Source organism: Salmo salar, chromosome 01 (assembly GCF_965601325.2).
Source record: "Salmo salar chromosome 01, fSalSal1, whole genome shotgun sequence".
In the NCBI taxonomy this organism is placed as follows: Eukaryota; Metazoa; Chordata; class Actinopteri; order Salmoniformes; family Salmonidae; genus Salmo; species Salmo salar.
The window spans coordinates 65476326-65620504 of NC_138291.1; the positions used below are offsets into that span (position 1 = coordinate 65476326).

General features: G+C 42.5%; 4 protein-coding genes across 7 annotated transcripts in view; 3 read left to right on the forward strand and 1 right to left on the reverse strand.

Annotated features, from left to right (window-relative positions):
* The first annotated feature begins 518 nt into the window (after positions 1-518).
* LOC106607213 (phosphatidylinositol 3,4,5-trisphosphate 3-phosphatase and dual-specificity protein phosphatase PTEN) lies at positions 519-41183 on the forward strand. Of its 2 annotated transcripts, XM_014203940.3 has the most exons (10): positions 520-1541; positions 25616-25700; positions 25931-25975; positions 26074-26117; positions 26239-26477; positions 26711-26852; positions 28675-28743; positions 29234-29400; positions 33921-34205; positions 34331-41183. In XM_014203940.3, the coding sequence occupies exons 1-10, from the start codon at positions 1463-1465 to the stop codon at positions 34514-34516; spliced, it is 1341 nt and encodes a 446-aa protein (XP_014059415.1). In that variant the 5' UTR covers positions 520-1462; the 3' UTR covers positions 34517-41183. The 2 variants fall into 2 exon arrangements, with proteins under 2 accessions (XP_014059424.1, XP_014059415.1); XM_014203949.3 differs by lacking the exon at positions 28675-28743 and having other exon boundaries at positions 519-1541.
* A 22548-nt stretch (positions 41184-63731) lies between these two features.
* On the forward strand, positions 63732-98693 carry tnr6 (Tumor necrosis factor receptor superfamily member 6). The gene is given in 9 exon segments (NM_001173649.1): positions 63732-63783; positions 66016-66160; positions 66411-66545; positions 85130-85247; positions 92712-92785; positions 92919-93014; positions 93213-93256; positions 94022-94040; positions 95792-98693. Coding segments are annotated over 9 exon segments (993 nt in total). The 5' UTR covers positions 63732-63744; the 3' UTR covers positions 96115-98693.
* Positions 98694-103199: 4506 nt separating this feature from the next.
* gsto1 (glutathione S-transferase omega 1) lies at positions 103200-116095 on the reverse strand. 2 transcript variants are annotated; one of them, NM_001141472.1, is given in 7 exon segments: positions 103200-103783; positions 104220-104326; positions 111468-111569; positions 114605-114827; positions 114959-115067; positions 115805-115860; positions 115956-116056. In NM_001141472.1, coding segments are annotated over 6 exon segments (720 nt in total). In that variant the 5' UTR covers positions 115833-115860; positions 115956-116056; the 3' UTR covers positions 103200-103632.
* Positions 116096-130895: 14800 nt separating this feature from the next.
* LOC106607224 (SH3 and PX domain-containing protein 2A) overlaps positions 130896-144179 on the forward strand; it is a 114885-nt gene continuing 101601 nt past the window's right edge. Inside the window, exons 1-2 of one of the 2 annotated variants that reach the window (XM_014203975.3) lie at positions 130896-131481; positions 133570-133650. In XM_014203975.3, coding sequence (XP_014059450.1) covers positions 131410-131481; positions 133570-133650 — 153 coding nt within the window. In that variant the 5' untranslated portion in view covers positions 130896-131409. The remainder of the gene's footprint in view (positions 131482-133569; positions 133651-144179) is intronic. The other variant, XM_014203971.3, reaches the window with a different exon arrangement.

The following is a 144179-nucleotide window of genomic DNA, read 5'->3' on the forward strand; positions in this document are numbered from 1 at the left end:
CCCATTGTAAACATCAGGTGAACAGTTTGTTCCATTTGATCCAGTCAAATTGAGACACTCTGGTGAGTGACAATATGTTGTTTTGAAAAAATAAAAATTACACTGTAGGCCTATCGGTCTTGTCCTGACACCCCCATGAGATTGAGTGGAAGCGGAGGACGTTTCCCCTAAAGTCTTAGCCATCAGAACAGTTTTTCTACCTATCAATTGGCCTTTCATCCTAAACTTCAGGCAGGGAGAGTTGGTCTAAGCCTTTGAATTGAGCAGATAATATGTTCGATAATATGTTCGCCATTTTTTGTATCTAGGAATACAACTGACAGACAACCCTACTTCCACACCCCACTCTAGTCACACACACACAAACAGAGATATCCCCCCTGTTAATTCAAGGACTCAATTGGCCCACATGGATAAATGCAATAAGGTACACTAGAAGCGAAAAAATGACATGTTGGAAACTTTCATAATTACAAAAAACACGTGATCACTTTGACAGAGGAGAGACTTGCATGTGCTCTGATGTGTCCTTCCGCTGCCAACAAAAGAACTAGCTAGCCGACTACAAAAAACGTCAGTCGGGAAAAACGTACACTGTAAATCTTCTGCAAGGAAACAGCTATTCTAAGAATTCACATGTATTTATTTGATATAAACTTTTTTATTTCTAGATGTATATATTTGCCGCGGTAGGATATATATTTTAAACCTCTACATATGTTTTTCCCTTCCGTTGGAAGCCATGATGGAAGCTTGAGAGAAACGCAAAAAGAAGATGCTTCCCGGGACATATGTCAAACGAGTCTGTGCAAATATTTGGTCTTTGTATAGCTATTATACATGCACGTTGGAGCCGGACACTTTTTCGCGTGTATTTTGGCAATCCATCGGCGAAGATGTTGATTCGCTAGGAGGTTTTTGGATTTTTTAAAAAGTGGGTAGCTATTGCAGCTCGCTAGATGGCTAGCTAAGTCTGAGTGGATACGGTAACTAATTACTACTGGGCTTTCCAAGGGCCGGTAGTCTTCAAATTCGAGCGAGCGCCGGAGAGTTATCTCCTCGCTGGTCGGTCATCACGGCGGCTTCGGTAGATCAAGAGATTCGGACCGTCTTCTACCTTACGGTTAGACGGGAGGATAATTGTATGTGTTTTTCAAGGGGGAGTTGCAAGACAAATTCCATTATTGGGAAAGTTTGGCCTGCGCGGAAGAGCAGAGCAAGGCCCGTCTCTATGATCCAGAGAAAAAGCCATTCTAGCTAGCTAACGCGTTAATCCTACTCACGACGACGACCACTGTTGGCTTGTCTCACTGCGAGGAAGGAGCTGCAAAATCAAAAGAGCAAAGGGCGATCGTGAAGCAAAGCCATTGCAAACCGAAGCAAAAGCAACGGCAGCTAGCTAACTTTTCATAATTTGAAACCCACAGACTCCTGTCACTAGCCAGCAAACTAGTTAGCTACAATGGCTGCGATAATAAAAGAAATGGTCAGCCGGAACAAAAGGAGATACCAGGAGGATGGGTTCGACTTGGACTTAACGTGTATCCTTTTCTTAATTAACTAACGTTATCATACATTTTGTCATACAGTACAGTAAACAGTCATACAGTAAACTAGCTAACTAGCCACGTTAGTATACCTACTGTTGCCAATGGAATATCGTTGATTGCTAACTAACGTTAAGGTAGCTAGCTGGCTAATGTTTGCTAATTTATTGATACGACAGAATAGAAAGCATGTTTGAAAGGTGGTGTGGAGCTGTCAAATGTCATGAGGTTAAGTTACTACACATCTTTATAGGGTTAATGTTCCCACAGCCATATCTCCATGTTACAGTACTTGTTTACATTAGACAGACGGACATAGCCTAGGCGGCCACCTTTTCTAATTTAGTTAGCTATCTAGTGTGCAAGATAAACTGGGAAGGAAGTGTATTTCCTCAACTGAAGGCACACGTAGTGTATGGATCTGTGCAACACTTACTGTAGCAGTTTTTATTTTTTTTATTTCTCGCACACATGAAAGATAAGGGGCATATAAGCGTCTTTCGAAAGCATTTTAGAAAGCGATGATTATTGATTCATCTAAACGTTAAAACAGTGTCGGAATTGTAGTTCACATGGAGCCAACCGTGGGCGAATGTAACCGCAGAAAACCCTACATACAGAGAAGGGTTTTCAAGCGCTTGGTTCCGATTAGCAGCCAGTCAATATTACACAACTTTATTGGTTACAAATAGTCCATCTCAAGACATGACTACTTTGCCATTAGGTAGCTACTGTAGGTTGCTAAAGTAAAACGCGGCTTCTTATTTGACAGTGCAGGGAAGATGGTTGGCTGCGTTATTCATGTTTTCTTATCTAGCTATGAGGCATCCAACTAACTAGCGCACCTAGCTATTGATCAGGTAATCAATAACACATAGAGGCTGCATTTACACAGGCAGCCCAATTTTGATATTTTGTCCAATTATGGGCAATGGGTCAGAATTTGGCTAGTGTGTAAATGCAGCCTGACAGTTATGGCACTATGGCCCAGAGGCCAATTTTATCATGGATTTAATTATTGCGCATGTTGGGAAGCAATCTATTGAATGTTTAACCTGTTATGGCTAGGGGGCAGTATTTTCACGGACGGATAAAAAACGTACCCGATTTAATCTGATTAGTACTCCTGCCCAGAAACTAGAATATGCATATAATTATTAGCTTTGGATAGAAAACACTCCAAAGTTTCTAAAACTGTTTGAATGGTGTCTGTGAGTATAACAGAACCTATTTGGCAGGCCAAAACCTGAGAAGATTCTGTACAGGAAGTACCCTGTCTGACCATTTCTTGGCCTTGTTGATTATCTCTATCAATTACAGGGGATCTCTGCTCTTACGTGACACTTTCTACGGCTCACATGGACTCTCAGAAGGCGGCAAAATGCTGAATCGTGGCTTTGCAGGCTCTGGCTGAAACAAAGTAGCGTGTTTGGGTAGTGGCTGGTTACAGTACTGTGAGACTCAGGCTCGTGCCCGCGTCGACTGAAAGCTTTCTTTTCCTTTGTCTGTTTAGCTAAACGGAGATTCCCGGTCGGAATATTATTGCTTTTTTATGAGAAAAATTGCATAAAAATGGATTTTAAACAGCGGTTGACATGCTTCAAAGTACGGTAATGGAATATTTAGAAATCTTTTGTCACGAATTGCGCCATGCTCGCGACCCTGATTTACCATTTCGGATAGTGTCTTGGAACGCACGAACAAAACGCTGCAATTTCGATATAACGATGGATTATTTTGGACCAAACCAACATTTGTTATTGAAGTAGCAGTCCTGGGAGTGCATTCTGACGAAGACAACAAAGGTAATGAAACTTTTGTAATAGTAAATCGGAGTTTGATCAGGGCTAAACTTGGTCGGTGTCTAAATGGCTAGCCGTGATGGCTGGGCTATCTACTGAGAATATTGCAAAATGTGCTTTCACCGAAAAGCTATTTTAAAATCGGACATATCGAGTGCATAGAGGAGTTCTGTATCTATAATTCTTAAAATAATTGTTATGTTTTTTGTGAACGTTTATCGTGAGTAATTTAGTAAATTCACTGGATGTTTGCGGGGGGGTATGCTAGTTCTGAACGTCACATGCTAATGTAAAAAAGCTGGTTTTTGATATAAATATGAACTTGATTGAACAAAACATGCATGCATTGTATAACATAATGTCCTAGGGTTGTCATCTGATGAAGATCATCAAAGGTTAGTGCTGCATTTAGCTGTGGTTTTGTTTTTTGTGACATTATATGCTAGCTTGAAAAATGGGTGTCTGATTATTTCTGGCTGGGTACTCTGCTGACATAATCTAATGTTTTGCTTTCGCTGTAAAGCCTTTTTGAAATCGGACAGTGTGGTTAGATTAACGAGAGTCTTGTCTTTAAAATGCTGTAAAATAGTCATATGTTTGAAAAATTGAAGTTTTCGGATTTTAGAGGAATTTGTAATTCGCGCCATGCCCATCATTGGATATTGGAGCAGGTGTTCCGCTAGCGGAACGTCTAGATGTAAGAGGTTGACCGTGCAATGCACCTTTCAAATGTCTTGCTATCCGGATTGAAAGAAACAAAATATGGTGTCATGAATTGGTCAATCTTGCGCCATGTGCTGCTAGTTGTCAAATGTGATCAAAATTAGGGTAATGGTAATTTATCTGGTATCCTTGGTTAGAAAATATTTGAAGAACACTAGTGAATTCCAAAAGGGCCTCAATGCAGTTATCTTTATGTAAATGTTATAATTGAAAAGATCTTTAGGAAATTAACCCAACCCCCTCCAAAAGACACACCTACATATACAGGTTTTGGAGATTTGCGGGGGGTTTAAGTGCCTTGCTCAAGGGCACAACAGTAGGCAATGACATCTAGGATTTGATACTAGCAAACCTCCGGTTGCAAGCTCATTTCACAAAAGATTTTTCCAGTCGGACCCGGAATCCAATAGGCAACATCCCGGTTGCTGGCTCACCGCTAAGCTACCTGCCACCCCACATTCACACTAATCATTTCTAGAGGTTAACTTCAGAACATGCGCATATATACTGTCAAGTGAAGTTTGTGATTTAGGCCTATATCCATTTTGTTAACCCATAGGATGGTAGTCCCTTGCAGCACATCTCAAACCTGACCCTGATATTGAAGACCAGTTCAAGCGAGTGCACTGAACGGGTGTGTGCTTGGAATCTGCTCGGTATGGTAAAATACCTTGGCAGAGGAAAATGCTGGAGCAACGAATGAAGACTGTCTTACAAGCTGACATCAAAGGTCAAGTTGTGACATCTCCTACCTGGCTTTTTTTAATTTTAATGTGTTTTGACACTTGAGTTCATGTTGGAAATTGGAAGGGGAGACAGGCAAATGGGGGCGAGACAGTGGGAAGGGAGGACACAGATTGAACTCTGGTCAAACGACTGAAGTATTGCATTTCATAGTTTTCTCTGTTGACATGGATAATGTGCACAATGTTTATTTGGAGAATTTTGTGCAATTTTAATATTTGCAATGCAATGGTGATGCCTTTCAGAACAACTTACGCTGAACAAAAGTATAAATGCATCATGTGAAGTGTTAGATGTTTCATGAGCTGAAATAAAAGGTCCCAGAAATGTTCCATATGCACAAAAGGCTTATTTCTCTCAAATGTTGTGCACACATTTTTTACATCTCTGTTAGTGAGCATTTCTCCTTTGCCAAGATAATCCACCCACGTGACAGGTGTGGCATATCAAGAAGCTAATTAAACAGCATGATCATTATACAGGTGCACCTTGTCCTGGAGACAATAAAAGGCCACTAAAATGTGCAGTTTTGTCACATAACACAATGCCACAGATGTGTCAAGTTTTGTGGGAGTGTGCAATTGCCATGCCGGCTGCAGGAATGTCCACCAGAGCTGTTGCCAGAGAATGTTCATTTCTCTACCGTAAGCCATCTCCGACATCGTTTTAGAGAATTTGGCGGTGTATCCAACCGGTCTCACAACCACAGACCACGTGTATGGCATGTATTTGCTGATATCAACGTTGTGATGTGGTATGTGGTTATGGTATGGGCAGGCATAAGCTACAGACAATGAACAGAATTGCATTTTATTGATGGCAACATGAATGCACAGAGATACCGTGACGAGATCCTGAGGCCAATTGCCATTCATCTGCCGCCATCACCTTATGTTTCAGCATGATAATGCATGGCTCTGTCGCAAGAATCTGTACAGAATTTCTGGAAGCTGAAATGTCCCAGTTCCTCCATGGCCTGCATATTTACCAGACATGTCACCCATTGAGCAAGTTTGGGATGCTCTGGATGAACATGTACAACACCGTGTTCCTGTTCCCACCAATATCCAGCAACTTCGCACAGTCATTGAAGCGGAGTGGGACAACATTCCACCGGCCACAATCAACAGCATGATGAACTCTATGCAAAGGAGATGTGTTGTGCTGCATGAGGCAAATGGTTGTCACACCAGACACTGACTTGTTTTCTGATCTATCCCCTACTTTTTTTTTTTTAGGTATTTGTGACCAACATATACCTGTATCTCTATTCCTAGTCACATGAAATCCATGAATTAGGGCCTAATGAAAATATTTAAATTGACTGATTTCCTTATGAACATGGACTGTAACTCAGTAAAATCTTTGAGATTGTTTCATGTTGCGTTTTATACACTGCTCAAAAAAATAAAGGGAACACTAAAATAACACATCCTAGATCTGAATGAAATAATCTTATGAAATACTTTTTTCTTTACATAGTCGAATGTGCTGACAACAAAATCACACAAAAATAATCAATGGAAATCCAATTTATCAACCCATGGAGGTCTGGATTTGGAGTCACACTCAAAATTAAAGTGGAAAACCACACTACAGGCTGATCCAACGTTGATGTAATGTCCTTAAAACAAGTCAAAATGAGGCTCAGTAGTGTGTGTGGCCTCCACATGCCTGTATGACCTCCCTACAATGCCTGGGCATGCTCCTGATGAGGTGGCGGATGGTCTCCTGAGGGATCTCCTCCCAGACCTGGACTAAAGCATCCGCCAACTCCTGGACAGTCTGTGGTGCAACGTGGCGTTGGTGGATGGAGCGAGACATGATGTCCCAGATGTGTTCAATTGGATTCAGGTCTGGGGAACGGGCGGGCCAGTCCATAGCATCAATGCCTTCCTCTTGCAGGAACTGCTGACACACTCCAGCCACATGAGGTCTAGCATTGTCTTGCATTAGGAGGAACCCAGGGCCAACTGCACCAGCATATTGTCTCACAAGGGGTCTGAGGATCTCATCTCGGTACCTAATGGCAGTCAGGCTACCTCTGGCGAGCACATGGAGGGCTGTTCAGCCCCCCCAAAGAAATGCCACCCCACACCATGACTGACCCACCGCCAAACCGGTCATGCTGGAGGATGTTGCAGGGAGCAGAACATTCTCCACGGCGTCTCCAGACTCTGTCACGTCTGTCACATGTGCTCAGTGTGAACCTGCTTTCATCTGTGAAGAGCACAGGGCGCCAGTGGCAAATTTGCCAATCTTGGTGTTCTCTGGTAAATGCCAAACGTCCTACACGGTGTTGGGCTGTAAGCACAACCCCCACCTGTGGACGTCGGGCCCTCATACCACCCTCATGGAGTCTGTTTCTGACCGTTTGAGCAGACACATGCACATTTGTGGCCTGCTGGAGGTCATTTTGCAGGGCTCTGGCAGTGCTCCTCCTGCTGCTCCTTGCACAGAGGCGGAGGTAGCGGTCGTGCTGCTGGGTTGTTGCCCTCCTACGGCCTTCTCCACTTCTCCTGATGTACTGGCCTGTCTCCTGGTAGCGCCTCCATGCTCTGGACACTACGCTGACAAACACAGCAAACTTTCTTGCCACAGCTCGCATTGATGTTCCATCCTGGATGAGCTGCACTACCTGAGCCACTTGTGTGGGTTGTAGACTCCGTCTCATGCTACCACTAGAGTGACAGCACCGCCAGCATTCAAACGTGACAAAAACATCAGCCAGGAAGCATAGGAACTGAGAAGTGGTCTGTGGTCACCACCTGCAGAACCACTCCTTTATTGGGGGTGTCTTGCTAATTGCCTATAATTTCCACCTGTTGTCTATTCCATTTGCACAACAGCATGTGAAATGTATTGTCAATCAGTGTTGCTTCCTAAGTGGACAGTTTGATTTCACAGAAGTGTGATTGACTTGGAGTTACATTGTGTTGTTTAAGTGTTCCCTTTATTTTTTTGAGCAATGTAGTATTCAAATGTAAAGAGACCATGTTGCTGTAACATTTTATCGGTTTTGGCATGTTGTCTTAAAGCAATATAGGCGTTTTGCAGTTATGTAATGCAGTATGAGTTCTGGGAACAATCCTTAAAGCAGCAGTGATCTTGTATCAGCAATGCTGTCTGCGCAGGCTCCTCTCTAACCCACCACTTTTCCATTGCACCCTTTCTTTCCTGCATTCTCTTCTCTTAACCACCCTAATACTTCCCATATCATTTGCTCTCTTTCCCGCTCCTCTCTTTTCCACGCTCTCCCCAACTACTCTCACTTTTTTTCTGGTGCTTCCAGCTGTGGAGTTGGCTAGAGTAGGGCCCTATAAAATTCAACAATATTCAATATGTATTGTAGGTAATTAACTTAATGTATTGACCTTATTAGAAAATGAATTAATTTGCTTTATCATAAGACATTAAAAAAATGCATCAGTGAATTGTATTTTCCTGCAAAGTTTTGAAACTGCACAGAATGTGTGCGCATGTCTACACTTTGTGTAGCCATTAACGATTGATGCTAATGATATCAGTCTTCTGGTAAACATGCAAAGGCTTTCCAAAAAACTTTCTCAATTAAATGTAGCCTATACCTACCTGGCAGAATGATATCATGATTTTTTTGCATCAATCCAGTGTCCATTTGTTTTGAAAACTCTGCAGTCACATGAGTACAACAGAAAAATTGCTAACCAAACAACGGTCTCTTGCTGGTTGGCGAAAAACTAAAACGTAATCCGGCAGAAATTAAAAGAGATTTTATAGGGCCCTACTAGAGCAGAGCTGAGGCAAGACCGCTGAAAACACCAGAGCGTTTCCATCTGAGGTCCCGCATGTGAGTTTCGTCGCAGCTGCGGAACGCCATGCCCCCCTGTTCCCTGGGATGTAACTACCCTGGGAGCTTTTTAAATACTTAGTCAGAGTGCAATGATTTTGCCCGTAGGACCTGAGACGTAGGTTGTAACCCCGGACATTATATCCGGGGTGTGAAAGGAAGGCCGGAAAAATTGTTAGGCTTAGGTGGCTGGAGTCTAACAGAATGGCTACACAGACTGAGTTGATCCTTGTATGTTATTTACATTTTTGGCCTGTCTCTAGGCTCACTCACAGGACTCTACACACTTCAACACACACAATATGTACACACATTGATACTGACTCACACATATTTAGCAGATGTTATTGCGGGTGTAGTGAAATGCTTGTGTTCCTAGCTCCAACAGTGCAGTAGTGTCTAACAATTCGCAACAATACAATCATCCAGAAGGCGAGGTCAGTACAGGTGCATCAAAGCTGGGACCGAGAGACTGAAAAACAGCTTCTATCTCAAGGCCATCAGACTGTTAAACAGCCATCACTGAGTGGCTTGAGTGGCTGCTGACAACATACTGTCTCAAATCTCTAGCCACTTTAATAATTAAAAATTGGATGTAATACATGTATCACTAGTCACAGTATATCTCATATGTGTATATACTGTACTCTATACCATCTACTGCATCTTGCCTATGCCGCACAGCCATCGCTCATCCATATATTTATATGTACATATTCTTTTATTTTACCCGTTTTTTCTCCCCAATTTCGTGATATCCAATTGGTAGTAGTTTTGGTCGAGAAGGTCGAGAGCCATGCATCCTCCGAAACCCAACCTAGCCGCACTGCTTCTTGACACAATGCACATCCAACCCGGAAGCCAGCCGCACCAATGTGTCGGAGGAAACACCGTACACCTGGCGACCTGGTCAGCGTGCACTGCGCCCGGCCTGCCACAGGAGTCGCTAGTGCGCGATGAGACAAGGATATCCCTGCCGGCCTAAACCGGACGACGCTGGGCCAATTGTGCGTCGCCCCATGGACCTCCCGGTCGCGGCCGGCTGCGACAGAGCCTGAGCTCGAACCCAGAATCTCTGTTGGCACAGCTTAGACCATTGCGCCATCCGGGAGGCCTCATATGTACATATTCTTATTCATTCCTTTACACTTGTGTGTATAAGGTAGTTGTTGTGAAATTGTTAGATAATACTGCACGGTCGGAACAAGAAGCAAAAGCATTTCGCTACACTCGCATTAACATTTGCTAACCATGTGTATGTGACCAATAAAATTTGATTTGACATCTGAAAGTAAAATAATGGAATTAAGAAATATAAATATTAGAGAGAGCAATGTTGGAGTGGTGTTGACTAAAATAGAGTAGAATAGAATACAGTGTATAGAGATGAGAACTAAAGCAGTATGTAAACATTATAAAAGTGTATGTATATAGGGCAGCAGCCTCTAAGGTGCAGGGTTGCGTAACCGGGTGGAAGCCGGCTAGTGATGGCTATTTAACAGTCTGATGGCCTTGAGATCTTAACTGTTTTCAGTCTCTCTGTCCCAGCTTTGATGCACCTGTACTGACCTCGCCTTCTGGACAATAGCGGGGTGAACAGGACGTGGCTCGAATGATAGATGTCCTTTGATCTTTCTGGCCTTCCTGTGACATCGGGTGCTGTAGGTGTCCTGGAGGGCAGGTAGTTTGCCCCTGGTAATGTGTTGGGCAGACCGCACCACCATCTGGAGAGCCCTGCGGATGCGGGCAATGCAGTTGCCATACCAGGCAGTGATACAGCCCGACAGGATGCTCTCAATTGTGCATCTGTAAAAGGGTCTTAGGGGCCAAGCCACATTTCTTCAGCCTCCTGAGGTTGAAAAGGCGCTGTTGCGCCTTCTTCACCACACTGTCTGTGTGGGTGGACCATTTCAGATCGTCAGTGACGTGTACGCTAAGGAACTTCAAGCTTTCCACCTTCTCTACTGCGGTCCCGTCGATGTGGATAGGGGCGTGCTCCCTCTGCTGTTTCCTGAAGTCCACGATCATCTCCTTTGTTTTATTGACGTTGAGTGAGAGGTTGTTTTCCTGGCACCACTCTCCCAAGGCCCTCACCTCCTCCCTGTAGGCAGTCTCGTCATTGTTGGTAATCAGGCCTACTACTGCTGTCGTTTACAAACTTGATGATTGAGTGTGAGACGTGCGTGGCCACGCAGTCATGGGTGAGCAGGGAGTACAAGAAGGGGCTGAGCACACACCCTTGTGGGGCCCCTGTGTTGAGGATCAGCGAAGTGGAGGTGTTTCCTACTTTCAACACCTGGGGGCAGCCCGTCAGGAAGTCCAGGATCCAGTTGCACAGGGCAAGGTTCAGACCCAGGGCCTGGATGAGCTTGGAAGGTACTATGGTGTTAAATGCTGAGCAATAGTCAATGAACAGGATTCTTACATAGGTATTCCTCTTGTCCAGATGGGTTAGGGCAGTGTGCAGTGCGATAGCGATTGCATCGTCTGTGGATCTATTGGGGTGGTAAGCAAATTGAAGTGGGTCTAGGGTGTCAGGTGAGATAGAGGTGATATGATCCTTAACTAGCCTCTAGTCATTTTGTTCAGTTACCTTTGCATTCTTGGGTACAGGAACAATGGTGGACATCTTTAAGCAAGTGGAGAAAGCAGACTGGGATAGGAGAGAGAGATTGAATGTGTCCATAAACTCTCTAGCCAGCTGGTCTGCGCATGCTCTGAGGAAGCGTCTAGGGATGCCGTCTGGGCCGGCAGCTTTGCGAGGGTGAACACACTTAACCTCTATGGGCTAGGTGGGACGCTTGCTAAGTTAACATACACTTACGTTGGAGTCATTAAAACTTTCTTGTAAATTAACTATAGTTTTGCCAAGTCGGTTAGGACATCTACTTTGTGCATGACACAAGTCATTTTTCCAACAATTGTATACAGACAGATTATTTCAATTATAATTTACTGTATCACAATTCCAGTGGGTCAGAAGTTTACATACACTAAGTTGACTGTGCCTTAGAAAATTCCAGAAAATGAAGTCATGGCTTTAGAAGCTTCTGATAGGCTAATTGACATAATTTGAGTCAATTGGAGGTGTACCTGTGGATGTATTTCAAGGCCTACCTTCAAACTCAGTGCCTCTTTGCTTGACATCATGGGAAAATCAAAAGAAACCAGCCAAGAACTCAGAAAAAAATTGTAGACCTCCACAAGTCTGGTTCATCCTTGGGAGCAATTTCCAAACGCCTGAAGGTACCATGTTCATCAGTACACAAAAAAAATGCATGAAATTGTATGAAATGTATGCATTCACTACTGTAAGTCACTCTGGATAAGAGCGTCTGCTAAATGACTAAAATGTAAATGTAAATGAACAATAGTACGCAAGTATTAACACCATGGGACCACGCAGCCGTTATACCGCTCAGGAAGGAGACGCATTCTGTCTCCTAGAGATGAACGTACTTTGGTGCGAAAAGCGCAAATCAATCCCAAAACAACAGCAAAGGACCTTGTGAAGATGCTGGAGGAAACAGGTACAAAAGTATCTATATCCATGTAAAACGAGTCCTATATCGACATAACCTGAAAGGCAGCTAAGCAAGGAAGAAGCCACTGCTCCAAAACTGCCATGAAAAAGCCAGACTACGGTTTGCAACTGCACATGTGGACAAAGATTGTACTCTTTGGAGAAATGTCCTCTGGTCTGATGAAACTTTATCGAACAAAAAATGCATGTATTGTGTAACATGATGTCCTAGGAGTGTCATCTGATGAAGATTGTCAAAGGTTAGTGCTGCATTTAGCTGTGTTTTGGGTATTTGTGATGCATCTAGTTGCTTTGAAAATGGCTGTGTGATTATTTCTGGCTGGGTACTCTCCTAACAATCTAATGTTTTGCTTTTGCTGTAAAGCCTTTTTGAAATCGGACAACGTGGTTCGATTCAGGAGAGGTGTATCTATAAAACGGTGTAAAATAGTCATACGTTTGAGAAATTGAAGTTATAGCACTTATGAGGTTTTGTATTTTGCGCGACACGATTCCACTGGCTGTTGACTAGGGTGGGACCTTACCCAGAGAGGTTAACAATGGTAAGGTGACTGGGAATATGGCCGAATACAAACAGTGTAGTTATTCCCTCTGTAAAGCAATCAAACAGGCAAAACATCAGTACAATGACAAAGTAGAGTCGCAATTGAACTACTCAAACACAAGACATATGTGGCAGGGTCTACAGAAAATCAGACTACAAAGGGAAAACCAGCCACGTCATGGACACCGACGTCTTGCTTCCGGACAAGCTAAACCCCTTCTTCGCCCGCGTCGAGGATAACACAGTGCCACAGACGCAGCCCGATACCAAGGACAGTGGGCACTTCTTCTCCGTGGCCAACGTGAGTAAGACATTTAACCTGTTAGGGCTAGGGGGCAGTATTGACACGGCTGGATAAAAAACATACCCGATTTAAGCTGGTTACCACTCCTACCCAGTAACTAGAATATGCATATACTTATTACATATGGATAGAAAACACCCTAAAGTTTCTAAAACTGTTTGAATGGTGTCTGTGAGTATAACAGAACTCAAATGGCAGGTCAAAACCTGAGAGATTCCTTTACAGGAAGTGGCCTGTCTGACCATTTCTTGAACTTCTTTTCCATCTCTATCATTTACTAAGGATCTCTGCTCTAACGTGACACTTCCCACGTCGTCCATAGGCGCTCAGAGCCCGGGAAAAAACAGAATGTCGTCATTCCAGCCCCAGGCTGAAACACATTATCGCCTTTCTCAAGTGGCCGATCAAGGGACTCTGGGCTTATGCGCGTGACCCGACCGCCCCCGCCTTTGTGATTTTTTTCCTCTGTTTGCCGAAAAGGAGATTCCCTGTCGGAATATTATCGCTTTTCTACGAGAAAAATGGCGTAAAAATTGATTTTAAACAGCGGTTGACATGCTTCGAAGTACGGTAATGGAATATTTAGAATTTTGTCACGAATTGCGCCATGCGCGCGACACTTCTTTACTATTTCGGATAGTGTCTGGAACGCACGAACAAAACGCCGCTATTCGGATATAACGATTGATTATTTTGGACCAAACCAACATTTGTTATTGAAGTAGCAGTCCTGGGTGTGCATTCTGACGAAGACAACAAAAGGTAATCAAACTTTTATAATAGTAAATATGATTACGGTGAGTGCTAAACTTGCCGGGTGTCTAAATTGCGAGCCCGTGATGCCTGGGCTATGTACTTAGAATATTGCAAAATGTGCTTTCACCAAAAAGCTATTTTAAAATCGGACATATCGAGTGCATAGAGGAGGTCTGTATCTATAATTCTTAAAATAATTGTTATGCTTTTTGTGAACGTTTATCGTGAGTAATTTAGTAAAGTGTTAGCGAATTCCCCGTAAGTTTGCGGGGGGTATGCTAGTTCTGAACGTCACATGCTTATGTAAAAAGCTGGTTTTTGATATAAATATGAACTTGATTGAACAAAACATGCATGTATTGTATAACATAATGTCCTAGGGTTGTCATCTGATGAAGATCATCAAAGGTGAGTGCTGCATTTAGCTGTCTTCTGGGTTTTGGTGACATTATATGCTGGCTTGAAAAATGGGTGTCTGATTATTTCTGGCTTGGTACTCTGCTGACATAATCTAATGTTTTGCTTTCGTTGTAAAGCCTTTTTGAAATCGGACAGTGTGGTTAGATTAACGAGAGTCTTGTCTTTAAATAGCTGTAAAATAGTCATATGTTTGAGAAATTGAAGTAATAGGATTTTTAAGGTTTTGAAAATCGCGCCACAGGCTGCAAGTGGCTGTTACGTAGGTGGGACGAATTCGTCCCGCCTAGCACAGAGAGGTTAAAAGCTAAAATCCTTATTTGGTGAAACTGCCGCGTCCGTTTGTGATATTACAACAGAGGTTACTGCAAACAACAAACAGTTTTTATAAAAAAAAATGTACATCATTGAACGCGCAATAGAACAGCAGAATATGTACTGCAACCACTCTACCTGACGTTCTTTGGCTCTGTTTCATCAACAAAACAAAAATGACAGTTTAACTAAATGCGGATTCGAGCTTTAAGTCTTTTAATTTGCACTCAAGGAGTGTGTTGGTTTAGCAGTACTCCAGACACATTTTCCCCCTGATGGCACTGTAGCCCATCACATTTTCAGTTGGTAGCACCAGCCTGTTTATTTGGTCCCACCAAAATTGTTGCGACATCACAAAATGGAAAAAAGAGCCATCATCTTATAAAGACATTCACAGTGCTACTGAGATGGTATGATTCAAGAAAATGTTTAATCTAAACCAGTGATTGTCATGAATCTTGGGGTTACAATTACCATATTTTTGCTATATTTTACTTTCAAAATAGGGCTCCAGAATGCAGTTGTCTTTTATTCAATAGAGATTGATTTGCTTACATATTTTGTGTGTACGCTACAAATAGGCTATCACATAGGCTAATTCATTTCTGGCCAATTCACCACGTGAGGAAGTGGAAACAAAAATGTTAGCTAGATCGCTAAATATAATATGCTGCTAGTTAGATTGGTTAATCTAATAGTAAATGTAATGTCCTAAAAACCTTGCAGCATGCCTGTATTGGCCTATGCATTCACCGCAAATGGCACTTTCTAGGGCTTGGCAGTATACTGTATTTTACGATATACCGGTATTGATGCAGGGACCGGTTTGTGTTTTACTTGACCTTCTATAACGGTATTTGAATGTTTGGTTTGTTAAATGTGATATGCCGTGTGTAAGGTCCATTTTTATCTTTTGCTCCGCTACTTGAGTCATCGCTCTCCGCTCTCTCTCTCCATGTTGCTTTCCACACAGACCTAGACCCCGCCTGTGTCACTGAAGGAGCACATTTGTTGTTGCTTGACCACGAGACACTTGCTTTCAGTCTGCATGGTCAATGCAGCATATGCAACAATGTTGATGACAATGATGCTGTTTCCACTCTGCGTCTTAACCTGTTAGGGCTAGGGGGCAGCATTTGCACGTCTGGATAAAAAAAAATGTACCCGATTTAATCTGGTTACTAATCCTACCCAGTAACTAGAATATGCATATACTTATTATATATGGATAGAAAACACTCTAAAGTTTCTAAAACTGTTTGAATGGTGTCTGTGAGTATAACAGAACTCATTTGGCAGGCAAAACCCTGAGACATTTTCTGACAGGAAGTGGATACCTGATGTGTTGTATTGACTTTAAACCTATCCCATTGAAAAACACAGGGGCTGAGGAATATTTTGGCACTTCCTATTGCTTCCACTAGATGTCACCAGCCTTTACAAAGTGTTTTGAGTCTTCTGGAGGGAGATCTGACCGAACAAGAGCCATGGAACGATGATGTCCCATTAGACACCTGGCGCGCGAGTTCATGTTGGGTACCCTCGTTCCAATACGTTATAAAAGAGTATGCATTTGTCCACCTTGAATATTATTCATGTTCTGGTTAAAAAAGGCCCTAATGATTTATGCTATACAACGTTTGACATGTTTGAACGAACGTAAATATATTTTTTCCCCTCGTTCATGACGAGAAGTCCGGCTGGCTTAGATCATGTGCTAACAAGACGGAGGTTTTTGGACATAAATGATGAGCTTTTTTGAACAAAACTACATTCGTTATGGACCTGTGATACCTGGAAGTGACATCTGATGAAGAGAATCAAAGGTAATGGATTATTTACATAGTATTTTCGATTTTAGATCTCCCCAACATGACGTCTAGTCTGTATCGCAACGCGTATTTTTCTGGGCGCAGTGCTCAGATTATAGCAAAGTGTGATTTCCCAGTAAGGTTATTTTTAAATCTGGCAAGTTGATTGCGTTCAAGAGATGTAAATCTATAATTCTTTAAATGACAATATAATATTTTACCAATGTTTTCTCATTTTAATTATTTAATTTGTGACGCTGACTTGACTGCCGGTTATTGGAGGGAAACGATTTCCTCAACATCAATGCCATAGTAAAACGCTGTTTTTGGATATAAATATGAACTTGATAGAACTAAAAATGCATGCATTGTCTAACATAATGTCCTAGGAGTGTCATCTGATGGAGATTGTAAAAGGTTAGTGCATCATTTTAGCTGGTTTTATGGTTTTGGTGACCCTGTCTTTGACTTGACAAAACATTACACACAACTCTTGTAAATGTACTGTCCTAACATACTCTAAATTTATGCTTTCGCCGTAAAACCTTTTTGAAATCGTAAAACGTGGTTAGATTAAGGAGATGTTTCTTTCAAAGGGTGTAAAATAGTTGTATGTTTGAAAAATTTGAATTTTGACATTTATTTGGATTCAAATTTGCCGCTCTTGAAATGCACCTGCTGTTGATGGAGTGCACCACGGGTGGCACGCTAGCGTCCCACCTAGCCCATAGAGGTTAATATAAATCCACAAGTGTTATATAATTACACTTCATTTGTATTTGTTTACATCTGCAAACAACTAGTTTATTTTCTTAGCAAGTTGTGGCTAAATCGTGTTAGCGGCTAATGCTAATTCCTAGTTATCTGGCTAGCTAGCTAATAAATGTACTGTCAGAGCAAACGTAGCTAGCTATACAACCTGATACCAGTGATGGTTTAAGCCTAAATCAGCATGTTTTGTGCAACAGTATCTTCTAAACCATAGAGGATTAGGCGAAGCACAAATGTTACCAACATGAAGTAGCTAAGAGAGAACATTTGAACCTCTCTGGGCCAGTGGGACGCTTGCGTCCCACCTACTTAACAGCCAGTGGAATCCCGTGGCGCGTTATTCAAATACCTTAGAAATGCTATTACTTCAATTTGTCAAACATATGACTATTTTACAGCATTTTAAAGACAAGACTCTCGTTAATCTAACCACACTGTCCGATTTCAAAAAGGCTTTTCAACGAAAGCAAAACATTAGATTGTCAGCAGAGTACCCAGCCAGAAATAATCAGACACCCATTTTTCAAGCTAGCATATGTCACATAAACCCAAACCACAGCTAAATGCAGCACTAACCTTTGATCTTCATCAGATGACAATCCTAGGACATTGTTATACAATACATGCATGTTTTGTTCAATCAAGTTCATATTTATATCAAAAACCAGCTTTTTACATTAGCATGTGACTAGCATGTTTACATTTACATTTAAGTCATTTAGCAGACGCTCTTATCCAGAGCGACTTACAAAATGGTGCATTCACCTTATGATATCCAGTGGAACAACCACTTTACAATAGTGCATCTAAATATTTTAAGGGGGGGGGGGGGGTTAGAAGGATTACTTTATCCTATCCTAGGTATTCCTTAAAGAGGTGGGGTTTCAGGTGTCTCCGGAAGGTGGTGATTGACTCCGCTGTCCTGGCGTCGTGAGGGAGCTTGTTCCACCATTGGGGTGCAAGAGCAGCGAACAGTTTTGACTGGGCTGAGCGGGAACTGTGCTTCCTCAGAGGTAGGGGGGCCAGCAGGCCAGTGGTGGATGAACGCAGTGCCCTTGTTTGGGTGTAGGGCCTGATCAGAGCCTGAAGGTATGGAGGTGCCGTTCCCTTCACAGCTCCGTAGGCAATCACCATGGTCTTGTAGCGGATGCGAGCTTCAACTGGAAGCCAGTGGAGAGAGCGGAGGAGCGGGGTGACGTGAGAGAACTTGGGAAGGTTGAACACCAGACGGGCTGCGGCGTTCTGGATGAGTTGTAGGGGTTTAATGGCACAGGCAGGGAGCCCAGCCAACAGCGAGTTGCAGTAATCCAGACGGGAGATGACAAGTGCCTGGATTAGGACCTGTGCCGCTTCCTGTGTGAGGCAGGGTCGTACTCTGCGAATGTTGTGGAGCATGAACCTACAGGATCGGGTCACCGCCTTGATGTTAGTGGAGAACGACAGGGTGTTGTCCAGGATCACGCCAAGGTTCTTAGCACTCTGGGAGGAGGACACAAGGGAGTTGTCAACCGTGATGGCGAGATCATGGAACGGGCAGTCCTTCCCCGGGAGGAAGAGCAGCTCCGTCTTGCCGAGGTTCAGCTTGAGCTGGTGATCCGTCATCCACACTGATATGTCTGACAGACATGTGACTAGCATTCCCACCGAACACTTCTGGTGAATTTACTAAATTACTCACGATAAACGTTCACAAAAAACATAATTATTTTAAGAATTATAGATACAGAACTCCTCTATGCACTCGATATGTCCGATTTTAAAATAGCTTTTTGGTGAAAGCACATTTTGCAATATTCTAAGTACATAGCCCAGGCATCACGGGCTAGCTATTTAGACACCCGGCAAGTTTAGCACTCACCAATATCAGGTTTACTATTATAAAACTTTGATTACCTTTTGTTGTCTTCGTCAGAATGCACTCCCAGGACTGCTACTTCAATAACAAATGTTGGTTTGGTCCAAAATAATCCATTGTTATATCCGAATAGCGGCGTTTTGTTCGTGCGTCCCAGACACTATCTGAAATGGTAAATCAGGGTCGTGCGCATGGCGCAATTCGTGACAAAAAAAATCTAAATATTCCATTACCGTACTTCGAAGCATGTCAACCGCTGTTTAAAATCCATTTTTATGCCATTTTTCTCGTAAAAAAGCGATAATATTCCGACCGGGAATGTGCATTTAGCTAAACAGAGGAAAGTAAACAAAGCTTTCGGTCGACGCGGGCACGAGCCTGAGTCTCACAGTACTGTAACCAGCCACTACCCAAACGCGCTACTTTTTTTCAGCCAGAGCCTGCAAAGCCACGATTCAGCTTTTTACCGCCTTCTGAGACCCTATGGCAGCCGTAGGAAGTGTCACGGGACAGCTAAGATCCTCACTCTTCAATAAACAGAGACAAGAAGAACGACACCTTGTCAGACAGGCCACTTCCTGCATGAAACCTTCTCAGTTTTTTGCCTGCCAAATGAGTTCTGTTATACTCACAGACACCATTCAAACAGTTTTAGAAACTTTAGGGTGTTTTCTATCCATATGTAATAAGTATATGCATATTCTAGTTACTAGGTAGGTGTGGTAACCAGATTAAATCGGGTACGTTTTTTATCCGGCGGTGTAAATACTGCCCCCTAGCCCTAACAGGTTAACAGTTTTAGAAACGTTGGAATGTTTTCTATCCAAATCTACTAATTATATGCATATCCTAGCTTCTGGGCCTGAGTAGCAGGCAGTTTACTTTGGGCACGCTTTTCATCCAGAGGTGAAAATAGTGCCCCCTACCCTAGTGAGGTTAAAGTTAGAGAGGGAGATATAATACTCCAGCTTCAGATTTTTGCAATTTGTTCCAGTCATTGGCATCAGAGAACTGGATGGAAAGGCGGCCAAAGAAAGTGTTGGCTTTGGGGATGACTAGTGCGATATACCTACTGGAGCGCATGCTACGGGTGGGTATTGCTATGGTGACCAGTGAGCTGAGATAAGGCGGTGCTTTACCTAGCAAAGACTTATAGATGACCTGGAGCCAGTGGGTTTGGCGATGGATATGTAGTGAGGGTCAGCCAACAAGAGCATACAGGTCGCAATGGTGGGTAGTACAGGTCGCAGTGGGGGGGCTTTGGTGATAAAACCGATGGCACTGTGATAGACTACATCCTGTTTGCTGAGTAGAGTGTTGGGGGCTATTTTGTAAATGACATCGCCGAAGTCAAGGATCGGTAGGATAGTCAGTTTTCCGAGGGTATGTTTGGCAGAATGAGTGAAGGAGGCTTTGTTGTGAAATAGGAAGCCAATTCTAGATTTCATTTTGGATTGGAGATGCTTAATATGAGTCTGGAAGGAGAGTTTACAGTCTAACCAGACACATAGGTATTTGTAGTTGCCCAAGTATTCTTGTCCAAGTCAGAACCGTCCAGATTAGTGATGCTAGTCGGGCGGGAAGGGGCGGGCAGCAATCGGTTGAACAGAATGCACTTAGTTTTACTAGCATTTAAAAGCAGTTGGAGGCTTTGGTGATAAAAACCGATGGCACTGTGATAGACTACATCCTGTTTGCTGAGTAGAGAGTTGTATGGCGTTGAAGCTCGTTTGGAGGTTTGTTAGCACAGTGTCCAAAGAAGGGCCAGATGTATACAGAATGGTGTCGTCTGCTGAGAGGTGGATCAGAGAATCACCAGCAGCAAGAGCGACATCATTGATATATACAGAGAAAAGAATCGGCCTGAGAATTGAACCCTGTGGCACCCCCATAGAGACTGCCAGAGGTCCGGACAACAGGCCGTCCGATTTGACACACTGAACTCTATCTGAAAAGTAGTTTGTGAACCAGGCGAGGCAGTCATTTGAGAAGCCAAGGCTATTGAGTCTGCCGATAAGAATGCGGTGACTGACAGAGTCGAAAGCCTTGGCCAGGTCGATGAAGACGGCTGCACAGGACTGTCTTTTATCGATGGCGGTTATGATATTGTTTGGGACCTTGAGCGTGGCTGAGGTGCAGCCATGACCTGCTCGGAAACCTGATTGTATAGCGGAGAAGGTACTGTGGAATTCGAAATGGTCTGTGATCTGTTTTTTAACTTGGCTTTCAAAGATTTTAGAAGGGCAGGGCAGGATGGATATAGGTCTATACAGTTTGGGTCTAGAGTGTCTCCCCCTTTGAAGAGGGGATGACCGCGGCAGCTTTCCAATCTTTGGGGATCTCAGACGATACGAAAGAGGTTTAATAGGCTAGTAATAGGGGTAGCAAAAAGTTTGGCGGAAAATTTTAGAGAGGGTCCAGATTGTCTAGCCCAGCTGATTTGTAGGGATCCAGATTTTGCAGACTTGCAGCTGTAATTGCTGCAAAAGGTGGCTCTACAAAGTATTGACTCGAATAGTTATGCACGCTCAAGTTTTCTGTAAAAAAATAAAGATTCTTATTTGTTTCACAATAAAAATTAAAAAAATATTTAGCATCTTCAAAGTGGTAGGCATGTTGTGTACATCAAATGATACAGATCCCCCAAAAATCTATTTTTATTCCAGGTTGTAAGGCAACAAAATAGGAAAAATGCCAAAGGGGTGAATACTTTCGCAAGCCGCTGTGTGTATATTTTTTTTAGGACAATAATTTCCTCCTCATATTGTAGCCTACAATGTGTCTCTGCACGCACACCTTGGCCTAGGCCATTGATGGATTTAAGACAAGGTCGTTTTTATTGAGTTCAGTGTCAAAGTAGTCCGTCATTTATATCATTTGTGCTTTATTAAAAAAGGTTCTGCTAGTCTCCAGTCATGTTAAATGACTTAATTGCATGAAATGTGTTTATAAAAAGGACACATTTTTCCGGGATCCTAGGCTACTAAAAATGTTTGCAACTTCTGTAAGTGCCTCAATTCTGCTGCTCAATGCCACTACGTAATTGCAATATAAGTTGTTTTTATTCTTTTTTTGTTGTCATGCGTTCTGGTCCCTCAGAGCTCCCCAGGTCCCAGCCCCCCCCCCCCCCCCCCCCCCCCAAATTAAGCACTGGTATTAGTTTTTTTACATATACTAAATAATACAGTAAGTACGACTCAGAATATGTTCTTCTGAAATGGGCTACATTTTCTTCATATTATGCTTCTTTAGACCTGCTTAAAATTAAATTATTTATTGTGATGGTGTACAAGCCACATCAGTGGCTTGTAGGTACGCGTGGAAGCCAGAGATGCGTAATGTGTTTGTTAATTAACTGTCAATTAATGTAAGACAGGCAGTTATTTGAATGACAATCATCGGCTGACAAAATGTCATGACCGCCACAGCTCTAATCAGAACGCATTTCTTTCCATCTGCTCTTCCACAAGCCTACTCTGAGCGCACAGAGAGAAAGGGCACAGGGGCAGGGCAGACACTTTCATGCAGAGATAAGGAAAATCATGCACTTCAGGCTACTGTTTGACCAAATACTGTAATGTATCCCAACAAGACTTTCCTTGTCTGTCAAGGCAGTGTCCTCTTTACCCTTACGTTTGATATGTTGAATATTCCATGTGATTCAACTGGGGCTGTCGGAGAGTTAAGCCCAACATTTGCAATGATCTCAATATAACTTGGGCTCTATAAATACATGCAGGTCAAGCTATGGAGATTCTCCGAGTGCACCCACATGTGGGCCCTGCTTGATAGGAGTGCTCCGGTTCTTTCGGCCTCTCGCCCTCACACAGTCAACTCCAACTTTTACACTAGTGATCACAACCCTTCTGCCCTGCACTCTACTTACCCATTACTGTACATTGCTGCACAATGACACCCACATAGTTGTAGAAATTTCTGTAGATGATCTTTGCACAGGAGATATGTTATTGTGATATGATTGCCTTGTAAACTTGAGGTTTTAGAATTGTATGAGTTATTTATTTGAGTATATATCTCTCTCACTCACTCACTCACTCACTCACTCACTCACTCACTCACTCACTCACTCACTCACTCACTCACTCACTCACTCACACACACACACACTCAGAGTACCAGTCAAAAGTTTGGACACCTACTCATTCCAGGATTTTTCTTTATTTTTACTATTTCCTACATTGTAGAATAATAGTCAAGACATAAACTATGAAATAACACATGGAATCAAGTAGTAACCAAAAAAGCATTAAAGAAATCAAAATATATCTTATATTTGAGATTCTTCAAAGTAGCCACCCTTTGCCTTGATGACAGCTTTGCACACTCTTTGCATTCTCTCAACCAGCTTCATGAGGTAGTCACCTGGAATGCATTTCAATTAACAGTCATGCATTAAAAGTTAATTTCTGGAATTTGGGCCAATCAGTTGTGTTGTTACAAGGTAGGGCTGGTAAACAGAATATAGCCCTATTTGGTAAAAGACCAGGTCCATGTGATGGCAAGACCAGCTCAAATAAAAAAGACATGAAGGTCAGTCAATCTGGAAAATATCAAGAAATGTGAAAGTTTATTCAAGTGCAGTTGCAAAAACCACCAAGCGCTATGATGAAACTGGCTCTCTTGAGGACCGCGAGAGGAAAGGAAGAGCCAGAGTTTCTTCGGCTGCAGAGGATAAGTTCATTACCGTTACCAGCCTCACAAATTGCAGCCCAAATAAATGCTTCAGAGTTCAAGTAACAGACACATCTCAACATCAACTGTTCTGAGGAGACTGTGAATCAGGCCTTCATGGTCAAATTGCTGCAAAGAAACCACTACTAAAGGACACCAATAAGAAGAAGAGACTTGCTTGGGCTAAGAAACACGAGCAACGGACATTAGACTGGTGGAAATCTGTGCTTTGGTCTGATGAGTCCAAATTTTAGGTTTTTGGTTCCAACCGCTGTGTCTTTGTGAGACGCATATTAGGTGAACGAATGATCTCCGCATGTGTGGTTCTCACAGTGAAGCGTTGGGGTGCTTTGCTGGTGACACTGTCAGTGTTTTATTTATAATTCAAGGCAAATCATGGCTACCACAGCATTCTGCAGCGATACGCCATCCCATCTGGTTTGCACGTTGTGGGACTATCATTTGTTTTTCAACAGGACAATTACCCAAAACACACCTCCAGGCTATGTAAGGGCTATTTGACCAAGAAGTTGAGTGGTGGATTGCTGCATCAGATGACCTGTCCTCCACAATCACCCGACCTCAACCCAGTTGAGATGGTTTGGGTTGAGTTGGACCGCAGAGTGAAGGAAAAGCAGCCAACAATTGCTCAGCATATGTGGGAACTCCTTCGACTGTTGGAAAACATTCCAGGTGAAGCTGGTTGAGAGTGCCAAGAGTGCAAAACTGTCAAGGCAAAGGGTGGCTCTTTTGAAGAATGTAAAATATATTATGATTTGTTTAACACTTTTTTGGTTACTACATGATTCCATATGTGTTATTTCATAGTTGAGGTCTTCACTATTATTCTACAATGTAGAAAATAGTAAAAAAAATAATCTGTTGAATGAGTAGGTGTCAACTTTTGACTGGTACTGGTTGTGTGTGTGTGTGTGTGTGTGTGTGTGTGTACTCAACATGTAAAGTGTTGGTCCCATGTTTCATGAGCAGAAATAAAAGATCCAAGAAATGTTCCATATGCACAAAAAGCTTATTTCTCAATTTTGTGCACAAAATTGTTTACATCCCTGTTAGTGAGCTTTTCTCCTTTGCCTAGATAATCCATCCACCTGACGGGTGTGGCATATCAAGAAACTGATTAAACAGCGTGAGCATTACACAGGTGCACCTTGTGCTGGGGACGAAAGGCCACTCTAAAATGTGCAGTTTTGTCAAACACCACAATGTCACAGATGTCTCAAGTTGAGGGATCGTGCAATTGGCATGCTGATTGCAGGAATGTTCTCCAGAGCTGTTGCCAGAAAATGTAATGTTCATTTTTCTACCATAATCTGACTAAGTCATTTTATGGAATTTGGCAGTATGTCCAACCGGCCTCATAATCACAGACCACGTGTGACCACACCAGCCCAAGACCTCCACATCTGGCTTTTTCACTTGGGGGATCGTCTGAAATCAGCCACCCAGACAGTTGATGAAACTGAGGAGTATTTCTGTCTGTAATAAAGACCTTTTGTGGGGAAAAACTATTGTTATTGGCTGGGCCTGGCTCCCCAGTGGGTGAGCATTGCTCTGAAGTGGATGGGCCCCTTTCCTTATGCCCTCCCAGGCCCACCCATGGCTCTGCTCCTTCCCAGTCATGTGAATTCCATAGATTAAGGCCTATTGAATTTATTTTAATTGACTGATTTCCTTCTATGAAGTGTAAATTGGTGAAATTGTTGCGTTTTATATTTTTGTTCTGTGTGTGTATATGTATATGTGTGTGTATATGTATATGTGTGTGTGTGTGTATGTATGTATATGTGTGTGTATCTGCTAAATGACTTAAATGTAATGTAAATATATATATATATATATATATATATATATATATATATATATATATATATATATATATATATATATATGATTTTCTTCTATGTATGTTTTATGTGTCCTTGACACACTGGTGACCACAGATATCTATCCAAACATCATTGCTATGGGCTTTCCTGCAGAACGACTTGAAGGAGTGTACAGAAACAATATAGACGACGTTGTACGGTGAGTAATGGCCGCTCATGACCTCGTCTGGTGAGGAATCTGTAATGATTGCGTCTAGAATGTATTTTGTGACTAACATTAGACAAAGCAATACAAGTTCATAAAGTATCCTGAGGTGTAGTGTCAAATATTTTGCGCCGTTGTCTATTTTGTAGCGTGTCATTACATGCATTACATTGTCAATTTCTCTAGTTGTATAATGTTCTGAATGTAACTCTGCGCCTCAACAGGTTTCTTGACTCAAAACATAAAAGCCATTATAAGATTTACAATCTGTAAGTATACCACAAAACGCTTACATGCTAATATCAATGTTTTGTTTACAAATAAATTGCTCCTTCATGACCACTGACTCAAATCCTTCCCATTTCAGTTGTGTAGAACGACACTATGATGCTGCCAAATTTAACTGCAGAGGTACGCCATCAAAAACATCCCTGACACTTCACTGTCACCTATCACATTTAAGTTTTTAGAGCCAGGTGGCTGAAAGGGAACTTTGTGTATTTATTTATATTTTTCTCTCTCCACCCTCCAGTTGCACAGTACCCCTTTGAAGACCACAATCCACCTCAGCTAGAGCTCATCAAGCCATTCTGTGAAGATCTGGACCAGTGGCTGAGCGAGGATGACAATCATGTGGCGGCCATCCACTGCAAGGCAGGGAAGGGGCGCACTGGGGTGATGATCTGCGCCTACCTCCTGCACCGCAGCAAGTTCCAAGAGCCCCAGGAGGCCCTCGACTTCTATGGGGAAGTGCGGACAAGGGACAAGAAGGTCAGTGACTTGCCATGGTTGGAGACTACGCTAGTACTCAGTGCGTGAAATCTCATAAAAGCAGAATAGGTCTAGATCTTCTTTGTTTTGTCCTAGACCTGCCTTGATCTCAATACTTAATTTCCAAGACATATTTTATATTTTTTACAATCTGTATATCCTACTGTGTGGTAATTATTAAATGATGAGTTAATTCCCTAGCATAGACTGTTTTTTGTTGTTTTTCTTTTCAGGGAGTGACAATCCCGAGCCAACGGCGCTATGTGTACTACTACAGCCACCTGCTGAAGAACAAGCTGGACTACAAGCCAGTGGCTCTGCTCTTCCATAAAATGGTGTTTGAAACGCTGCCAATGTTCAGCGGAGGCACCTGCAGTGAGTCACTTTCATGTTTAACTTCACCTCTGACCCAGGGCGTAACTCTTTAAACGAATTGGCAGGCTCTGAGTGTGCATACGGTCACCCACATTAGTAGAGAGTCATTATATACTTTACATTGAAGCCAAGCTCTTGATCAGTTGCTTGTGCTCTTTAAGAAAAATGGTTAGTTATTAATGAGAGACAAAATAGATGACAATCTCTACTCTCAGCTGCATTCATCAAGGCTGGGTTTTACCTGCGTATCCGAATTGTATGTTATTTTCTGCAGTTCAGAGGATGAATGCAGTACGTCTCAATTTGTTTCAAAATAACAAGTCACCAAGGACCTCTCACAGAGATTATTTTTGATAGTTTTTTTTATTCTCAATACTTAATCTTCTTGTAAAAGAACTGCATTTATTATTGATGTTCAAGGATTTTCAGAAACTGCACAAGTTTGTTCGCACAACTCCTAGCTCAAGTAGACAGATTTTCACCACCAATCTTTAGTCAAACAACTCAAATGATCTATCCTATGTCTTTCATCAAATTGAAATGTGCATTGCTATGCATGTGCAGCTACTGTATGTATTTTGCTTGGCTAAACTTCTCTGTGAAACAATTATTTGAATATTTTTCCATTTTGGTCCTGTTTCTGGTTTAATGTGCCTGAGTCACAGATCATCTTTCCTTTTGGTGTTTATCAATGCGTCACTTGTTTCCTCTTTGAGTTCTCTTTGATGTTCTCACCTAACACCTGAATGTGCTCAACTGCTCTGCACTCACCCTTCTCTTTCCCTCTAACACTCCCTAAAGAGGGCCCTATTCTGAGTTTGATGTTCCCTTTTTACGTAGACCTAGATACTTACATCATGTTACTTGTTAGCACTCAATCTAAAGTGTCAGCTAAATGCTGAGGTGTATTGAGTGAGAAGCTAATTTTGAGAACTAGACTTTCAATGGGACTAGCATATAATACTAACATATAAGACATTTCTCATTGGTGAATGCGCATTTTAGAAACAAACAGGCTAGATGCAGCCTTCTACAATGGGGATTTGAGACGTTCTTGGACTATCTAACGTTAGTCTGAAGTTCCCACGTTTTTTTTCTTCCTGTGAATTATTAATGTACCGCACCATGTGTCCTGTGTCTTGTTAACTAGTTTTGAGTTATCTCCATTTGAATGCCAAGTATGTTGTTTCTAGATGTGTGGCTGCGTATGTACATAATTGATAATCTAGCATATACAGGTAACTGCCAAAATAAAGGAAACTCCAATATAAAGTGTCTTCTCAATACGCCGTTGGGCCACCACGAGCCAGAACAGCCTCGATACATCTTGGCATAGATTCTACAAGTGTCTGGAACTTTATTGGAGTTATGCTACATCTTTCTTCCACGAGAAATTCCATAATTTTATGTTTTGTTGGTGGAAAACTCAGGTGCAGCTCCAGAATCTCCCATAAGTGTTCAATTGGGTTGAGATCTGTTGACTGAGATGGCCAGGACATGGTTTACATAGTTTTCATGCTCATCAAACTATTCAGTGACCACTCGTGCCCTGTGGATGGTGGAATTGTCATTCTATGGAGGTATAGCCATGGTAGCCAAAATAATGGCCTGCCCAGCATTTTTATACATGACTCAGGAACCACACCTGTGTGGAAGCACCTGCTTTCAATATACTTTGTATCCCTCATTCACTGAAGTGTTTCCCTTATTTTGGCAGTTGCCTATATATTTACTGATAGAAGTGTTCCTGCTGTGTTCTGAAGGCGCAGCCAGTGCCAGCCCAGCCAGGCTGTGTGTTAATCTCCTTCTCTCTCTCTGTAAGGGGACAGTACCATTAAAAACAGGAGCGAGCCGATCCCTCTGGGTTTCAAGAAAGGGAATTGGCATTGGGGTAAATGAGCCTTTCATCCATTTTGATGTACTTCCCTCATATACTGTTCATCTGGACCCAGTCCCAACAAGAACCAGGTAGATGCTCTTCTAATGAAGGCTAGAAGAAGGTGTAGTGTTAAGACATTGCAGTGTGGAGGCATATAAAGACCAACCAACCACCCTACTCCCTTTATGAGTAGTTTAAAACTCTCACAAATGTAATGCAGTCCGTTTGTTATTGACGGAAGCGCAACAGTCATCAGAATAGGGTCCCATGGCTTTGGTTTTGGTTCTTTTTGGGTGTTATTTGTGGTCTGGTTCTTTCCCTCACTCCTTCTTTATGGGATTACACTGTTTTCAAGAACTCACAACTAGGGTTTTCTTTAACTGTCCAACTGTTCTTCAATGTGGACATGGCAGCAACTCCAAGAAACTAACATTTGTATACTGTCTTGTTCTTTCTCTACCTCTGTTACCCTTTTGTCTCTGAAACACTCACGCCTCTCTAGATCCTCAGTTTGTGGTGTATCAACTTAAAGTCAAGATCCACACGTCCAACCCGGCTCACACACGGAGGGAAGAAAAGCACATGCTATTTGAGTTTCCCCAACCGCTGCCCGTGTGTGGAGACATCAAAGTGGAGTTCTTTCACAAGCAAAACAAAATGATGAAGAAGGTTGGTTGGTTTGTTCCACCCATCACATGAGTGTCCCTAGTTTCCCCCTGGCTTTCCTTGGCTTCAGCCGTTTTCAATTGCTGTTTTTTCAATGAATTGTGGTTAATAGAGATGAGCATTTTAAATGATTTCACTATTTTAATAATATTTCATATTTTTACCGATATGCGCAGAGTCGAAATACATGTTTTAAAGAAAGTATACATATTTTTTAATCCCGCGACTCGAGAGAGCCGGTGCTCTGCTTGTATCAGCGGGAGGGGCGGGTGTGTGTGACAGACTGTGTGGCACAGAGGGAGAGAGAGTGAGAGAGAAAGTAGCTAAACCGACTCGTTAGACAAACTTGTTGCTGGCATAGGTTATCTATCATACTATCTGGTTGGGCCTGTCTTGAAGTTAGCTAGTTACAATAGCCTGCTAAATTAGCCAGCTAGCTAGCTAAAGAGGCAAGGCTAATTGAGGCTTATTTCCCTGTTCTCCCCATACTTGTCTACAACATATGAAACAACAGCCTACCCAGGGGTTAAAGTTCCCCATAACTGCTACGGATTTCCATCATATGGATTCTGGAGAGGTTGTTTTTGAGATCAGTGTACAGCCGCAATAAAAATCTCTGGTTTGGAGATGACATAGCCTACTACAGACAGAAGCATGTCTGTTCCCAAAAGAGTTAACTGAGGTGCAGTTAACTCTAATGAACTTATCCTCTACAGCAGAGGTAACTCGGGGTCTTCCTTTCCTGTGGTGGTCCTCATGAGACCCAGTTTCATCATAGCGCTTGATGGTTTTTGCGACTGCACTTGAAGAAACTTTGAAAGTTCTTGATATTCTCAAATATTTTATTTTCTCTTATTCTGTGTCCACTGAACTGACATGAATGATTGTTGATGCGCACCAAAGCAGCGCTCATCTCCAACAGCAGTGTGTAGCCTACTGTAGCTGCTGGCAAAGTAATTCAAAGCCTATACTTTATCACTCATGGTGTAACTTTCCAGTGCTGCTATTTTTGCCAGTGGTGGAAAAAGTACCCAATTGTCATACTTGAGTAAAAGTGAAGATACCTTAATAGAAAATGACTTCAGGAAAAGTGAAAGTCACCCAGTAAAATCCTACTTGAGTAAAAGTCTAAAAGTATTTGGTTTTAATTATACTGAAGTATCAAAAGTAAAAGTGTAAATAATTTAAAATTCCTTATATTAAGCAAACCAGACAGCAAATGTACGGATAGCCAGGGGCACACTCCAACACTCAGACATTTACAAATGAAGCATGTGTTTAGTGAGTCAGCCAGAACATAGGCAGTAGGGATGACCAGGTGTGTTCTCTTGATAAGTGTGTGAATTAGACCATTTTCATGTCCTACTAAGCATTCACAATGTAATGGGTTATTTTGGGTGTCAGGGAAAATGTATGGTGTTAAAAAGTGCCATAATTTTCTTTAGAAATGTAGTGAAGTAAAAGTTGTCAAAAATATAAATAGTAAAGTACAGATACCCCCAAAAAATGACTTAAGTAGTCTTTCAAGTATTTTTACTTATGTGCTTTACACCACTGATTTTTGCCATGTAATGTTATTCAAACAAAATCAGACAACCTCATAGTAGAATAGTTTACCTATTTACCTAGTCGGTGTGTTCTATGCGTGATAAATATTCCTTGAGGCGCATTCAAGTTGCGAGAGCCAGGAGGGAGGGAAACATGTATTCTGACAAGCAGTTAATACACAACAATTCTTATTTCAGTCGTATGAAAAAAATGTAAAAGCAGTTTTGGCAAATGAATTTTGAAAGCAGGTTTGGCATTTGTTAAGATGGGATCCCAGTTTTACATTGCTACTATGTAAATATATATATTTATTTATTTATTTATATATATTTAGCAACCAGAGTTCCAAGCATGGTTTAGGCACAGCTGCGCAACAGAGCTCTTAAAAGGGGCAATGTCATCTTAAAAGGGAAATTTCATACTTTGTAAAAAATTGAATGTTTTGAGTGAAGAAAAATTATTTAAAGTAATAATAATTACAACAATCCGGATGTTGTGTCCAATGGGGTAAATGCAGATGGATAAACCCCATGGTTCAGCATATTTATTTACTGTCACTATTCTGCATCAGTTGGGCTACAGGTGTTGGATCAAATCAAATACATTTTTATTGGTCACATACACATGGTTAGCAGATGTTAATGTGAGTGTAGCATAATGCTCGTACTTCTGGTTCCGACAGTGCAGTAAAATCTAACAAGTAATCTAACAATTCCACAACTACCTAATACTCACAAATCTAAAGGGATGGAATAAGAATATGTACATATAAATATATGGATGAGCGATGACCGAGCGGCATAGGCAAGATGCAATAGATGGTATAAGATACAGTATATACATATGGGATGAGTATTGCAAGATATGTAAACATTATTAAAGTGACATTATTTAAAGTGACTAGTTATCCATTTATTAAAGTGGCCAATGATTTCAAGTCTGTATGTAGGCAGCAGCTTCTACTGTGTTAGTGATGGCTGTTTAACAGTCTGATGGCCTTGAGATAGAAGTTGTTTTTCAGTCTCTCGGTCCCAGCTTTGATGCACCTGTACTGACCTTGCCTTCTGGATGGTAGTGGGGTGAACAGGCAGTGGCTCAGGTGGTTGTTGTCCTTAATTATCTTTTTTACCTTCCTGATAGTTTGCCCCCGGTGACGTGTTGTGCAGACCCCCCCACCCTCTGGAGAGCCTTGCTGTTGTGGACAGTGCAGTTGCCGTACCAGGCGGTGATACAGCATGACAGGATGCTCTCAATTGTGCATCTGTAAAAGTTTGAGGGTTTTGAGTGACAAGACAAATTTATTCAGCCTCTTGAGGTTGAAGAGGTGCTGTTGCGCCTTCTTCACCACACTGTCTGTGTAGGTGGACCATTTCAGTTTGTCCGTGATGTGTACACAGAGGAACTTAACTTTCCACCTTCTCCACTGCTGTCCCGTGGATGTGGATAGTTGGGTGCTCCCTCTGCTGTTTCCTGAAGTCCACGATCATCTCCTTTGTTTTATTGATGTTGAGTGAGCTGTTGTTTTCTTGACACCACACTCCGAGTGCCTTCACCTCCTCCCTGTAGGCTGTCTCGTCGTTGTTGTTAATCAAGCCCACTACTGTTGTGTCGTTTGCAAACTTGCTGATTTGAGTTGGAGGCGTGCATGGCCACGCAGTCATGGGTGAACAGGGAGTACAGGAGGTAGCTGAGCATGCACCCTTGTGAGGCCCCAGTGTTGAGGATCAGCGAAGTGGAGATGTTGTTTCCTACCTTCACCACCTGGGGGCGGGCCGTCAAAGTCCAGGACCCAATTGCACAGGGTGGGGTTGAGACCCAGGGCCTCAAGCTTAATGATGAGTTTGGAGGGTACTATGGTGTTGAATGCTGAGCTGTAGTCAATGAACAGCATTTTTACATAGGTGTTCCTCTTGTCCAGATGGGATAGGGCAGTGTGATGGTGATTGCGTTGTCTGTGGACCTATTGGGGCGGTATGCAAACTGAAGTGGGTCTAAGGTGGCCGGTAAGGTGGAGGTGATATGATCCTTGACTAGTCTCTCAAAGCACTTCATGATGACAGAAGTGAGTGCTATGGTGCGATAGTAATTTTGTTCAGTTATCTTTGCCGCCTTGAGTACAGGAACAATGGTGGCCATCTTAAAGCATGTGGGGACAGCAGACTGGAATAGGGAGCGATTGAATATGTCCGTAAACGCGTCTAGGGATGCCGTTTGGGACAGCAGCCTTGCGAGGGTTAACACATTTTAAATGTCTTACTCATGCTTATTGCTAATCGTGTATCTGATAATATAGACCATGCCTAGGCTATATGCATGGTCCAATATGTTAAATTATTTAAAAATGTTTACCAATATGTTATTGGGCCCATTTCTGTAGGTGGAAATTGTATTTTAGATGGTGTCAGCATTTTATTTTTATACATTTTGGGAGTAGAATGTCCTTTTTTAAAGTCACCAGAACTGACCTCAGTCCTACATAAAAAAATGATCTGGGGTCCTGGACCTCCTAAGCAAGGGGACTGTAATTTGTCAAACTCACTGTTTAATAAATGTACAAAATTATCCTCTATCTTTAAAGGCATGATGGTCATGACTTTCTTACATGAAAAGGGAGGTTAACTTGGCCCCAGACAAACCCCTGAGTTGGTTGATCATTATAGCCTACTTCTTCTCATTTATCTAACGTAATGAATTGATTCGAAGTCTTCCACTTGCTACACATGGAGCCTCTGACTGTAGCGCCGCTTTGATTGACTGACGAACAAGCTACACGTGTGAAGGCTAGTGGTGCCTCTTTTTTTTTATGGGGCGCACTCAAAAAAACTCTCAATTGTTGTTTTATGAAAATGTTTAATGTAAATGTCTATCCTTGTAGGCTATGCAGCAATGTCACATACATATATATATTTTTTTTAGACTTCAGACAGACTCCATTACAGTTAGTCAGTACCTCACCCTCTCCCTCCACTATTCAGGATAAGATGTTCCACTTCTGGGTTAACACCTTCTTCATTCCCGGGCCATCGGAGGAGAGCATGGAGAAGGTGGAGAACGGGTCGGTGGTGGTGAACGACATGGAAGGGGTCCAGAACCAGCCCCCGGGCGGCCCCCCTCCCTATGCCCAGCCCCCCCAGAGCGCCAAGCGCAGGGACAGCAGCAAAGACAGTGACGGGGACTACCTCATCCTCGCGCTGACCAAGAATGACCTGGACAAGGCCAACAAAGACAAAGCTAACCGCTACTTCTCACCTAATTTCAAGGTGAGCCATTCAAACTAATGGTTGTAATGGATTATCGTGGTTTAATTAATGAGGAAGGTAATACAAATCTTTTACAAGGTTCCCTTTTCTGATAATGGCTTACCCTTTCTCTCTCGCTGCTTTAGGTGAAGTTGTATTTCACAAAAACCGTGGAAGATTCTTTGAATTCCGAGGTGAGCACTTCGACATCCGTCACTCCGGACGTTAGCGACAATGAGCCTGACCATTATCGATATTCCGACACCACTGACTCTGATCCGGAAAATGAACCTTTTGACGAGGAACAGCACACGCAAATCACAAAAGTGTGAACTTTTTTTATCAGGAAAAAACAGGAGAGAACTTGAATATGAACTCAAAAGAAGAACCTTTGTCCCCCTACCTTCCCCAAAATGGCAATAGAGCATCATCATGTCAAATGCCAATTTTTGTAAAAAAAAATATTATCCTGACCAATATGTTTTTCTTATTTTCTTTGGCGCGGCCGTGTTCCATGCACAAAGTATTGACACTGTTGGCCCGTGGGGAAAGGTGCTTGTGTGTGTTTGTATGTGTGTGTGTGTATGTGTATATACAGTGCCTTGCGAAAGTATTCGGCCCCCTTGAACTTTTTGACCTTTTGCCACATTTCAGGCTTCAAACATAAAGATATAAAACTGTAATTTTTTGAAGAATCAACAAGTGGGACACAATTATGAAGTGGAACGAAATTTATTGGATATTTCAAACTTTTTTAACAAATAAAAAAACTGAAAAATTGGCCGTGCTAAATTATTCAGCCCCTTTACTTTCAGTGCAGCAAACTCTCTCCAGAAGTTCAGTGAGGATCTCTGAATGATCCAATGTTGACCTAAATGACTAATGATGATAAATAGAATCCACCTGTGTGTAATCAAGTCTCTGTATAAATGCACCTGCTCTGTGATAGTCTCAGAGGTCCGTTTAAAGCGCAGAGAGCATCATGAAGAACAAGGAACACACCAGGCAGGTCCGAGATACTGTTGTGGAGAAGTTTAAAGCCGGATTTGGATACAAAAATATTTCCCAAGCTTTAAACATCCCAAGGAGCACTGTGCAAGCGATAATATTGAAATGGAAGGAGTATCAGACCACTGCAAATCTACGAAGACCCGGCCGTCCCTCTGAACTTTCAGCTCATACAAGGAGAAGACTGATCAGAGATGCAGCCAAGAGGCCCATGATCACTCTGGATGAACTGCAGAGATCTACAGCTGAGGTGGGAGACTCTGTCCATAGGACAACAATCAGTCGTATACTGCACAAATCTGGCCTTTATGGAAGAGTGGCAAGAAGAAAGCCATTTCTTAAAGATATCCATAAAAAGTGTCATTTAAAGTTTGCCACTAGCCACCTGGGAGACACACCAAACATGTGGAAGAAGGTGCTCTGGTCAGATGAAACCAAAATGGAACTTTTTGGCAACAATGCAAAACGTTATGTTTGGCGTAAAAGCAACACAGCTCATCACCCTGAACACACCATCCCCACTGTCAAACATGGTGGTGGCAGCATCATGGTTTGGGCCTGCTTTTCTTCAGCAGGGGCAGGGAAGATGGTTAAAATTGATGGGAAGATGGATGGAGCCAAATACAGGACCATTCTGGAAGAAAACCTGATGGAGTCTGCAAAAGACCTGAGACTGGGACGGAGATTTGTCTTCCAACAAGACAATGATCCAAAACATAAAGCAAAATCTACAATGGAATGGTTCACAAAACATATCCAGGTGTTAGAATGGCCAAGTCAAAGTCCAGACCTGAATCCAATCGAGAATCTGTGGAAAGAACTGAAAACTGCTGTTCACAAACGCTCTCCATCCAACCTCACTGAGCTCGAGCTGTTTTGCAAGGAGGAATGGGCAAACATTTCAGTCTCTCGATGTGCAAAACTGATAGAGACATACCCCAAGCGACTTACAGCTGTAATCGCAGCAAAAGGTGGCGCTACAAAGTATTAACTTAAGGGGGCTGAATAATTTTGCACGCCCAATTTTTCATTTTTTTATTTGTTAAAAAAGTTAAAAAGATCCAATAAATTTCGTTCCACTTCATGATTGTGTCCCACTTGTTGTTGATTCTTCACAAAAAATTACAGTTTTATATCTTTATGTTTGAAGCCTGAAATGTGGCAGAAGGTCAAAGTTCAAGGGGGCCGAATACTTTCGCAAGGCACTGTATATATATGTGTGTGTGTGTGGTGTGTGTGTGTGTGTGTGTGTGTGTGTGTGTGTGTGTGTGTGTGTGTGTGTGTATACATATACACACACACACACACATACATACATACATACATACATACATACACGTATATATAAAAAGTTTGGACACACCTGCTAATTCCAGGGTTTTTCTTTTACTGTTTTCTACATTGTAGAATAATAGTGAAGACATCAAACTATGAAATAACCCATGAAATAATGTAGTAACCAATAGTGTTAAAGAAATTAAAAGTTAATTTCTGGAATTGCTTTCCTCCTTAATGCGTTTCAGCCAATCAGTTGTGTTGTTACAAGGTAGGGTTGGTAAACGGAAGATAGCCCTATTTTGTAAAAGACCAAGTCCGTATGATGGCAAGAACAGCTCAAATAAGTAAAGAGAAACGACAGTCCATCATTACTTTAAGACATGAAGGTCAGTCAATCTGGAAAATCTCAAGAACTTTTAAAGTTTCTTCACGTGCAGTCGCAAAAACCATCAAGCGCTATGATGAAACTTGCTCTCATGAGGACCGCCACAGGAAAGAAAGACACAGAGTTACCTCTGCTGCAGAGGAAAAGTTCATTAGAGTTACCAGCCTCAGAAATCGGCAATTAACTGCACCTCAGATTGCAGACAAAATAAATGTTTCACAGAGATCAAGTAACAGAATGTGTTCTTAACTGACTTGCCTAGTTAAATAAAAGTTAAATAAAATAAATAAACAGACATCTCAACATCAACTGTTCAGAGGAGACTGAATCAGGCCTTCGTGGTCGAATTGCTGCAAAGAAACCACTACTAAAGGACACCAATAAGAATAAGAGACTTGCTTGGGCCAAGAAACACGGGCAATGGACAGTAGACCGGTGGAAATCTGTCCTTTGGTCTGGAGTCCAAATTGGAGATTTTTGGTTCCAGACACCGTGTCTTTGTGAGATGCAGAGTAGGTGAACGGATGGTCTCTGCATGTGTGGTTCTCACCGTGAAGCATAGAGGAGGAGGTGTGACGGTGTGGGGGTGCTTTGCTGGTGACACTGATTTATTTAGAATTCAAGGCACACTTAACCAGCATGGCTACAAAAGCATTCTGCAGCGATATGCCATCCCATCTGGTTTGGGCTCAGTGGGACTATCATTTGTTTTTCAACAGGACAATGACCCAAAACATACCTCCAGGTCAAAAAGGGCTATTTGCCCAAGAATTAGAGTGATGGTGCTGCACCAGGGGCGGCAGGTAGCCTAGTTGGGCTAGTGCGTTGGGCCAGTAACCGGAAGATTGCTAGATCGAATCCCCAAGCTGACAAGGTAAAAATCTGTCGTTCTTCCCCTGAACAAGGCAGTTAACCTACTGTTCTTAGGCCGTCATTGTAAATAAGAATTTGTTCTTATCTGACATGCCTAGTTAAATAAAGGTTAAATAAAATAAAAAAATCAGAAGACCTGGCCTCCACAATCACCTGACCTCAACCCAATTGCGATGGTTTGAGATGAGTTGGACCGCAGAGTGAAGAAAAATCAGCCAACAAGTGCTCAGCGTAGGTGGGAACTCCAAGACTGTTGGAAAAGCATTCCAGGTGAAGCTGGTTGAGAGAATGCCAAGCGTGTGCAAAGCTTTCATCAAGGCAAAGGGTGGCTACTTTAAAGAATCTCAAATATATTTTGATTTGTTTAACACTTTTTTTGGTTACTACATGATTCCATATGTGTTATGTCATAGTTTTGATGTCTTCACTATTATTCTACAATGTAGAAAATAGTAAAAATAAAGAAAATCCTTGAATAAGTAGGTGTGTCCAAACTTGACTGGTACTGTATGTCTCTCACTACATGACCAAAAGTATGTGGACACGTGCTCATCGAACATCTCATTCCAAAATAATGGGCATTAATATACATTTAGTCCCCCCTTTGCTGCTAATACAGCCTCCACTCTTCTGGGTAGGCTTTCTACTAGATGTTGGAATATTGCTGCGGGGACTTGCTTCCATTCAGCCACGAGCATTAGTAAGGTCAGGCACTGATGTTGGGCGATTAGGCCTGGCTCGCAGTCAGCGTTCCAATTCATCCAAAGGTGTTCGATGGGGTTGGAAGTACAGAATCGTCTAGAATGTCATTGTATGCTGTAGCATTAATATTCTCTTCACTGGAAATAAGGGACCTAGCACGAACCATGAAAAACAGCCCCAGAACCTTATTCCTCCTCCACAGAACTTACCAGTTGGCACTATATGCATTGGGGCAGCTACTGTTCTCCTGGCATTCTCCAAACACAGATGTGTCCATCAGACTGCCAGATAAACGCTTTTCCACTGTTCCAGAGTCCAATGGTGCCGCGCTTTACCCCACCCCACAGCCAACATTTGGCATTGCGCAGGGTATTCTTAGGCTTGTGTGCGGCTGCTTGGCCATGGAAACCCATTTCATAAATCTCCCGACGAACAGTTCTTCTGCTGATGTTGCTTCCAGAGGCAGTTTGGAACTCTGTAGTGAATGTTGCAACCCAGGACAGATGCTTTTTACACGCTTCAGCACTCAGCGGTCCTGTTCTGTGAGCTTGTGTGGCTTACTACTTCGCGGCTGAGCCGTTGTTGCTCCTAGACGTTTCTACTTCACAATAACAGCACTTACAGTTGACGGGGGCAGCTCTAGCAGGGCAAACATTTTACTAACTGACTTGGTGGAAAGGTGGCATCCTATGACTGGGCCACGTTGAAAGTTACTGAGCTCTAAAGTAAGGCCATTCTTATGCCAATGTTTGTCTCTGGAGATTGCATGGCCATGTGCTCTATTTCATACACCTGTCAGCAACAAGCGTTGCTAAAATAGCCGAATCCACTAATTTGAAAGTGTGTCCACATACTTTTGTATATATTGTGTGTGCAGTGCTTAATTTGCCCTGGATCCACTCTGTTTTGGACTGTTTTGTTTCTGGAAAATATTTGGCCGGATCCGGTAACTCTCAGTTGCATGACAAATAATTGTACATTTTTGCAATGTTAAAATTCGAACAAAAAGCGCTAAGTTCATCCGAGTTGCCAATTCGTTAATTATCCTGCCCCCACAATAAACGTAATGTGAAAAAGAAGATTTTCAGCTCCGGCCTAATATTCTAAGGTTTGGGCCGGCCAGGGTTTATGGTTTGTGCAACATTGTAACCTATGTTTGAGACAACCGCGTGGCAGTGGCTCCATGAGAAGCAGGCCAGTGTCTCTTACATAACTACAATGAGATTAACTTTATATGATCTCTCTGCCGTGATAGATGTGAGCCTGCAACTCATCTCTCCATTGTTGCACTTCATCATTTATTTCCTTATAGAATTGTACGAAGGGTTCTGAAGCAACTGCAGCACCCTTGATAAATTTAAATATATTTGCCAAAATTATATAATTACTGCTGTCTGTTCAGAAATAAATGAAATAATTCAGATCAGCCTACTACACCACGAGAAGGCCTATTATTTAGCTACAGAGGATCAATAGCTTCTTTAAAAAAATAACCTAGCTGTGGATTGTAGCCCAATAACAACGAATAGCCTACAGTCGGGAACGTGCAGCAAATCTGTCAGTGAAAAAAACGCATGCAGACAAAACAGGCCTTTCACAATATTTCAAATACAATCGAGGAAAAACACAAGTTGGAAAACAAATGGCTCATGGTGAAAATAGGAGACTATGCTGTAGGCTACCAAAATATTTGATCAACTTCCAAATATTGTTTTACAAAGTAAAAGGGGAGAGAGGCTTTTGGCATGAGCGCTTCAGCCATCACCAGGGAGTGAGCTGTGCAACATTGGGTGAGTGAGTCAGTAACACTGGAAAGCATTTTTAGGACTATAATTTCCTTATATTGTAGCCTACAATGTGTCTCCACACACCTAGGCCTAGGCTATTGATGGATTTAAGGCAGGGTCGTTTTTATTGAGCTCAGATTCTCAGTTTGTCGGTGTCTAAGTAGCCTGACATTTTTAGCATTTGTGTGGTATTAAAAAATATTATGCCAAAGTCTGCAGTCATGTAAAATTTACTTAGAATTGCATGAAATGTGTTTATGAAAGGCCAAATTTTTCTAAGACCCTAGGCTACTAAAAATGTTCTCCATGTGTGCAACTTCTGTAAGTGCCTCTGCTCTGTGGCACTTTTTCTCATGCGTTCCAGAACCTCTGAACTCCCTAGGTCACCCCCCTCTCTCTGTTTTTGTTCCGGCACCTCCCGATTTACAAATTAAGGTGTGTGTGTGTGAACAAACTTTGTGTCAAAGACAATGGAAACGAGTAACAATCAGGAGGACTACGCTCCTTCTGTCAAAACCAAGGCCAGTGCTGCAGTCACTTTGTTTCTATTCCTGTCTTCTCCCTCCCCTTTTCCTTCTCCTACCCCCTCCACCACACCTTTTCACTCATCCTCCTTTACTGTGAATGCTTCTCGTGCCCTTTGCAGGCTGTCACGCGACGAGGACTTTTGGCCTTTGAAGCTGCATGAAGGCGGTGCGTTGGGGGCGTGGTTGAGTTATGAAGAGGCTAATGTCTAAAGCATTGCCATTCCTTTTCCCACTGTGTATATGTTTAAATTATGCAGAACAAGGCATCCCATTTAATTGTCAATGTATTTTTATTTTATCCTAAAATAAAAAATATAATACACGAAACAGCAGGGAGACAAGCGTTGCAATGTCAACACTTTATATACATTTAAAGGACTGTGGCAGTGTGCATGTATTGGAATTTAGCGTCCATCCCTAATAAATGTATGCAATGTTGTCTTTTCTTGCAGAAACACGTTTTCCAATGTATTAAGCGCTCAGGTTATCCTGTGGATTGACTGGTCTTTTTGGGGTGAATTGCATCATGGAGGGGGGAGAGTAGAATATGACATGAAAGCTCATCCAATTGCAATGCAGTGTGGACCACCACTGATGACAGACATGAGCTCTTGGATCCCTTGATCTTGTCCCACACTGGGCTACCATTATAGAGGTCTAACTCACATGCAACTACACTGAACAAAAATATAAAGGCAACATGTAGTGTTGTTTCATGAGCTAAAATAAAAGATCCCAGAAATGTTACACATGCACAAAAAGCTTATTTCTCTCAAATGTTGTGTAGACATTTGTTTACATCCCTCCTTTGGGGGGAGGGAGGCATTATCTAAGATACTCTTTGAAGAAGTAGTTTTTTTTGGTGCTTTCGGAAGATAGGCAGGGACTGTGCTCTCCAAGCTTCAGGGGGAAGCTGGTTCCACCATTGGGGTCCCAGGACAGAGAAGAGCTTGGACTGGGCTGAGTGGGAGCTGCCCTCCCGTAAGGGGTGGAGGTCAAGAGACCAGAGGTGGCAGAATGGCGTGCTCGGGTTGGGGTGTAGGGTTTGAGTATAGGTATCCTGAAGATAGGAAGGGGCGCTTGCTGCTCTGTAGGCAAGCATCATAGTCGTGTAGTGGATGCCAATTTTTTCAACTATAAGCAGTTGATTTCATACCCAGCTATCATTATCATGCCAGTGGGCTGTCTGCCTGTCTGCTTTTCCAGGTTTTCTCCATCCCAGCAGCTGAAACATAGTAAACTCTTGGTAATTGAGATGCAGCCCTGGAGAGAGAGAGAGCTGCCTGTGCCTGGGTAAAGCAGTTTACTCCGCTCCCCACACTTCTGTGGCTCCCCAAATGAAAGAGGAACAGGATTAAGTACCATGTCACTGATAGGAAGCAGGACCCTGGCTAAAGCAAGACCACTTGTCCTCTGACAACAAAATAGAATATGAATAAAGTATTTAAAAAAAAAAAAAAAAGTGTTCCCACCCCAGGGACAGTCAGTCACATAATCCCCCTCTGCTCTATTAAGAGTTGCTCCCCCGGTCTCATCAAAGAGTCTGGCAGGAGTCGCTAGGGCCTTACTGTAATTGGCTAGAGTGGTGGAGAGTAGAGTCCCTAGTATGTTAGATTATTACTGAATGGGTTGGGTTGGGAGAGATGCCTCAGCCTTCGATGGGCAAATAAAGACTGAAGCTTAATACACTGGGCTCTGGAAGATTCCAGTTCAAGCTGCCAACCCACATGTTGTTTTTAATTAGGCCTTAATCGCAGTGATATATAGATAAATAAAATAAATAAGCAGCATGATGTTGGTATAGCGAATAGCTCTTCTAATATACTGGGTTTCTCATGGTATTTCCTTGTATCTCTCTGGTTTCACCATCTTATATACATTCACAGCACTAGCTGTTAATGTGAGGGGTAGAGCACACATCAAATATATAGATTCAAACACACTATTATGATTAAATAGGGCAGTTGCAAAGTATGGCTCAGCACAGCAGGACCTGGCAATCCTCCCCCCACCCCTCTGCCTGGCTGAACAGCTGTGTTGCGTTTGGATTAGGCCAATAATAAATCAGGAAGTCGAAAATAAACAAAAGCTTTAAAAAAAACACAGGAGCTGTAAAGTTACCAAAGACTCAGCGGCACAACTGACAGCCTGTGGAAAAAGAGCACAGACATAAACACTACACACATTTACTGTATCATATTGAAAGCACATACAGTACCAGTCAAAAGTTTGGACACACCTACTCATTCCAGGGTTTTTCTTTATTTTACAATTTTTCTACATTGTAGAATAATTGTGAAGACATCAAAACTATAAAATAACACACATGGAATCATGTAACCAATTGTAACTTATCCAAACAAGAATTTCCTTGTCTGTCGAGGCAGTGTCCTCTTTACCCTTACGTTTGATATGTTGAATATTCCATGTGATTCAACTGGGGCTGTAGGAGAGTTAAGCCCAACATTTGCAATGATCTCAATATAATTTGGCCTCTATAAATACATGCAGGTCAAGCTATGGAGATTCTCCGAGTGCACCCACATGTGGGCCCTGCTTGATAGGAGTGCTCCAGTCCTTTCGGCCTCTCGCCCTCACACAGTCAACTCCAACTTTTACACTAGTGATCACAACCCTTCTGCCCTGCACTCTACTTACCCATTACTGTACATTGCTGCACAAGGACACCCACATAGTTATAGAAATGTCAATTTTCCTATCTGAATGCATCATGATGACCTTTGTGATCAGAAGATACGTTATTGTGATATGATTGCCTTGTAAACGTGAGGTTTTAGAATTGTATGAGTTATTTATTTGTGAATATATGCAGTTCCAGTCAAAAGTTTGGACACCTACTCATTCCAGGGTTTTTCATTATTTGTACTATTTTCTACATTGTAGAATAATAGTGAAGACCACAAAACTATGAAATAACACATATGGAATCATGTAGTAACCAAAAAATATTAAAGAAATCAAAATATACTGCTCAAAAAAATAAAGGGAACACTAAAATAACACATCCTAGATCTGAATGAATGAAATAATCTTATTAAATACTTTTTTCTTTACATAGTTGAATGTCCTGACAACAAAATCACACAAAAATAATCAATGGAAATCCAATTTATCAACCCATGGAGGTCTGGATTTGGAGTCACACTCAAAATTAAAGTGGAAAACCACACTACAGGCTGATCCAACTTTGATGTAATGTCCTTAAAACAAGTCAAAATGAGGCTCAGTAGTGTGTGTGGCCTCCACGTGCCTGTATGACCTCCCTACAACGCCTGGGCATGCTCCTGATGAGGTGGCGGATGGTCTCCTGAGGGATCTCCTCCCAGACCTGGACTAAAGCATCCGCCAACTCCTGGACAGTCTGTGGTGCAACGTGGCGTTGGTGGATGGAGCGAGACATGATGGCCCAGATGTGCTCAATTGGATTCAGGTCTGGGGAACAGGTGGGCCAGTCCATAGCATCAATGCCTTCCTCTTGCAGGAACTGCTGACACACTCCAGCCACATGAGGTCTAGCATTGTCTTGCATTAGGAGGAACCCAGGGCCAACCGCACCAGCATATGGTCTCACAAGGGGTCTGAGGATCTCATCTCGGTACCTAATGGCAGTCAGGCTACCTCTGGCGAGCACATGGAGGGCTGTGCGGCCCCCGAAAGAAATGCCACCCCACACCATGACTGACCCACCGCCAAACCGGTCATGCTGGAGGATGTTGCAGGCAGCAGAACGTTCTCCACGGCGTCTCCAGACTCTGTCACGTCTGTCACATGTGCTCAGTGTGAACCTGCTTTCATCTGTGAAGAGCACAGAGCGCCAGTGGCGAATTTGCCAATCTTGGTGTTCTCTGGCAAATGCCAAATGTCCTGCACGGTGTTGGGCTGTAAGCACAACCCCCACCTGTGAACGTCGGGCCCTCATACCACCCTCATGGAGTCTGTTTCTGACCGTTTGAGCAGACACATGCACATTTGTGGCCTGCTGGAGGTCATTTTGCAGGGCTCTGGCAGTGCTCCTCCTGCTCCTTCTTGCACAAAGGCGGAGGTAGCGGTCCTGCTGCTGGGTTGTTGACCTCGTACGGCCTCCTCCACGTCTCCTGATGTACTGGCCTGTCTCCTGGTAGCGCCTCCATGCTCTGGACACTACGCTACGCTGACAGACACAGCAAACCTTCTTGCCACAGCTCGCATTGATGTGCCATCCTGGATGAGCTGCACTACCTGAGCCACTTGTAACAAGGTAGGGGTGGTATACAGAAGATAGCCATATTTGGTAAAAGACCAAGTCCATATTATGGCAAGAACAGCTCAAATAAGCAAAGAGATACAATAGGCCATCATTCATTTAAGACATGAAGCTCTGTCAATGCAGAACATTTCAAGAACATTGAAAGTAATATTCAGTCATAATGTGAACACAATTAGATACATTTAGTCTGACACATTTCACACCCCATACAGTATGGTCCACATGCGAAGTGCCTCACTGCCCCCCCCCCCCCCCCCCCCCTTTTGGTCATTTATTGTAGTAGCTGATGAGGGGTATTGCAGCTGAAAGATGCTCAAAATAATAAATGGTAGAAACATCTGTGGAATATCACTCTCCTCTCCCTGAATGTTCTTCCTAACAGAGAGGCTCAGAGCTTCAAATAATGCATTTGTTTTTCTTTTTTATACAAAATGTGTAATTTAGCTACTTTAAACACCAAAAGAAAGATGCCCAGGGTCCCTGCTCATCTGCGTAAATGTGCCTTAGGCATGCTACAAGGAGGCATGAGGACTGCAGATGTGGCCAGGGCAATAAATTGCAATGTCCGTACTGTGAGTGCTGTCTTAGCGTCTTTTGGTGTTTTTCAGCGTCAGTAGAAAGGCCTCTTTAGTGTCCTAGGTTTTCAGAACTGTGACCTTAATTGCCTACCGTCTGTAAGCTGTTAGTGTCTTAATTAACGATCGTTCTACAGGTGCATGTTCATTAATTGTTTATGGTTCATTGAACAAGCATGGGAAACAGTGTTTAAACCCTTTACAATGAAGATCTGTGAAGTTATTTGGATTTTTACAAATTATCTTTAAAAGACAGGGTCCTGAAAAAGGGACGTTACTTTTTTTGCTGAGTTGATTTCTGTCCTTGAGCTGTTCTTGTCTAATGATATTCTGTATTATGACATTCTGTATTGTTTCATTTTTTGTGTGGACCCCAGGAAGAGTAGCTGCTGCTTTTGCAACAGCTAATGGGGATCCTAATAAAATACCAAATGGGAGCTTTAGAGTTGACATTTGGTAGGTGACAAGTCAGAGATACATGTGTACATGTATTAGGCTTATACACAATATACCGCACAGGAGGTTGGTGGCACCTTAATTGGGGAGGACGGGCTCGTGGTAATGGCTGGAGCGGAATTAGTGGAAGGGTATCAAAAAATCAAACATATGGTTTCCATGTGTTTGATGCCATTCCATTTACTCCGTTCCAGCCATTATTATGAGCCGTCCTCCCTTCAGAAATCTCCTGTGATATACCATATTAGGAAAGGCAGGCCATGGGTTTAATAAGAGGTCACAAAGGTTAAATTACAACTTTAGAACTTATCCTAAGTGGCCTGGGGTGGCCTAGCGGTCTAAGCCGCTGCCTCTGGAGTGCATTTACGATGTACCGCTGCCAGCCTGGGTTTAAATCCAGCCCACTGCTCTTTCAGCACCCTATGCTTCCTTTTGTCTCTATCCAATAAATTTACAAATACTTTAAAAAAGTATATTTAAACAAAAAACTGACCCTAAAATTGGTTGCTTTCCCTAGAAATATGTGGTGATGTGTCTTGTTCCCACCCTCCCTTTTAACTCCAAGGAAGGTCTGACAACATCTCAGGATGTTGGGCCTTTTCTTTCCATTAATCTATTGTATAAACCAGGGGTGTCAAACTCATTCCATGGAGGGCCTAGTGTCTTCGTGATTTTGGTTTTCCTTTTATATTAAGACCTAGATAACCAGGTGAGGGGAGTTCTTTACTAATTAGTGACCTTAATTAATCAATCAAGTACAAGAGAGGAGCGAAAACCTGCAGACACTCGACCCTCTGTGGAATGAGTTTGACATGTGACATACATCATAGGTGCATCTGTTGTATAAATCGTGTGTGTGTGTGTGTGTAGTTTGCGTGTGTGTTTCAATGTAGGCCTATGCATTTGAGGATCACATGGAAACAGTTGCTGCTGTCACCGCCACTAACCCCATACCGCAGTGTAGGGGTGGGAGCACATTTTTGTTGTAACCCTGAACAAGCACACCTGATTCAACTTTTCAACTAATCATCAAGCCTTCAATTAGTTGAATGAGGTGTGTTGGAAAACACTGCCCTAGCCAACACACACTAGCCTAGTGCGTGCCCATCCATTCCCTAAAGTGTGTTATAAGTAAAGTTGACTGGTGTCCAATGCCCATTGCATATTGAAAGGCATGTACATACGTACATGTCCATAAACAGTGTACAATTACAGTATAAATTATTCACACAGAAATAGTCTCCACACACAGGAACTTGCATTTGGCTTGGCTCAGGGGTGTGGTGGTAAAGCATCTCTCTGCTAAGTTGTGTTGGCCTGCACCCTCTAGGGGAATAAAGACCACATTTATCAGCCTTTACTGTGACATGTCCCTCTACCTGACTTTTACTCTGAAATCTTAGAGCCGGTGTAATCTTCCCTCTCTCCTCTCCCACTTTATCAAGTGTCAGCAGAAGGTAATATGAGGCATATGGCTGCTGATGACAGCCCCTAATCCTTACACTGATAACTGATTGTTACCCACCCGCTGTAGTCTCATCCCCATACCGAGAGGAGAGCAGCAGTGTGTGCGTGTGCTCATACGATAGCTACAGTATATCCTTCCCCTCACTCTATAAAGGTGTCCTGACCACTTATGAGTGTCGCTATTTGACATGGTTGATATGCAGAGAGTTATAGGAAAGAGATAGATGTTTGTTAGATATTTAAATCATGGACATGTATAAGGGGAAGTGAAGTGGGTTATGTGTGTGAGAATGGGTAATAGCATGAGGCCTCTAAATAAGATATACTGTACCAAGCATCTGAGAATTTTAGTGGGCGTACATCAATAAGTCTATGGTAGGATATTGTGCATGTGACTGTATGCGTGTGGTGGTATGTTTGTGAATGTGCGTTAGTGGGTAGTGTTCATATTTCTCTGTTATCATTCATGTTTCTTTGAAATAATGCACTGTTCATGTTTGTTTCTGTGTAATATTACTTATGTTTCTTTGAAAAGTGTTTATTTGAAAAGAAAAGTACTATGGGTCTGTGCATGTGAGTGGTTGTATTACGTAAATACCACAACTTCCAGGTGCTACATGTGTGCATAGGCTATACTGTACTATGCATGACACTCACGCGACAGTGTGCATGTGTCTTCTCATTTGGAGCCAGCCAGCTAGGCAGCCAGGGCTTTTTAATGGGCCTGTGATTTGACAGAATCCCGAGGGGGGAAGGGGGATTAGGATTAGCAGCTGTTTCCCCTTAAACACGAGGCGATACGCCACGTCTACGCTGTGCTGCTGACGGCAAATTAATAGACGAATAGGACATGCGTGTGTCGTCTCAGATAATGCTAAAACCCAGCCGATTCATAAATAATGAGAAATGTGTCCTTTTCTTGAACCCAGCTGTGTGAATCCACTGTCATACACATTCTACTGTCATACACATGGGCATGCACGCAGGCACACAGACACAGGTAGAGGGACAGGGAGAGAGTTGAAGGCATATTACTGCCGTGAGAAAGGTTTGAAACATAATGTCTTTAATCTGAGAGCAGCACAAAGCCAGCCTACAGATTACGCTGCCTGCCTCTCAAACTACTTTGCAGCAGATCGACATGACCCACAGAGACCGGGACTTCTAACCCCAAACACACACACACACACACACACACACACACACACACACACACACACACACACACACACACACACACACACACACACACACACACACACACACACACACACACACACACACACACACACACACACACACACACACACACACATACACACACTATCATATGTTTTTAAGCAAATAACACATTGATTATTTGAAGAGACTACATTTCAACAGTAAAGTACCAAAATGCCAATGAAGCAGAGGGTGAGGTTGAGGACCCAGACGTCTGTATGAATAACATGGACTGATAGACATAGGCTTGAATTACTCTGACTGAAGAACTACCATCCCTCTAGCATGACCTGGATCCAGACAAACCAGTTACAGATATCGGCTCTATTGATTACAGACCTGTTACAGAACTATTCAGCCGATTCTACTCTCAGTCACTGAACCCTGATAGACAAGACCAGCTCTAATGGCTCTCTCTAGACAATAACTCTGTTCAATCAAGTATGAACCCTGACAAAGACAAATCATCAATGCATTTAACCCTCAAACTACTGTCAGGTCATTTTGACCCAAGAGTCATATTTTTTTTATCATAGCCCAAAAGTGATTTATTCAATTCGTCAGATTTTTCATGACTTTGTCAATGAACTTGTTTTGAATAAATCGAAATAATTGTTTAGTGTTTCTTTATCAGTATGGACTTAAAAAAAATGTAAAGTCCTTTGGGGTCATTTTGACCTAAGCCAAAAACACCTACTTCCGCCTACGGTAGCTTGGTTGATAGGACATTTTATTTGAATCTAGGTTTCTCTGCAGAAATAATAACAAGTTATCCAAACCACCATATTTTGACCAGATAGACAGATCATCTGCAAACATATAGCTCCCCATGTATTCAACTAAAATTGTACTTTTCTATACCATGTGTTATATGGCTGTGTACAAAACCAAAATGACCTTATTTTGTGCATAAAAAAAAGAAAGCTGTATACAAATGCTTGTATAAATGCTTGATAGAACTGCAATACAGAATTCAGATATACTCTGAATCTACAAAGGGAGCTGTATTGGGGTGTGTTTCCTTCATAAAGGAGTTATTCTAGGGCAAATCTAAATCCAAAAATTGAAAAAAGTATATTTGAATCCAAGTTTCTGTGGGTATACATATCCTCAGAGTGTGGAGTGGGGCTTGTTGGAGTAATCTTTAGATCACCTGCAAAGATGTAGCACCTTATGAACTCTCCTATGGTTATAACTGGTTATAACTAGGTATGACCGTATACAAAATCTAAGTAACCTTAGATATATGCTTAGTTGTGACCCTTTGAATGTACATAGTGCTGCATTGATGGGTTTTCTCCATAAAAAACGTATTCAACCAGCTTCTCTCAACCAGCTTACCCTGGAATGTTTTTCCAGCAGTCTTGAAGGAGTTCCCACATATGCTGAGCAATTGTTGTCTGCTTTTCCTTCACTCTGCAGTCCAACTCACCCCAAACCATCTCAATTGGGTTGAGGTCAGGTGATTGAGGAGGCCAGGTTATCTGATTCAGCAATCCATCTCTCTCCTTCTTGGTCAAATAGCCCTTACACAGCCTGGAGGTGTGTTTTGGGTCCTTGTCCTGTTGAAAAACAAATTATAGTCCCACTAAGCGCAAACCATATGGGATGGCGTATCACTGCAGAATGCTGTGGTAGCCATGCTGGTTAAGTGTGCCTTGAATTCTAAATAAATCACTGACAGTGTCACCAGCAAAGTATCACCACCAAATGCATTGCCTAGTTAAATACAAGTTAATTGAACAAATTAAATCACACCTCCTCCTCCATGCTTCACGGTGGGAACCACACATGCGGAGATCATCTGTTCACCTACTCTGCATCTCACAAAGACATGGCGGTTGGAACCAAAAACCTCAAATTTGGACTCATCAGTCTAAAGGACAGATTTCCACTGGTCTAATGTCCATTGCTCTTGTTTCTTGGCCCAAGCAAGTCTTCTTCTTATTGGTGTCCTTATTGGTGTCCTTTACTAGTTGTTTCTTTGCAGCAATTTGACCATGAAGGCCTGATTAACATAGTCTCCTTTGAAAAGTTGATGTTGAGATGTGTCTGTTACTTGAACTCTATGAAGCATTTATTTGGGCTGCAATCTGAGGTGCAGTTAACTCTAATGAACTTATGCTCTGCAGCAGAGGTAACTCTGGGTCTTCCTTTCCTGTGGCGGTCCTCATGAGAGCCAGATTCATCATAGCGCTTAATAGTGTGCACTTGAAGAAACTTTCAAAGTTGTTGAAATGTTCCGCATTGACAGAGCTTCATGTCTTAAAGTAATGATGGACTGTCATTTCTCTTTGCTTATTCGAGCTGTTCTTGATATAATATGGACTTGGTCTTTGTAACGCCCTGGCCATAGAGAGGGGTTTTTGTTCTTTATTTTTGGTTAGGCCAGGGTGTTACATTGGGTGGGCGTTCTATGTTCCTTTTTCTATGTTTTTGTGTTTCTTTGTTTTGGGCCGAGTAGGGTTCCTAATCAGAGGCAGCTGTCTATCGTTGTCTCTGATTAGGAATCATACTTAGGCAGCCTGTTTTCCTTTGGGGTTTTGTGGGTAGTTGTTTTCTGTCTTGTGTGTGTTCACCTGGCAGAACTGTTGGCTTTCGTTTTCCCTGTTTGTTTTTGAAGTGTCTCATTAAAAATCATTATGACCACTTACCACGCTGCATCTTGGTCCCCTCTTCCAGACGATCGTTACAGAATCCCCCACCAGAAAAGGACCAAGCAGCGGAGGAAGGAGCAGCACCAGGAGAAGAGCGTTCAGGACTCGTGGACATGGGAGGAGATACTGGACGGTAAAGGACCATGGGCTCAAGCTGGGGAGTATCGCGGCCCGCAGTGGGAGATCGAGGCAGCGAGAGCGGAGAGGCGCTGGTATGAGGCAAGGGAGCGCAACAGGCACGAGAGGCAGCCCCCCCCAAAAATGGGGGGGGGGGGCACACGGGGAGTGTGGCAGAGTCAGGTTGGAGATCTGAGCCAACTCCCCGTGCTTATGGCAGGCAGCGTGGTATTGGTAAGGCACCGTGTTATGCTGTGAAGCACACGGTGTCTCCAGTGCGCGTGCATAGCCCGGTGCGCTACAGGCCAGCCCCCCGCAACTGCCATGCAAGTGCAGGCATTGAGCCAGGACGGATTGTGCCGGCTCAGCGCGTCTGGTCTCCAGTGCGCCTTTTCGGTCCAGGTTATCCTGCACCGGCTCTGCGCACTGTGTCTCCAGGGCGCTGGGAGGGTCCAGTTCGCCCAATGCCTGCGCTCCGCCCATGCCGGGCTAAAGTGGGCATTCAGCCTGGAGTGTGGGTAAATAGCCTAAGTACCAGAACTCCAGTGTTCCCTCACAGCCCTGTTTATCCTGTGCCTCATCCTCGGTCCAGGCCTCCCGTGGGTCTCCCCATCCTGGTCCGTCCTGTGCCTCCTCCTAGGACCAGGCCTCCAGTGGGTCTCCCCATCCTGGTCCGTCCTGTGCCTCCTCCTAGGACCAGGCCTCCAGTGGGTCTCCCCATCCTGGTCCATCCTGTGCCTCCTCCTAGGACCAGGCCTCCAGTGGGTCTCCCCATCCTGGTCCGTCCTGTGCCTCCTCCTCGGTCCAGGCCTCCCGTGGGTCTCCCCATCCTGGTCCGTCCTGTGCCTCCTCCTAGGACCAGGCCTCCAGTGGGTCTCCCCATCCTGGTCCGTCCTGTGCCTCCTCCTAGGACCAGGCCTCCAGTGGGTCTCCCCATCCTGGTCTGTCCTGTGCCTCCTCCTAGGACCAGGCCTCCAGTGTGTCTCGCCAGTCCGGAGCCGCCAGAGCCGCCCGCCAGCCCGGAGCCGCCAGAGCCGCCTGGGTCGCCCGCCAGCCGGGTGCAGCCAGGGACGCCCGCCAGTCGGTCACAGCCAAGGACGCCCACCAGCCGGGCGCAGCAAGAATCGCCCGCCAGCCGGGCACAGTCAGGTTCACCCACCAGTCCTCCGGCTCGGCCAGGGGTGCCACCTAAGTGGGCGACGCCGAGGGTGGAGCGGAGGCCACGTCCCGCACCTGAGCCGCCGCCGTAAGAAGGCCCACCCGGACCCTCCCCTTCAGAGTCAGGTTTTGCGGCCGGAGTCCGCACCTTTGGGGGGGGGGGTACTGTAACGCCCTGGCCATAGAGAGGGGATTTTGTTCTTTATTTTTGGTTAGGTCAGGGTGTTACATTGGGTGGGCGTTCTATGTTCATTTTTCTATGGTTTTGTATTTCTTTGTTTTGGGCCGTGTGTGGCTCCCAATCAGGCACAGCTGTCGTTCGTTGTTGCTGATTGGGAGTCACACATAAGGAGCCTGTTTTTCAGTTGGGTTTTGTGGGGGATTGTTTCTGTTTCGTGTTTGGCTGTCGGTTTTCTTGTTTTTGTATAGTGTTCACGTTGTTTAATAAATTCCTGAAGATGAACTCTAACTCCGCTGCACCTTGGTCTACTCTCTCTTCAGACAGCCGTTACAGTCTTTTACCAAATAGGGCAATCTTCTGTATAGCACCCCTACCTTGTCACAACACAATTGATTGGCTCAAACGCATTAAGAAAGAAAGAAATTCCACAAATTAACTTTTAACAAGGCACACCTGTTAGTTGAAATGCATTCCAGGTGACTACCTCATGAAGCTGGTTGAGAGAATGCCAAGAGTGTACAAAGCTGTCATCAAGGCAAAGGGTGGCTACTTTGGAAAATCTACAATATAAAATATACACTACCATTCAAAAGTTTGGGGTTACATAGAAATTGCCTTGTTTTTGAAAGAAAAGCAAATTTTTCGGCCATTAAAATAACATCAAATTGATCAGAAATACAGTGTAGACATTGTTAATGTTGTAAATGACTATTGTAGCTGGAAACGGCTGATTTTATGGAATATTTTATGGAATATCTACATAGGCCCATTATCAGCAACCATCACTCCTGTGTTCCAATTTATTTTATTTTTTTCACCTTTATTTAACCAGGTAGGCCAGTTGAGAACAAGTTCTCATTTGCAACTGTTACCTGGCGAAGATAAAGCAAGGCAGTGTGACAAAAACAACAACAGAGTTACGCATAAACAAACGCACAGTCAATAAACACAAAATAAAAGAAATAGAAAATCAATGTACAGTGTGTGCAAATGTAGAAGAGGGAGGTAGGCAATAAATATGCCATAGAGGCGAAATAATTACACTTTAGCATTAATACTGGAGTAATAGATGTACAGATGATGATGTGCAAGTAGAGATACTGGGGTGCAAAAGAGCAAGAGGGTAAGTAATAATGTGGGGATGAGGTAGTTGGATGTGCTATTTACAGATTGGCTGTGTACAGGTACAGTGATCGGTAAGCTGCTCTGACAGCTGATGGTTAGAGAGGGAGATATAAGACGCCAACTTCAGAGATTTTTGCAATTCGTTCCAGTCATTGGCAGCAGAGAACTGGAAGGAAAGGTGGCCAAAGGAAGTGTTGGCTTTGGGGATGACCAGTGCAATATACAGTTGAAGTCGGAAGTTTACATACACTTAGGTTGGAGTCATTAAAACTTGTTTTTCAACCACTCCACAAATTTCTTGTTAACAAACTATAGTTTTGGCAAGTTGGTTAGGACATCTACTTTGTGCATGACACAAGTAATTCTTCCCAAAATTGTTAACAGACAGATTATTTCACTTATAATTCACTGTATCACAATTCCAGTGGGTCAGAAGTTTACATACATTACGTTGACTGTGCCTTTAAACAGCTTAGAAAATTCCAGAAAATGATGTTATGGCTTTAGAAGCTTCTGATAGGCTAATTGACATCATTTGTGTCAATTGGAGGTGCACCTGTGGATGTAGTTCAAGGCCTACCTTCATACTCAGTGCCTCTTTGCTTGACATCATGGGAAAATCAGAAGAAATCAGCCAAGACCTCAGAAAAAAATTGTAGACCTCCACAAGTCTGGTTCATCCTTGGGAGCAATTTCCAAACGCCTGAAGGTACCACGTTCATCTGTACAAACAATAGTACGCAAGTAAACACCATGGGACCACGCAGCCGTCATACCGCTCAGGAAGGAAACTCATTCTGTCTCCTAGAGAAGAACGTACTTTGGTGCGAAAAGTGCAAATCAATCCCAGAACAACAGCAAAGGACCTTGTGAAGATTCTGTAGGAAACAGGTACAAAAGTATCATATATCCACAGTAAAACAACCTGAAAGGCCGCTCAGCAAGGAAGAAGCCACTGCTCCAAAGCCGCCATAAAAAAAGCCAGACTACGGTTTGCAACTGCACATGGGGACAAAGATCGTACTTTGTGGAGAAATGTCCTCTGGGCTCATGAAACAAAATTAGAACTGTTTGGCTATAATGACCATCGTTATGTTTGGAGGAAAAGGGGGGAGGCTTGCAAGCTGAAGAGTACCATCCCAACCGTGAAGCACGGGGGTGGCAGCATCATGTTGTGGGGGTGCTTTGCTGCAGGAGGGACTGGTGCACTTCACAAAATAGATGGCATCAGGAGGGAGGAAAATTATGTGGATATATTGAAGCAACATCTCAAGACATCAGTCAGGAAGTTAAAGCTTGGTTGCAAATGGATCTTCCAAATGGACAATGACCCCAAGCATACCTCCAAAGTTGTGAACAAAATGGCTTAAGGACAACAAAGTCAAGGTATTGGAGTGGCCATCACAAAGCCCTGACCTCATCTCTAGAAAATCTGTGGGCAGAACTGAAAAGGTGTGTGTGTGAGCAAGGAGGCCTACAAACCTGTTACCCCAGCTCTGTCAGGAGGAATGGGCCAAAATGTACCCAACTTATTGTGGGAAGCTTGTGGAAGGCTACCTGAAACGTTTGACCCAAGTTAAACAATTTAAAGGCAATACTACCAAATACTAATTGAGTGTATGTAAACTTCTGACCCACTGGGAATGTGATGAAAGAAATAAAACCTGAAATAAATCATTCTCTGTACTATTATTCTGACATTTCACATTCTTAAAATAAAGTGGTGATCCTAACTGACCTAAGACAGGGACTTTTTACTAGGATTAAATGTCAGGAACTGTGAAAAGCTGAGTTTAAATGTATTTGGCTAAGGTGTATGTAAACTTCTGACTTCAACTGTACATATTACCTAAATTATCCTCGACTAACCTGTGCCCCTGCACATTGACTCTGTACCGGTACACCCTGTGTATGCACTACATGCTCAGTTTAATGAACTGAAAACAAACCTAAAGATACCCCAAAAATGTTTCCAATCAATGTTGCTAAATATCATGTGGCTATCCATGGTACTGATTTCTGTCTGTGTGTGCTTGCAAGTAAAACAAAACATTATTACTCACCCTACTGTAGACTAGTTGAACACCAATGCCTTCCTCCTCTCTTTCATCTTGGCAAAATGGTCTATGGCTCTATCATACAGTACACATTTAGTTTATGTTGTAAAAGGGTATCTTGCTAAAATACTTGCTAGCCTAACTTCCTGATTCAGAGGGGTTGGGTTAAATACATCTAGGCTACATATTGAACTTCAATTGTCTCAGGCCAGTGGGGGGGGGGGGGGGGGGGGGGTATACTGGGCCATTTGCACAACCCTCTGTAGAGCCTTGTGGTCGAGGGCAGTGCAGTTGCCGGTGATGCAGCCAGACAGAATGCTCTCAATAGTGCATATGTAGAAGTAGAAGTATCAACTGTGCTGTGCACTCGAGGCTTCTTTTTACAGCCTATGGCTCGAGGTGTGCAGACACTGTAGTGAGGTGCGGACTGGCGGCAGAGAAGTCAGGCGCAGGAGAGCGAAAACTGATTTACAACGGTGTCGTTTAATAGACAATAAACCACCGTCAACAGAACAATACATGAAATGGGTCAAACAAAACCCGGTACAAACCAGCATATACTACAAGAAAACAATTACGGACAAGGACATGGGGGGGAACAGAGGGTTAAATATACAACATGTAATTGATGGAATTGGAACCAGGTGTGATGGAAGACAAGACAAAACCAATGGAAAATGAAAAGTGGATCGGCGATGGCTAGAAGATCGGTGACGTCGACCGCCGAACGCTGCCCGAACAAGGAGAGGGACCAACTTTGGCGGAAGTCGTGACAGACACGGTGATCAAAGCTATCTGATTGGCCAGCGGTAGGCCTAAAGGTGCACTTGATTTGCTCTCTGGGCCTGCTGGGTAGTCAGAGTTCTACCTTCAGACAAATGAAATGGTTCAAAATGGGAACACTTTGCCTTTCTGGCACTAAGGCTGCTGAATCAAGGTCACCAACCGACAACAACAAAAACAAAACAAAAAAAGGAACAAGACTGTTGTTTTTTACAGAAATGTTTGGTGGTCAACTACGAATACCTTAGACATTGACCACTTGACCGGTTGTTGACCCCTAATCTACATTGATAGAAGTGGATTTAATAAGTGACATCAATAAGTGATCATAGCTTTCACCTGGTCAGTTTATGTCATGGAAAGAGCACGTGTTCTTAATGTTTTGTACACTCAGTGTACACAACAATGTGCTGAGGTTTCAGGTCTGTTCACTTCCTCTGTGATTTTAGCAGAGCGTGAGAGAGAACAAAAGAACTAGTGAAAGAGAGGAATTCTTAAGACCTGCACTTGAACGCCCACGACCACAAATAAATGAGTGTGATTCCTCACTTCCTTCCTATTGAGCATGAATAGCGCAAGAGCACAGGGTGTAAACTCTTTCCACCCCTTCTGTGCATATATGTGTGTGTGCTGGTTTAGTGAAGTATTGTAGTATGTGCATAGGGACCCTGCATACATATGCTATACATATACAGTATATGTAAGTGTAGTGTGTGTAGACTGAAGAGGGACCTCTCCAGTTCTCCTGCCGACCTCCTGTGCCACATGCGAGTTACAGGGCAGAAATGCAAATCAGCTGCATCCCTATAATCCACCAGGGCCAGCTCTCTCCATTAGAGCAGCCCACACAACTAAATAGGTCAGACAGACCAGCAGCCAGCTGTGTGTGTGCGTGCGTTTGCGCACGCGTGGGAAAGACTGCACACATGCACGGTTCCTTTGTGTAGTGAGACGGTTGTGCATGTGTGTGTGTATGGGGGATGGGGGTTGGGTTGATATGACAGTGAGTAGAGGCCTTGTGTTATCTATCACATGTGTGCGTATGTGTGTGAATACCACTTAAAGACAAAATAGTCATGTAAAGCAGCAGTACATACTCAGTCTGTCAGATGTTAACATTCTAACACACAACAACCGTACTACACTAATCTTCAAAGATGTATTTTAACCATAAATTGACACAAAATGGCCACACACAGTATGTGACCAGACAGGGTTTCGAAGCAACTCAATGGCAAGTATCTGAGCCTGAGCAGCAACACAACTGATAGGGAACCTATTAAAGTTCTGAAAACCAAACACACAGGAGGATAATGCAATGATGAGGCAACACGTGTTATGCAGACAGACGCGTCCTTTCTCATTTCTCTGCCTGCGACGACACCTTTGAATTATAAATGAGGACTCTTTACAGCCATTGGCTTTCTTTATGTTCACAATTACATGATTTCTTTACTGGGACAATATCCCTAAAATTGTTATTTTTTGTCCTCAAGATAAATCATTCAAAATTGTATATAAAAAATATACACTGGATCAAATTTCAAAAGTATTATCATTTGTATGCCTTCATGATAATAGAAGCATAATGACATAGACTTCAAAGTACATTTTATACATTCTAGACTATTTTTAAGTTGAAGGAGGCAATTTTTCAATGTCCCAAGTGCTGCTTAACAGAACCGTCAATTGGTTGATGTTTCTCTTTTCCCATTCACTTCAATGTATTGACATAAGCATCAACCCTGTGATACTCATCTTTTCCCATTGAATGCAATGTACTGACATAAGCGTCAACCCTGTGTCACTCATATTTTCCCATTGACTGCAATGTATTGACAGTAGCATCAATTGGTTGATGCTCATCTTTTTCTATTGGCACCGCAAGGCCTGCGGGGAGCATGGCCAGTTGACTTAAGCATCAATTGGTTGAAGCATAACGTTTTGCAAAAATTTGTATTAACATTAATATTATGTGGTAACATTGATAGCTTAGTTGAAAGAGAACAAAGCTAAAATAATGAATCCCTCTCTGTGGAATAGCAAAGCTAGTGCAAGAGGAAAAATCATCATTCTGTTGAATCATTGGAACCAAACAAGGTGCTATCTAGAACTTAAAAGGGTACTCCAGCTGTCCCAATTGGATAACCCAAAATCTGTCGTTCTGCCACTGAGCAAGGCAGTTAACGTCGATTAATGTCGATTAAGGCACCCCCCCCCCCCCCCCCCCCGCACCTCTCTGATTCAGAGGGGTTGGGTTAAATGCAGAAGACACATTTCAGTTGAAGGCATTCAGTTGTACAACTGACTATGTATCCCCTCTTCCCTTTCCCTTTGAAGTACCCTTTTTGGTTCTAGGTAGAACCCTTTTGGTTCCAGGTTGAACCCTTTTGGGATCCATGTAAAACACTTTCCACAGAGGGTTTTACATTGAACCCAAAAGGATCCTACCTGAACCAAAAATAGTTCTACCTGGAACCAAATAGGGTTCTACCTGGAACCAAAAAGGGTTCCCCTATGGGGACAGCCAACAGAACCTGTCTGACCTACAGGACTGAACCTTAACCCAGAGCTCACAACCAGTCCCAAGCCCTTCTTGTCTGCTCCGGGAGCCGTTTGTTCCGACTCCCGAGCATTACGATGGCAACCTCAGAGCTTGCAGAGCCTTTTTGGTACAATGTTTGCTAGTATTTTAGCAACAGCCCTACTCTTATGATAGCGAATGGGCCAAGATTTCTTTCCTGATTGGCTGCCTCCGTGGAGCAGCGCTTTCCTGGGCCACGGCGGTGTGGGAGAGATAGTCCCCCATCTGCTTCTCCTACTCCAGATTCACGGAGGAGATGAAAAACGTCTTCAACCACCCGGTCTGCGATAAGGATGCCACTAATCGACTCCTGTCCCTCCGTCAAGGCTCCCATAGTGCTGCTGAGATGGCATGTGAGTGTCACACCCTCACCACTAAGAGCGGCTGGAATGAGGATGCCCTTCAGCGAGTATTCCGGAATGAGCTCACTGAGACCCTCAAGGACGAGTTGGTGTCCAGGGATGAGCCTGATGGACTTGATGAACTCATCTCTCTCGCTATCCGCATTGACAATCGTCTCCGTCAGCATCGGAGGGAGAGTGTAGGTAGGGTTGCATGCCTCATAACATCTGCTTCAGTGCCTTGTCCTCCTTCTCTGACTGCAACCCTTTCCAAAGCTCTCCCAGATCCGGTACCCATGCAGCTCGGCTGGGCCCGTCTCTCTCCAGAGGAGAGGCAGTGGCAAATCGGCACTAGGAGTTGCCTATACTGTGGCCAGGTTGGTCACTATGTCTCCACTTGTTCCCTGCGTCCAGCAAAGAAAAGGGATATACTGTTGAGCCAAATCGCAGGCCCATCTTCCCCCAGACCCCTGCTTGAAGGCCACATTGTGTGGCAGAGCCAGGCTTTTCCTCTGTCTGTTCTCATCGATTCGGGCACTGACGAGAGCTTCCTGGACCAAGGTGTCATTACCCAGTTGGGCCTGGACACTGTCCCACTCGATTTACCTCTCGATGCCAGCGCTCTCAACGGACAGCTCCTCGCCTGTGTTTGTGAGAACTATCCCTGTCATCCTGCATGTACCTGGAGACCACCAGAAAAATATCAGTTTCCACATAATTTACTGTCCTCACTCTCCCCTGGTTCTTGGCCATCCATGGTTAAAGCTACACAACCCACAGATTGACTGGACCACTAGAAGGGTAACCACTTGGAGTTCATTTTGTCACTCGAATTGTCTACATTCTGCCCTTGCCCCTGCCTTGTCTGCGCGCCAGTCCATTCCAGAACCTCCGGACCTGTCATCACTTCCTCCCGAGTATCACGATCTAGCGCCTGTGTTCAGCAAGCACCACGCTCCGTCGCTGCCGCGTCATCGGCCGTACAACTGCGCCATTGAACTCCAGCCTGGAGATCCTCTCCCCAGTAGCCGGTTGTTTAACCTCTCTCGCCCCAGTTTAAGAATATCAAGCCTGATGCCCTCTGTTGCCAGTTCACCACCGACAACATGGGTACGGAGCCAGAAGCCATTGTGCCATCCACTTGCATCGCTTCCGCCGTCACCTGGGACATCGAGTCCTGTATCCGCCAGGCTCAGAAGAACCAGCCTTACCTGGGTAACGGTCCTAGCAATTCTCTGTTTGTTCCAGATTGTGTTCACTCTGATGTTCTTCAGTGGGGCCATTCTACCCACCTCAGCTGTCACCCTGGTATGAACTGGACCCTCGCCTTCCTGCGTCAGCGCTTTTGTTGGCCTACCATGGAGAGGGATGTCAGGGAGTTTGTGTCAGCCTGTTCGATTTGTGCCCAGAACAAAACCTCCACTAAACCCACTTCCGGTCTACTCCACCCTCTTCCCATACCCAGTCGCCCCTGGTCACACATAGCTCTGGACTTCGTCACTGGCCTTCCCCCATCTGACAGTAACTCCATCATTCTCACCATTTATGACAGGTTTTCAAAAAAATGGCTCACTTCACTCCCCTCTCCAAGCTCCCGTCCTCCAGCCTGCTTACCCTGTCCCAACCCCTCTCGCTCCAGCCTCAGCCTCCGCACCTGGTTTCCTGCAACCCACCCAAGCTTCCCCTGGCCTGCACTCCATCTTCCCCCTGTGTTTCAATAAATACCTTGATTACTTCATCCCAATCTCCTCGTCTGAGTCTGCTCTTTGTGTCCCCTGTTCCACTCTGCTTAACAGTACTATCCAAATGATATGTCTGTGTGGGCTATTGGCCTACCTAAAGGTAATCATTCATGGTGAATATGTAGTAGCTACACCAAACACACATACACACAGCTTGTGCTTAAAGCTGATGATGAGATGCTACAATTAATCTGACCTTGTAGCCATGATGTCACTGTCAATTGACAAAATTAATATCAGATGTCCGCCTTCATCAGGGAGTGTGTGGTGAAGTGCCAAGGGCAGATACATTATTATCCAATAGATGTGGTTGCTTGAAAATATTACAAATATTTCCTTACAGAAATGTATATAGATATTTGATTACAAATGTTCATCAGCTGCACAGGTAGGCCCATAAGAACAGACATTGTAGGCTAGCACAAAGCTGTCTGCACTTCCAAGAATCAGTGAAACTACAAAAAAGCTGAAATTTGATACTCTTGGATAAAACAATCAAATCCCACAGGATGTCTGCTTGAAGGAAGTTCTCCAGCCCAAAATTATATTTTAAGAGAATTTAACAAGCCTTTTTGTGGAAATGAGGAAGCCCTCGTTGACCACTTTGCAGAGATCAAACATATGCTTAGTTTTTTTATGCTTGTAATTTTCTTTACGTACCAGGAGACATTGAAAGAATTCACTGCAACATACCTAGATGATTGTATAGCTGATCTTAGTTCATAGCTTTATGGGAAACCCCCTCCCCAGAGGCATTCAATCAGACAACCATTGTGTCCATTTGTTCAATACTATTTCTATGAGAAGAATTGAAGATTCTACCTCTTTTCTGATTCAATAGCTTGTCCTTTGATGCTGATGGAGACTCCAAGTATCCACTGCTGGCCATCAAACTAGTATCTCAATTAACTGCTGAATATAAAGTAATCCAGAGGTCTAACAGAGGGACACAGCACAGCTGCCCCAGGTGTGCATTGAAGTGCACCGCTGTGCACTTATCATGTCTACTCTGTATTTCAAACCTGACTGATCACTCTTGGACTATCCATTATTTCTGTATCCTTTCAGTGATCCCACACATTGTACACTTTCCACAAATAGCCTCCACTCCCTCCTGTCACATCTATCTGAATGGGACTCACAGGAAACCAATGTGAATGAGCACATTTCCTCTCACCCACTCTCTCTCATGCTCACTGTCTATCTATCTGCTTTCCCTTTCACAAAAATGGCAATAAGCGATTGAAGGGCAGGGGTGATACCATGTAGCTCAGTTTTTTATTTATACTGAACAAAAATATAAACGGAAACATGTAAAGTGTTGGTCCCATGTTTCATGAGCTGAAAGAATAGATCCCAGAATTGTTCCATTAGCACAAAAACTTTCTCTCAAATTTTGTGCACAAATTTGTTTTCATCCTTGTTAGTGAGCATTTCTCCTTTGCCAAGATAATCCATCGACCTGACAGGTGTGGCATATCAAGAAGCTGATTAAACAGCATGATCATTGCATCTCTACTGTGATAGCATGTGATATAGTGATTAGAGTCGTGGCTACAGTAAATGCACAATGCCACCTTATGGCACTCCCAATCACAGCCGGATGTGATGCAGCCTGGATCTGAACCAGAGACTGCAGTGACGCATGCCTCTTGCACTGAGATGCAGTTCCTAAAAGTCCTTACCGTTTTTGAAGATCACCAAGCAATGATCTCTATTGCACTGCATGATAGAACGAGAACTTGACACTATAATATGAAACAATCTGCCTCGGAGCTTGGAGTGTTTGGAAAATGACCATTACACACATCCAGTCCTGACGGATCGCCGCAATAACGGACCCCAGAAAAGTTGTAGAAAGAGGAGCAACTCAGGCGGGCCCGCGCAAAGGCCATTCGCTCCCCCTAGTGGTACATGGAGAGATAGGCCTGTCTCATAGAACAATGACGAATACAATACATGTACAGTATCTAATAAACTTACTCCAACAACTCATTGTATGTATCTCATAAGATAACCATTTTCAATTGTGAAACATATTTTTACTGGATGTTTTTCTTGAATAAAACGGTTGGAATAAAACCCGCACGCATTGCCGGTTTGGCATTGCTTGTCTATGCGCCCTACAAACATGCAGCAATTTGACGGTCATTGTGCAATTGTGGCCAACGTACTGTCTCTGTAATTCCTCCAAACCTCAAACAGAGGGCAGATTTTCAAACATCACACAGGGCGCAGCAATCTCTTCTTGGAGGCATCAATTCGGAAAATGAACAAATATACTTTTTTATATAGCCTGTGCATTTTGGTGAGTTGACTATCAACATTCTTATTGTTGACACTTTGTATAGGTTAAACTCAGATATTTAATTATTGTCAGAACTTGGGCTAGCTAAGCTAACTTTCCCATATTTGTCAAGTCAGTCTCAACTCTGCTCTGGTATATTGCATGGATGAAATACAGTATATATATCTACCAAACACGATGTATAAATATCTGATATTTTTTATTTAATCGACAGGTAAAAGTTCCTAAACTGTCTGTGCTGAAGTAGTTTCACTTTTGATTTTGACTTGTTGGGACTTGCCACTCCAGCCTTGTCTCATAGACTAGATGTAAACATAGCAACGCAAAAGTTGCGTATTCGAATCTCATCAAGGACACCTTCAGCATTTTAACTAAATAGCAACTATGCAACTACTTACTACTTTTGTAGCTACTTTGTAACTACAAAATGCACTATATCAGTTGTATTTCTGTATTTTGAAAGTTGTATATCTTGAAAGCTTGATTGCTGACATGCAAAACATTTTGTGACTATATCAACAATGGACTAATGAAACAAATACCAGATTTGGCTGGAGATTTCCATTATGTGCAATATGCAGAAATCTCTCTGCCCATTCCTGGTTGCTAAAAGTCTAATAGTTTGCCTAATTTCTGTTTATGTCACAAAACAAGCAAGTATAGTGTAAAGAATCATTGTATTTTATTTAAGCTGGTGTAAGCACTACAACTCCTTACACCATGGCAACCCTGCCTCCCTACAGGCTATGGGTATTGATCATATCCTGGCCTCTATTAGAAAAGGGGACCGTCTTAAACAGTTAAACCAAAGGGAAAGTTTTTGGATTTACAAACTACAGGCCACTAAATACCCGGGTTTAAATGAAGATATGGATTTCTCACCCTTCCTGTAGGGTTGTGGTGGGTCCATTTGCTGTCATCTAGTGGACATTTTGCTCAATTGCCCTCAGCTATGTTTACTCTTGTTGTTCATGTTTTGCTATGTTCTAGTGTACTATGGAATATATTGCTTTCTTATTCTTGACACTTCTCCCAGCCATATTTAAGGTTAGAACTACCTTTCTAAGTGTTCTGATACTTCTAGCTTGGAGTTACATTTTTATGATAACATAGCTGCAGTATTTCACTTTAAAGTGTGTATAGTATTGCTTACTAGGTGTGTCCAATCAATTTTAACCACTCCCTCTTCAAATTAGGGTTAATTGGAAAAGCTGTTAAAAAGAGAACATTGTATTATTTCTTTGTACTCCCTGACGAAGGCCATGCAGCCAAAACGCGTCGGATTTTTAAAAACATTGTTTCTATTGAACATGCCATACGAATAAAGGCATTTTAATGAATTATATGAAGAGTGCCTTGGTCCTCCTTTCTTTTTGATTTTATTTAAGCTGTTTGAAGCTGGTGTACAAAACCAAAAGGAAAAGACGCAAAAACAAAACTTATGAATGGGAAGCATAGAAGTAGTGCACATAGAACAGATACTGCTTCTTAGACTTGCTTTCAATGAGAATGACAGATCTATAACTCATATTTCTACGTGAATTAGGTCAGGTCGCCCAAAAAGTTACATATTGCAGCTTTAACCCTAACCTTAACCCCTAACCCTAGTCCCTAGCCTAGCTAACTTCAGCCACCTAGCTAACGTAAGTGTTAGCCACCTAGTTAACATAAAAAGAAATCAAATTTGATTTGTCACATGCACCGAATACAACCTTACCGTGAAATTCTTACTTACAAGCCCTTAATCAACAATGCAGTTTAAAAAAAATTGAATTCAGAAAATATTTACAAAATAACTATAATGAGGCTATATACAGGGGGTACCGAGTCAATGTGCAGGGGTACAGGTTAGTCAAGGTAATTTGTACATGTAGGTAGTGGTAAATTGACTATGTATAGATAATATACAGTGACTAGAAGCATGGTAAAAACAACATATCAGACATATGGCACATTTTTTACATACTGTAAGAATTGTAATTCATAACATATTACACGAAATGGATGATGGACATCCACAAATTAATACAGGTTTACCTTTACTATGTTACACTTACCACACATAAGCACTTTTCCTTAATAATAATTATTGACCTTCCAATGTCTCATACTTATATCACTGATAAGTCTCACGCACGCACGCACACACACACACACACACACACACAGCTACTGTAACTGCCTACTGCTGTCTGTTTTAATAACACTCCATAATGTAATTGCATTTAACAGTGTACCGTTCGTTTAACTACACCATTGAAAGCAGAGCGGAGTTCCCAAGACATCTTAATCACTAGCAAATTGCGCACCAAAAGGCAGAGTTGTCAAGATGGCACTTACCAGCATGAGGGAATGGCATGCTGTCTCTGTGCGGCTGGTAAGCATCTAATGTTTAACATTATTTGTACTAAACTATCTCACATTAGCATTCTTTTGGTCACCACCATGACAGCTCAACACCATAATAATTGCGCAAGCACATTTACATTGGAGTGAGACCTGAAATGTTGATTAATTAACATGCACTGTTCTAGTCAACTCCTATAAATTGCATTAATAAAATTAATGTATGCTATGTAGGCCTATGTCTTTCCCTCTGATTATGTCTTGGTACTCTATGTGTCCAGGCCAACATCTGGAGAGACACTGCAGTGTGAGCCCAGAGGATGGAACCTGTGTTAACTGTGAGAAAGATAGGACCTACAACAGTGACCCCAACTCCCTGGACTCCTGTGAGCCCTGCACTTCCTGTAACCCTAAAGGTAGGCCTACACACACAACAGGTAGAACTGACACCTTATAGGTAGGCCTACCTACTGTAGCAAATTAGGTTCTCTGTTGTTTTCGTAATGGGGTCGCCAAACAACCTATGGGAACTCTTTTCCCTTCATGCGATATGATTGCGATGCCTAATATCAAAGATGTTTACAGTCACGCCTCACCCTTACTGACCTGTCACTATAGAACGCAGTGTGGCGTGGCATGCTGTCTTTTGTTCTGTCTTTTCTTCAAATCGAATGAAATCAAATGATATTTGTCACATGCGCTGAATACAACAGGTGTAGACCTTACAGTGAAATGCTTACAAGCCCTTAACCAACAATGCAGTTTGAAGAAAAATAAGTGTTAAGTAAAAAATAGATAACTAAAACATTGAAAATAAAAAGTAACAAATAACAAATATAATTAAACAGCAGCAGTAAAATAACAATAGCTAGGCCATATACAGGGGATACCGGTACAGAGTCAATGTGCAGAGGCACCAGTTAGTCAAGGTAATTGAGGTAATATGTACATGTAGTTAGAGTTAAAGTGACTATGCATAGATTATAAACAGAGAGTAGCAGCAGCATAAAAGAGGGGTCTGGGTAGCCCTTTGATTAGCTGTTCAGGAGTCTTATGGCTTGGGGGTAGAAGCTGTGAAGAAGCCTTTTGGACCTAGACTTGGTGCTCTGGTACCGCTTGCCGTGCGGTAGCAGAGAGAACAATCTCTGACGGGTCTCTGGAGTCTTTGACAATGTTTGGGGCCTTCTTCTTACATCGCCTGGTATAGAGGTCCTAGATGGCAGGAAGCTTGGCCCCAGTGATGTACTGGGCCGTACGCACTACCCTCTGTAGTGGAGGCCGAGCAGTTATCATACCAGGTGTGATGTAACCAGTCAGGATGCTCTTGATGGTGCAGCTGTTGAACCTTTTGAGGATCTGAGGACTTGAGAGGCACTATGGTGTTGAACGCTGAGCTGTAGTCAATAACATTCTCACATAGCTGTTCCTTTTGTCCAGGTGGGAAAGGGTAGTGTTGAGTGCAATAGAGATTGCATCATCTGTGGATCTGTTGGGGTGGTATACAAATTGGAGTGGGTCTAGGGTTTCTGGGATAATGGTGCTGATGTGAGCCATGACCAACCTTTCAAAGCACTTCATGGCTACAGACGTGAGTGCTACGGGTCTATAGTCATTTAGGCAGGTTATCTTAGTGTTCTTGGGCACAGGGACTATGGTGGTCTGCTTGAAACATGTTGGTATTACAGACTCAGTCAGGGAGAGGTTGAAAATGTCAGTGAAGACACTTGCCAGTTGGTCAGCGCATACTCGGAGTATGTCCTGGTAATCCGTCTTGTGAATGTTGACCTGTTTAAAGGTCTTACTCTCTCATTGGCTATGAAGAGCGTGATCACACAGTCGTCCGGAACAGCTGACGCTCTCATGCATGTTTCAGTGTTACTTTCCTCGAAGCGAGCATAGAAGTAATTTAGCTTGTGTGCTCCCCTTTGTAGTCTGTAATAGTTTGCAAGCCCTGCCACATCCTACAATTTAAGTTTCCCAGCATTAAGGTCCCTGCTGCCTCTGGATGAACGTTTTCCTGTTTGCTTATGGCCGTATACAGCTCATTGAGTGCGGTCTTAGTGCCAGCATCGGTTTGTGGTCATAAATAGACGGCTACGAAGAATATAGATGAAAACTCTCTTGGTAAATAGTGTGGTTTACAGCTTATCATGAGATACTCTACCTCAGGCGAGCAAAACCTTCCTTAGATTTCGTGCACCAGCTGTTGTTTACAAATATACATAGACTGCCACCCCTTGTCTTACCAGAGGCCGCTGTTCTATCCAGCCGAAAAAGTGTAAAACATGCCAGTTTTATATTATTCATGTTGTCTTTCAGCCACAACTCGGTGAAACATAAGATATTACAGTTTTTAATATCCCGTTGGTAGGATATACGTGATCGTAGTTCGTTTATTTTATTATCCATTGACTGTATGGTTCAATCTCACGTTTGTGTTTTACATTATGAGATTCTGAAAGTTTGCATGACCACTGTGCTCAGAACATGTGCGATAGCCAAAATGTAATAGAATTCTAAAGTTGGTTAGCTGGTCCGTACTCAAAAAGGTGATTCAAAGTTTCATTTGAGTATTTATTTCATTCAGGGATAGGTAGATTGACAAAAGTGTCATTTTAAGCCTTTGTCAGTGTTATTCTTGTCTCCTCTGAAGGTGTGCTTCTTTATTGTGGGCTCGTTAAGGGTAAAGACCGACAGGTGCGTTCATTTGCACGCTCCTGGAACAGACTCATGTCAATAATGCATCTTAAATATACTATAAAAAGATTGCTATTAATCCCCTTCAGATTACTTCTTTACGGAATTACGATTCTTCAACAAGTCGAGGAGGTGCTGTGAGTAGTTGATTTTAATATAATCTTCTTCCCTTCTCTCATTATTGTGCCCATACTAGCTAACTTGAATTGCTTATTGTCAGGATTTTTTAAATTGTATTTATTTAACCTTTATTTAACTAGGCAAGTCAGTTAAGAACAAATTCTTATTTACAATGACGGCCTACCCCGGCCAAATCCAGACGACGCTGGGCCAATTGTGCACCACCCTATGGGACTCCCAATCATGGCCGGATGTGATACAGTCTGGATTTGAACCAGGGACTGTAGTGACGCCTCTTGCACTGAGATGCAGTGGCTTAGACCGCTGCGTCACTCGGGAGCATCCATCCATCCGTTGTGTGTTAGCTAGCTAATTAGCCCTCGGGTCTGTCCTGTTACCTCCGAAGTTAGCTCGTAGCTAGCTAAATAAGCCACACATAGCTACCTTAATTAGCTTGTTGTTGGCAACTGTTGTTGGCACTTGTTTGCCCGCGGTGTCATGCCAGTCCTCACTTGACTGGCACGTCAGCCCGTTGATCTGGCGTTACCACTCGCTCACTTGGAGTTTTGCTGGGATCACAGAGCCCAGCAATGCTGTGGGCTATCAGTCCTCGCTTGACCGAGACTGACAGTCCATACTTGACTGTGCCAGTTAGATAACTTTATATAGAAGGGAGTTTCAAGCCGGGACCTTGATACATATTTAGGACAGAGTCTCGACTCCAAAGCATAATGGATCGGAGTTGACGGTAAGTGTAACTATTCTCTCGCTGATGCCAAGGCAATCGAAGCAGACACCGAGACACACCTAGACAAAAATCTATTAATTTTATTAATAACCTTTACTTGGAACACACTTTCTCTTGTGTGGAAATACATTCTTAGCAGACTGATTTAGTGCTGTACACAGTTGTCATTCCACTGGTGTCAACAGTGTGAGAAACAACTCGCAGTCTCGGATGAGCAAAAAACTTTATTTACTTGGGAGCTGAACCACACTGATCAATGAGCATTGTTAGGTTCAAATTTTTTGAGTAAATAACTCACGGACACTAGAGAAGCTTAACCAAGTTTAATTCTTCCCAAAGGGTCGATACAGCTGTAATTCAGACACAGACATGGCTTCCACCATGGTAGTATTCGTACCTCACTTTGGGTGGAGTCTCCTCCTTGCATCATTATTGCTAAGCAGGGAGCTAAGTGATATGGGCCTTCAACGGTTTCTCCCCTTATCAGTACTGTCACATGCAATCGTGTTCCCTGCATTCAGCCCCTCCCAAGCTTCATTATTGCACCCCTCATGTCTCTTTTGTAACTAATGTTCCCAGAATCCAACAGCATAGACCTTCCTTTGCAGATTGTTCCAAGCGCTCCAGGTAGCCTAGCAGTTAAGAGTGTTGGGCCAGTAACTTAAAGGTCACTGGTTCAAATCCCCATGCTGGCACGGTGGAAAAAGTTGCCATTCTGCCTTTGAGCAAGGCAGTTAACCAACAACAACTGCTCCCTGTCAATTAAGGCAGCCCCCCCTGCACCTCACTGATTCAGAGGGGTTGGGTTAAATGCTGAAGAAACCTTTCAGTTCGATGCATTCTGTTGTGCAATTGACTAGGTTTTCCCTAATGATGGGTCTCACTCCCTTTGTGATCCACCATCCAATAAACACCATTACCAAGGCACAAATCTTGACTCACTTAGATGTTCAAGGAGATTAAGTCACTGGACAGTTGAATGGCAACTGAGTCTGCCCTCATCCTGGCCAGGCTTCCCCTGCCGGTATAAACCCCTACCTCTGAACATAGTGTGGTTTTTGAATCGGATGACACTGATGTACTGTCCACATGAGCCTGGGGGGACTATGTACAAAATGGGGGGACTATGTACAAAAAGTACTGTAATTTATAAAATGTACTTTGACTTGTTTAACACTTTGTTGGTTACTACATGATTCCATATGTGTTGTTTCATAGTTTTGATGTCTTCACTATTATTCTTTAATGTAGAAAATAGTAAAAATAAAGAAAAACCCTTGATTGAGTAGGCGTGTCCAAACTTTTGACTGGTACTGTATATCAAATGTATTTATAAAGCCCTTTTTACATCAGCCGATGTCGCAAAGTGCTATACAGAAACCCAGCCCAAAACCCCAAACAGCAAGCAATGCAGATGTAGAAGCACGGTGGCTAGGAAAAACTCCCTAGAAAGGCCAGAACCTAGGAAGAAACCTAGAGAGGAACCAGGCTCTGAGGGGTGGCCAGTCCTCTTCTGGCTGTGCCAGGTGGAGATTATAACAGTGCATGGCCAAGATGTTCAAATGTTTATAGATGACCAGCAGGGTCAAATAATAATAATCACAGTGGTTTTAGTGGGTGAAACAGGTCAGCAACTCAGGAGTAAATGTCAGTTGGCTTTTCATAGCGGAGCATTCAAAGTTAGAGACAGCAGGTGCGGTAGAGAGAGAGAGTCGAAAACAACAGGCCTGGGACAAGGTAGCACGTCCAGTGAACTGGTCAGGGTTCCATAGCCACAGGCAGAACAGTTGAAACTGGAGCAGCAGCACGACCCGGTGGACTGGGGACAGCAAGGTCCCATGTCTCAGGTCCTCCGGGAGGGAAGGGAGAGATAGAGAGAGAGAATTAGAGGGAGCATATTTAAATTCACACAGGACACCGGATAAGACAGGAGAAATACTCCAGATATAACAGACTGACCCTAGCCCCCCGACACAGAGAATCCCGTGGAGAGAGGGGAACCGGCCAGGCAGAGGCGGTTCGTCGCTTCAGTGCCTTTCCATTCACCTTCACACCCCTGGGCCAGACTACACTCAATCATTGGACCTACTGAAGAGATGCGTCTTCAATAAAGACTTAAAGTTCGAGACCGAGTCTGCGTCTCTCACATACAGTGAGGGGGAAAAGTATTTGATCCCCTGCTGATTTTGTACGTTTGCCCACTGACAAAGAAATGATCAGTCTATCATTTTAATGGTAGGCTTATTTGAACAGTGAGAGACAGAATAACAACAAAAAAATCCAGAAAAACGCATGTCAAAAATGTTATAAATTGATTTGCATTTTGATGAGGGAAATAAGTATTTGACCCCCTCTCAATCAGAAATATTTCTGGCTCCCAGGTGTCTTTTATACAGGTAACGAGCTGAGATTAGGAGCACACTCTTAAAGGGAGTGCACCTAATCTCAGTTTGTTACCCTGTATAAAAGACACCTGTCCACAGAAGCAATCAATCAGATTCCAAACTCTCCACCATGGCCAAGACCAAAGAGGGCTCCAAGGATGTCAGGGACAAGATTGTAGACCTACACAAGACTGGAATGGGCTACAAGACCATCGCCAAGCAGCTTGGAGAAGATGACAACAGTTGGTGCAATTATTTGCAAATGGAAGAAACACAAAAGAACTGTCAATCTCCCTCGGCCTGGGGCTACATGCAAGATCTCACCTCGTGCAGTTGCAATGATCATGAGAACAGTGAGGAATCAGCCCAGAACTACACGGGAAGATCTTGTCAATGATCTCAAGGCAGCTGGGACCATAGTCACCAAGAAAACAATTGGTAACACACTACGCCGTGAAGGACGGAAATCCTGCAGCGCCCGCAAGGTCCCCCTGCTCAAGAAAGCACATATAGATGCCCGTCTGAAGTTTGCCAATGAACATCTGAATGATTCAGAGGACAACTGGGTGAAAGTGTTGTGGTCAGATGAGACCAAAATGGAGCTCTTTGGCATTAACTCAACTCGCCGTGTTTGGAGGAGGAGGAATGCTGCCTATGACCCCAATAACACCATACCCACCGTCAAACATGGAGGTGGAAACATTATGCTTTGGGGGTGTTTTTCTACTAAGGGGACAGGACAAGTTCACCACATCAAAGGGACGATGGACGGGGCCTTGTACCGTCAAATCTTGGGTGAGAACCTCCTTCCCTCAGCCAGGGCATTGAAAATGGGTCGTGGTTGGGTATTCCTGCATGACAATGACCCAAAACATACGGCCAAGGCAACAAAGGAGTGGCTCAAGAAGAAGCACATTAAGGTCCTGGTGTGGCCTAGCCAGTCTCCAGACCTTAATCCCATAGAAAATATGTGGAGGGAGCTGAAGGTTTGAGTTGCTAAACCTCAGCCTCGAAACCTTAATGACTTGGAGAAGATCTGCAAAGAGGACTGGGACAAAATCCCTCCTGAGATGTGTGCAAACCTGGTGGCCAACTACAAGAAATGTCTGACCTCTGTGATTGCCAACAAGGGTTTTGCCACCAAGTACTAAGTCATGTTTTGCAGAGGGGTCAAATACTTATTTCCCTCATCAAAATGCAAATCAATTTATAACATTTTTGACATGCGTTTTTCTGGATTTTTTTGTTGTTATTCTGTCTCTCACTGTTCAAATAAACCTACCATTAAAATTATAGACTGAACATTTCTTTGTCAGTGGGCAAATGTACAAAATCATCAGGGGATCAAATACTTTTTTCCCTCACTGTAGGCAGACCATTCCATAAAAATGTAGCTTTATAGGAGAAAGCTCTGCCTCCTGTCACACCCTGATCTGTTTCACCTGTCCTTTTGATTGTCTCCACCCCCTCCAGGTGTCGCTTATTTTCCCTGGTGTATTCATCCCTGTGTTTCCTGTCTCTCTGTGCCAGTTTGTCTTGTATGTCTTTCAAGTCGACCAGCATGTTTTCCCGTACTCCTGCTTATATTCTCTTTTTGCTAGTCCTCCCGGTTTTGACCCTTGCCTGTTTTCTGGACTCCGTACCCGCCTGCCTGCCCTGACCTCGAGCCTGCCTACCACTCTGTACCACCTGGACTCTGAACTGGTTTTGACTTTTTTCCTGTCCACGACCATTCTCTTGCCTTCCCCTTTTGGACTGATTTAATAAGTATCAAAGACTCAAACCATCTGCATCTGGGTCTCGCCTTGTGACCTTATACCTCCAGCTGTTTGCTTAGAAATTCTATGGACAATAAGGAGGCCTGCGTCTTGTGACTGTAGCGTACGTGTAGGTATGTACAGTGTCGTGTCTTTGGGGGTACCATTAAACGGAAGATATGTTTATCAATTAGCTCCCTGTAATTATTATCACGCGATTAAACTGATTCATCGTTTAATTGTAATTAACTAGGAGATCGGGGCACCAAGGAGAATATTCAGATTACAAAGCTATAATTTTCCTAATATAACTTTCCTGTACTATAATATTATATTCTATTATAGTATAGGCAGATTATCTTCTAGTTTAATTGGTGTATTTACCTCTAGTCCAGTCTCATTCCAAAACGTCGTAAATTGTTGTATCTGCACGAACCCAGTCTTTACTAAAATCATTTATTTACTACACTAAGTAATTAACAGAAAAACATACAAACAGTCATTATCGTCACAAAGGATTGGTATCGGAATGTGCCCTACTGGCTAAACAGGCAGGTCGGCCTGTTGAACAATGGATCATAAAAGGTCGGCTGAGACGTTACACAGGGTGATTTAATATTAACAATTGACAATTGAAGGCTCACTCATTCGGGAACAATTGCAATCAATATATATTTACGCTCAGTGTGTCGTTCTGATTCTTGTTGGAGAGTAGTTCTGTTGGGGAGTTTTGTCCGCGTTCTCTCTCTCTCTCGGTTAGAATGGATCTTTCAGAGCGACATTCATTAATGTCGTCATCGAATGGTTGCTTCGTTGGTCTTCGCGTTCAATGATATAATTTACTTAGCTGCAGACTAATAATTAATATCAAAGACTTGTTCTTATTCTGTCAGTATCGATAGTGTAAAAGTTAACCACGTGGTATGGTTCACTTTCAGTAGAGGAATTGGAAGGTAAAACCTATTAGCCAACGGAGTGTAGGCCTGGTCTGAGGAAATGTAAATCCGGGGGTGTTTTATAGTGCCCATAGGACAGCTTGTCAAATGACGCCTGGTCCTGTATGGGTCCCTGGGGGCGTGCCTATGACTGAGTTAGAATTGTATTTCTGTAACCAAATCTATCACATTACATCAGTACATAGCATCTCAATGTCTTACAAAAGCTTTATCCTTATTAATACATTCCATACACCCATATGATGTAAGTCTTAAACTGAGTCTATTATATAAACAGTTTTATGGTAATATGGCTATATTGTCTCTTCTGAGTATCACAAAATGGTACCAAGCGGATCAGTTCGTAGCTGGATTCTTCACCAATCTTCCATACCTTCTCCAGAACACAAAATGTCGCTTGGCTTTCCAATTCTATGAGTTGGAAGAATTTCCTGTGTCTCTCTATGGGCCATGTGGCCAGAGAGTCTCCTGGAATTTTAGAGTTTTTACGACCCTTTACACACAGGGTGGATTGTGTGCAAAAGGGAGGGGTCAACTGTCCTCCCTGTACCAAAAGAGGCCAACGTCATGACAACAGCAGGACCAAAACGGCGAGATGGGTAGGAGAAAACCCATGTAGTTCTGTCCTTGAGCTGTCCTTGTCTATTGATGTTCTGTATTATGTAATTCTGTATTTTGTTTCATGTTTTGTGTGGATCCCAGGAAGAGTAGCTGCTGATTTTGCAACAGCTAATGGGGATCCTATTAAAATACCAAATACCATGTAGTGCTTTGTAGGTTAGCAGTAAAACCTTGAAATCAGTACTAGCCTTAAAACCTGTTGGGTTTATCCGGCCGTATTTGCACGGCCGGATAAAAAAATGTACCCGATTTAATCTAGTTAATACTCCTGCCCAGTAACTAGAATATGCATATAATTAGTAGATTTGGATAGAAAACACTCTAACGTTTCTAAAACTGTTTGAATGGTGTCTGTGAGTATAACAGAACTCATATGGCAGGCCAAAACCTGAGAAGATTCCATGCAGGAAGTGGAAATCTGATTTGTGGAATCACCTTCAACACTTTGCCTATGAAACACACCGTGAGTTAGGATTCATTTAGCACTTCTTAAGGCTTCCACTAGATGTCAACAGTCTTTACAAAGTGGTTTGAGTCTTCTCTGGTAGAAACTGACCGAACGAGAGGCCTGGAAAGTTGGTCATAGGGGGAGGGCCATTATTACTATGACGCGGGCGCCCGTGGGTACCCTCTCGTTCCGAAACGTTTAGTAAGACAATGCAATCGTCCGCCTTGAATATTATTGAAGCTCTGATTGAAAAAGGCCCTAAAGATTTATGTTATACAACGTTTGACATGTTTGAACAAACGTAAATATATATTTTTTGCACATTCGTGACGACAAGTCCCGCGCGCCTCGTACATTATGAGTAGCCTTCGGAACGTGCTAACAAGAAGGAGCTATTGGGACATAAATTATTAACTTTTTCGAACAAAACTACATTTGTTGTGGACCTGGGATTCTTGGAATTGCCTTCTGATGAAGATAATCAAAGGTAAGGGAATATTTACAATAGTATTTTTGATTTTAGATGGTTCCAAGATGGCGCTAACATGTATCGCCTAGCCTATTTTTCTGAGCATAGCACCTCGTTTATTGCAAAGTTGTCACAAAAAGAGCCGTGTTGAATAGACCAAACTGCAGCGGGAATATGGATGCTCATGTTTTAATTCAAAAAAAGAGTAACGCATCCACTGGAAAACAATATACACGACAGGAACAGTTTTGCAGGCACACAACACGCAGTGCAAAAACAACTACCCACGAAAACCAAACAAACACACACCTACTTATGGGACTCCCAATCAGAGGCAACTAGAAACACCTGCCTCCAATTGAGAGTCCAGCACCCAAAACTACACATAGAAAAACAAACCTAGAACCTATACCAAACTAATACACCCCACTACACCACACACAAAACCCCATAATACAAAACAAATATACCTCTGCCACGTCCTGACCAAATATAATAGAAATAATACCTAAATATTGGTCAGGACGTGACAAAAGTGTGATTTCCCAGTAAAGTTATTTTTAAATCTGGCAATGTGGTTGCATTCACGAGATGTTAATCTATAATTCTTTGAATGACAATATTAGATTTGACCAATGTTTTCGAATAGTAATTTTGTAAATTGTAGCGTTGATTCACCGGAAGCATTTGAGGGAAAATATTTTCTGAACGTCACGCGCCGATGTAAAATGCTGTTTTTATATATAAATATGAATTTATCGAACAAAAGAATGCATGTATTGTGTAACATGATGTCCTAGGAGTGTCATCTGATGACGATTGTCAAAGGTTAGTGCTGCCTTTAGCTGTGTTTTGGGTATTTGTGATGCATCTAGTTGCTTTGAAAATGGCAGTGTGATTTTTTTTTGGCAGGGTACTCTCCTGACATAATCTAATGTTTTGCTTTTGCTGTAAAGCCTTTTTGAAATCGGACAACGTGGTTCGATTCAGGAGAGGTGTATCTAAAAAATGGTGTAAAATAGTCATGTTTGAGAAATTGAAGTTATAGCATTTATGAGGTTTTGTATTTCGCGCGACGCGATTCCACTGGATGTTGACTAGGGTGGGACGCAAACATCACACCTTGCCCAGACAGGTTAAGGAGGTGTTTATCTTTCAAATGGTGTAAAATAGTTGATTGTTTGAGAAATTGAAATTATTAGATTTTTGCTATCTTGTCAAGCAATCCCGTTACCGGGATGAGAACGGGAAGGGGTCCCGTAGAGGTTCACAGGAAGCCAGTGTAGAGAGGCTAGCACTGGAGTAATATGATACATTATTTTGGTTCTAGTCAAGATTCTAACCATGTTTAGCACTAACTGAAGTTTATTTAGTGCTTAATCCGGGTAGCCGGAAAGTAGAGCAATGCAGTAGTCTAACCTAGAAGTGATCAAATTATGGATTAACTTTTCTGCATCACTTTTGGACAAAGTTTCTGATTTTTGCAATGTTACATAGATTGAAAAAAGCTGTCCTTGAAATAGTCTTGATATGTTCATCAAAAGAGAGATCAGGGTCCAGAGTAACGTCAAGGTCCTTCACAGTTTTATTTGAGATGACTGTACAACCAAGATTAATTGTCAGATCCAATATAAGATCTCTGTTTCTTGGGACCTAGAACAATCATGTTAGTTGTCCGAGTTTAAAAGTAAAACATTTGCTGCCATCCACTTCCTTATGTCTGAAACACATGCTTCCAGGGAGGGCAATTTTGGGGCTTCACCATGTTTCATCGAAATGAACAGCTGTGTATCGTCCGCATAGCAGTGAGAGTTAACATTATGTCTCTGAATGACAATATATAGTGAAAACAATAGTGGTCCTAAAATGGAACCTTGACGAACACCGGAACTTACAATTGATTTGTCAGAGGAGAAACCTTCCACAGAGAAAAACTGATATCTTTCCGACCAATAAGATCTAAACCAGGCCAGAACTTATCCTTGTAGACCAATTTGGGTTTCCAATCAATAGAATGTGGTGATCGATGGTGTCAAAAGCAGCACTTAGGTCTAGGAGCACGAGGACAGATGCAGAGCCTTGGTCTGACGCCATTAAAAGGTAATTTACCACCTTCACGAGTGCAGTCTCAGTGCTATGATGGGGTCTGATGGGGTCTGTCTTTAGGAAGGCATTGAGTTGTAGCGCAACAGCTTTTTCAAATGTTTTTGAGAGGAATGGGAGATTCGATATTGGCTGATGGTTTATATTTTCTGTGTCAAGGTTTGGCTTTTTCAAGAGAAGCTTTATTACTGCCACTTTGTGAGTTTGAAACACATCCGGTGGATAGAGAGCCATTTATTATGTTCAACATAGGAGGGCCAAGCACAGGAAGCAGCTCTTTCAGTAGTTTAGTTGGAATAGGGTCCAGTATGCAACTTGACGGTTTAGAGGCCATGACTATTTTCATGAGTGTGTCAAGAGATATAGGATTAAAAAACTTGAGTGTCTCCCTTGATCCTAGGTCCTTGCAGTGTTCTGCAGACTCAGGACAACTGAGTTTTGGAGGAATACGCAGATTTAAAGAGGAGTCCATAATTTGCTTTCTAATGATCATGATCTTTTCGTCAAAGAAGTTCATGAATTTATCACTGCTGAAGTGAAAGCCATCCTCTCTTGGGGAATGCTGCTTTTTAGTTAGCTTTGTGACCGTATCAAAAATACAATTTGGATTGTTCTCATTCTCCTCAATTAAGTTGGAAAAATGGGATGATCGAGCAGCAGTGAGGGCTCTTCGATATTGCATGGTACTGTCTTTCCAAGTTAGTCGGAAGACTTCCAGTTTGGTGGAGCGCCATTTCCGTTCCAATTTTCTTGAAGCTTGCTTCAGGGCTCGGGTATTTTCTGTATACCAGGGAGCTAGTTTCTTATGACAAATGTTTTTTGTTTTTAGGGGTGCGATTGCATTTAGGGTATTGTGCAAGGTTAAATTGAGTTCCTCAGTTATGAGGTTAACCGATTGTTGTATTCTGACGTCCTTGGGTAGGTGGAGGGAGTCTGGAAGGGCATCTGGAAATCTTTGGGTTGTCCGAAGAATTTCTAGCACGGCTTTTGATGATCCTTGGTTTGGGTCTAAGCATATTATTTGTTGGGATTGCAAACATAATAAAATGGTGGTCCGGTAGTCCAGGATTATGAGGAAAAACATTAAGATCCACAATATTTATTCCACAGGACAAAACTAGGTCCAGAGAATGACTGTGGAAGTGAGTAGGTCCGGAGACTTGTTGAACAAAACCCACTGAGTCGAGGATAGCTCCAAAAGCCTTTTGGAGTGGGTCTGTGGACTTTTCCATGTGTTTAAGAGTACTTAAAAGTTAAGTATTATGTCGCATATTCATAGCACACAATGACTAGAGTAGGGCTTGTGACTCTACAATTGTGTTGGATGCATTTGCTGTTTGTTTTGGTTGTGTTTCAGAATATTTTGTGCCCAATGGAAATTAATAGTAACTAATGTATTGTGTCATTTTCGAGTCACTTTTATTGTAAATAAGAATATTGTAAGAAGTGACACTGGAGTAGAGAAGCAGGTACGGAGAGTGAACGTTTAATATAGCACAGACATGGAACAGGACAGGAACAGCGTCAGAACCGGGTAATATAACGACAATTAATGCTGAAGTGGAGAACAACCTAGGGAACAAACAGATATAGGTAATGAAAACAGGTGATTGAGTCCAGGTGAGTCCAATGAATCGCTGAGGGAAACAGGTGTGCGTAATGATGGTGGCAGGAGTGCTTAGTGCTGGGCAGCCTGGCGTCCTGCGCAGGTGTGACAAATATGATATGTTTCTAAACACTTCTCCATTAATGTGGATGCTACCATGATTATGGATAATCCTAAATTAATTTTAAATTTAATTTTAAATAATGATGAGTGAGAAAGTTACAGATGCACAAATATGTAGCACAATAAGAGTGACTCCAAAATGACAGGGCTCAATCCCACAGGGGAACTGTGGTAACCCGGATAAATGTGAAACCTGCACGTTGCCTAACTTACACTCCCGGGCCAAGCTATAAGAACACTATGAACCACACTGGGAGCAGTTACATCCAAGTGATATTACCTCACAAAGGTATGTGGGGAACCCCAACTCGCTGCAGCATAGATATCACTGTCATGACCCTGAATACACCCATAGTGGATTGAGCATGTGCACCGCTAGGCAACCCTTGTCCTTTGCTGTCATATGCCAGGGAGATAGCCTTCACAATCCAATGAAAGAGACAGTGGTAGAAAGAGCCCTACCCTGAGTTGGATTAGCGAAACAGACAAAAAGCTGGTCACAAACACGGATACCCTTGGTCCTATCCATATACATGCGTAATGGTTGACAAAGGCCATGCAACCTCATGTCACCGCAAACAAACAGAGGAACTTTAAAACCAGAGACCTTTAAGACATATGCATAACCTTGGGAGCAAAAGCTCCATGGGGAATGTAACATCACTTCGGAGTCACCAGACACAAATGCCAAACAGGAAGGATGTACTGATAATGTGTGGAGATCCCCAAGGCCATGAGCAGGGCAGTCTTATTGGAAAGGACCTTCAGGTCCACAGACTCCAATGGTTCAAATGAAGGCTCACACAGAGCGTCCAGGACCAAAGCCAGGTCCCAGCCGACGCACACCTTTCAGGAACCGCACCACCAGAGGCTGAGACCCTGGGGTAGAGCTGTCAATCCCTACATGACACACCACATAAACTTTTAATGTGTAAAAAATAAGGCCCTGCTAATAAAGCTTTTGTGAGAACATCAAAATGTCCACCAGGGAGCTCTGAAAAGGAGAAAGCCCTTTAATCTGACACCAACCCTCAATCGCACGCCACTTATATGTATACAACCCTCTCATAGAGGGTGCACGCGCCGACTGTATAGTCGTAATCACGTTTGAGGGTAAACCCCAAACCATCAAATTCAACCATTCAGGGGCCAAATCCAGATCCCATTTCTGCGATCAAGGGTGCCAAATTCTCCCATGCACCTGGGACAATAGATCCCAACAACACAGAACCCTCCATGGGCCCCGCCCAACCGGGGAACCACCAGAATCAACAACAGACCCTCCTGATGGAGCCTCTCCATGGTGGCCTGATTCAGGTCCAACCGTAGGAAAAGCATAGAGCAGAGTACGAGGCCACTGATACGCCGAAGCATCCATTCCCAATGGAGCGCCCAGACCCCTCATTGAGACGACAATGCACGTTTTCTAGCAATGCGTAAAGATCTACGTCGGCCCTTTTGAACCGGTCCTATATCTGCGCAACCACAAGGGTTGCAGTCCCCACTCGGTAGAGATAAGACCCCCTGGAAGTAGAGCCACACACACATTGAGAGATCCTGGAGGATACGTTGCCCCAAGCAACAGAAAATGTGCACTGCTTCATATCCACCACTCTTGACAACTGTGTGTCTAGATGTGGGAAAGGAACTGTGCTTATTATGCCCACACATGGACGATACCACACACTTGATAAACCTGAACACAGAGAAACCTTGGGTAGAAGCAATGTGCTCTCGTGGTACCACCTTTCAGATAACCGGCCTGCACCGGGTTCGGGGACTTCGGCAACCAGTAACTTGCCCCTATCGACCGAGCCACTTGGGAGCACTGTTGCCATAGCAAATAGCCAGGATAGTAAACCGGGAAAGACGCAACACAAAATCAGCCACCACAAGGATTTCGTAGAGAAACTCTAAAACCGGCTTCTCCGCCTCCACGGTCTTATTCAGCTCCTACAGCAAATCGATATTGTACGTATGCAGCATTTTGACCACATTCAACGACCGGGTCGCCATACCCTCAGCCTGGTACACTTTGTGCAGCTGATTCCAAGAACCTGCACTATTTATTCGGAAGCACCGTGCTCGGATTAGCTCCCTTGTTAGCTTCTGGAGCTAAGTAACTTGCCAGCTTTCCATCCACCGGCGGTGTGCCAACGAACCCCACCTCCTCCATACCATCTACGTACGTTCATGAGCTCACCATAACCTGCTAGCAGCAGCCTGGATGAATGAGGGAAATCCCAGGTTACCTTTAGTTCATCTGCAAAATATTTAAACAGGGGTAAGCAAATTTTCACCGCTGAAGGGGACAGGAGGTAAATACCTTCCCCCAAACTGAGGGGGAGAAGATGGACAATCCATCCCCAGGTGATCTGCCGCCGTACGACACAGCTCCATCAAAGACACATTAACCTCTGGGCGGGCTCACGGGACGGACATCCAGCGATAAATCCTATCTCTATTAGCATAACATTTTTTTCTTTCTTTTTCAAATATAGGACTATGTTATATCGTTTTATAGATACACATCTCCTGAATCGAACCACGTTGTCCGATTTCAAAAAAGCTTTACAGCAAAAGCAAAACATTAGATTATGTTAGAGGAGTATATCGTAAAAGTAGCCACATAGCCATTTTCCGACCAACCACATGCATCACAAATAACCAAAAACCAGCTAAATGCAGCACTAACCTTTGACAATCTACATCAGATGACACTCCTAGGACATCATGTTACACAATACATGCATTCTTTTGTTCGATAAAGTTCATATTTATATATAAAAACAGCATTTTACATTGGCGCGTGACGTTGACTAACTATTTTCCCTCAAATGCATCCGGTGAAACAGCGCTACAATTTACTAAATTACTATTCGAAAACATTTTTAAAATGTAATATTGTCATTCTAAGATTTATAGATAAATCTCTTGAAAGCACCTGTAATGCCAGATTTAAAAATAACTTTACTGGGTAATCACACTTTGCGATAAAAGGGGATGCGATACTCAGAAAAATAGGCTACCATTACAGGTCAGCGCCATCTTGGAACAATCGCATATCAAATCTACTCTTGTATACTAAATGTCAATAATCCCTTACCTTTGATTATCTTCATCAGAAAGCACTTCCAGGAATCCCAGTTCCACAACAAATGTATTTTCGTTCGAAAAAGTTAATCCTTTACGTCCCAATAGCTTGTTCTTGTTAGCGCATTCTGAAGGCTGCTCCAAAAGTTCCGTCGGCCGCGGGACTCCTCTTTCAATAAAATGCTTTTTTATTTTTATTTAGGTTCGTTCAAACATGTCAAACGTTGTATAACATTAATCTTTAGGGTCTTTTTCAACCAGAGCTCCAATAAGATTCAAGGGGGATGATTGCATTGTCTTTCTAAATGTTTCGAAAGGGGAGGGTAGCCAGGGGCGCCGGCGTCATAATGGTGATGGCCCTCCTCATGTGACCACTTTCCACAGCCTCTCATTCTGTCAGTTTTCACAGTAAGAGACTCAAACCACTTTGTAAAGACTGGGGACAGTCTTAGGGTGTTTTCTATCCACAATTATTAATTATATGCATATCCTAGCTTCTGAGTTTGAGTAGGAGTCCGTTTAAAATGGGCACAATTTTTTTTTTTTAATCGCTGTAGCGCCCCCTATCCTAGGCGACCGTCAAGAGGTTAACCCCCAATGGTTCACTCTCCCCCTCCGAATCCAATGCCGGGGCTTCAGGCTGCCCTGGACTGATGTCATCCGATTCACACTCTGAAAAACCTCGAGCCAACCAGAGATAGCATATCATCCCCGGAATCTGGACTTTGAACATTGCCAGAGAAACCGGAATTAGCTTCACTCGGCTAAGATGACATCCTTATCACCTCCAAACACCGCTGGTGCTCTCTCCTGGGCTCTCTCCCGGCCTCAAACAACCACATTTACTAGGTCGCCTCACCAGATGATTTTGAAACCCCTAGGGTATGATCAGAGGTTCAAAGTTGGCTAGTTAGCTTTTTTTTTTAACTCTTTGTCACAAGCGTCGTTAAGGACAGACCAAGGCGCAGCGAGTATAGTGCTCATTCTTACCTGTTTATTTAAATAGAACACTTAATCAAAGAAAAAACAAACGCCAGCAAACAGTTCCGTAAGGTTCACAGACTATAACGGAAAATAACCACCCACATACCCAAAGCAAAACACGCTGCCTAAGTATGGCTTCCAATCAGAGGCAACGAAAGACACCTGCCTCTGATTGGAAACCACACTCGGCCAAACCTGGAAAACTAAACATAGAAAATGAAAACTAGAACCGAAATCCCCTAGACACACAAAACAAACACCTCCTGCCACGCCCTGACCATACTACATTGACAAAAGACCCCTTTACTGGTCAGGACATGACAGTACCCCCCCCCCCCCCCCCCGACGGTGCAGACCCCGACTGCACCTCAAAACAAAAAAAAACCACAAAACAACCCCAAACCTAAAGGGAGGGAAGGGAGGGTGGCCACCGTCAATGACGGTCCCTGTGCTACACCCCCCCCCCCCCTTCCCAATCCTCCCACTACGGAGGTGGCTCTGGCTCTGGGCGTAGCTCCCGTTCAGAAGACTCTGGGGTGCGCGGCATCGCTGGAGGCCCCGGGCTGAGAGGCGTTGCTGGAGGCCCCAGGCTGAGAGGCGTCGCTGGAGGCCCCGGGCTGAGGATCTAAGTAATAGACAGTATGTCACGCCATACCGCCTTTTATAGTGACAGGTCACGTGGGTACACTAAGGGTGTGGAGTGAGGTCACGTGGGTACACTAAGGGTGTGGCGTGACTGTAAACATCTTTGATATTAAGCATATCAATCACATCATGTGAAGTAGTTCCCATAGGTCATTTGGCAACCCGTTACACTACTCAGAGAAACAAGGTTACATCAGTAACCCAACCTTGCCAATGTACTGCCACTGTGGTGTTTGTCCTTCGTAGCCAATCTGGAGGTGGAGGACAGATGCACCATCTTCAAGGACTCAGTATGTCGATGCCAGCAGGGCCACTACTGTAACAAGGGGAAGGAGCACTGCAGGGCCTGCTACCCATGTACCACGTAAGTTCAAGATACTTTAACCAAATAACTATCAAAATATATTGGTTTATAGTTTTCTAAAGGTTAGACACGTTGTTAAATCGGTAACATTTTACTGTAGGTGTCCTTATTCATGCATTCATCATGAAGTCTTTATAACAGCTACATAAACATATAAGCTGTCATAAGTAGTTTTAAATACACTGAACAAAAACATAAACGCAACATGTAAAGTGTTGGTCCCATATTTAGTGAGCTGAAATAGAAGATCCCAAAAATGTTCCATATGCACAAAAAGCTTATTTCTCTGATTTTTGTGCACAAATGTGTTTACATCCCTGTTGGGCATTTCTCCTTCGCCAAACTAATCCATCCACCTGACAGGTGTGGCATATGAAGAAGCTGATTGAACAGCATGATCATTACACAGGTGCACCTTGTGCTGGGGACAATAAAAGGCAACTCTAAAATGTGCAGTTATGGCTCACAACACAATGCCATAGATGTCTCAAGTATTGGGGGAGTATGCAATTGGCTGACTGCAGGAACGTCCACCAGGACTGTTGCCAGAGAATTGAATGTTAATTTCTCTACCATAACGTTGTTATAGAGAATTTCACAGTATGCCCAACAGGCCTCACAACTGCAGACTACGTGTATGGCGTAATGTTGGCGAGCTGTTTGCTGATGTCAACAAAGTTCCCCATGGTGGCGGTTGGGTTATGGTATGGGCAGGCATAAGCTACGACAATGAACACAATTGCATTTTATTGATGACAATTTGAATGCACAGAGATACCGTGACGAGAACCTGAGGCCCATTGTCGTGCCATTCATCCGCCGCCATCACCTCATGTTTTAGCATGATAATGCACGGCCCTATGTCGGAAGGATCTGTGCACAATTCCGGGAAGCTGAAAATGTCCCAATTCTTCCATGGACTGCATACTCACCAGACATGTCACCAATTGATCATGTTTGGGATGCTCTGGGTCGACGTGTACGACACCATGTTCCAGTTCCCACCAATATCCAACAACTTCTCACAGCCATTGAATATGAGTGGGACAACATTCCACAGACCACAATCAACAGCCTGATCAACTCTATGCGAAGGAGATGTGTCGCGCTGCATGAAGCAAATGGTGGTCACACCAGATACTGACTGATTTTCTGATTCACGCCCCTGCCTTTTTTTAAGGTATCTGTGACCAACAGATGCGTATCTGTATTCCCAGGCATGTGAAAACCATAGATTATGGCCTCATTAATTCATTTCAGTAGACTGATATCCTTATATGAACTGTTACTCAGTCAAATCTTTGAAATTGTTGCATGTTGCGTTTGTATTTTTGTTCAGGATAGTTATGAGTAATGGCATAAGATGTTATAAAACTAGTTATAATTGGTGTTATAGATGACTGTTCATCCTGTTGTCATATGCTCTAATGTCAACTGTTAATAACAACTACTATTACACTGCATGACAATTTATGTCATATGTTATTACATGCTACATAAGTGTCTACATACCATATGTTGTAACTGGACTTTATATGGGGCTTTCTATAAATAATGGGGCCGATGTGTGACATTGTGATCCACATTTCTAAATGGTTGAAACAAAAATAAATTAGATTTTCATGCAGTTCCACATGTACTTAGAGGAATAAAAGTGAATATATGCAAATTGCCCCATAACTCCACCTATACAACCACATAGGCCTAGCTCTATACATCATTTAAGCAGGGTTCATACATTGGCAAGTCAAATTCAAGGACTTTCAGGTGCTTAATTGTAATTTTCAACGACCTCAATGTTGTACAATTGTTTAATTTATATATGGCCTAATATATGCCCCCCCCCAAAAAAAAAGCATGCAAAAAGATTTTTATTTTTTTAAAGTAGGCCATTACCACTTTAAAAATAGCGATTATTTTAAGCCTTGTTAATTATTATTAGATTCTTAAATATGTGAGAATAATGTGGACATTGCCTGACTAAATGGATGCATGCATGGGGATTGTTGTGGCCGACGCAGGCACACATAAGAAATCTATGAATAGCAGTAGCATTAAGCTCACAATTTGAAACTCACCATTGCTGTTTTTATCATGAGAAAGTGACAAAATATATGATATAGCGACGGCTTACATTACCATAAATGCAAGGACAGAAAAGTGTCACCCGATTTTGGACAAATCCATCAAGACACCAACCATGATAAAGGATTAAACATAGGTTTTAAATCAACTTGTGAATTTGATTGAATATAGCTATGATCCCTCCTTATATCTTAATGTAATGACATGAACACATTTGGAAGTGTAGGAAGTTGTCCAGTTTAGGAAATCCTCACTGGTACCCTAGTTTATAGAAAGACCCATATCATTTACCAAACTCTGTGTCACATTATTACGGTGAACGGAATGATGGATGTCATAACCATGCCATTATTAGAGTGTGCACAGACACCTTAAGTAAAGTGACATTAATTTGAGGTGTTATAAAACAGTTATGAAGGTGCTTATACTATCACAAAACCATTCAGGATCTCCAAGAAACATGGATACATACGTAGTTAGGATTTTTATATAAATATATATATATATATATATATATATATTTTATTATTATTTTTTATTATTTTTTTTACAACAAATGAAACAAACTGCTCTGGGGCAGAACATGATTTGTGACAGCTCTGAAAAAAGGAAGTTGTGCAGGCAACTGTAACAATGTGTAACGGCCGTCGTACGTAACGGACAAAGGCGCAGCGGGTTGAGTGCTCATCTTAACTTTTATTTGAACATGTAACAAACAAAACAAGAAAACGATCGAACGAACAGTGTTGCAGGCTAACACACAGCAGTACAACAACAACTTCCCACGAAGGGACAGGTGAAAACAGGGTATGACTCTCAATCAGCAACAACGATGTACAGCTGTTCCTGATTGAGAGCCATACCAGGCCAACAAAGAAATACACAACATAGAAAAACATAGAAATACAAAACAAGAACATTACCCAAAAACCCTGGAACACATAAATCAAACACCCCTCTTACATAAATACATATCCCATTAAACCCCGAACCACATAAAACAAATACCCCCTGCCACGTCCTGACCAAACTACAATAACCAATAACCCCTTATACTGGTCAGGATGTGACACAATGACATAAATGGCTAGCGCTCTAAGTAATTGCAACATATAGCTCTCTGGACAACCTGGTCTCAAAGCATTTCATATTATTCTGTAAGTAAATCCTAGACACTCAATTTAGTACAATATGTTATGTTTTACATGGTATTTTATTAATTTGTGGATGTCCAATACCCATTTCGTATGATATGTTATAAATTACAATTCCTATTATATGTTGTTCCACTGGATATCATAAGGTGAATCCACCAATTTGTAAGTCGCTCTGGATAAGAGCGTCTGCTAAATGACTTAAATGTAATGTAAATGTAAATATGTTACAAATTTGCAAAACATAGAATATGTTACGCATTTGCAAAAAGAGGAGAGGAAAGGGTGGTAGGGAGGTAGGGAAGGAAAGAAAGCTGAAAATGAGGAAAGGAATTGAGGAAAAGAGGAAAGGAATATAGAAAAGGAGAGAAAGAAACAGAGATAGGAAATGAGGAAAGGGAGTGAGGAAAGGAATCTAAGAAAGAAAATGAGGAGTTCACATGAATGTGGTAGGGATTAATCATGTCCAATAGAAAGGAAAGGAAGAAGGAAAGGGAGCTAGAAAAGGAAGAAAGGAAAAGGAGCAAGGAAGGGTGGAAAGGAATCTATGAATGAAAAGGAGGAGTTCACATGTGTGGTAGAGATTAACCACAGCCAGTAGAGAGGAAAGGAAAGGATGAGAAGTTCACATTCCCCCTCAAGCCGATACCATGACGGCCCTCAAAGAACTACACTGGACTTTATGCAAACTGGAAACCACAGATCCTGAGGCTGCATTTATTATAGCTGGGGATTTTAACAAAGCAAATTTGAGGAAAACGCTACCGAAGTTCTATCAACACATTGAATGTAGTACTCGCGCTGCTAAAACACTCGTCCACTGCTACTCCAACTTGCGTGATGCCTACACGGCCCTCACCCACCCTTCCTTCGGCAAATCTGATCACGACTCCATTTTGCTCCTCCCTTCATATTGCCAGAAACTGAAACAGGACATACCCGTGCTAAGGACTATTCAATGCTGGTCTGACCAATCCGAATCCACGCTTCAAGATTGTCTTGATCACGCGGACTGGTATATGTTCCGTGTAGCCTCCGAGAATAACATTGATGAATACACTGATATGGTGACTGAGTTTATCAGGAAGTGTATTGGAGATGTTGTACCCACTGTGACTATTAAAACCTACTCAAACCCGAAACCGCGGATAGATGGCTGCATTCGCGCAAAACTGGAAGCACGAACCACCGCATTTAACCATGGCAAAGTTACTGAGAATATTGCCGACTATAAACAGTGTAGTTATTCCCTCCGTAAGGCAATCAATCAGGCAAAATGTCAGTATAGAGACAAAGTGGATTCGCAATTCAACGGCTCAGACATGAGTCTTATGTCTGTAGACACTGCCACAATCACAGACTACAAAGGGAAAACCAGCCACGTCGTGGTCACCGATGGTGTTGTGTTCGAACAAGCTAAACACCTTCTTTGCCCGCTTTGAGAATAACACAGTGCCACCGACGTGGTCTGCTACCAAGGACTGTGTGCTCTCCTTCTCCGTGGCCGACGTGAGTAAGACATTTAAGCGTGTTAACTCTCGCAAGGCTGCCGGCCCAGACGGCATCCCTAACCGCATCCTCAGAGCATGCACAGACCAGCTGGCTGGAGTGTTTACGGACATATTCAATCTCTCCCTATCCCAGTTTGCTGTCCCCGCATGCTCCAAGATGTCCACCATTGTTCCTGTACCCAAAAATGCAAAGGTAAAGGAACTCAATTACTATCGCCCCACAGCACTCATGCATGCCATCATGAAGTGCTTTGAGAGACTAGTCAAGGATCATATCACCTCTACCTTACCTGACACCATAGACCGATTGAGAGTATCCTGTCGGGCTGTATCACCGCCTGGTATGTCAACTGCACCGCTCGCATTCTGCAGGGCTCTCGAGGGTGGTGAGGTCTGCCCAACACGTCACTGGGGACAAACTACCTGCCCTCCAGGACACCTACAGCACCTGATGTCACAGGATGGCCAAAAAGATCATCAAGGACAACAACCACCCGAGCCACTGCCTGTTCATCCCGCTATCATCCAGAAGGCGAGGTCAGTACAGGTGCATCAAAGCTGTGACCGAGAGACTGAGAAACAGCTTCTATCTCAAGGCCAATAGCCATCAGTAGGTACCTTAGAGGCTGCTGCCCTATATACATAGACTTGAAATCACTGGCCAGTTTAATAAGGGAACACTGGTCACTTTAAATAATGTTTACATATTTTGCATTACTCATCTCATATGTATATACTGTATTCTATTCTACTGTATCTTTGTGGCTGACACTCCGACATTGCTCGTCCAAAAATGTATATATTCTTAATTCCATTCCTTTACTTTGGATTTGTGTTTATTGTGTGTATTGTTGTGAAATGTTTTGATATTACTTGTTAGATATTACTGCACTCTTAGAGCTAGAAACACAAGCATTCCGCTACACCCGCAATAACATCTGCTAAACATGTGTACTGTTTGTGACCAATCAAATTTGATTTGATTTGATTTCACACTACACTGACACTCCAACACACACACGCACACACACACACACTACATACGCTCACACACACAAAAAACACACACAAATGCATATTCATGCCACACTCACACATAGGCACACTTCACTTACACTGCTGCTCCTCTGTTTATTATATATCCTGATGGCCAATTTACTTTTACCCCTACCTACATGTACATATTACCTCAATTACCTAGTACTCCTGCACATTGACTCGGTACTGGTACTCCTTGTGTATAGCCTTGTTATTGTTATTTTATTGTGTTACTATTTGCTTTATTTTTTCATAATATACTGTACATTGTTACTGTAGCCTGCACATCTTCCTTTCTCCACAGCTTTCACAATTCCTTCTGTGATTTTGTTATAGAATAATATTTGCTTTGATTTAGTTTCAAAATTGTTGTGCTTTTTGGCAAGTTGTTGTTATTATAATAATGTTTTTTAAAATCTGGATATGGTCCAATTTGTACAACTCAGTAGTTTGTCTTGTCTAAATAAAAAAATCCTAAGTGCTCCAATATACACGTTTCTTGGCGATCCTAAATGGTTTTGTGATACTCTCAACTCTGTGGTATTAAGGCATTCATTACTGTTTTATAACACCTCAAATTAATATCACTTTACTTAACGCTGGAATCTTTAATGGTGAAACTGCCATGTCCATTTGCGACTAAACAACAACAAAGAAGTTACAGATTTTGTTTCCTTTGGACATCATTGCACGTGCGATAAAACATCAGAAATGTACCGTTTTTTTTATCATGTACCTTCTCAACTCTGCTTTGTCGACTAAACAAAAACAATAACATTGGCGGTGGGGCAGACAGTGGCGCTGTTTCCACTACTGAGGATTCCATTTTTAAGTTGTTTGTGCACACTCTCTAATGGCATATGACATGTTTATGACACCCATCATTCCATTCAATGTAATAATGTGACACAGAGTTTGGTAAATGATATAACGCATGGTCATAACATCTGGAGTGTAGACACTTATGTAGCTTGTAATAACATATGACATAAGTTGTTAGGCAGACTGTGTAATAGCCGTTGTTATTAACAGTTGACATTAGACCATATGACAACAGGATGAACAGTTGTCTATAAAGTTTAAAGTATACTTCCCAGTCGAAACAGGGACATTTGAGCTTAGTCGAAGTTTGGTTGCCACGGTCTACGCGTGATTGGTCAACAGTAGGGATTCTTTAATGAAGTGTTGTCATTCAACGACCTACAACTAGCAAATGTTTTCATTTGAGAAATACTGCACCAAACATCTTAATTTGATGTCAAATTGCCTGATTAAGACCTCCTTGGCCAAAAAGTTTTTTATAATATTATGCCGTTACTCATAACTGTTTAAAATGTATGACATATGACAAATATGTAATATGTCATGTAAATGTAAATATTGTAATGTGTTATATCAGTGTTTCTTAATCCAGGTCCTGGGGACCCAAAGAGGTGCAAATGTTTGTTTTTGCCTAGGCACTACACACCTGATTCAAATCATTAAAGCTTGATGCAGAGTTGATCATTTTAATCAGCTGTAGTATTAAGGCAAAAACAAAAATGTGCACCCCTTTGGGTCCCCAAGACCAGGATTAAGATAGACATGATAAAGAATGCATGAATTAGGGCACCTACAGTAAAGTTAGGGCACCTACAGTAAAGTGCTATCATCAAATCTTTTCATTTCTCTTGAAGATGCAGGGAAGAGGGCATCAAGGTAGCCTGTACCGCCACCAACAACACCATATGCAATGCCTTCAAAGAACAAGGTTTGGGAATTGAGCAAAACCATAACATTTCAATGCATTACAATGATTTGGAAGATGTGCTTTCACTTACAGTATGAATGTTATAAGGTTGTTTTTTATCTAAACATTGGGCTTTTATTTTCCTTTCTTGCAGGAAGCAATTTGGCAGCAGTATTGGTCCTGACTACTGTTCTTCTTGTCGCTTTGATTGTGATCTTTTGCCTGTGGAAAAATAATAAATATTGTTTTGGTAAGTGTTGGTCATTCTGCCAGTTGTAGGCTATGCTAAATCACCAAAAGGGGGCAGAAGAGGTTCTTCTCTAATTTTGCTAGTAAGGTGTTTGAAGAGCACAGAAGTCTGGCTTGTTGAAAAGCTCCCTTTCCAAAAGTATCTGGTTTTGAGTCGTCCTTGAAATAGCATTGACATGTCTCCAATTTCCTTTGTTAGGGCCAAATGGTGGTTTGACAGAACTGCCCAACCGGAGTTTAGAGGTAAATATCTTCAATTTATACAAGGGGTGGGTCTGAACCTGAATGGTTAAAAGCACATTCCAGTCGGTGTCTATTCCACAAGTTATCACCGGCTAAATCTATGACATTAAAATGCCTATTTACTCTGTTCCATCTGACATTTTTATGGATATATACAAAGGAATATAAATTGAAAAAAGGTCAAACGAAACGAAGTGCAGCTAGTTTGCAGTCTTCCCAGCTTCAGTTTGAAGTGATTGTGTTAGCTGTGTCGTTGGCTAGCTCCTCTGAACAACATTGTCCTAATGAGAGCACATTTTCTATGCCAGGCGAAATCGTGCCTCGTTAACTCATGGATGTATCCTCATAGAAAACAGCTTAAATAAATGCAAATGCAGCTGTCTGCACTGTTTGTCGTGACTGTAAATTAACCGTAGTTGGCTAGCTAGCAAGCAAGCAAGTGAAAAGAATTTTGCCAGCCAGTATGGCAATGGAACATTTGAAACAAACGACCAGCCGGCTTGGGTAGTAACCCTATATTTGTGTAGGGACTATATATTGTGGACTTCGTCTTGGGCCTAACAACACCCGTGCCAATATATCCTCCAAACACCAGCTTCTTGAAAGTGTCACAGTACTCCACTCTGTCCCTGACTACAGCCACCGCTTAAAACACAGACATGCATCTCTAGTGCTACATCACTGTTACATATCATGTCACCTATTATAATTTGTGAGTTAAATATCAATGATGAATGTGTTTTACATGTATTTATTTTTTTGCAGGAAATGCAGCCACTGAGAGGTAAGAACATCATCAATGTTACTACTGATGTGTGCCATGCGTGCTAATATGAACCTTATGTACAGTATCTCACAAAAGTGAGTACACCCCTCACATTTTTGTAAATATTTGAGTATATCTTTTCATGTGACAACACTGAAGAAATGACACTTTGCTACAATGTAAAATAGTGAGTGTACAGCTTGTATAACAGTGTAAATTTGCTGTCCCCTCAAAATAACTCAACACACAGCCATTAATATCTAAACCGCTGGCAACAAAGTGAGTACACCCCTAAGTGAAAATGTCCAAATTGGGCCCAATTAGCCATTTTCCTTCCCCGGTGTCATGTGCCTCGTTAGTGTCACAAGGTCTCAGGTGTGAATGGGGAGCAGGTGTGTTAAATTTGGTGTCATCGCTCTCACACTCCCTCATACTGACTGGTCACTGGAAGTTCCACATGGCACCTCATGGCAAAGAACTCTCTGAGGATCTGAAAAAAAGAATTGTTGCTCTACATAAAGATGGCCTTGGCTATAAGAAGATTGCCAAGACCCTGAAACTGAGCTGCAGCACGGTGGCCAAGACCATACAGCGGTTTAACAGGACAGGTTCCACTCAGAACAGGCCTCGCCATGGTCGACCAAAGAAGTTGAGTGCACGTGCTCAGCGTCATATCCAGAGGTTGTCTTTGGGAAATAGACGTATGAGTGCTGCCAGCATTGCTGCAGAGGTTGAAGGGGTGGGGGGTCAGCCTGTCAGTGCTCAGACCATACGCCGCACACTGCATCAAATTGGTCTGCATGGCTGTCGTCCCAGAAGGAAGCCTCTTCTAAAGATGATGCACAAGAAAGCCCGCAAACAGTTTGCTGAAGACAAGCAGACTAAGGACATAGGTTACTGGAACCATGTCCTGTGGTCTGATGAGACCAATAAACTTATTTGGTTCAGATGGTTCAGATGGTGTGACGACAACCAGGTGAGGAGTACAAAGACAAGTGTGACTTGCCTACAGTCAAGCATGGTGGTGGGAGTGTCATGGTCTGGGGCTGCATGAGTGCTGCCGGCACTGGGGAGCTACAGTTCATTGAGGGAACCATGAATGCCAACATGTACTGTGACATACTGAAGCAGAGCATGATCCCCTCTCTTCGGAGACTGGGCCGCAGGGCAGTATTCCAACATGATAACGACCCCAAACACACCTCCATGACGACCACTGCCTTGCTAAAGAAGCTGACGGTAAAGGTGATGGACTGGCCAAGCATGTCTCCAGACCTAAACCCTATTGAGCATCTGTGGGGCATCCTCAAACGGAAGGTGGAGGAGTGCAAGGTCATTAACATCCACCAGCTCCGTGATGTCATCATGGAGGAGTGGAAGAGGACTCCAGTGGCAACCTGTGAAGCTCTGGTGAACTCCATGCCCAGCAGTGCTGGAAAATGATGGTGGCCACACAAAATATTGACACTTTGGGCTCAATTTGGATATTTTCACTTAGGGGTGTACTCACTTTTGTTGTCAGCGGTTTAGACATTAATGGCTGTGTGTTTTGTTATTTTGAGGGGACAGCAAATTGACACTGTTATACAAGCTGTACACTCACTACTTTACATTGTAGCAAAGTGTCATTTCTTCAGTGTTGTCATATGAAAAGATATACTCAAATATTTAGAAAAATGTGAGGGGTGTACTCACTTTTGTGAGATACTGTATGTTATTTCCAACTAAGAATTACCCATAATCCCTATTTCTTCTTTGGTTGGTTTCAGGTGTTGATCTCAGGCCACACCTCCCAGACATCGCTAAGACCTTGGGGTGGAAGGACATGAAACAGTTGGCCGAGGGCAGTGGGATGACACATACCGACATAGAATCCCACCAGCTGAACTTTCCCAATGACTCCCAGGAGCAATGCTCCAGCCTACTGAGGGCCTGGGTGGAGAAGGAGGGGATGACCACAGCCTCTGAGACACTGGTCCAGACTCTACGCCGCATGAAGAAAAAGGTCAAGGCAGAGGATATCATGGCTATCATCAGCAACAAGGAGGATGCCATCACAGGGAAAAACTCAGGATCAGATGCAGTGCCTTAGAAGCACAAGCATTTCGCTACACTTGCATTAACATCTGCTAACCATGTTTATGTGACCAATACAATATTAGTAGTACTGTTCATGCCAGTCAAGATGCCAGTATAGCTGGGTTTAACAGTCTCTTGAGGTTCAGTTTCATCAGTAACAGGTAAGACCTCTGTTGTTGCAGGGACGAACTCACCCGAGTCCCGATGAGATAAAGCCATCAGCAGCTTCATCCTGTGCTGTGACTCCTTGAGCTGTTGCATTCAGTAATTGGTCTACATTTGTGCGCCAGATCATGTTGGGGCCTACATTCACAGTGTAGGTCAAGGGTCCTGTCTTTGACACAATCTCGCCAGCTTGCCATTTCTGGTTTGGGCTCTTTTAGTTTCTGGCAATAACTTCCTGTCCAATGTCAAAGGTTCTGAGTTGCGTTTGTTTTTGTTTTGGGGAACACTTACTGTTGAATGTGTCAGCAGGTTTGCAGGTAGCAAATGGAAATAAAATTACATTGTACATTAGAATAGTTAAATCCTTCTCTCTTTCCCAAGCCAAACGTATCCCTCTCTACCACCCCAGTTTCTCTCCCCTTTACACCAGCCAAGCCAAGCTTCCCTCAACCTCCCATCCTTGTCCACCCAAGCCAAGCTTGGCCTTATTTCTCATTCTTGGCCATCCTTTCCCACCCTTACCCACCCAAGCCAAGATTGTCCCAACCGCCCATATTTTCCCACTCTCTCTTCCTCTCAGACACACATTCACACACACACACGCACACACACACACGGACACACATATAGAAGTTATTGACATGCATGCTATATCATCCCATTTGAATTGTCTTCAGTGTCCATGTAGCCCATTGGCTTCGGATACTTCTATCATTAATTCACCGAGCAGAACAGTTACTTGGGAAAGTCTAGTGTAGATTGTTTTGGGGGGAGGGGGAATTAATATTGTCTCAATTTATGATAAACTGGTTTTAGGCATCATTGTATCTAGCCTACATTGTGCTCATCGCTTTTTCCCCGCTTCATTCTCTTCTCAGTAAATGGGACTCTCCTTGTTGAACTGGAAAGGTTTCTTGCAGCTTGATTTGGGCTTCGTCGGTGCTTGTGAATTCCATCCTTTACCTTCCCTTCCATACCCACAGCACTGCTGGGAAGCGGAGCTGAGGTTTAATCCCTTTTTCCTCCAGTGACTGTCTGATCGGGATGTAATCCAATGCGTCTTTTTCTCAGCTTTGCAGATAGGTCCTGGAAGAATTGAATAGTCTGGCCGTGGATTTTAATTCAGTTCAACCATTTATCTATAACATGACACCTCAACACATACCCAATACACCATATCTCCTCACCTCCTACTTAAATTGTCACCATTAGGAGCAACAGTCGTGAGAAGGAACTTTGAGCCACTAGGTGACCCTGCTGGGTCAGGGTGTCACCCAGTAATAGTTCTGAACCTCTTACTGGTGGTTCTTTTGGTGTTGCTTTACTCAACTGTAACTGATCTGTGTGCCTTTTCCAGATGACGTCCTCTGCATTCTGGACAGTGTAGTACACATGACCAGTCTGAGAAATGAGTTTAGCATGAACCCACTTTGGTCCGCTGAGGTAGTTTCTTGGGACTCGAGCTGCAGACACTAACTTGCGATGCGCATCCACGGGCACAAGAAACATTCTGTCTTTGAATGGACCTGCAAAGTTGGTGTGTGTGTGTGTGTTGCCACGCCTCCTCCGACCAATCCCACAAATGAAGAGGTGCAAGTTGAGGTATGTTGCGAACCTTCTGACAAGGATTTTTTTTTTTGCTTTTTCCTCGATGCTTACATCAAAAAGACGTCATGAAAAATATGTGTTAATCTGGTTGTGATCTGGATATAAGACGTCCCGACCAGATTTCAACTCTCAAAATACGTCTTTATCATGTTGTATGCCCACTGGGTGGTGTATGGTTGTAGGCAGTTTATATTTGTCATGCAGCCAACTATTGTAATTTTGCAAAGGTCTTTGTTGAATTGTTTTCCATTGTGTCAATGTATTTTGTTTATACCCATGTAAGTCATATGATGTATACTGTACCGGTAGTAATAAAGATGGGCCCTATTTTATTGAAAAATACAACAACTATAGCCTTTATTAACAGTATTGGACAACACCACTTCACATCTCTTGTATTCTTAGACATGTGCGCTGCATTGTAGGCTATTCTGTTGAAATGCAGGCCAAATTATGGAAAATAACCAAATAAAGTCAGTCATGGGAGAATTAAAAAAAAAAATTGACAGGGTGTAGGCCTACAATGTTTGTCTCCATTATGTTTTTCCTGGCTCTACAACTGTCATACCTTTAGTCTGAGGGAGACTTCAAGGAACAGACTAAATCCACCATTAATTAACAACTTTCATTAGTCAAGATGACACAACTTCATGGCATAAAGGCAGTTGTATCAATGGTAGGCTACATTGCAGTTTACAGGGGAAGTGCCAAATAGTTGTTCAACATCTCAAAGGCTAACAGTTTATTTGGCATTTCACTGTACATGCTTGTAATTTTAGTTAATGTTGAAGTTCTATTAAAAATGTGAACATTTTGAAAGGGTGCTTACATCCATTCTCTTTATTTTGTGGTTCCTTCCTATCTACTGTAAACACAACCAAAATGTTTAATGAAGAAATTACAAGAGTCAAAGTTACATGAACTGTGCAGCTATTTATCCCTTTCAGGATACATCATCTGACCTAATACCCCACTACAATAGTGATTAACTTTAACTATCATTGACACTAAGTAAAATGAATTGGGCATTTGCTAAATCAGTTTGTAAGGCTTTTCCTTTAATTGTTTACTGGAAGCAAATTCTTGATAGATACAATGCAATCAGTGCTATGTTTGGTTATCGGAGAAGGTTGCATTCCCTCAAAAACACATTTTCAAAAGGTTATCTTACTTCCTTCCATGGCACACAGTTCAATATTGTGTCAACAGTGAGTCACTCTGCTCTCTTTCTATTTGGAGGGGCAGACTGCTGCCTCAAGAACGTTCACAGAGTTAACACATGGTTGTGTTTCATGGTTCTACTGGATCACCTTGCAATGCACAGCAAAAAGTACACAATAGCAATACCCAACAGCAACTTGTTTGAAGACGTAAAAGAGCTCTCAAGCTGAATAGCTATGATATCCAATATAGAAGTTGCAATGACATTTCATTACATATTTTTTATCTAATTGTTCTTCAGGTGTTGGGCTGAGGCATTGTCAGAGTCGACGAGATGCTGGCGTGAAGGGTGACACTGTGGTTTGGTCTCCTCCCTGAGTACTAGGGAGCAAGGATGCAGGGGGTTTGTTGAGGGTGGACCCATCAGTTCCAAGACCCTCATGCTCGATAAGGGAGTCCTAATCAGCTTCTGTGAGAGATCAATCCACACCTCAGCCCATGAGAACTGGAGGTTGCAGGAATTTGTTAAGGGCTTCACTGAAGACCTGCTGAAGTCCCTGAGAAGTTTGTGTGACAGGTAGGCTGACATGGAGGTGGGGTCTTTTCGGGCGTTGGGAGGATGTTTGAGTCATGGAGGGTGAGCAAGCCCCTGATGTGGGTTCTCATTGTCCTTTTCACCCCACCGGAGGCGTACTCCTTCCAGCTGTGGTGCAGCCCCACCAGTGATGTGCCCCTGGACATGCAGGGCTGTGGCAGGATCAAGGTGACATGGATTGGGTAGAATGAGGACGGCTGTCTCTGTGGCTCTGCCAACCTGGGTGAAAACATGCTATGCTTGCTGCATAGCAAAAATTAAAAGCCCATAGCTGACCACGTCCCGTACTTCTGTGCTCCAAGAACACGCCTTCTATGGCCAGGGACCAGGTCATGAAATGGTTCCTGATCTCTGTGACAAAAGCCTGGGGACAGATTTTTCACAAGTACGAGTTTGAGTACACTTCAGATCAGATAAAATGTTATTGGTCACATACACATGGTTAGAAGATGTTATTGCGAGTGTAGCGAAATGCTTGTGCTTATAGTTCCACCAGTGCAGTAATATCTAAAAAGAAATCTAACAATTCCACAACAACTACCTAATACACATATATCTAAGGGATGGAATAAGAATATATACATATAAATATATGGATGAGCAATGACCGAACGGCATAGGCAAGATGCAATAGATGGTATGAAAATACAGTATTTATATATGGGATGAGTAATGCAAGATATGTAAACATTATTAAAGTGTCATTATTAAAGTGACGAGTGATCTATTTATTAAAGTGGCCAATGATTTCAAGTCTATGTAGGCAGCAGCCTCTCTGAGGTAGTGAAGGCTGTTTAACAATCTGATGGACTTGAGATAGATGTTTTTCAGTGTCTGACCAAACAGGTCAGGGACAAAGTTGTGGAGAAGTACAGATCAGAGTTGGGTTATAAAACAATATTAGAAACTTTGAACATCCCACAGAGCACCATTAAATCCATTATTAAAAAAATTGAAAGAATATGGCACCACAACAAACCTGCCAAGAGACTCACGGACTAGGCAAGGAGAGCATTAATCAGAGGCAACAAAGAGACCAAAGATAACCCTGAAAGCAAAGCTCCACAGCAGAGATTGGAATATCTGTCTATTGGACCACTTTAAGCTGTACAGTCCACAGAGCTGGGCTTTACAGAAGAGTGTCCAGAAAAAATCCATTGCTTAAAGAAAAAAATAAGCAAACACATTTGGTGTTAGCCAAAAGGCATGCGGGAGACTCCCCAAAACATATGGAAGAAGGTACTCTGGTCAGATGAGACTAAAATTGAGCTTTTTGGCCATCAAGAAAAATGCTATGTCTGGTGCAAACCCAACACCTCTCATCACCCCGGGAATACCATCCCCACAGTGCAGCATGGTGGCGGCAGCAGCATCATGCTGTGGGGATGTTTTTCATCGGCAGGGACTGGGAAACTGGTCAGGTTTGAAGGAATGATGGATGGCGCTAAATACAGGGAAATTCTTGAGGGAAACCTGTTTCAGTCTTCAGAGATTTGAGACTGGGATAGAGGTTCACCTTCCAGCAGGACAATGACCCTAAGCATAGTGCTAAAGCAACACTCGAGTGGTTTAAGGGGAAACATTTAAATGTCTTGGAATGGCCTAGTCAAAGTCCAGACCTCAATCCAATTGAGAATCTGTGGTATGACTTAAAGATTGCTGTACACCAGTGGAAGCCATCCTTATAGAGACATACCCCAAGAGACTTGCAGCTGTAATTGCTGCAAAAGGTGGCTCTACAAAGTATTTACTAGTTATGCATGCTCAAGTTCAGTTTTTTGTCTTATTGTTTGTTTCAAATAAAAAAATATTTTCCATCTTGAAAGTTTTAGGCATTTCACAAGCCACTATACATATGAGATGAGCAAAGCAAGATTTGTACAAGATTTGTATACATTATTAAGTGATTAAGATACCGTATAATAGTATAGAATACAGTATATACATATGAGATGAGTAATGCTCGATATGTAAACATTATTAAAATTACTAGTGTTCCATTCCTTAAAGTGACAGTGATTTCTAGTCTATGCCTATAGGCAGCAGCCTCTAATGTGCTAGTGATGACTGTTTAACAGCCTGATGGCCTTGAGATAGAAGCGGTTTTTCAGTCTCTCGGTCCCAGCTTTGATGCGCCTGTACTGACCTCACCTTCTGGATGATAGCGGGGTGAACAGGCAGTGGCTCGGGTGGTTGATGTCCTTGATGATCTTTTTGGCCTTCCTGTGACATCGGTGATGTAAGTGTCCTGGAGGGCGGGTAGTTTGCCCCTGATAAAACGTTGGGCAGACCGCACCACCCTCTGGAGAGCTTTGCGATTGCGGGCAGTTAAGCTGCTGTACTAGGCAGTGATACAACCCGACAGGATGCTTTCAAGTGTGCATCTGTAAAAGTTTGTGAGGGTTTTAGGTGAGAAGCCAAATTTCTTTAGTCACCTGAGGTTTAAGAGGCTCTGTTGCGCCTTCTTCACCACACTGTCTGTGTGGGTGGTCCATTTAAGTTTGTCAGTGATGTGTACGCCAAGGAACTTGAAGCTTTCCACCTTCTCCACTGAGGTCCCGTCGATGTAGATAGGGGGGTGCACCCTCTGCTGTTTCCATATTTGATATGAATATGTATTATTTTTGTATATTTGTATTCTAGAGAAGACCACATCATACTTTGTAGTGTTAGTGTTTTTATGATCCAGTATTATCAGTTACTTGGCAACAATTGCTATTTGACAAAGGATATTAATTTTTAAGCAGTGCAACAGTTTCAAAATACCAATTGAAGACTCTCTGTTACACGTCTTGGCTGTAATTCACCAAAAGATAAGAATGTCAGCAAAGGTATTCAGTTGACATACCTTTAAATGGGGGCTACAGCAAAGGTATTCAGTTGACATTCCTTTAAATGGGTACATAAGATCACTTTAGTTATTCCATTCAGCATGACAACCTTAGAAATGACACACATGTACACAGCAGCTGTTATATTGTAAAGGTTGAGGTAAACATAACTGAATTAAACAATTCCCCTCTGTTTAGTCTTTGTATAACTAAATGGCAAATTGAAATTCATGGTTTGAAATGGATGAGTGGAATACACATTAAAATGTGTATACAACAATATTTGTAATTTTCTTTTAAATTAAGTTGTACAGGTTTTGTATTACCAGTACCTCTCATTTTATTTCTCTCTTTTAGGCCTCATTTGGACTTATCTTCCAAGAGTCCTTAAACATTAAAATACAATTTATAATACGAACATATTGTAACTTGCCTATTTTAACACAGTGTACTTTTAGCATTGCTGCATGTTGCAGTGTTTATTCATAAATCTTGAAGGCAGTCTTGGCAATTTGTATGATATCTAAATCACAACGCAAGTAATTAAGTCTACGTGACATCACAGATTTAGCTACTTGACAGGCAAGACAGTGGCATTCATAATTCCACAAAGCGATTATGTTATTCCACAGTAGTACTCCACCCTCTATTCACAGACATGTCCAGGTACAGTATAGGTTCATGTCAGGACTAGTGGTGAAAAGAAAATAATGGAGATGACTATCATATAAACGATTTAACTTCCAGATTTCAGCACACCAATATAAAAATATCAGATTATAGTTGTGCAGTCTTTATTACATAAAGATATTCATATAGTTTACATGTAAAAAACGCTGTGTGTGGACAATGCATAATTGAAATCAACCATAAGACATTCAAATAGTTCCATCAACATTTGTTATGCTCTATCATCACTTGTTCCAAACTACAATCATTCTACATTGTATTGTGTCCATTCAAAACACTGGTAATCAGACCATGTTCCATATGAAAAATAAACAGAAAATATTTTAACTTTGTAGACAGAAATAACCTTTCAGAAAAGTTTATGAGATGCACAACTGTATTGACATGTACATCTAATGCCCTAATAACCTTAGCAGGAATATAAAATGAGAGTAATTTAAAAATCAGGAAACTGGACGGCCAAGGGTTAAGTGCCACATATCTACAGGCCATAGTCATAATTGGGTTTCCCATCTGCGTAGGTCTTGTAAAATGCCTTGTAGGTCTCAGTGGGGAACATGGTGGCTTTGACAGTTTGATCCTCGGACATATGCTCTGTCCACTTCTTCAGTTCAGGGGTACCATCCAGACAGCTGGAAATTAGAGATGAGACATTTATTTGCATTTTGGAAATAATGAGTCCGTGTCACTCAAAGTGCACTTTGGTTGTGAACCAAACTAAATCTCACAAGTAAGAGGACTAATCGATCTCATAAACCCTATATGAGATGCAATAATGTGGAGGACTTTGTTGACAGCTATTCTTACACTAGGGCCAGTAGTCACAAAGTGTCTCAGAGTAAGAGTGCTGATCTTGGATCAATTTGGGATTTTTTAAATCATAATGAATAAGATCATGTGGACAGGGAGGACATGATCCTAGATTAGCACTCCTTCTCTGAGACGCTTTGGGAATACGTGCCTAGGTCTCAAGAGTGTTCCACAACTCCCACATAGCTATGGATTTCTAGGGTTGAGATGCCTTAAATTGAAAGAAAAAATTATATTTAATTTAGAATGGATACATACTGCTTCAACTCAAAGATCTCCAGCCTCTCAAACCACGGCCACATCATGTAATCGATCATCGTGATTGCATTTCCACCAAAGAACTTGGACTTCTTATTGACTAGATCCTGAAAACAAAAGTTCAGTATTTTAGAGACATGAATAATGCCATCTTATTGTAAACTATTAAGATAATAAATTGACTTAAACTTTCAAAACATTTAAATCTGAATGTAATCAAGGTAAATCCCTAAAACAGTAGTAATATGTTGTTAATGTTTATATCTAGCAGGGTTTCTGCTAGCCGGTAATAGCCGGCTTTTGGCAGTAAAAAAAAAATAAAGCCTATAAATAAAATTGTCACCAGATAACCGGGAGAAGAAAAATCCCATTGCAAAATAAGGCTTTTTAGCCTATTCATTGATGGAAATGCATTTTCCCAGTCATGGTTTCATTTGCACAAGTTAGTAGAATTAAATTGGCGTGTGTGTGTGTGTGTGTGTGTGTGTATTCTTTATGCATCTTATTTATCACACGTGCACAGCATACAGACAGATGCTGAGTGGAAAATCTGTCAGAGAGCTTTTATAAGCCCAATCATTGCGCAACAATATTTTACAAATATTTTTGGCCATGATTAAAAAGAGCTTTTTATTTCTCAACTGATAATTGAAGTGTGCTTCCAATTCGCCATTCAAATGCTTAGGCAACAGTAGGCAGGCTTAAGTGCATCACACACACCACTTCGCAATGAGCTGGAGGCAGTGGGCATTTTGAAAATATGTAGCTACTTCATTGTTTGAAACCTGAACATTTTACCACATATTAGGGCTGACCCCAATTAGTCGACTGGTCGTTAGGCTGTTGGTCGACAGATTGTTTTAGTCGAGCAGTAATAAATAAATATATATTTCAGTGAACTAATTCATGAATGTGTTCATACAGGATGTACCGCCCAAACTCACTTCCTTGACAACAGCTCTATACTGCTCCATGAAGCGCAATAAGTATGAATGCCCTGACTTCTGCTGAGGCCATATCACCGTAAATGCTGCATGGCCAATGCAGATGTCAAATTGGCCATGCACCCAGATCTCCCGCCAACTTGTGCACATTCATTGTTTCATAACTTCATTGTGCAAATTGTTTGTGTTTGATTGTTAGTTCATATCAATTCACCATTACATTTACCGTTAATTCCAATAATTTGTCATCTGCAATGTTTGTTGCTTATGGTAATTATTTTAATGCATTCAATATCATTATTCCAGTCTTCCCGTTCTCATGGTCTGAGTGGACACATTGTTTGCAGAGTGCACAACCCATCCTACACTTGTGAGAAACAAGTTTGTTTATTTCATTCCATTTACAAGTTGTCAAATTTAGTCATTGTCTTTTGTTTGGAGCGCTCCTGTCAATGTTGAGTAAGGACGTGCACACATCTCTCCCTTTCAATAACCCCTCAGCATGAAAGAAAAAAAATGGCATTCCCTGATCCAGTGGAAATGTCATAAAATAGGCCTAGCTGATTACTTCTTATCAGTTCTTGACTTGGACTGAAATAGGAACCGGTACTCATTTTGGGTGCTGGTACTGTTTATATTTAGGTGCAGGAGTTCCACAATACTTTCTACTAATATTCTATAAGAGGAACAGGAGCTCAAGCAGTAGAAAACTTGAGTTGCCGGTACTAAGCTCTAGTGAACTCCTGCCCAAGTCAAGCACTGCTTCCTATCCCTTGTGCAAATAGCCTACAACTGTGTCTGTCTCAAGCTCACTGGCAGGGAAACTTGAGGGACAAGAATATTTTATACAATGTTGCTAGCGCAAATGTCAGGGCTGGACCAAACTTAAGTCGATACAATGTTTCAAGTTCGTTGCTGACAGGCCATGTGTAGCCAATGTGATTTAAAAATAAATGTCCTATAAATCAGGATATTTTCTACCTGCAGGCTGAAATGTTATTATTTGTTAGCTTTATGTAGGCCATTTCTACATGGTTGGCAATAGAAGTTATTTTTTAGGTTGGTATCACTTTCATTTAGATTTGAATAGAATTTTGACTAAAACCAGATGACAATGATTGAGATATGAAGATGTTATTATAACTTAAAATGTTTCTCACAAAAATGTACCATATTAAAACCATAACTGGCACGCAGATCAGTAGAAATGGTAAGAAATTGGCATTCAACATGAGAAAGGCTACACGAGGAGTCGGCAACCTATTACCGGCAACTTCAGGAGAGTAATGGCAGAATCTGCGAAAACCAGCAGGAGGAAAATAGTTGGTCAGGTTAAGTTTTTCCCCCCCTTCTGGTTATCTACATCTCTGGCGCCCTCGTGAGGCCTTTGCCTTATTTCATCAAACCATAAGCTTTAAGCCTCAGACAAGCTCATAGTTGACATTATTAAAAAAACACATAGGGTGTGTCTCTATATGGAGACATTTTTTTTTCTTTTTTTTTTTAAATGTCAACCAATTGATTGGTCAAAAACAGAAGACTTTCGGTTAACCAATATTTTTTGTCGGAACAGCGCTACTACATATTATGAGGCATGTTTTACCTTGCTTCAAAGTAGCCTATGCCAAATCCGACCACATGCAGAGGCAATTCTTTTATAAAGACCAGTAGCCTCTCTCGTCACATGCGCCAAATACAGGTGTGATATGTTTAATTACAAGCCCTCAACCAACAATGCAGTTCAAGAAAGAGTTAATTTATTTAGTAAATATTTTCTTAACAAGAAAATTACATAACAATAATGAGGCAAAATACAGGGGGTACTGGTACTGAGTCACTGTGCAGGGGTACAGGTTAGTGGAGGTAATTTGTAAAGTGACTGCATAGTATAACAAACAGCGAGTAGCAGCAGTGTAAGGGCGGGGGGTGAATGTAAATAGTCTGGGCAGCCATTTCATTAATTGTTCAGCATTCTTACGGCTTGGGGATAGAAGCTGTTAAGGAGCCTTTTGATCCTAGACTTGGTGCTCCGGTACCGCTTGCCATACCATAGCAGACAGAACAGTCTATGACTTGGGTGACTGGAGTCTGATACATTTTTGGGCCTTCCCCTGACACCGCCTAGTATATAGGTACTGGATGCCAGGAAGCTTGGACCCAGTGATGTACTGGGCTGTACGCATTACCCTCTGTAGCGCCTTATGGTTAGATGCCGAGCAGTTGCCATACCGGGCGGTGGTGCACCCAATCATGATGCTCTCAATAGTCCAACTGTATAACTTTGAGGATCTGGGGACCCATGCCAAATCTTTGTTTCCTGAGGGGGAAAAGGTGTTGTCATGCCCTCTTCACAACTGTCTTAGTGTGTTTGGACCATTATAGTTTGTTGGTGATGTGGACACCAAGGACTTAAACTCTCGACCCGCTCCCCTACAGCCCGTCAATGTTAATGGGGGCCTGTTCAGTCCTCCTTTTCCTATAGTCCACGATCAGCTCCTTTGTCTTGCTCACATTGAGGGAGAGGTTGTTGTCCTGGCACTATACTGCCAGGTCTCTGACCTCCTCCCTATAGGCTGTCTCATCGTTGTGATGATCAGGCCTACCACTGTTGCGCCGTCAGCAAACTTAATGGTGGTGTTGGAGTCATGCTTGACCACGCAGTCGTGGGTGAACAGGAAGTACAGGAGGGGACTAAGCACACATCCCTGAGGTGCCCCAGTGTTGAGGATCACCGTGGCAGATGTGTTGTTGCCTACCCTTACCACCTGGGGGTGGCCCGACAGGAAGTCCAGGATCCAGTTGCAGAGGGAGGTGTTTAGTCCCAGGGTCCTTAGCTTAGTGATGAGCTTTGTGGGCACTATGGTGTGGAACGCTGAGCTCTAGTCAATGAACAGCATTCTCACATAGGGGTTCCTTTTGTCCAGGTGGGAAAGGGCAGTGTAGAGTGTGATTGCGTCATCTGTGGATCTGTTGGGGCAGTATGCAAATTGGAGTGGGTCTAGAGTTTCCAGCATGATGGTGTTTATGTGAGCCATGACCAGCCTTTCAAAGCATTTCACGGCTATCGACGTGAGTGCTAAGGGTGGTAATCATTTAGGCAGGTTACCTTAGCTTTCTTGGGCACAGGGACTATGGTGGTCTGTTTGCAACATGTAGGTTTTACAGACTCAGTCAGGGAGAGGTTGAAAATGTCAGTCAAGACCCTTGCCAGTTGGTTACCGCATGCTTTGAGTACACCTCCTGGTAATCCGACTGGCCCCCCGGCTTTGTTGACTTGTTTAAAGGTCTTGCTCACATTTACTATGGAAAGCGTGATCACACAGTTGTCTGGAACAGCTGGTGCCCTCATGCATGCTTCAGTATTGCTTGCCTTGAAGCGAACATAAAAAGGTATTTAGCTCGTCTGGTAGGCTCGCGTCACTGGGCAGCTCGCGGCTGGGTTTCCCTTTGTAGTCCGTAATAGTTTTCAAGCCCTGCCACATCCGAGGAGCGTCAGAGCCGGTGTAGGATTCAATCTTAGTCCTGTATTGACGCTTTGCCTGTTTGATGATTCGTCTGAGGGCATAGAGGGATTTCTTATACGCGTCCAGATTAGTATCCCACTCCTAAAAGCGGCAGCTCTAGCCTTTAGCTCAATGCTGATGTTGCCTGTAATCCATTGCTTCTGGTAAGATTTGCTAAATGGAGGGCGAGCTTTGTTTTCATCTGTGTGTGGAGTATAGGTGTTCTAGAGTTGTTCTTACTTTGATTGCACGTGACATGCTAGTAGAAATTAGGTAAAACTGATTTAAGTCCTGGCCACTAGGAGGGCTGCTTCTTGATGAGAATGATCTTGCTTATGTCCTTATACAGCTCATTGAGTGAGTTCTTAGTGCCAGCATCTGTTTGTGGTGGTGAATAGACTGCTACAAATAATATAGATGACAACTCTTGGTAGATAGTGTGGTCTACAGCTTATCATGAGGTATTCGTAGATTGTCTAGTTTGTTTTCCAATGACTGCACATTGGCCAATAATATGGAGGGTAGTGGTGGTTTACCTACTTGTCTGCAAATTTTTACAAGGCACTCCACCCTCCTTCCTCTCTGTATTTTCTTACATTTACATTTAAGTCATTTAGCAGACGCTCTTATCCAGAGCGACTTACAAATTGGTGCATTCACCTTATGATATCCAGTGGAACAACTACTTTACAATAGTGCATCTAAATATTTTAAGGGGGGGGGGGGGGGGGTTAGAAGGATTACTTTATCCTATCCTAGGTATTCCTTAAAGAGGTGGGGTTTCAGGTGTCTCCGGAAGGTGGTGACTGACTCCGCTGTCCTGGCATCGTGAGGGAGCTTGTTCCACCATTGGGGTGCCAGAGCAGCGAACAGTTTTGACCCGGCTGAGCGGGAACTGTGCTTCCTCAGAGGTAGGGGGGCCAGCAGGCCAGAGGTGGATGAACGCAGTGCCCTTGTTTGGGTGTAGGGCCTGATCAGAGCCTGAAGGTATGGAGGTGCCGTTCCCTTCACAGCTCCGTAGGCAATCACCATGGTCTTGTAGCGGATGCGAGCTTCAACTGGAAGCCAGTGGAGAAAGCGGAGGAGCGGGGTGACGTGAGAGAACTTGGGATGGTTGAACACCAGACGGGCTGCGGCGTTCTGGATGAGTTGTAGGGGTTTAATGGCACAGGCAGGGAGCCCAGCCAACAGCGAGTTGCAGTAATCCAGACGGGAGATGACAAGTGCCTGGAATAGGACCTGCGTCGCTTCCTGTGTGAGGCAGGGTCGTACTCTGCGAATGTTGTAGAGCATGAACCTACAGGATCGGGTCACCGCCTTGATGTTAGTGTTCACACAGATGACGGGTATTTGGCCCTTGTCTTGACAAAGCAGTACATCCTTCGCGTCAGACTCATGAAATATATATAATCTAGCCTAGGCCTACTGGTTGTGTGAATTTGCGATCTGTTCCACAGTCAGTTTGGGCTATTTCTTTCTTGGCAAGCTGACTAACAGAATAGGTAAAATGTTCTACTATTGGGGATAGTAGATTGACCTAGGCGGCGTGTCCATAAGGCTAGGGGAAGCTAAGCTTTCCCTAAGTAAATTGAATTAAGATTGCCAAAATTATATAACCTAATTAGCATACTCCAAACTATACAGAAATAAATACAAATCATTCAAAATAGGCTACTAAAGCATGATTTGGCCACAGAGGATCATTAGCTTCCCCTAGCCTAGTTGTGGATTGTTTTAAAATTGTATTGACTACAGTAGGAAGGAAAGGCAGGTCGCAAATTAGGCAGTGTGCACACAGTAAATACCAAATAATTGTTGAGTTGCGACTGTCAGTGAAAAATAGAGAGGTCCAACCAGGCATATCGCAATATTTCAAAATTCAATCGCGGGAAAACACAGTTTGGAAAGCAAATGGCTATTGCTGTAAAGAGAAGACAATGGAGAAAAAAAAAAAACTTGGATTTTAACTATTAATTCTCAACTGAATTGAGCGAACAACAGTAGACCTATAGCAGTGGTGTCAAACTCATTCCATGGAGGGCTTAGTGTCTGATGGTTTTGGGTCTTTCCTTTCAATTAAGACCTAGACAACCAGGTGAGGGGAGTTCCTTACGAATTCTTGACCTTAATTCCTCAATCAAGTACAAGGGAGGAGAGAAAACCCGCAGACACTCAGCCGTTGGTGGAATGCGTTTGACACATGGCCTATATAGCCTATCTTATTGGCACCAGCGGAGAGCGTCAGCCATATCCCCAGTGAGTGCGCACATTCACTCCATCATTGTTGGGTCAGTGCCACTTAAGAAAAGTTTGTTTTTGGACAACAACTCCTTCCTCCAGTTTGTCAGTGTCAGCAGAGTAGGCTACCCTGCGATTTGTTGTATTAAAAAATATTCTGCTAATGTCTCCAGTCATATGAAGTGTAGTAGAATTGCATGAAATGTGTTTTTCCTGTGCAATGAAAACATCTGATATAGACTATAGCCCAGGCCTCCACTCATCACATTAGGCTATTTAACATAAGTCTGCAACTACAATGATGCATGGAATTTTTACAGTGAAAATTTGCTTCCCCAAACATGAAACTCACACGCTGCCTATGTATAGGCTAGTTATTTTGAGGTTCATTACTCATCTTGTTGGCTGAGGAAAAGTAAATGTGGACAGTTATTCTAATGTCTTCAAAGAGTGCAGTAAGGACACACGTCACATTTCTCAAATGTCCAGTAAATTAAAATGCTGCTGATCAAATGTCCAGTGCCACATTATCATAACGGAAACCCTGGTCTGTATTGACTTACTTCATTCAATTTCACAAATTTCTCTTTCAGCTCTGCTTCCAGCACTGAAATGTCTTCTCCATTTTTTTTCCCCAATGGTATCTTGTAGAAATATGGTGTTATCTGTAAAAAATATATTTAGAATAAGGTAAATGTATTTGCAATCCAAACTGTAGTGTTGGTAAAGTATCTGGGTCTATATCTAAGTTCAAAAGCAAAAGACAAAAAAATAAGCTATTATAATGTAGTGAAGTTACGGAGACATACAGTGCATTCGTAAAGTATTCAGACACTCTACCTTTTCCACATTTTGTTACGTTACAGCCTTATTCTAAAATGTATCAAAATAAATCCACAATCTACACACACACACACACACGCACAATACCAAAGCGAAAACAGGTTTTTAGAAAATTGTTTCTACAACTTGGAGTCCACCTGTGGTAAATTCATGATTTGGAAAGGCACACCTGTCTTTATAAGGTCCCACATTCAACAGCGCATGTCAGAGCAAAAACCAAGCCATGAGGTCAGAGGAATTTTACGTAGAGCTCCGAGACAGGATTGTGTCGAGGCACAGATCTGGGGAAAGGTACCAAAACATTTCTGCAGCATTGAAGGTCCCCAAGAACACAGTGGCCTCCATCATTCTTAAATGGAAGAAGTTTGGAACCACCAAGACTCTTCCTAGAGCTGGCCACACTGTGCAATCGGGGGAGAAGAGCCTTGGTTAGGGAGGTGACCAAGAACCCGATGGTCACTCTGACAGCGCTCCAGAGTTCCTCTGCAGAGATGGGAGAACCTTCCAGAAGGACAACAATCTCTGCAGCAGTCCACCAATCAGGCGTTTAGAGTGGCCAGACGGAAGCCACTCTTCAGTAAAAAGTACAACAGCCTTTTTTAACCTCTTACATCTAGATGTTCCGCTAGCGGAACACCACTTCAATATCCAATGATAGGGCGTGGCGCGAATGAAAAATTCCTCAAATCCGAAAACTTCAATTTTTCAAACATATAACTATTTTACACCATTTTAAAGACAAGACTCTCCTTTATCTAACCACACTGTCCGATTTCAAAAAGGCTTTACAACGAAAGCAAAACATTAGATTATGTCAGGAGAGTATCCAGCCAGAAATAATCAGACACCCATTTTTCAAGCTAGCATATAATGTCACAAAAACCAAAACCACAGCTAAATGCAGCACTAACCTTTGATGATCTTCATCAGATGACACTCCTAGGACATTATGTTATACAATACATGCATGTTTTGTTCAATCAAGTTCATATTTATATCAAAAACCAGCTTTTTACATTAGCATGTGACATTCAGAACTAGCATTCCCACCGAACACTTCCGGTGAATTTACTAAATTACTCACGATAAACGTCCACAAAAAAAATTATATTTTAAGAATTATAGATAGAGAACTCCTTTATGCAATCGCAGTGTCCGATTTTAAAATAGCTTTTCGGTGAAAGCACATTTTGCAATATTCTAAGTAGATAGCCCGGCCATCACAGGCTAGCTTATTTTGACACCCACCAAATTTGGTACTCACCAAACTCAGATTTATTTACTATAAGAAAAATTGGATTACCTTTGCTGTTCTTTGTCAGAATGCACTCCCAGGACTTCTACAACAAATGTTGGTTTGGTTCCAAATAATCCATAGTTATATCCAAATAGCGGCGTTTTGTTCGTGCGTTCAAGACACTATGCGAAGGGTAACGAAGGGTGACGCGCCGGCGCATATCGTGACAAAATTTCAAAATATTCCATTACCGTACTTCGAAGCATGTCAAACGCTGTTTAAAATCAATTTTTATGAGATTTCTCGTAAAATAGCGATAATATTCCGACCGGGAGACGTCGTTTTCGCTCAAAGACTGAAAATGTAAAATGGACTCTTCACGTGCACCCGTTTCATTGTTCTCAGATCGACCACTATCCAAATGCGCTACTGTTTTTCAGCCAGGGACTGCAGAGGCATCATTCAACGTTCTGGCGCCTTCTGAGAACCTATGGGAGCCTTAGAAAGTGTCACGTTACAGCAGAGATCCTCTGTTTTCAATAAAGAGGCTAAAGAAGGCCAAGAAATGGTCAGAGAGGGCACTTCCTGTTTGGAATCTTCTCAGGTTTTGGCCTGCCATATGAGTTCTGTTATACTCACAGACACCATTCAAACAGTTTTAGAAACTTTAGGGTGTTTTCTATCCAAATCAAACAATTATATGCATATTCTAGTTTCTGGGCAGGAGTAATAAACAGATTAAATCGGGTACGTTTTTATCCGGCCATGAAAATACTGCCCCCTATCCATAACAGGTTAAGTTTCCCAAAAGGCACCTTAAGGACTCAGACCATGAGACAAGATTCTCTGGTTTGATGAAACCAAGATTAAACTCATTGGCCTGAATGCCAAGTGACGGAGGAAAACTGGCACCATCCCTTCGGTGAAGCATGGTGGTGACAGCATCATGCTGCAGGGATTTTTTTTCAGCGGCAGGGACTGTGAGACTAGTCAGGATCGAGGGAAAGATGAACAGAGCAAAGTACAGAGAGATCCTTGATGAAAACCTGCTCCAGAGCACTCAGAACCTCAGACTGGGGCAAACGTTCACCTTCCAACAGGACAACGGCCCTAAGCACACAGCCAAGACAATGCAGGAGTGGCTTCGGGGCAAGCCTCTTAACGTCCTTGAGCGGTCCAGCAAGAGCCCGGACTTGAACCCGATCGATCATCTCTGGAGAGATCTAAAAATAGCTGTGCAGTGACGCTCCCCATCCAACCTGACAGAGCTTGAGAGGATCTGCAGAGAAGAATGGGAGAAACTCCCCAAATACAGGTGTGCCAAGCTTGTAGCATCATACCCAAGAAGACTCAAGGCAGAAATCACTGCCAAAGGTTCTTCAACACAGTACTGAGTAAAGGGTCTGAATATTTATATAAATGTGATATCAGATTTAATACATTTGCAAAAATCTTTTTGCTTTGTCATTATGGGGTATTGTGTGTAGATTGATGAGAAAAAAAGTATGCTGAAATTTTACAATAAGGCTGTAATGTAACAAAATGTGGAAAAAGTCAAGGGAATACTTTCATGGTTTGCTTTAGAGTGTAAAATATTATTGTATTGAGAGCTGAGCATACCTTGGAGAAATTCTCCAGCATCATTTTCTGTTGGGCCTTCTGAAAAGGATCAGCTGGGAGCAGCTTTTTGTCTGTGTAAACCTCATCCAGGTAGTCACAGGTGATTGGTGACTCGTAGATCACCTGACCACTCGAAGTCTCCAATGTCGGAACCAGGCCAAGAGGGTTCTTCTTAAGGAACCACTCAGGTTTGTCTTTCAAATTAATGTTGACAGTGTCATGCCTAAGGCAAAATTAAAAGTTACTTGATAATTATTAATATAATCTTAGTGAAATTTATGGAGGCTATTGTGTAAAACGACAGTAACACAACACAAACTCCTTAAAATTGTGTTGGTACTGGAAGCAACTTACTTGATCCCCTTGGCATGAAGCACTAGTCTGGTTCTGTGGGCAAAGGGGCAGAACCTCATACTGTAGAGCCTGATTTGACCTTTGGCAACCAGGCCAGGAGCAGAGCTTCCTGTTAAATAAAAGGAAATCATGTCCACTCATTAAACCCAACAAAGAGCTAAGATTAGGTTTATTGCAGATTCCTTACTTCTGTTGATAAACATTCACTGCCTGCTTGGCTATTCAGCATATGGTTCTACTCTTTCCCACTTGATCCTGGCTGTAATCATCAGATATGGTCATGTATTTACATGATCTTGTGAATAGAGTGTTTAAAGCCCTTGAGTGATACTGTGAACCAAGAGCCCTATAATCCAGTGACAGTAATTTTGTAGAACTAAGAGTACTAGGCTACATACAGGAAGCACATCACGATCATGGTGACTTTGCAAAATGCCAGGACCAAATCAGGTCATACGTCAAGATATCTTGTAAAGTAAACAGCCCCTCCTTAACCAGAAGTAGATGGCCTATTACAATTGTTCCCAAAGAAAAACGTTAAATTGTCATGACTGTGCAAAATATCATTTGAACCAAGCTTCCATTCCCCCTGAAATATGAAATCGTCAACTCTGTCCCCTTGAGATGGGACAAAGTTGAACATGTGCTCTTTATGACAGAATATACTATTTTAATAAATAGTTATTTTGACAAAAGTACACTACCCATAAGGCACTCTATTCATAGAACGACCAATATAAAGAGTCAACGACAAGAAAGGGTAGAAAACACAGTTAACGTTAGCTCCAACGAATAGCCTAGCCATGACCAACACATGACAAATATATTTTAGAAAGTCTTTCTTACCTTTAGCAAAACATTTTTCAGAGGCCATGGCAGATGAGCAATTATTCAGTCTCTAACTGAAACAAAGGGACACATTCATGCACACGTCTTGTATACAAACATAAAATGCAAACACTCTTTGTTCACATGTTTTGTACAATTTAATACTTACCAAGGTATTTTCTTCAGTAACGTTCTATTCTGGTATTATTTTGTTAGGTTTTCGAAGTCTGTGTAGATTTGACAAGTCGAGTAACTGACTTCCCTGTGTGTGTCGAATTTAGAACTCGTTTCTGCCTCTTCTGCTTTTTCTTATTCTGTGAATTTATATGGCGGTTGGCAACCAATTTTAAGGTGCATTACCGCCACCAACTGGACTGGAGCGTGGACCAGAGACAGGGAAGGTCTAAATCCTACCCAATATTCTCATCTCCCAAAGGAAACAAATACATAAATACTGTACATCCCCTGAAGATTTCCCCAGCAGTTCACTTAATATTGGCTCTTCAACCCCATTATGCAATTCTAATAACAATTTCTCCCTTTCCCTCCCATATTGCTTGCACTGAAAAATGGTGTTCCACTGTCTCCATCTCCTCCTGACAATGATCACACCTCCCAGTCAGATGTTTTTCCACCAATTTCAAATTGCTATTGCGACTTGTGTCCCAGTCTCAGCATTGTGACCTCCCTGCCGCCATCTTTTCCAGGGGTCTTCAATTTCCCTCCCTTTTCCACAACTTGGCATTTGTTTTTAACCATTTACATTTTTTTTTTAAATATCAACCCCTTGGCTTCTGCTTTACTGATGGACAATTCCATCGCAGCATTAGGATCTTTAAGAGCCTGCTTGGCGATAACATCCACCTCCTCATTCCCCTCTACTTGTTAGGATGAGCAGCACAGGGGAACCCAAGAGCTGACTCAGACCAGGAAACAGGAATGAATGAACCAAGATATTTATTGTAACACAGAGAGAGATGAAGTGCAGATCCAGGGAAGCTCAGATGAGTTGTAGGAAACCATATGTGGAGGCTGAGGTTGGAGTGAGCTGGGTTGGGACAGGGTAAACATGTCCGGAGGGGAATCCAAGGGAGGGATGGTGAGTTGAATCCAGAACAGGGTAGCAAGATGTGGAACAGGAGACAGGAACCAGAGTCAGAGCTGCAAAACTGCAGTGAGAGGAGTAACAGCGCCAGGCAAGGAAACAGGCACAGCAGGATCTTAAATAATAACAACTAGCTAGCCGCATGACTGACTGAACGGCAATTACAATCTGGCAGAGTGGATGTGGCAGGACTGAGTATTTGTAGAGGTCTTGATTATGGAACGGGTTGCAGCTGGTGAGGATCCGCTCTAGCTCCAGCACACCTGTCTCCAACCACACAATCACACACAAACAGAAAGGGAGGGGGAGAGTGAGAGAGTGTACTAGAGGAGTGGCTGCAGGTCAAGGAGACACCGGATGTCCACTAGGGGGTGTGGCAGGAGCAGATGTGACACTACTCCCACATGAGCTGGTACCCAGAGGAACATCAAAAATACCCCCTTCTGTCTCACCCTATACAAGCACTGAAATACCTTTTACAATACATCCTGTCTGGTCCAAGACAAAAATGTATTTAAGCTCATCAGTGCTGCACCGGAGTCAGAGCAGATGACTACCCTGTCTTGTCTCAGCTCCAATTTAGAAATCAACCAATGGTTTCAGCACATGTAAGGGGTAGGTGTAGAAAGGAAGTTGTAGTAGCTAGTTGTTAGGGCAGGGTTTCTCAACAACTAGAAAAACATTAACGTTACAGCTGTTATGAATTTGGCTGCCAGCTAAAGTAACTACGAGCTACACTCTTAGATTATTATTTTTTTAAACAAGGAGTTGTTTTATGTAGAATGTTCAAGGTTCAAGGTAGAACCCTTTCGGGTTCCATGTAGGCCATCACATGGCGTTATTATTCATTTTACGTTGTTTGTCATAGCGCCATCTGGCGGCTGGTTGGGCTAGGTTCCATGTAGAATCCTCTGTTCTGTGGAAAGGGTTCTACATGGAACCAAAAAGGGTTCTTCAAAGGGTTCTCGTATGGTGACAGACGAAGAACCCTTTTAGGTTCTAGATTGCACCTTTTTTTCTAAGAGTGTATGCCAGCTTAGAAGGAGGCCTAGCCCCTTACTGATGAGGAGCCTTGTTTCTTTGGTGGGCTCAGGGTTTGACAAGCCAAATTGTTGAATTTGTTGACAAGAAAACAGCCTGCTACATCTGTGGGGATTACATCGTTTTCCTGAATATGGAGAAGAAAATTACTCATGACCAAATATGACACAATACCAACAACATTCAGATAAACCTATCACAATAAATCTGTCTATTGTGCCATGGTTGTCTCCCAGAGCACAGAAAGTTCCTCTGACCAGGAAGTGGTCCATTTGACCCCAGAGGAGGAGGTAGAGGGTCACCCTATGGGCCAAGTATACCAAGACGGACTGCTGCGCATCCTTGAGATCTCCAGTCTGGTACGACCTTGTTTGACTTCACTCATGTTCAATATAACATGCAGCTTTATATAACTCAGATTTGTTTTAATAAACATAAAAACATTATTGTATTATACATGTAGTATTGTTCTTAAGAGACAGAATCTTAAAAGACCAAATCTGTGAGAACAAAGGAATGATAACAACGCATTAGGTTTATGTTATAACCGCTCATAACAATATTAACCTGAGTATGTTGTAACTGTCATGTACAATGTTCAAATGCAGTGCCACTCGTGTTGGCTGGGAGAGGTGAGGACACTCTCCCTTACCTTAGGCAGCCAGACCATGATCACCACTGGCCTGAAAGATGGCTCTCTGTTCTGTACAAGACTCAGGTAAAGCACGGGGTCAAGTCTGAATGCAATGCAGTGTTGAACACCAGAGCGCACTGTAGTTCATGGAGATGTGAAATTTGACACCAACTTGACTTACTAACATTGGGAGATTGTTAGATAATTATAAAACATTTCACAATTTCTACTATTACAAGGAGAACCTTTCTCTTGTTATAATGCATTGGACTACTTTTATTTTTACATTGTCATCTATGTATTTCTCTGTGTCTCCATGAAGGCTGAAAATGACCGTTGCTGGCAAATCTCAGGAGAGTGTGATGACATCAAATAAGCCAATTCTCAGTATGATGGCTGCCTGGGACCCAGAGGCCCTGTCCCCTCCTGTGTCAGCAAACCTACACAGTGCAGAGGTACCCTAGGTTTCCATTCATATAGATTTTAGATCCTCCATCTTCACTTACATCGAGCTGCACCAGCTAAATAAACCCTAGTTGAGGCTACACAGGGCTTGTCCGTGTATTTAGTGTAATGCAGATAATTTCAAATCAATCAAATCTTCTGTAGTCACGTTTATGTTTTATTATTTGTTTGTCCTCACCTCCTGTCTATAGGCCAGTGATAAGCGACAGATAGTTGATGTGACCGAGCAGGTGTCAACAACAAGCTAGAAGCGGTTGGTAACACTGCTGATGTCCCTTCACCTAAGAGCTACCCTGTTGTCACAGAACTTTAGTGTATTTAGGGTTTACTGTGTTTTGTATCTGAAAGTCAAGTGTCAAGTCCTATTGACATATCGTGTGAACAAAGTTTAATCCAATTCAAAGACTGGTTGTGAGACTTTGTACTCCAGTACTGGTGTGGGAAACATTGGTGATGCCCTTGACATTTAACAAATACTTCAATAACTGAATCACAAAGCAGCTGTGTTGCTGTTGGCACATTTTTTCTTTGTGATGTGTTTTCTGCATTCCATTCAAGTCCCATCATGTTGAGTAGTAAAGGATTTAGTTGGGTTGTGTAACGAGTGTCGTAATGATTGGACCAAGCTGCAGCGGGAACGTGTATACTCATCTTCTTTATTTGGTTAAAAGAAGGAAAAACAAACAAAACACATATACAAACACAACGAACGACACTAACAGTCCTGTCAAGTGCACAGACACTAAACAAGGAAGTACTACCCACAAATCCCATGACAAAAACACCCCTCTTAAATAAGAGCTTCAATTAGAAGCAATGAAGAGCAGCTGCTTCCAATTGAAGGTCAACCCCATCAACTAAATATAGAAATAGAAAGACTAAACTAGAACATAGAAATATACTAACATAGAACATTAACCAAAACCCCGGAACACTCTAAACAAACACCCCTCTACCTAAACACATAGCCCAACAAACCCCGAACCACATAAAACAAACACCCCCTGCCACGTCCTGACCAAACTACAATAACAAATAACCCCTTTACTGGTCAGACCGTGACAGGTTGTCACAGTCGTCGAAAGGATTAGACCAAGGTGCAGCGTGTATAATGCTCATTTTAGACTTTTTAATGAATGCGCTTCAGAACAACAAAATAACAAATGCTCAACAGTTCCGTCAGGTATAACAACTAAACGGAAAATAACCACCCACAAAACCCAAAGGAAAACAGGCTGCCTAAGTATGGCTTCCAATCAGAGACAACGAAAGACACCTGCCTCTGATTGGAAACCATACTCGGCCAAACATGGAAAACGAAACATAGAACTAGAAAACTCGAACAAATTCCCCTAGAACCAAAAAAACCCAAAACACACAAAACAACCCCCCCTCTACCACGCCCTGACCATTCTACTATGGCAAATGACCCTTTTCACTGGTCAGGACGTGACATGGGTGTAATTTGATATCTGATGTAATGTGAAATATATGATAACCATCATACAGTTCAGGTGAGTCATTGTTGACAGATATACTGGCAAAACAATGTACTGTTTTTCAGGTAGTCCTGATAAATGTATCCACTAATATGCTTACAGTATACGGATACTAAACAGAATGAAGCCAACACCAGTAGGTCACCAGGGTAAAACACACACAAACACACAGGTCTGAAATGAGATTGAGCTGGAGAACCTAGCCAAATGCTACCTGCGTGGCATCCTCAAGAGAATGCTGGGATTCCATGAAGGTCAAAGGGCAAGCTATAACTTGAGAGTCACAACCAAAAGGAAATAATTTTCAAAGGTGCTACACCATGAAGGAGCGAACTAGCAGGAGCTGGATGGACATCATAGAATGGAGAGTATGAAGAAGATCGAATGAGCTGACAGCAATATGAGTTAGAATGTGATGTATGTCCCTTTAGTCACAGTGCAATTGCTAGAGATTTTGTACATTCTGCACTCCTTCTTTGGCAATTGCCCAATGCTATATGTTTTGTTTTTTACATGCCACTCATCTTCTTCCGAAACAACATTTTAGAGACGAAGAGCAGGATCACGGCCGGAGAGAGGAAAGCCGTGAGAAGGAGAGTGCTGCCCTCACAGGTAGCCTCAGTGCCCAGCATGGAGGCTCAAACCCCTACCTCTACAATGACCTCTCACCTTCACGTACATTCTAGGATGTCATATACAAAGTGAAAACACAGATTTTGACGTGGTGCACAAGCAGAAGGAGATCAACTGAATGAAGGATAAGAACCGACGGATCATAGAGATCATATCAGAGCTGGACCTGAAGAGGAAGCCCAGCCAGTCTGACAACGAGCGGCCAGGGAGGGCACAGTCTGTGGAGGACTGAAACGTTTATTTTTGTTTTGTTATTGACCCACTTTAATGCGTATCATGAAGATCATGTCAGAGCTGGACCTGAAGAGGAAGCTGTGGGAGCCCAGCCGGTCTGACAACAAGGGGCCAGGGAGGGCACAGTCTGTGGAGGACTGACATTTTCTTTTGTTATTGACCCACTTTAATGGTTTGGATTTCCACCAAATCACAAGTTACTTCACATCAAATTATGATTGGTGACTCCCCGTCTCCATATTAAATTTTAAAAGTACTGCGATGGAAATGTTTATGTTTGTGCTTTTCTACCAATTTCTGTGTTCTTTTCATGTGCTTTCTGATAACCAATTTCTGTGTTCATGTAAGTGACTGATTGAACGAATCCTCACTATCACTATCTGCAATTTGGCAGTACGCCCAGAACCTTATTTTGAGAAAGGGATATCTCAGGTTCAAGGTCTCAGCTTAGAGAGAAGAAGCCACGTGAGGCATTGGTCTGTCACATGCATGACCCAGTATTGGTTGGTCACATGAAGGAAACAAACGTTAATGTTGAATTAACTATGAATGATGAATGAGCTAAATCATGCAAATATAACTTGTCTGTATATAAGAGAACAAACGGGACTGCCCCGGGTAGAGCTCCTGATCGACATGTGTACTTGGTTTTATTGAGGTAGTTGGAACCTCATCCCAAAACAGAGAAAGAAAGAGGAGAAGAAGAACACGAAGAAACAAAAACGGCTGGCGGCCAAAGTACTGTGTCACTTGCTTCCTACCTTCTCCCAAATTAATCTTTCCCATCTCCCACTTATTTAATGTTCATTCTAACAGGTCATTCTAACAGCTAATTAACCATTACTAACACAATCAAGGTCTTACTCACTCACTGATAAATTGTGAAAACTGTGAGCTGTTTTCTCAATACAAATCCAGTGTGAATTGATGTTGATATTATTTTCTTGGGCACCCATTGAAACTGACATTCTGGTTACTATATTTCTTCCTTAGTGACAATATCAGAGAGAGGGCTCTGGATGAAATGGTGGGTGGAGTGCTCAACCTAAAAAAATCTTCTTGAGAATGGTATGGTGGTGGTCAACATAAAATATTAATGAATTTGAAATATGGATATGAATATGAATTGAATACCCAATATTAATTAACATTCAATAAATGTACAGTTAACATGATAAACATGTATTAGACTGGATTGTCCTGAAGGGAAAAAGTCATTTGAAGTAAACATATTGTAGAGATGTATTTGAATGTGTTTTCTGACCCTGTGCTTTTTAACATGCAGGAGGTGCCTCAGCCTGAGTTATTTGTATCCAAACAAGACATTCAGGGGAAAGAGGAAGATAAAATGTATAAAGAGTATGAAAAGAAAGCCAAAGAACTAAACGACGAACAGGAGTACAGAAATGTGTGATTTATTTGTGAAAACATCTGCTTTTAAATGTTGTATTCAAAATAAATATACCTTCATAATAGGACCCTGACCTGATATACTTTATATGTTCAGTTGTCATTGTCTTGGTCCAGACTCTGGAAGCTGAAATAAAGAAGCTACAGACTTCCATATCATAGACACTATTTGGGGGTTTTATGAAACCTTGACCATGTTTTTTGAAAGGAAGGTGAAATCTGATATGGTTATATGCCAGGTAAGACAGTACAGACATAATTAGATCAAGTTGGATTTAATGAAACAAATATACAGTACATGTCATCACTATGTTGTTGTTTAAGAAGAACTCAAGATTGTCAATCTAGGAGGCTCTCTTTCTGTATTGAAAAAAACAAGGGTCTACAAGTATCAGAACTCAGGATAAGACCCAGATGCAGACAGCTAGAGCCAAAGATGTGTATTGCCCAAACAGGGGGCAGAAAAAAGTCAGGTCAAAGGCAGGCAGAGGTCCGTAATCCAGGGCAGAGTCAATAAGGTACAGAACAGCAGGCAGGCTCGGGGTCAGGACAGGCAGAGGTTCGTAAACGGGTCAGTCAGGCAGGTACAGAACGGCAGGCAGTTATACCTGTGTTCTCTGTTTGTCTGTTGCCAGTTCAGCTTGTCTTGTCAGCTTTAACCAGCGTGTTTTTCCCGTCTCCCTGCTTTCTCAAGTTCTGTTTCCTAGTTTCCCCGGTTCTGACCATTCTGCCTGCCCTGACCCCGAGCCTGTCTGCCGTTCTGTACCTGCCTGACTCTGACCCGTTTATGAACCTCTGCCTGGGGATAATGAGGAAGATGGATGACACCTGGAGGGGGTGGAGACAAGCACAAAGACAGGTGAAACAGATCAGGGTGTGACAACAAGGTGAGATGTCATGACACTATTTGTTAAGTATCTTTCTCATGGAGAATGTATTCACAATTGTTTAGTTAGATACTACTTTATGTTAGCTATGCCTATCTGTAATATACAATACCTTCAGAAAGTAAACCTTGACTTATTCCACATTTTCTTGTGTTTCAGCCTGAATTCAAAAATGATTAAATTGATTTTTATCTCACCCATCTATACCCCATAATGACCCCATGACAAAGTGAAAACATGTTAGAATTATTTTCTAATTTAATTAATTGAAAATATCAGTAAAATATCAGTATTCACACCCCTGAGTCAATAGGGGTGTGACTCAGGGGTGTGAGTCTTTCTGGGTATGTCTCTAACATGCTGACCACACCGACGCGAGCGATGCAAAATAAATGTACACATACATGTTATTCAATCATTGCACCCACACTGCTCGCAACACGTCTGCGTAGCCAGGCGCTAAAAATTGTTCGATTTGTGATGCTTGATGCGCTGCAAGTCCTGCCTCTCCCATCTCTTCATTGGTTTTTATGAGCATATACCCACATGCCATCTTCTCATTGGTTTTTAGGAGCATACAGTGCCTTGCAAAAGTATTCACCCCCTTGGCATTTTTCCTATTTTGTTGCATTACCTGTAATTTAAATTGATTTTTATTTGGGTTTCATGGAATGGACATATACAAAATAGGCCAAATTGGTGAAGTGTGTCACGCCCTGACCTAACAGAGACGGTTTATTTCTCTATTTTGTTAGGTCAGGATGTGGGATGGGCATTCTATGTTTTGTATTTCTTTGTTTTGGACCGAGTATGGTTCCTAATCAGAGGCAGCTGTCTTATCGTTGTCTCTGATTAGGAATCATACTTAGGCAGCCGTTTCCCACCTGTGTTTGTGGGTAGTTGTTTTCTGTTTAGTTTTTCTGTACCTGACAGAACTGTTGGCTTGTTTTCGTTTTGTTATTTTGTTCAAGTGTTTCATAGTGAAATAAAATCATGAACACTCACCACGCTGCGCTTTGGTCCCCTCTCTACGATAGCCATTACAGAACTACCCACCACAACTGGATCAAGCAGCGTGCCCGGGATGAGATGGATTCCTGGTCTCTGGAGGAGTTGCGAGAGAGGATACACTGGACTTGGGGGCAAGTATTGGAGAGATACAGAAGCCTGCCGGGGAAGCAGGAGAGGCAGCCCCCCAAAGTTTTTTTGGGGGGGGCACACGGGTAGATTGGCGGAGTCAGGGTTGAGACCGGAGCCAACTCCCCGTGCTTATCGTGGTGAGCATGTGCCTGCTCCTCGCACTCTCCCTCCAGTGCGCCTCCACAGCCCAGTACATCCTGTGCCTGCTCCACGTACCAGGCTGTCAGTACGTCTCCTCAGTCTGGTGAGACCCGTTCTGGCTCCACGTACGAAGCCTCCAGTGATGATCCATGGTCCGAAGCCTCCAGTGATGATCCATGGCACGAAGCCTCCAGTGATGATCCATGGCACGAAGCCTCCAGTGATGATCCATGGCACAAAGCCTCCAGTGATGATCCATGGCACGGAGCCTCCAGTGATGATCCATGGCCCGGAGCCTGTAGGGATGATCCATGGCACGAAGCCTCCAGTGATGATCCATGGCACGAAGCCTCCAGTGATAATCCATGGCCCGGAGCCTCAAGTGATAATGCATGGCAAGAAGCCCGTAGGGATAATCCATGGCACGAAGCCTCCAGTGATAATCCATGGCCCGGAGCCTGTAGGAATAATCCATGGCGAGAAGCCTGTAGGGATTATCCATGGCCCGGAGCCTGTAGAGATGATCCATGGCACAAAGCCTCCAGTGATGATCCATGGCACGGAGCCTCCAAAAAAATGAAAAAAATGATATTATTATTTTTTTGGGAAAAGTGGCATGTGCAAGTCACATAATTAGTTAAATGAAGTCCACCTGTGTGGAATCTAAGTGTCACATGATCTGTTACATGATCTCAGTATATATACACCTGTTCTGAACGACCCCAGAGTCTGCAACACCACTAAGCACGGGGCACCACCAAGCAAGCGGCACCATGAAGACCAAGGAGCTCTCCAAACAGGTCAGGGACAAAGTTGTGGAGAAGTACAGATCAGGGTTGGGTTATAAAAAAATATTAGAAACTTTGAACATCCCATGGAGCACCATTAAATCCATTATTAAAAAAATAATATGGCACCACAACAAACCTGCCAAGAGAGGGCCACCCACCAAAACCCATGGACCAGGCAAGGAGGGTATTAATCAGAGGCAACAAAGATACCAAAGATAAGCCTGAAGGAGCTGCAAAGCTCCACAGCGAAGATTGGACTAAAATTTAGATTTTTGGCCAACAAGGAAAACGCTATGTCTGGTGCAAACCCAACACCTCTCATCACCCCAAGAACACCATCCCCACAGTGAAGCATGGTGGTGGCAGCATCATGCTGTGGGGATGTTTTTCATTGGCAGGGACTGGGAAACTGGTCAGAATTGAAGGAATGATGGATGGTGCTAAATACAGGGAAAATCTTGAGGGAAACCTGTTTCAGTCTTCAAGAGATTTGAGACTGGGACAGAGGTTCACCTTCCAGCAGGACATTGGCCCTAAGCATACTGCTAAAGCAACACTCGAGTGGTTTAAGGGGAAACATTTAAATGTCTTTGAATGGCCTAGTCAAAGCCCAGACCTCAATTCAATTGAGAATCTGTGGTATGACTGAAAGATTGCTGTACACCAGCGGAACACATCCAACTTGAAGGAGCTGGAGCAGTTTTTCCTTGAAGAATGGGAAACAATCCCAGTGGCTAGATGTGCCAAGCTTATAGAGACATACCCCAAGAGACTTGCAGCTGTAATTGCTGCAAAGGGTGGATCTACAAAGTATTGACTTTGTGGGGGTGAATAGTTATGCAAGCTCAAGTTTTCAGTTTTTTTGTCTTATTTCTTGTTTGTTTCACCCCCCAATTTTTTTTAGCATCTTCAACGTGGTAAGCATGTTGTGTAAATCAAATGATACAAACCCCCCCAAAATCTATTTTAATTTCAGATGGTAAGGCAACAAAATAGCAAAAATGCTAAGGGGGGTGAATTATTTCGCAAGCCACTGTATACCTACGTGGGTGATTGAAAGATGTTCTGAGGTCCACACTCCAGGCCAGTTGGTAGTGGTAATGCACCTTTAAAGTTGGCTGCCAACTGGCATATAAAGTCCAAAGAATAATAAGAAGCCTGCAGGAAGAGACATTAATAGAAAAAAACTTTTACCCTTTTATTTGAGTAAATGACATTGTGCATTTCATTTAAAATAACATCCCAATGTTTATATCCAAGGACAAATTAGCTAGCAACAGCAAGCTAGCTAGCAAAATTGCCATGAATGTTTAATGCTTTTCGACCTGTCCCCAAATGAATATAGTTGGTTCAGAGTTTGTTTTGATCTTTCAACCTGTATGTCCTGATCGTGTCTGGTGTGTGTGGACAAAATCAACATGCATGCGATGGCGCATGCGGACGTATGTGTGCGAGCCATCTGGTCAGCATGTAAGAAATTTACACACTTGGATTGTTCAACATTTGCCCATTATTCTTTCTAAAATTCTTCAAGCTTTGTCAGATTGGCTGTTGATCTCTAGCTAGCTAGCTTTACATACTGTATAGCTAGCTAAGTGATTTCAATATCACCAGCTAGCTAACTTCATATTAGCTAGTTATCTTTATGTATTTATCGTTGTAACTCTAAATGTGTTTGAAGCTAGCTAGCTAACAGCCATGGAAGAGGGTGAAAGGAATAGCTAGCAGTTCCAGCAGAGAAGGGACAGTAGGTTACGCCTCCAAAGCCAGCACCAGGCCTCCACTGCGTCAGTCCAGTCCAGTACGTTCTGTTCCCGCTCCTCGCACTAGCCTTGGGGTGCGTGTCTCCAGTCTGGTACATCCAGTACCAGCCCCACGCACCAGGCCTCCAGTGCGTCAGCCCAGTCCAGAGCTTCCGACGACAGTGCCCTGTCCAGAGTGTCCGGCAACAGTGCCCCGTCCAGAGTGTCTGCCAACAGTGCCCCGTCCAGAGTGTCCGGCAACAGTGCCCCGTCCAGAGTGTCCGCCAACAGTGCCCCGTCCAGAGTGTCCGGCAACAGTGCCCCGTCCAGAGTGTCCGGAAACAGTGCCTCATCCAGAGTGTCCGGAAACAGTGCCCCGTCCAGAGTGTCCGGAAATAGTGCCCCGTCCAGAGTGTCTGGCAACAGTGCCCCGTCCAGAGTGTCCGGCAACAGTGCCTTCAGTATTTACTTCAGTATTCCATAGTAACATCTGACAAAAATATCTAAAGACACTGAACGCAGCAAACTTTGTGCAAGTTAATACTTGTGTCATTCTCAAAACTTTTGGCCACGACTGTATTTGGCTAAGGTGTATGTAAACGTTTGACTTCAACTGTATATACCTCTATTTCATAAATAAAAAATTCTAAACAAAACGTGTTTAACTTGGGTCAAACATTTCGGGTAGTCTTCCACAAGCTTCCCACAATAAATTGGGTGAATTTTGCCCCATTCCTCCTAACAGAGCTTGTGTAACTGTGTCAGGTTTGTAGGCCTCCTTGCTCACACACGCTTTTTCAGTTCTGCCAACAAATTTTCTATGGGATTGAGGTCAGGACTTTGATGGCCACTCCAATACGTTGACTTTGTTGTCCTTAAGCCATTTTGCCACAACTTTGGAAGTATGCTTGGGGTTGATGTCCATTTGGAAGACCCATTTGCGACCAAGCTTTAACTTCCTGACTGATGTCTTGAGATTATGCTTCAATATATCCACATAATTTTGTTACCTCATGATGCCATCTATTTTGTGAAGTGCACCAGTCCCTCCTGCAGCAAAGCACCCCCACAACATGATGCTGCCACCCCCATGCTTCACGGTTGGGATGGTGTTCTTCGGCTTGCAAGCATCCCCTTTTTTCCTCTAAACATAACGATGGTCATTATGGCCAAACAGTTCTATTTTTGTTTCATCAGACCAGAGGACATTTCTCCAAAAAGCACAATCTTTGTCCCCATGTGCAGATGTAAACCGTAGTCGGACTTCTTTATGGTGGTTTTGGAGCAGTGGCTTCTTCCTTGATGAGCGGCCTTTCAGGTTATGTCGATATAGGGCTCGTTTTACTGTGGATATAGATACTTTTGTACCTGTTTCCTCCAGCATTTTCACAAGGTCCTTTGCTGTTGTTCTGGGATTGATTTGCACTTTTTGCACCAAAGTACGTTCATCTCTAGGAGACAGAATGCGTCTCCTTCCTGAGCGGTATGACGGCTGCGTGGTCCCATGGTGTTTATACTTGCGTACTATTGTTTGTACAGATGAACATGGTACCTTCAGGCGTTTGGAAATTGCTCCCAAGGATGAACCAGACATGTGGAGGTCTACAATTTATTTTCTGAGGAATTGGCTGATTTCTTTTGATTTTCCCATGATGTCAAGCAAAGAGGCACTTTGTTTGAAGGTTGGCCTTGAAATACATCCACAGGTACACCTCCAATGGACTCAAATGATGTCAATTAGCCCATCAGAAGCTTCTAAAGCCATGACATAATTTTCTGGAATTTTCCAAGCTGTTTAAAGGCACAGTCAACTTAGTGTACAGTATGTAAACTTCTGACCAACTGGAATTGTGATACAGTAAATTAAAAGTGAAATAATCTGTCTGTAAACAATTGTTGGAAAAATTACTTGTGTCATACACAAAGTAGATGTCCTAACAGACTTGCCAAAACTATAGTTTGTTAACAAGAAATTTGTTGAGTTTTTGAAAACTGAGTTTTATTCAAATCAAATCAAATGTATTTATAAAGCCCTTCTTACATCAGCTGATATCTCAAAGTGCTGTACAGAAACCCAGCCTAAAACCCCAAACAGCAAGCAATGCAGGTGTAGAAGCACAGAAAAACTCCCTATAAAGGCCAGAACCTAGGAAGAAACGTAGAGAGGAACTAGGCTATGAGGGGTGGCCAGCTCTCTTCTGGCTGTGCCGGGTGGAGATTATAACAGAACATGGCCAAGATGTTCAAATGTTCATAGATGACCAGCAGGGTCAAATAATAATAATCACAGAGGTTGTCGAGGGTGCAACAGGTCAGCACCTCAGCAATAAATGTCAGTTGACTTTTCATAGCCGATCATTTAGAGTATCTCTACCGCTCCTGCTGTCTCTAGAGAGTTGAAAACAGCAGGTCTGGGACAGGTAGCACGTCCGGTGAACAGGTCAGGGTTCCACAGCCGTAGGCAGAACAGTTGAAACTGGAGAAGCAGCACGGCCAGGTTGACTGGGGACAGCAATGAGTCATCAGGCCAGGTAGTCCTGAGGCATGGTCCTAGGGCTCAGGTCCTCCTCCGAGAGAAAGAAAGAATTAGGGAGAGCATACTTAAATTCACACAGGACACCGGATAAGACAGGAGAAATACTCCAGATATAACAGACTGACCCTAGCCCCCGACACATAAACTACTGCAGCATAAATACTGAAGGCTGAGACAGGAGGGGTCGGGAGACACTGTGGCCCCGTCCGACGATACCCCCAGACAGGGCCGAACAAGTAGGATATAACCCCACCCACTTTGCCAAAGCACAGCCCCCACACCACTATAAGGATATCTTCAACCACCAATTTACCATCCTGAGACAAGGCCGAGTATAGCCCACAAAGATCTCCGCCACGGCACAACCCAAGGGGGGGGCCACCAACTCAGACAGGGCGATCACGTCAGTGACTCACCCCTCCTAGGGACGGCATGGAAGAGCACCAGTAAGCCAGTGACTCAGCCCCTGTAATAGGGTTAGAGGCAGAGAATCCCAGTAGAGAGAGGGGAACCGGCCAGGCAGAGACGGCAAAGGCGGCGTTGCTCCAGTGCCTTTCTGTTCACCTTCACACTCCTGGGCCAGATTACACTCAATCATAGGACCTACTGAAGAGATGAGTCTTCAGTAAAGACTTAAAGGTTGAGTCTGCGTCTCTCACATGGGTAGGCAGACCATTCCATAAAAATTGAGCTCTATAGGAGAAAGCCTTGCTTCCAGCTGTTTGCTTAGAAATTCTAGGGACAGTTAGGAGGCCTGCGTCTTGTGACCATTGCGTACGTGTAGGTATGTATGGCAGGACATACATAATGACTCCAACCTAAGTGTATGTAAACTCCCGACTGGATTAGTTGGTGGTGCACTTATTATTATTATTATTACAATTTTGCATCATCATTTTTATTTTTTGTATCACAAAATGTAAGGGGACTGAACACATATTACCGCGGCTTGCACGAACAAAATGTGCTAACACCATGATACCGAAGAAGAAGAAAAACAGAAAGTCCAACCTACTTTTCTTCCAAGGAGGACTGAAGCTGAGCAGTGCTCTGCATTATGCGCTCGCGAATCCGCTATCCTCCATCTGTTCAGTGTGTTGTTTACAGTTTTTCTTGCTCTGCAAAAATAACCGGCGACTGGAAGCTAGCAACTTGCATTGATTGTATGGATGTAGTGGATCTGAGCGCTCCAGTACGCGCATTGCTACGTCAAACTTTACTTGACTAACATGGAAGTTTTTTTTGGCCTACATTGTCTTTATAGGGAGATTTGCGCTTTGATAGATTGACCTGCTGAAACTTTCTTTTTGACAATAAGAGGAGCCCCTGGATTACAGGATTGTATGATCATTTTAGAAGTTGAAGATGCAGGTCCGAACGGTCCTCGAAGTGAAAGTTATGGATGTGCAGAAGAGGCGGAATCCCTCTAAACATTACGTGAGTTCTCTATTTGTCTCTGCCAGTGCCAGACACTTGGCTTGTGCTTCATGATCATAAACAATGCATTGAAGTTTTGTCTGAGCTATTACTGTCAATACGTGCACAGGTTTATTATTTTATTATACTTTTGTGGTCATTCTTATGTCAATAAGTAAGAACCTCAGTTATCCATATTGTAGAATTAATGCACTGGGACAAGTGGGAACAATGCTAGTCTCTATGGAGGAAAATAAATTTGTCCACCAGGTCCAATAGGATTAATTAAGCAGAGTTAATTAATTAAGCAGAGAGAGGATCAATGTAACCAGTACTCCCTGAGGTCCCTAAGCCCAGTGCAAATCCTTCCCCCTGGGGTGTCACATTAGGAGATGCTGCTAGCCTGGGAAGTCCAGTGAGGAAAACATACAACAAATCTCATTGTCTATGAGCTAAGCAACTGAAAAATGCTTATCCTGTTTTATAGAGAGGAAAGAAGCAAACCTTTGTCTTTTGTGTCCAAGGTTCCAGTGTGACTTCCTTGCATGGGCAAGAGAGGGACACTGGACACAAGAACTGGGAGAGCCCTTGCAAACTACAGTATTACCGCTGAACTTGGCGATAGGTCCAAAAAGAAATGTTTTTAAAATGACAACATTTTCTATACTATATATGAATCAAATAGGACATTGACAAGTATTGACAACCCTTTGTTTCACTTGCCTTGGACAAAGTCCTTTGTCCTTTGGCTTTTAGCTACTAAGAATAAGTAAAACAGTATCCACATACCCTAGCTTTAATGGCAGGTGTTTTTGCTTAATATCCTGCCATCATGGAGATATTTTGTAGAATCTGACCTCTAACAAAGTCTTGAGAATATGCTAGTCATGCAGATATTATGCTGACTTGCATGCAGAGTGATGTGGATATGGTCAGATACCATGTTGGATTTTATTGCAAGTTTGCAACCCATTATTATTTTTTTTTTAATTATTATTATTTTTTACAAATGTAGGATCTTAATTTGAACACCCTGTTCCAGGAAAACTTTCCTGAAATGCAGGGAATGAAAAACATGTCGTGTATTTCTGGTTTAAAAATGCATCTGAAGTTTTGAATTTCCACTTTGAAATTTCGGACTTGATTTTCCCTTATGAAAAATGTGTCTATTATTCACATTTTCTGTTGCTGCAGTATTATTTTCCTACTGTATCAAACTGGCTCAAATTAAAATCCTACATCTGTATTGTACATTCAGCAGTACTATGTTGGGCCCAAGACACTGCCATAATAAATATACTAAATGTATGTCATACAAACAAATGAGGTGTCTGAACTGACATTACCATTTACTGCACAGCTCAAAATGTACTCTCTATGCATTATCGTAGACATTCTCAAAGGGTACTGTATTTACCACACTTTAAGGCACTGTTTTCTAAACACATTATCCAAGGCATTTGGTCATGCCGTCAGCACTCAATTAATTGCATAGGAACTTGTTCCTCCCTGCAACACATTATTTCTGTAGTGAACTATGATGTAAAATCAAGACCTGATTTCAGGTAGGACACTTACATTTTTACAGATTGTAGCCATGTGTAACAACACTCAAAACTCACATGCAAATGCAGAACAATAGCATATGTTTCTGCAGTAGAAGAAAGGGTGTGCCCAAGTGTTTGTGGCACATAGTGAGTGCCAGGGAAAGCTCCCACTCTAGCCATATAGTTATAGCCCCCTGTGGAATTTATGCCATGGCTGTAGACTAGAGTCTGACAAAACAAGATTGTAAAATACTCGGAAATGTAACCTAACTAGCTAGAGTTACTATCAAAGTTAGAGCCAATGAAGTGTAAATATTGGATTATTTCCTTGAGTTGTTTGAATTTCAAACCCAGAATAAAGTGGCAAATGATTCAAACCTGTTGACACCCTCTATGACCCCGGCCTAATGAGTTAACTTGACCTCTACTGACCTCTTGAAGTTTAGTCTGAAGGGAATGCTCTATGTCAGTTTGGGGACAGTCAAAACTAAGTGATATTATGTGTCTTTGATGAATGGGACTTTGTTGTTAATAAGTCTTCCTTGTGTGTTTTCTTCCGTAGGTGTACCTCATCAATGTCACATACTCTGACTCCACCTCTCATGTCATCTACAGGAGATACAGCAAATTCTTTGATCTCCAGGTAAGTTTCACCATAGAACAATGATGTAGAACCATTCCCCAGTATCTGTTTGATCATGCACTCAATCATCTTAAACTTGTAGTAAGGTGAACAGTGAATCTGTATGCTATAACATCTCACACAGCAATTTTTCTTACCATGCATACATTTCCTCACTCACCTTTTCCCAACCCTGTCCATGGAGGTTCAATGGATTTCCTATCAAACTGACCTGCTGCCCTCTAAATGGATGATAATACTTATGATATATTGCAATATGTTGCAAAAAACATTGCTATGAGGTTCTCTATGAGATGAGACCAACATAAATGTTTCTGTGATGGCCATCTGGTGCTCAATGGGGAGTCAAACCTCAATGCTCTCAGTGTATTTCCCACAAAATTATGTTTCAATCAGGGGAAGCCCCAACTGAATGGTCCCATTAAAGACCACTGGTTCCTGACGGAAGTAGGGAAAATCCCATTGCACATGTGTCATACGTCCTGCAGACTAGTGGTGAGAGAGGAAAAAATGACCTCAGGCTGAGATTGGCTGTGGGGTGAAGTTGCCTCGTAATTGGTTGGAGGGACATCAATGCCCTCGAGGGAAACTTATTGGTCTGTTGATCCCAAACATTCCAATTGAAACCCATAAAGACACATAAGGAGAGCCCACCACAGCTCTGAACAGGGTGGGCTCTCCTGTCTCTTTAATGGTAGGAAGAAAATGTGCTGTATGTGCATAAATTGGCATCAAGTCTCTGTGAAACCCTGTCTGATACTCTCTCATTACACTTTACATTTTTATTACATTGCATTTCACAGTTGGAAGAGGCGCTTATCCTTTTTATTTTACTAGGCAAGTCAGTTAAGAACAAATTCTTATTTTCAATGATGGCCTAGGAACAGTGGGTTAACTGCCTTGTTCAGGGGCAGAACAACAGATTTTTTTTACCTTGTCAGCTCGGGGATTTGATCTTTCAACCTTTCAGTTACTAGTCCAACGCGCTAACCACTAGGCTACCTGCCACAGCAGTTAGTGCTACCTGCTGCTTCAAAAGTGAGGTAGATAGGTCAGACAACCACATTATGGCCAGTAAAACCTTATGTCCAGCCAGACTGTATTACAGGTCTCATGACTGAAGGCCGCAGAGGAAACCCTTTGTTCCAGGGGGCCTTGGTAATTGCCAGGAAAATCCTGCTATCCTGCTCTGTTTGATGGAAACATAGCGTCTCCCCTGTCTCTGTCTTTGTAAATATTAGTCTTGTCCAGAGATCGCTGCTGTCTCTGGCTCACTGTCTGTGCTAATCAGTGAGGAGCAACGGTCAACAGCTGTCCACACAAGGAATGGGTGGAGATACTGCCTTTTACAAGTCCCTTATAGGTCTTTGAACATAGTCATACTGTATGGTCCGTTAATCAGTTATGGTGTTGTTTAGCCCTCATATTGAATGCACTGACTGAAAGTATATGATGCAGATGTATATTTTATCATTGTGGGACCAGGTACAGCAAGAAGGGCAGACTCATTGGATGATCCACGAAATGGATTCTCCACTTGTCTCTCACAACCACGATTATAACATTACAGTTAACAGGGTTAGTTATCTTCACTAACATCTCCAAATCCTCATCTGAACAATGTTTTGTGTTTTTCCGGAACCAGTTAAGTTTAAAACTTGACTCTATTGTAGCCCAATTTGAGAATGATACATTCACACAGGCTTGGTATTTCATATTTTATTAGGATCCCCATTAGCTGACGCAATAGCAGCTGCTACTCTTGCTGGTGTGCTTTATAGATCTGTAGTGGAAAACACTGAACACTGATGGAGTGATTGAGTCTCCTGGAAGTCATTCTTCCAGGCCAGTGACATTTCCAACCTCCATCGGGGTATAGTATCCAGCTGAGGAGACGGCATGCCCAATCCCAACATGTACTGGGTGGAATGAAGGGGAAGTCATGATCAGGAATGAGGGAAGGCCTGGGCCAATTGTGCTATGGGATTCCTGGTCATGGCCGGTTGTAACATTATGACATTTTATTGTACTTATTTAGGGCTACTAATGTTGTAGAAATCTAGCAATAGTTAGTGTACATGATCCACTCCTTAATTCCTCTCTATTCTATGAAATCTTCTAGTGGCTCATCTGATCACTCTTCAATTCTTGTAGAAAGTAGAAACAAACCCTGTCTGTTTGAGTTAGTGTTTGTGCCATGGTGCCAACAGACACCTACAGTTCATTTGAAGCTCAGCTCTGTTCTCTGTCCTTTAAGCTCAATCACACTGTTCAGTTAGACGCTTGCAGGGAATAGGAACATGCTTTGCACTCTCTGGCTCGCCAAGGGATCATAATATTCTTTATTAAGAAATAATTACATCTCAGCTCAATACTTTGTGGATGGTGTGTAGACAGTTGTAACGTGAAGCCGCACTTTTTCATGTGTTTATGAAATTGCCTGTCATAGTTTGTCTGTTTTGAAGATGCAGTAGCTCCTGACAGCTAGCTGTGTAGTATTGTTAGCCAGTGTTTACTAGCTTAGCTAGTAATTTGTCTTTAAGATTAAGTATGGTGATGGTTTACGTACACTTACTCCTAATGTTGCCAAACTCTCTAGCACACTCATCAGAGCTCTTTACTGCTCCTCGGGGATGCAATCATAAATCACTAGAAACTATTTTTCAAATCAGGTTGACTCTTCCCTCATCTTTTGCTGAGTTTAAAACACATAATAAGTCATCACATTTCTCACCAGTTCCTGAAATTTAGCTCAATAAAGGCTTTAATATTGTTGGGTGTAAAGCATTTCTACAACATCATTTCCGGTGTGTGGCTGAGGGAAATGGTTTGACCCACACATTTTGAGCTATGCAGAAATTATCCTGAGTCAAACAGACATTCTACCCTAAATAATCTTCCCCGCTCCACACCCTTGGATCACAGAAGACATAACACAGAGATCATGACATTCCACTGGGGGATTGTGGCATATGCAAGTTGGCCCGCTTTCCCTTCACTCTCCACTTGGATGGAAACTCCTCTACAGGTCCCATAGTCACCTTATTTTTGGGTTGAGGCATTGGAGCAGAATCAGATCATCTCCTCTGTCTGCACTGTAATTTGTCTGTTGCCCTAGTTTCCTCCCGGCATACTCTAAGCTAGGCTCCATAACAAGTTCCTTCACTTTTTAAAACTTCTATCCAGAATCCCAAGAGCTTTGAGGTCATTTCGAGTGTGAAAGTAGCCTACTAATCATGAAACCTTGAGAAAAGTTCAGTACAGGCTCACATCTGAGTTAAGCAACGGAAGGCAGGATTAGGGCTGTTGTGGTGGCTGTTAGGGTTGTTGTGGTTACCACCACACCGGCGGTCACGAGTCATGAACGCAGTCAAATTCCGTTTAGTAACGGTAATTAGGCTTCTCGGTAATTAGGCTTCTCGAATTTCGTTTAGTAATGGTAATTAGGCTTCTCCAAGTTCTGATGCTGCTGATGGTCATTAGTAGCCTACCAAACTTGCTAACTGCCTGGTACTCAGTACTCTATTGTCCCTCGAATCACTCTGACATCAATGCAAATGTATTTCGAAAATCTAATCAAACACTTCATGAGAGCCCATGAGCTCATTTCTCGCAACATTTCAATAGGCTTTGCAAATGCACAAGAAAACAGAGTGACGGCCTCTACTAAAAAGAGGATAATAAGCTTTCCATAGGCTAGGCCTACTATGTTTATTTTTCAACTTTCCTAATATTAAGCACATTGCTTATATTTACAACAGGAGTATAGCCTACCTGGCTGGCATGAAAATAAACCATGGGGAAAAGCATCCTCCATTGACTATTTAAGTGCATATATTACATGTATTTTTCCCGCTGCCCCTGTTTCGATACAGGTGCATGATAATGGTCCATTCTAAATCAAAACAAATTTCACACAGTACCAGTCAACCCATTTGAGATGGTTTGGGATAAGTTGGACTGCAGTGTGAAGAAAAAGCAGCTGACAAGTGCTCAGCATATGTGGGAACTCCTTCAAGACTGTTGGAAAAGCATTCCAGGTGAAGCTGGTTGAGAGAATGCCAAGAGTTTGCAAAGCGGTCATCAAGGCAAAGGGTGGCTACTTTGAAGAATATCAAATATCAAATATATTTTGATTTGTTTAACACTTTTTTATTTACTACATGATTCCATATGTTTTATTTCATAGTTTTGATGTCTTCACTATTATTCTACAATGTAGAAAATAGTAACATTAAAGAAAAATCCTTGAATGAGTAGGTGTGTCCAAACTTTTGACTGGTACTGTATATTATTTTGTATGTGTAAAGACAAGATTAAATCAAGAATAGTCTGATGCGTGACAATATTATCCTATCACTTGTGAATTATATATTATCACTTGTGAATGATGCCCAGCATAAGAAACAATGCCTTTTTTTCGCGGCTTTTTCAAAATCATATTAGCACACCTCATGAGGCCTAGCCCATAGGCCTATATGTTTTAATTAGGTTTGTATCACAACTAAAGTGGCAAATAACTTCTTAAAATGTACGTACATTTATCTGCTTTACAAGGGGTGTAGAGCCTAACTGGCATACATATGCAGCATGTGAGTTTCAAGTTTTGGGAAGATAATTTTCACCATACAAATCCACCTTTATAATAAAAGCATTGCATGCATAATTGCATTTGCGGTCACTTTTGATCATGGTGTTTTCCGTTAATGGAACATTTGTGCTTATAGCTTACTACCATGAGTGCATTGCTGCGCTTATAATGTGAAGAAATAGCCTAATAGTTTATCAACATTTTAAGCTAAACGTTATGATCTGTTACGTCAGCCACATTGCATAAAAACGTTTTTTTAATGCTAGTGGTTGTATTCATTTGGGATATATCGCATCCCACGACGGTCCCAGACTATGTTTAGAATATTTATTTCCCGCACAGAAAGGAATAGGTCGACCTTTGTACTATGTGGGATAGTAGATTGACATAGTGTTTTTGCTGTTTATTAGGTGTACCGTAATTTCCGGACTATTAAGCGCACCTGAATATAAGCCGCACCCACTGAATTTTATTTTATTTTTAATTTTGAACATAAATAAGCCGCACATGTCTATAAGCCGCAGGTGCCTACCGGTACATTGAAACAAATTAACTTTACACAGGCTTTAACGAAACACGGCTTGTAAAAAAAAAAAAATTGGCTTTAACGAAACACGGCTTGTAACAAACATAAATAGGCTTTAATGAAACACGGCTTGTAACAAAAAATAAAACATTAGCAGTAAGCTTTAGTTGTCTTTTTGCACTGAGTCAATTCCTCACGCTGCTGTTTCCAACGTCTTATCATCGACTCATTAAGACCAAGCTCCCGTGCAGCAGCTCTATTTCCTTTTCCAACAGCCAGATCAATCGCCTTCAACTTGAAAGCTGCATCATATGCATTTCTCCGTGTCTTTGCCATGATGAGGGTGACAAAATGACTACCGTAATCAGAATGATGGGAAGTTTGAGAGCGCTCGATTTAATCTAAACACTAAACAAAAAAGTTGTTTGACCTTAACCCGTTCGGCAATTTCATTGGTCTAATGCAGCCAAAAACCTAGCAAGTCACAGAATGTGTTTTTTGGAGAAAAAAAATTGAAAGTGGGAAAAATCCATATATTAGCCGCGTCATTGTTTAAGCCGCGAGGTTCAAAGCCTGGGAAAAAAGTTGCGGCTTATAGTCCGGAATTTACGGTACTCATCTTGTTGGCTGACAAAGTAAATGTGGACAGTTCTTTCAATATCTTCAATATGCACCTCAGAATTGGATTAGGATGCAGTGGCGTCCCCAATGTGTCTGTCTTCACTTGTAACCTGTGAGAAAGACCCGATCACGTAATGGAGCGCGCAGCACTCAGGGAGAAAGGCACAACGGCCACTGACCGCAAAAGGCATGAATGCTTTTAGGGCGCATTACTGCCACACAAAGGGGATGCCGCCGTGAAATTCTAGGCATTATCAAGTGCTTGTCAAATTGTGAATGAGTGACTGATGTAGTGTGTACATCATTAGAGTCACATCATGCAGCCTAACAATGTATTAAAAATCAAAACATATAGCCCAACGTTTGTAGAACAACTAAAGTTACATTAATAACTCTAAATTAAGCATATTAAGCATTTCTATGTTAACCACTCAAATCACTCCCTCAAATCATTTAGAGAAAATATAATTTATATTTTATTTAGCTTTGTTCAATTGTATTCTTCATACTATAAAATAATGCCATGGAATTCTAAGCAAATCTTGTCTGCTAAATGAGCTAGTGTAGCCCACAGCCGTATGGCATAGCCAGATCAGGACCTAACATAAGGATAACTCAGAGTATGCTATTCTGTTCTGAAATAGACTACATTTTCTTCATATCATGCTTCTTTAGACTTGTCTGAAATAATTAATGGATTTATTGTGAAGGTGTAGGCTATATTACAGATTTGCTAGACTTTTTGAAGGGATGTCCCAAAGGTCAGCATCAGTGGCGTTTAGGTGTGGAAGCCAGGAGATGGTAAATGTGTTTATGTTAATTACAACGGTCAATTACCGTGAGACTGACAGTTATTTGCTTGACAATCACTGGCTGATGAAAGTTTGTGACCGCCACAGCCCTAGGCAGGATCAATAAACTGTTGAGATATTGACCAGTCCTATGTGTGCTAGTCATCCTCTGTAATATGGGTGAGCAGCTGAATCTCTGGAGGACTGTGTGGAGGACTTTTTTTATTACAGTGTTGTGAACTCCATGCAGTAAACACCATGCAGTAAACAGATGCTAGAAAACAACCACTACATGGTTTTGGGGCTTACAGGTAACCTAGTGGTTAGAGCATTGGTCCAGTAACTGAAAGGTTGCTGGATCGAATCCCTGAGCTGACAAGGTTAAAATCTGTTGTTCTGCCCCTGAACAAGGCAGTTAACTCACTGTTCCCCGGTAAGCAGTCATTGTAAATAAGAATTTGTTCTTAACTGACTTGCCTAGTTAAATAAAGGTAAAAAGCGAACAAACATGGAATTCAGTTTTTTTCCCACCCTTTTTCTGTCTAAAAGCTGAACAGTACTCGCTGTCTCTTTCTGTCTCCCTCTCTCCCTCCTCTCTTTGGGTTTATGTATGCCTGTGCTTCAGATATGCTTTTTATGGTAAAGCAAAAATATACTTGAGTAGCCTAGTCATTGACTTTTGCCAATCATTTCAGTTAGGGAGTAATGTAAAATATAATACATAGCTGTTTGAATTTAATGTCAAAACACACATTTTTGAAAGTGGAATGTGCACTTTAAAGTGTGACTGAGCATTACATTTATAGTGCAGACCAGTGCATTCTATGCCTTTTCATCTCTTTCACATCCCTGCCATGACCTGTCTATCAATAACTCCAGAGCTCCAGGTTTCCTCAAAAGGGATGGGGAGAGAGAAAAGGATAGAGAAATTGTTAGGAGAAATGTGTGAGAGAGAGAGTGAGTGAGTGAGTGAGTGAGTGAGTGAGTGAGTGAGCGAGCTAAAGACATGATTACACCATAGCACCTCTTGCTACAAGGCATTTCAATTTCTCTCTATGGTAGACTTGGCTGACACAGCACGTTTAACACATTGAACATAACTGCACACTTTGGGAAAGAAACAGTGTATACACAAATGTGAAATCTCCTGGGCAAATGACTAAAGCTGCCGTATCACAAATGTCCATGTAACACAAATGTAACAGGAGAAATGCCCGCACAGGGAGTTGTGACTCCAAGTTGTTATTTTGTTTCCATGAGGAGGGGTCTCCCACCGGTCCTGTGAAGTTTGGAGCAGATCCAGTCGTGCCTACGAGGGATACCAGCATCACTCTGGGATTGGGAATGTTCTCTGTTTGCCAGGGATCTGTTGGAGGTGTGGAGAGAACTCTCTCAGCCTGCAGAAGCAGACTACTGCTATCGTTCAATAGAGATGCAGATAACATGTTATGATGAGTTTGTGGCACAGTGAGTCAGATAGACAATAGGCTAATAGCAAAACATGTTGAGATTATTGAAGCTTTAGTGAAGGTACAGTTTAATACTCTGTAGATGTCATCAGAGGCGTCATGCCCATAGGGGGCACAGGGGCACGTGCCCACTCAGATTTGTCCTGTTAATAAAAAAGTATACATGTAAAAACAAAATATATACTTTTTGGTTGTTTCTCTGTAATATAACTAGCCACCTAGCAATTTTATGAAGTTGGCTTTAGCTAGCCCAGATACAAACCTTTGAACGGTAGTGTATATACAGTTAAAGTTGAAAGTTTACATACACTTAGGTTGGAGTCATTTAAACTTGTTTTTCAACCACTCTACAAATTTCTTGCTAACAAACTATAGTTTTGTCAAGTCGGTTAGGACATCTACTTTGTGCATGACACAAGTAATTTTTCCAACAATTGTTTACAGACAGATTATTTCACTTATAATTCACTGTATCAGAGTTCCAGTGGGTCAGAAGTTTACACACACTAAGTTGACTGTGCCTTTAAACAGCTTTGAAAATTCCAGAAAATTATGTCATGGCTTTAGAAGCTTCTGATAGGCTAATTGACATCATTTGAGTCAGTTGGAGGTGCACCTGTGGATGTATTTTAAGGCCTACCTTCAAACTCAGTGCCTCTTTGCTTGACATCATGGGAAAATCAAAAGAAATCAGCCAGACCTCAGAAAAAAATGGTGGTCCTCATCAAGTCTGGTTTATCCTTGGGAGCAATTTATTTTTGTTGTTGTTATTCTGTCTCTCACTGTTCAAATTAACCTACCATTAAAATTATAGACTGATTATTTCTTTGTCAGTGGGCAAATGTACAAAATCAGCAGGGGATCAAATACTTTTTTCCCTCACTGTACAAGAACAATATCAATAACGATATCAGTGATTGACGAGGTAGTTATATGCATACAATCAAGGGTAAAGTGGCTGAGCAGCAGGATACATTTTTTTTCTGTTGCAGCAACGTATTAGGAGAGAGTCAACTTGAGTAGAGGCACTGCAGATAGTGCTGATGACTGGTCCGTCCGAACCACGCATTAACAAAGGAACCTATATTCGGAGAGCCTGTTTCTGTCCTGCCCTTGACTTTGGTGCAGGGCATGTGATCCATAGCTTCTTCGTCGCAAAACTCCCTGATCTTCTTAAAAATATGCATTTGTCTAGCTGTGTCCAGTCCAGGTGGTGCTTGTACAGGCAGACCATCTATGGGAGGAAGGATGTCAGCGTTGTGCAGCAGCTGAAACCTGGTCTTGACAGTCCGAACACTCCTTGGCAACAACACCAGTCTGCAGAGCATCGAAACTGTAAAACAGGGAATAACAACAAAAAAATCAGAAGACATTACAACCCTGCACAACATCAATTCACCTCCCGAGTTTTGATAAGACAAATAACCTCATGTAATGCAATGAAAATAATTCTTCACCTGAAGTGCTGGTACTGCTTGATCTGTGGTAGCGGCCTGAAGTACGGAGTCAGGTGTTGTTGTCAGCCATAGCTTTCTACCAGCACCGTAGCATCCTCCAGTCCAACCAGCTGTGGGATGTTGACCCCTGTCACGGTGCTGTCCTTCACAACACCAGCAATCTCAGACAAAGTATTCACTCTCGTCTTTCTGAAGCGCTGCGTGATGAGGCCGAAGCACCAGTAGGGTGCGAACTTGGTGTGGCCTGTGATCAGGGAGTGAAGGTCCAGATTGTGGTGGAGCTTGTGTATAGTCCTCCTGGCACAATACCAGAGCACAAACTTGTCCATGTTTTGGCCACTGCAGTTATCACAATTCAGGTCCACACGTGTTTCCCCAACTCCGTAGTTGGTGAAGAAATGGTGCATGTAGTTGATGACTGCGCTGCTGCCTATGCTTGCTTAGGCCAGCTCTCTTTTTGATGGGAGGTACTAGACCATTCTCCTTGTATGACTGGCAGAGGAGAGTCAGGCGTGTTCTACTGGTGCTGAAAGACAAATTACAGATACAAATATTTTAGCATTATTATACAATAGATGCAAAATGGCATTCTGAGATAACAACACTACACACACGTAATCTTAGATAGCTAGCCAGCCATCTAACGTCAGCTGGCTAGCTAACAGCAAGCTTTAACTAGCAATACAAACCGATTGTCATAGCTACCTTATGTTAACCAAATAGGTTCAATATTAGCTAGCTAACATTAGGCTATAACTAGCAATGTGAAAAGGCATTCTGAGAAAACATCACTAACGTTGCACAATTCATAAACTTAAATGTAACAGCAATTTTTAACTTGGTATTTTGTTTAGACATGTCACGTTAACGTTATCTAGCTAAAAAAGGAAATATAATCCCAATCCATAGATTAGCATTACTAGCAATACTAACCAATTGTCATAGCTAAAGTTGTCAATGTTAACATTAAGCCAACATTAAGCAAGCCAGCCATCAAACTCCCACTGGCTAGCTAACAGCAAGCCTTTACTTGCAATGAAAACAACTTTCTGACAAAATTAGAAATGTATAATA

Bases quoted from the DNA above. Each gene is read 5' to 3' on its own strand.
- LOC106607213 (XM_014203940.3), top strand. From the start codon at position 1,463: ATGGCTGCGATAATAAAAGAAATGGTCAGCCGGAACAAAAGGAGATAC. The intron at 26,118-26,238 runs GTACGCCATCAA...TCCACCCTCCAG, and splicing joins TGCCAAATTTAACTGCAGAG to TTGCACAGTACCCCTTTGAA. The intron at 29,401-33,920 runs GTTGGTTGGTTT...TCCACTATTCAG, and splicing joins AAAACAAAATGATGAAGAAG to GATAAGATGTTCCACTTCTG.
- gsto1 (XM_045719012.2), bottom strand. From the start codon at position 115,832: ATGGCCTCTGAAAAATGTTTTGCTAAAG. The intron at 115,068-115,804 runs GTAAGAAAGACT...TTTATTTAACAG, and splicing joins TGAAAAATGTTTTGCTAAAG to GAAGCTCTGCTCCTGGCCTG. The intron at 103,784-104,219 runs GTATGTATCCAT...TCTAATTTCCAG, and splicing joins GAGATCTTTGAGTTGAAGCA to CTGTCTGGATGGTACCCCTG.